The sequence below is a fragment of the Marmota monax genome, unplaced genomic scaffold, assembly GCF_021218885.2.
Source record: "Marmota monax isolate L192 unplaced genomic scaffold, Marmota_monax_Labrador192_F-V1.1 WCK01_AAM20220418_F8-fsc00128, whole genome shotgun sequence".
Classification (NCBI taxonomy): Eukaryota; Metazoa; Chordata; class Mammalia; order Rodentia; family Sciuridae; genus Marmota; species Marmota monax.
In genome coordinates, this window is record NW_026693452.1 from 4,848,792 (window position 1) to 4,955,250 (window position 106,459).

General features: G+C 35.0%; 2 protein-coding genes, 1 long non-coding RNA gene and 1 other non-coding gene across 35 annotated transcripts; 3 read left to right on the forward strand and 1 right to left on the reverse strand.

The window, feature by feature from the left end:
* Nucleotides 1–2,157: 2,157 nt before the first annotated feature.
* Thap9 (THAP domain containing 9) lies at nucleotides 2,158–24,864 on the reverse strand. Of its 5 annotated transcripts, XM_058583441.1 has the most exons (6): nucleotides 24,538–24,864; nucleotides 15,794–15,989; nucleotides 13,499–13,802; nucleotides 11,601–11,751; nucleotides 9,626–9,745; nucleotides 5,848–5,985 (listed from the first exon to the last, which is right to left on the reverse strand). In XM_058583441.1, the coding sequence occupies exons 1-5, from the start codon at nucleotides 24,615–24,617 to the stop codon at nucleotides 9,733–9,735; spliced, it is 744 nt and encodes a 247-aa protein (XP_058439424.1). In that variant the 5' UTR covers nucleotides 24,618–24,864; the 3' UTR covers nucleotides 5,848–5,985; nucleotides 9,626–9,732. The 5 variants fall into 5 exon arrangements, with proteins under 5 accessions (XP_046313587.1, XP_058439422.1, XP_058439423.1 ...); XM_046457631.2 differs by lacking the exon at nucleotides 9,626–9,745 and having other exon boundaries at nucleotides 2,158–5,985; XM_058583442.1 differs by lacking the exons at nucleotides 9,626–9,745; nucleotides 11,601–11,751 and having other exon boundaries at nucleotides 5,852–5,985.
* Nucleotides 16,164–16,272, forward strand: LOC124101620 (U6 spliceosomal RNA). Its single transcript, XR_006854670.1, has one exon. It is a non-coding gene; the product is annotated as a U6 spliceosomal RNA (small nuclear RNA).
* Nucleotides 24,837–33,553, forward strand: LOC124101577 (uncharacterized). Of its 4 annotated transcripts, XR_009228046.1 has the most exons (7): nucleotides 24,837–25,052; nucleotides 25,181–25,345; nucleotides 25,697–25,723; nucleotides 27,288–27,511; nucleotides 28,160–28,214; nucleotides 31,100–31,184; nucleotides 32,446–33,553. It is a non-coding gene; the product is annotated as an uncharacterized LOC124101577 (long non-coding RNA). The 4 variants fall into 4 exon arrangements; XR_006854661.2 differs by lacking the exon at nucleotides 27,288–27,511; XR_009228047.1 differs by lacking the exon at nucleotides 25,697–25,723.
* Nucleotides 33,554–36,386: 2,833 nt separating this feature from the next.
* Sec31a (SEC31 homolog A, COPII coat complex component) lies at nucleotides 36,387–100,065 on the forward strand. 25 transcript variants are annotated; one of them, XM_058583424.1, is made up of 29 exons: nucleotides 36,387–36,837; nucleotides 43,680–43,759; nucleotides 44,585–44,705; nucleotides 46,494–46,692; nucleotides 48,637–48,732; nucleotides 49,733–49,873; nucleotides 51,331–51,473; nucleotides 55,654–55,753; nucleotides 58,443–58,604; nucleotides 58,783–58,935; nucleotides 62,455–62,691; nucleotides 63,725–63,799; nucleotides 65,328–65,366; nucleotides 65,863–65,940; nucleotides 70,338–70,413; nucleotides 70,855–71,033; nucleotides 72,711–72,837; nucleotides 73,774–73,919; nucleotides 75,829–76,002; nucleotides 78,910–79,083; nucleotides 81,353–81,445; nucleotides 82,137–82,260; nucleotides 83,693–84,034; nucleotides 90,683–90,721; nucleotides 92,108–92,166; nucleotides 93,697–93,960; nucleotides 96,240–96,359; nucleotides 97,730–97,801; nucleotides 99,478–100,065. In XM_058583424.1, the coding sequence occupies exons 2-29, from the start codon at nucleotides 43,681–43,683 to the stop codon at nucleotides 99,655–99,657; spliced, it is 3,792 nt and encodes a 1,263-aa protein (XP_058439407.1). In that variant the 5' UTR covers nucleotides 36,387–36,837; nucleotide 43,680; the 3' UTR covers nucleotides 99,658–100,065. The 25 variants fall into 25 exon arrangements, with proteins under 25 accessions (XP_058439407.1, XP_058439409.1, XP_058439408.1 ...); XM_058583426.1 differs by having other exon boundaries at nucleotides 83,693–83,989; XM_058583425.1 differs by lacking the exon at nucleotides 90,683–90,721.
* Nucleotides 100,066–106,459: the final 6,394 nt, after the last annotated feature.

A 106,459-nucleotide genomic window follows, 5' to 3' on the forward strand; every position in this document is an offset into this window, starting at 1 on the left:
AACCTTAACTCATATACCAAAGTTAACTTAAAATGGATTGTGACTTAAATGTAAAACATAAACTACTAAATATCTGTAAGAAAATCCTGATACTTTGGCTTAGGCAAAGATTTTCTTGAATATTAAAAAGTATAATCCCTAAAAGAAAATTGGAAATATTAGACTTATGAAAATTTATTTACTCTTCAAAAGATATTATGAAAATTTAAATAGTTACAAACTGTGAAAAATATTTGCAAAACACATCTGACAGGGCAACAAACAAATATCTAGAATATATAACACTGAGAAAGCAACCAACTTTCCAAAATATGGGCCTAAGAATTGAACCGACATTTTACCTAAAGAGATAAATGAAAAACAAGGGAGATGAAAATGTACTCCACATCATTAGCCATTAGGATAATGCAAATAAAAATGAAAGATCACTACACACCTTAGCTATTTCAAACAGAAAACAAAACCCGACATTACCAAATGCTGAGGAGGAGGTAGAGCAATTGGAATTTTTGTACTTTGGAGTCGGAATGACAAACGGTACACTTTGTAAAAAGTTTTGGCAGTTTGTTATAAGGTTAAACATACACTTACTGTATGACCCATTGTATAGATATAGCATATTTTTATTTACCCACTTAGCAGTCACCAGACTTTTAGGGATTTTTTTTCCCTTTGGGCTATTATGTTATGAAGTTTGTGTACAAATTTTTGTGTGGTCATGTTTTAATTTCTCTTGCTAATATGCCTAAGAGCACGACTGGTTATAGTTAACCCTGTTAAACTGTTTTAGGAGCTGCCAGGCTGTTTTTCTAAGCATATGCACTAGCTGTATTATTTAGCATTCTCACCAACAGTGAATGAAGGTTACAATTTCCCCATTCTTGCCAGCACTTGCTATGTCTTCTTTATTATGGCCATCCTGGTTGGTCAGAAGAGACATTTTTACAGTGATTTGATTTGCATTTCTTAGATGGCTCATGATGCCAAACATAGTCATTTGGGGCTGTTTGACTATCTCCTATGGTAATGTCTACTTATTCTTTACCCATTTTTAAAATTTTGGTTATTGAGTTATAGGAGTTATTAGTGTATTTATTCTGGACTCAAATCCTATATGAGAAATGGTTTCCAAAATTTCTTTTCACTCCATTCGTAGTCTTTAAATTTTTTTTTTAAATATTTATTTCTTTAGTTTTTAGGTGGACATAGTATCTTTATTTCACATTTATGTGGTGCTGAGAACCAAACCCAGTGCTTCACGTATGCTAGGCGAGTGCGCTATCACTTGAGCCACATCCCCAGCCCCAGTCTTTCACATTTTTTTTTTTTTTTTTAAGCAGACACAACATTTTTGTTTGTATGTGGTGCTGAGGATCGAACCCGGGCCGCACGCATGCCAGGCGAGCGCGCTACTGCTTGAGCCACATCCCCAGCCCTCTTTCACATTTTTTAAAAAATATTTTTTTAGTTGTAGATGGACACAATATTTATTTATTTTTATGTGGTGCTGAGGATTAAATCCCAGTACTCCACATATGTGAGGCAAGTGCTATACCACTGAGCAACAGCCCTAGTCTTACATTTTTGATATCTCCTTGAAACATGTAAACATGTTTTTAATTTTGATGAAGTCCAATTTCTATTGTTTCTTTTCTTTTTTTGGTGTCTTAGCTAAAACACAAACACCTAATCCAGTTCTATTTTCTTCTAAGTTTTATTTATTTATTTTTGGTCATGCTGGGGATTGAACTCAGGGCTTTGTGCATGCGAGGCAAGCACTCTACCAACTGAGCTAAATCCCCAGCCCCTTCTTCTAAGTTTTATAGCTTTACCTCTGGCATTTAATTCTTTGATTCATTTTGAATTGATTCTTTTGCATGTGGATATCCAGTTATCCCAACTCTATTTGTTGGAAAGTAGGATGAATAAATTTTTTTTAAGAGAATGTTTTTCTCTGAAGGAAAAAAAAGATGCAGAGTAGAAATTATAACTAATACCTTAATCAAATATGAATATTTTGCTGCAAAGCATGCTATATCAGGTAAAAGGGATATAAAGCAATTAAATGAGCTAAAAGTAGTAATGGAAATATTCTCTCTCACCTTCAACATTTGCCCAATTTATCCAGCACTGAAAGGAATAACACGAAACACTTAATTTCTTTAAATACAGAATATATTAGTACATTAGTCAAACATAACAACAAGGAGTAACAGACACTATAGATGTGAACCTTGCTTTAAATAAAGCTCAGGTACAAAACTTGATTTATATAAGCAATAAATTAATGGTGGTGATTTTCAAACAAAAAAACCCATAAGACTGAAATTTCTATAGTAATAGGTTCTTGTATAAAATATAACACTGATTATATTTCAAAACATATGTCTCTGAGGTAGAATAAACAAATACACCAAGACAGACTTTTTAAGGGGAATTTCAACTTTTACTTTGTAATTATTATTATTTTTCGGTGGCATTGGGGATCAAACCCAGGGGCATTTTACTACTGAGCTATCTCCAACCCTTATTTTGGGGGGGTGGTACCAGGGATTGAGCTCAGGGGCACTCGACCACTGAGCCACATTCCCAGCCTATTCTGTATTTTATATTTAGAGACAGGGTCTCACTGAGTTGCTTGGCACCATGCTATTGCTGAGGCTGCCTTTGAACTCACCACCCTCCTGTCTTAGCCTCCCGAGCTGCTAGGATTACAGGTGTGCATCACTGCGCTCGGATCTTTTTTTATTTTTTGCGACAGGGTCTAAGAAGCTGAGGTTGGCCTCAAACTTGTGATACTCTTCCCTCCGCCTTCCAAGTTGCTGGAATTACAGGACTGTACCACCACACCCAGCAATCTTTTGTAATTTAAAATTTTATATTAGCATTAACTTTACTTTGTGACACTCAATGACAAAAAAGACATGTTTTATAAGGCAGGTGAGTAATACGTTCTTATTTCTTTTATCCATTAGCATGCTCCTATTTGTGAAAATTAGGTACCTGCATGCTTTTCTACTTATCTTTTCAAATGTGTGAGAGAGTGGAGAAAATTATTCTTAACATGCTTTCCACCTTTGGATTTAAACTCCTAAATTTCTGAGGGACAAATACCATTATGTAATTAAGACAAAATTTTCCATATCCATTGTCTAAATAGACCATTATTTTCTAGTTTATTAATCACATGCTATGATTCTATTAGTCAATCAATATTGGTATGTTTGATTATTTTAGCCTCCCTGAAAACACATCTCAGAAAGAACAGAAGTTGAAATAAAGGCTTCTTCCCAGTCTCTGATGAGCACTGGGTTCTTCCAATAGGAGTCAAATGGTGAAGTATCCACCCTATTATATTATTCAAAAGAAATATTTCAAAATCCAGGGACTTGGATAGTAAAAACCACATCACCTTTACTCTTCCCAGACTGCATTTTCCTGCTTGGATATAACACAAAGAACAATCTCATGGTTCAAAGACTTACCTTCTGTCTGACAAAGTTTTTCTATTTTAGAGTACCCCAGGACAAGGGGATCTTTGCGGTAATTGCTTTTTACTTTAGCCTAATGTTCAAAGCACAACTTAACTTTCATTTTTAAATATGAAATATAAAGGTTTTATAAGTATTTTGCTAACATTCTTAAGAATTATAAACCAAAGCTCTTTAAGGAAATGTAGTTATTTAGCAAAGGAGCCCATGTTTGGGTGATTCTGAATGGTTGTTACTCTTTGAACAAGTCAAAAGTGTATCAGTTCAAGTCACTCTTATAGGAGTAACTTCAAAGATAGCACCTGTTGGTGGTCTGTTCTGAGAGACTTACTACTTTGTAAAACTCAAATGCTATGGGCCATTCCAAGACATGAGCAGAGTTTATAATATTCATTAAGTCAAAATTGCAAAGTTGTCCACTGTGCAGAATGGTCAATTTATAAAATATGGTAGAGTGAGCTTTAAAAAAAATGTTGACCAAATATTCTTAAGAAAAATGGTAATATATTTTAAGAGCTCTCATTTTAATGGATATCCATCATTACTTAGCAAATGTCTAAATTTATTAGTATTAGCGAAACTTAAACATTTGTAATCCTGTAAAGACCCGTGTTTCTTTGACAAAGTCTTCCTTTCAGTTCTTTCTGAATGGTGTCTTAAAGAGTACTGAGCTACATCTTTAGCTCTGATACTTAAGAAACACATTATTATATCCTTTAGTAGCTTTACAAAATGATTGATGGCACAAACTTCTCCATCAAAGAGATGCTCATTTAAATCTACAAAAAGATAAGTATGCCCAGAAAGCTCATGTAATATTTTCTCCTGAAGATACAATTCCCTGTGTTTAGGAACTAGTTCAAAAACTACCATTCTTGAATGGGTTCTTAGAACTTGTTCACAAATATTTATTATCTGACATAGACTTTCTGAAGGAAAATGCAAACCATTCTTCTTTTTAACACATAACAGTGAACCAATTTTAGAGGCTTTAAGATCCGATGCATACAGTGCACTGATACAGTCTTCACAAGTTAAAATAGCTGATAACCTAGTTGCAATATAACCAGCATAACAGGTAAGACTTCGCTTTTGATCTGACAGGTCTAGTAATGCCTCACTTAGTGAACAATTAGACCAGTCTAGACAAATATCTTCTTTGTGAAAAAGCGACTTCATAACCCTGACACCATACTGACGTTGAACTGTCCAGAGGGCCAAATCTTTTCTTCGAGCAACTGAAATGTCAAAGATGCTTACTTCACTTAGAAAAACTTCATCTTGAAATCTGTATCTGGTCTCTAAATTATGGTAAGCTTTCTGGAATGCCATGCAGGTAAAGCTGGAGCTGGGTACTAATACCTGCCTAAGCATCTTTAGAAATAATTCCAGATGGTCTTGACTGAATTTGTAAGTCAGGAGATAAGGGAAAGGCATAACTTTTGGGAAAACATAATTTTGGTAGAGCCATTTTAAGCTCTCAGCATTAAGCAAAAATCCCAGGAACCCTAATTTCCGCTTACCTTTAAGGATCTGATTATTGCTAGTGTCAGATAATGTAAGAAAAATAGTCTTGGCTTCAATTAATACATGATTTATTTTACTAAAAGTTTCAGGTAACAGAGGTCCTTTAAGACCCTTTCCATAACAGTTTCTGCTATTAAAAACGTCAAACAGGTTGTTAATTAAACGTAAAAAATGGATAGTACCAATACAGTTTTGAAAAGGAGGAAGGCCCACTGACAGCAAATATTCTAATGCGCTGGCTACACTCTCACTAAAGAGTTGAGCAGCACAATTCATTTTCAATACATGATTTTTCAAATTTGCATGTTTTCTTGGGATTCCCTTCATATATGATAATTCCTGTTCTCCTAGAGCTACTAATTCCACAAGGTGCTGCCAATGTGCTGTACCATTAATAAATTGAATGCTTTGAAAATTCTGAAATGCATTTCTTATTAATCTCAGCAAGTGGCAAGAATCAAAGAAGTATGCAATCTGTTGACTAGAAGATGAAGGATGCTGAAATGTACACTTCATGTTGTCTCCATCAATATGTATCCCCAATGCTTTTGCCATTTGAACACTGTGAGCTGTAGCATCAGACGTAACAGCCAGAACTGTGATCCCTATGTCACTCAGTTTGCCAATAGTCAGACGAAGCAGCTGAGCTTGCAAGTATCCAGATGTTCTGTTTACAAAAAAGTAACCAAGAGGGGTTCTCCAATGACCAAAAATACCCACTGCCATTAACAAAATGGTTTCTGAGGCAAGTGGTGTTTCATCAGCATCAAGTTTCCCAAGACCAAAGTCCATAAACCCTTGCAAACTGTTACTGCTGGGATCCCACTGAAGTTGTTCCTTGAGAGAGATACCTTTTATTATCAGTGAACAGTACTGATATAGCTGGTCTCCATTCTCTACTCTTTGTTGAAGAAAAGAAAAAATATTGCTGTTGAAACCTGGACTGGGTTTGCATCTGGATAACCACCTAGAAAATATAAAATTAAAACACAAACTTAAATAAGGAAATAAAAAGAAAAAAAGGAACAAGACTTAAATGGTACTAAATGTAACCTCAAATCCCTGTAGAAATAAAACTCAAGTATCCAAATTATACATTTCAAGAATATATTTATAGATACAATGAAATAATAAAGAAACACAAACTAGGATCTTAATATGCAAACACACAACATTATTTTTCTCATTTCTTCCCTTTTTTTTTTTTTTGGTACTGGGGATTAAACCCAGGGTTGCTTAACTGCTGAGCCATATTCCTCAGTCTTTTTTATTTTTATTTTGAGAGAGGATCTAACTAAGTTTCTTAGGGCCTCTATAAGTTGCTGAGATTAACTTTGAACTTGCAATCCTCTTGCCTCAGCCATCTAAGTCACTGGGATTAAAAGTATGTACCACCATGCCTGGCTCATTTATTCTTTAAATAGTACACATATCAATTATCTAGCATGTTCTGATCAATCTTTTTACAATATGGATAGTAAACCAGTCTTGTCTGTACATTTACTGAAAGAAGAAACTGAAGAAAGGGGAGGAACCTTTGAGTACATCTAGTACATCTACCTCATTTTACAGATTAGGAATCTGGGAAAAGGGAGTGGTTGAGCAACTTTGCCTGTATTGTGCTATTAGTTATGGACAAATTTGAAACCCAACTTTCCTGATACCAGACCTTCGGTGCTTTGCTCACTCCTTGCAGCCTCAAAATTACACTGTAAGAAGCTTTAAGGTATCTGCATGTGTTGGTTCTTATACAACGTACCTGCATTAATACCTTAGGAGCTGTTTCATAGTACCCCTGAGCTTCCCAGCTGCTAATCAGTCCTTCCTATTATTGTTAGTGTCCATCTTCAGAATTCTTCTTTCTTATAATTTACTATAATTTGTTTCCCAGAAAGAAAGCAGCCATATTTATTTCCCTTGTGATTTTTCCTTTGACTCATGTGCAATTTTATTTTATTTTGGGGGTTCTGGAATTGAAGCCAAGGGTGCTCTGCAACTGAGCTACATACCCAGTTCTTTCTTATTTTTTATTTTGAGATAGGGTCTCACTAAGTTGCCCAGATTGACCTAGAACTTGCAGTCCCATCTCAGTCAAGACAGGGCTTTCCAAATAGTTTAGATGCAACCTAGAAGTTTTGTAAATAAAACTCCTACCATGGACTTTCACATACAAAGAAATACAACCTATACTCTAATGGCACTTATGATATAATAAATTGATTTCAGGCACAGATGGTTTTGAGATAGATACAGTTATAGGATGCAAAAGACATTTTGATAACTATTTAGGAGACAAAAGTATATATCAGTTGTTAATATTTTAAAATACAACAGAAATAGTAACACAGTGAAAAAACAGAGGAATGCTACAGCCCATTAGTATGTTGGAAACCCTTCACAGGTATGTCATCAAGTTTTAACTGTTTAAAATTAATTTATTTTACATTAGTATTCTCAAATGAACATCAAGATGTAAATGTGCTGCATATGCAAGAGTATGCATTGAAACTACTTCATGTCTCTCTGTAAAAGTTTTATTTTAAATGGGATTAAAAAAAATGCCTTGTTCAGTTGGGCTTATTTTCTAAATGAAAATCTAAATAGTATCTTAATGTCCACAGGTACTAGAATAGTGTCTTGAAGAAAGATAAGTAGACTGGATTTATTTTGTGAAGGTACATCTAAGAGTTAAACCAAGAGTGTAAGTTACAGCAGCATAGGAGGCAACTGATTTTTCTCAAACTTTCTTCTCTCCCAAAATTGGAGGAAAAAAATTCTGAACATAAAAAGTTACATTCTTCTTTTCCTTCTTTTAAAAAAATTATTATTTAAAAAAAGTGTAAAAAAATTTTTTAAAAATCGGTTAATATTTCAGGGAGTCTAGGAAACTAGATATGTATGCATACCTAGATGTAGTTTTCAAAAATTGTACTGGGTTTATTTATTTATTTTTTTCATTTAATGTTGGGAGTCATTTTTCCATGTCTTTAAATATTAGCCTACAGTCACGTGATTAAGAATATTAACTAAACCATGTTAAAAAACATTTAGGTTGTTTTAATTTTTTAGACAATATAAATAGTGCAATTACATATTAAGCACACTTGTTTATGTCATTTGTGTAATTTGTAGGAATAGGATGCAAAGATAATTTATGCATGAATTGGGATAAATTAACTCAACTTTAATAGGAAATTAAAATCAAATTTTGGATCTCAAGTGCACATAATTGGGTGTGTACATTTGAAACTATCCTCCAGAAAGTTCCCACCAATTTTAATTTACATTCTCATCAACATACTTTTAATTAACTAATATCTAGAAGCTTTGTTATGGAATGATTATAGAAAGCTGGGTGGCTTAAGACTACTTGGGGAAAAAAGGAGTCCTAGAACTCTGTAATACTATCTATTTTTCTGTAAGACTATAAGCTCTTTCCACCATTTTGTTTATTTTTGAGACTCACTGCATCCAATCTATATGAGAAGTTAATTTGTTAAGTGAATATGAACAAAGAAAATTAGAAACAGAGGAATATAACTAAGGAACAAGTGTTCGATCACTGTGTAACTATGACCAAAATCACACTAAGTGTATCATTATTATAACAAGGAAATCTAAGGACATAATGACATAATTTCAAAGAATTTATGAAAGTAAGCTACCTTAAAGACCCAAAGCCCTGGAATTAGAAAAATTACTGTTCTGAGAAGGCTGTGGACATAAATAATTCAAAGAGAATTAAAAAAAGGGTCCAACATCAGCACAGAAAAAAATTAATAAGAGCTATGTTTGATGAAGGTAAGCATTAGAGAAAGACAGATGACAATCAGAAATCAATGAGAGGTACCTACCTAACCAAACCAAGATTTTAAAAAATTTAAGGCTGGCTTGGTTTGTCCTCATCTAACATTAACCATCTATTTGTTTTTTTCCATCCAAAAAAACCTAGTTTTGAAAACACTTCTGGTGCCACATTTTCCAAGTAACTTGTTTTTTTCTGGCCTCTAAGATGACTGTGAACATTTCCTCTTCTCGTTCCAAATTTCTAATACCTCCTTCCTCATCTCTCCACTAATAGCTTTATTTCATGCAGAAAATAGAAGCAATCTGAACAAAATTCATTTCTTACCACCAAATCTATCACCTTATTTTATCTGTCTCTGCCTCTCTTCTTAATCTAATGGATGAACGGTTCCTGTCCTAGCTAAGGTTACTTATTTCCAAAATGGTATTGGATGTTAGCCTCCTGAAATTATCCTTTCTTTTATGAATCACCAATTATCTTTACTCTATCATTCCTATGAACATACAAACATGCTAGAACATCTGCCAAATCAACACCCTTCCTTCTACCAAAGATGTATTTTCCTGCTCTCCTTCATAGCAAAACTCCTATAATTTACACACACACACATATTTTTAATTTGTGTGTGTGTGTGTGTGTGTGTGTTTGGGGGGAGGGGGTCTTCTTTATTTCCAGACTTTTGTGAGCCCACTCAAGCCAGTTTCACCTTTCCACCACTCCACTGCAACTGCTTTTGTCAAGATCATCAATGACTTCTAGCTTGCAAAACCCAAGAGTCAATTCTCTGTCCTCATCTTACCTGATCTGATCTCCCAGCAGCATTTGACATAGTGGACTACTCCCTCCTTGAAATACTTTCTACACTTGGCTTCCAGGCCATCACAACCTCCTGGTTTTCCTCCTGCCTCACTGGCCGCTCCTGATCAATAAATATTTATTGAATAAATATTAAATATAATGGTTATAAAGATCTATTACTTAAAGCACAACTGTCTTAAAATATATTTTTTTAAATGGAATTGTAATAAAAAACAAATGTTTGACCTTCCAGATTTTCTACGATAAAATCTAGGTATCATTAATATATAAAAATATTATATGGCCATTAAAGCAAAATTTTATCAAGAAATAGATTGGAGAAAAAAAAAAGTCTAGGCTGGGGGTGTAGCTCAGTGGTAGAGCACCTACCTGTCTTGGCTCAATCCCCAGCATAGCACAACGTAAGTCTGGGAGGCTATTTACCAAACTGTTAAGAGTAGTTACCTTATGAGATTAGGGAAGGAGAAAGATTATACATGTTTTTCATTTTCTAGTATTTAAATACTTACTTACTGTTTGAATGTTTAATAACAAGCATGCATTACTATAACCCTAAACAATGTAATTTAGTTACAGCCAAAGTATCCAAAGAAATAAGTAATGGCATTAGTGGAATTATAAATAAAAATGTGCCAGGTTACAACAAAGACTACAAATACCAAACTCCCACGAAGAAAGAAAAGCATGAAATAGAACTACTAGGAAAGATTTAATCTAGCTAGGAATTGGTATAGAACTATAGGGAAGGAAGAAAAACATAGAAAATAAAGATGAGAAGTCATGTGAAAGGTCTTACACAGACCATCATGAAAAACCAGTAAGGAATGCTTTAGGTAAAATTAATATGGGAGAGGACTGAACTTAAAAAGGTACAAGACAAGAAATATAAACAAAATGTCTATAAATATGTCTGCTAAGTGATTGACATTTGTAAATAGGTATAACACCAAGCCTATATGATAACCTCACACTAGGAACAGAGTTAGTTTTATTACACAAGTATTCACCTCAATGTATGAAATAGCAATTACAACCAAAAAGTCAAAATAATATGAATGTCCAATGGTTAGAAAAGGGTTAAATAGGGTAGGACCAACTAATATTATCAGCTATTAAAATTTACCTATGAAGAGTTCAAAATAACAGATAAAAGGCATAAATAATAAAGTGATACAGAAATTTATGTAGAAAAGATCATAACTATGTAAAACCTAGTAAATCTATGCACATAAAAAAGACTATAGGAAATACTCTAATGATAATTGTATATGCTGTGTAGAAAAAAAGTATTCATTTTTTTTCTTCCTTTTCTCTCATTTCCTATTTTTTAAATTTTTTTTTTTTTTTTTTTTTGGTATATAGGAGAATCCCCCTTCATTTCTTAAAAAAGGAAGTCTGTTAAACTAGTGATGAAAAAGAGCCAAGATTGAATATTAAATTTGTAAGACATTACTAGAAAATCATTATTATTCACTTCACACTGACAATTATAAATGTATCTATATATTCTGAGCAGAAAACCTGAGAAGATACTTACTAAAATCTGGTCCCTGAACAACCTGCAGTGACAACAACAGCAGTGCTTACAGAAAATGCAGATTTTTTGGTGCTTTGCCTTTAATAAATAGTATTAATCAGAACTGTGAAAGATTTTCCAAAATAGTGAGATATTAGAACTACTAAAGTGTACTAGAAATTTCAATATTTCAAGATTCAAATTTTACCACCCAGAGTGTCTCTAACATTTGAGACGCAAAATCCTTTGTCAGCCTATGTGTCCTCATCTTGTGGGTGAAAACATTGCTGCTGTGATAATATGCAAATACTACCTAGAAGTTTTTAAACAGAAAATGGAGTAATTAATGGGGGTATGGATACTAATAGCCTTAATGTACAAAATTCATAAAAGAACAAATTTATTTGTTTCATTTAACATCCAAAAATTAATTACTTACGTTCTGAGGATAGAAGAATGAGGCAGTTTAAGAATCTTTCTTACATAATCATAGACTTTGCTACTACACAAATAGAGTGTACACGCAAACTGTTTCATTTCGGTGGAGTACTCAGCTGTTTCTCGCCAGTTATACATCTCCCAATTAAAATCTGTTAAAATAACATTTATTTTTATATAAAAAATGGCATAATAAATTTTCAGATCACAGCATTTGGATACAAAATGACTGGACATGAAAATTCAAATAAAAATAATCACATTTAAACTGAGTTTGTTCACAAGTTAATATCCGCTCAGGGCACCCTAACCAATTTACCATGCTCATCTCCATCATTCAATAGAAAGAGGGAAGAAAACAGTTTCAATTTAAATCATGTTTTACTATTCATTGGCAGCCAGATAAGAAATTTTTAGAGGAAGAGGGAAGAAAATGAAATACTATATTTCACAAGTATGCCATATGTTCTAATCTTGTACCAAAGACAGTGTAGTAATAAATGATTTTTAAGTAATAACAGCACATTTTTTTGAAGCTTCACATAATGGTAATATCCCACTTTTTTGCAAAAAAAATTTGGGATAAAAATCTGTAATGAGCCAGGCATGGTGGGGCATAAGTTCAATGTCAGCCCTCAGCAATTTAAAGAAGCCCTAAGTACCTTATAGAGACTCAAATTAAAAATAAAAAGGGCTGGGAATGTAGCACAGTGGTAAAGCACACTTGAGTTCAATTCCCAGTATAAAACAAACAAACAAACAGAAAAACAACATAATACCTGCTACCATTATGAAGTGAAATATGGTAACTGGATCAAATTAAACCTCTAGAGTATAAGAACATTTTTGTTTTGTTTTTACCTGGTTACTATTTATCTGAGAGTGAAAATTAAATGAAGAGAACATTTCTAGGGATACAGTATTATTCAGATTGAAAAGATCATCTTGCCTAACAGTGAAAGAGAAAAGGAAAACAAAAATCTTCTGTTCCTGTGGAGATTCCAATTCTTACTTCAGTTCCCCTCTCTTGGGGAAACATAGAATATTCTCCCCTATTTTTCTAGAAATAGGAATTATTCTTTCACCAGAATATAAATCTAAAATCTCTGCTACTTTCAAAGAATAAGTTGGCAAATCTTATTTTACCCCTCTTCCTGGTTCACATAGAGGACTAAGTAGTCTTTCCATGGATTTACATATCTATAGAATATTTTAGGGAAAAAAACTGGGAGACTCATATAATTTCCAAGCTCAAAGACACTTTTGCAAATTATCTAGGTCAACTCTATTGCAACAGGACTTTGGTAATAAATTATGTAGCAATTAAAACTGTTTAGAAACCAGGGGCAGTGGCACATGCCTGTAATCCCAGTGACTTGGAAGGCAGAGGCAGGAGCATCACAAGTCCCCGGCCAGTCTCAGCAACTTAGGGAGACCCTCAGCAATTCAGGAAGACCCTGTCTCAAATTTAAAAATAAAAAAAAAAAAAAAAGAACTGGGGATGTAGTTCAGTGCCCCTGCATTTAATCCCCATTACAACAAATAAACAAACAAAAAACCTATTTATAAAGAATCTGCAGTAGCATAGGTCAAAGCTATTTCAAATAAAGTACAGAAAGTTGTATAAAACCATATGATTTCATTTCTCAGTAGTAGTATTATGCATTATTTTATCATTTAAATACTTCTCTGCTTTTCCTATAATAAATGCTATTTTTATAACTGGAAGAAATATAAAAGGACTTCAAGATTACTTTTCATTCTTCTTGTTTAAACTACTAGGATTTTTTTTTACTTCCCAGTAGAAAGCATGTTTTCATAAGTAATGGCAAATTAAATATTTAATGGTATTCAGAAAAAAAGTTATTTCGTAAATATTACAGGAACTGGGGGAGATACCTGAAAATTGTGCTCTTAGGAGACACTCTGTTTCTTCAGAAAGTAGTCTTTCTTCTACAAGTGAATCAATTAACTGTAGGCCCTTTCTTTTCTTGATTATCCTGTAGTTTTTTACAGAGATAAGTCTTCTTTTAGACACTTGTAACATTTGTTGCACCTCAGCCAGTTTCTCAGCACCTCCTGTCCAGGGCCTCCTTAAACTATAGTTATGGTCCTCACTAGCAACTTCTTGAGAATTGTCTGGAAGTGGTTGTTTTAGGATTTTCTGTCTTGCTTTATCTTTAAGGTGAACACCCTGAGGAATCTATGACAGAAATATAAAAGTACAGTTATTTTAGAAATTATCAAGCATGAGATTATCTGTAAAAATAGCACTGAACACAAAACATGCACCTGGTTGCTGTGGAGAGTTAGATGTGAAGGAAAGAGTCATAAACTCTGAATTTTTAAAATGTATAGTATACAGAACAATGCACAAGGTTGTGGTTTGTTTATTCTTTGCACCTATATAGAAGTATTAATGTGATGCTGAAGTTTCTGAAGTAAGTAACTATAGAAAGGTGGTAGTAATTTGGGAAGGCTTCCTGGAAGTGAGTTTTGAATAGTTCTTTGAAGGAACAATAATATGGATTAAGGGAGGGGACAGGAAGTTATTTGTGCAAAAAAGAAGGCATGGAGGGAACAGAGGCTTTGGAATCAGGACTGACCTTTGAATCCCAGTTCCCTTACTCATTAGCTGTCATTTAAACTCCACAATCCCTGTGTCCTCATGTGTGAAATGTGGATAAAACAGGGTTGTCTTGAGGATACAATAATAAATTTGCATAAATCTCCTGTTCTAATGCCGGGCCATCAGTGGTCTCAATAAATAGTAATAATTATTGATTTCACACAAAATTATGAAAGCAGATGTCAGTTTATCAAATTCGAAGTAAGAAGTATATGTGGTTTGAAAGAATTCAGGGCAGGCAGAAATACATAGATTAATTAACAGGAAGCTTATGGAACATATGAATTTGACATCAACTACTTGGGGAATGAGATAAACAACACTGAAAGAAGGAGACTCCAATGCGTTAAGAGGAAGATAAAACTAATGACACAATAGAAGTCAAGAGCTAGGCGAGGTGGTACATGCCTGTAATCCCAGCAGCATAAGAGGCTGAGGCAGGAGGAACTCGAGTTCAAAGCCAGAGTCAGCAATAGCAAGGCTCTAAACAACTCAGTGAGACCCTGTCTCTAAATAAAGTCCAAAATAGGGCTGGGGATGTGGCTCAGTGGCCGAATGCCCCTGAGTTCAATCCCTGGTACCCCCACCACCACCACAAAAAAAAGTCCATGGCCAAAACAAAAACAAAACTAATGTCAGAATAGAAGTTAAGAGCCAGGAACGGTGGAGCACACCGGTAATCCCAGAAGCTCAGGAAGCTGAAACAGGAGAATCTCAAGTGCAAAGCCAGCCTCAGCAACCCCGAGTCACAAAGCAACTGGTGAGACCCTGTCTCTAAATAACAATGAAATAGGGCTGGGGAAGTGGCTCTATGCCCCTGAGTTCAGTCCTCAGTAACCCCCCAACCAAAAAAATAAAAGATAGAAGAGACTATCACAGATTATGCAAAAAGTGAAAATCATGTTGAAAGGTTACAGTTAAAGGGTAAAAAGTTAAAAACAATAAAAGGAAACAAAAATGTAATGTCAATATGGATGACTCATTCACAGAAACTCTCTCATTTTCTATACATTTCTTCCTTGTATCAATGCTATTAATTAGGTATATGTTTGATCAAGATCAATAACATTATTAGGAAGAGCCAATAATGAGCTCTTATTCAACAAAAGCCTGACTTTTAAGACTGCTTATACCTACTAGTTGATTTTTGTGATTAAACTTTTTCAAAAGCTCCAAAGCAGAATGCTATTATTACATATAGACTAAAAACAACGAAAAGAAAATTAATTTTCAAAGCATTTAAAATCCATTACAGGGGCTGGGGATGTGGCTCAAGCGGTAGCGTGCTCGCCTGGCATGCGTGCGACCCGGGTTCGATCCTCAGCACCACATACAAACAAAGATGTTGTGCCTGCCAAAAAACTAAGAAATAAATGTTAAAAAATTCTCTCTCTCTCTTTAAAAAAAAAAAAAAAATAAATAAATAAATAAATAAATAAAATCCATTACAGGATTTAATACTTGGGATGTTCTCATCTCTGCAAATTCTAGCTGAAATGTGAACTGCCTTGATTTTTTTCAAGGCTCTGTAAAATTTAGCTTTGTTTGCAACTGGATTTAAGTACCTTGTATAGAGAAACAGAAGGCACAGCTCCTTTTTTCAGCTTTCTTCTTATGCCATAGGACTCAAAATCACTTTCTTGAAAATGTTTAGAACATAGTATAGCACCTGGTCCTGGAATCCAAATCTTTTTGCTTCTGGGGTCCACACGATTAACAGCTCTGATCCATTTTGAGCGTTGTATGGTATCAGTTGGAAATCTATAGCAATCATATTAAAGTGCCATTAACATGAAGATACTATAGTAATACTACAGTAGTATTTTTATATAAACCCATTTCTTAACTGCTGTCTATAAATATAACATCCAGTCAAGTAAGTTTAATTTATTTGATTTGTTTTGAAAGCTCTTTGATTTCTTTTTAGGAATTCAGAAGTTCAACAACTAAGTACTTATATACTAAAATTGGAACGATACAGAGAAGATTAGCATGGCCCCTGCGCAAGGATGACACGCAAATTCGTGAAGCGTTCCATATTTTTACCTGGTCAAACAACAATTAGCAGAAGGACATATACAACCTTCTGTATCTCCCCATAATACTCCCATTTTTGTCATCAAAAAGAAATCTGGTAAATGGAGATTATTGCAAGATTTAAGAGCCATTAATAATGAGATGGTTATTATGGGACCTGCTCAATCAGGGATTCCTCAGTTGTCTGCTTTGCCAAAAACCTGGTATGTTTTAGTTATAGATATTAAAGATTGTTTTTTTTCAATTCCAATTCATCCTGAGGATAGTCCACGTTTTGCATTTACTATCCCTGCACTGAATCATGAAGGTCCTGATCAGAGATATGAATGGAAAGTACTCCCTCAAGGGATGGCTAACAGCCCAACTATGTGTCAAATTTATGTTAACAAAGTAATCCAGCCACTTAGAAATCAAAATCCTGAACTACAAATATTTCACTATATGGATGATGTATTATTAGCACACAAAGATAAAAACACATTGCTAGAATGTTATGCCACACTTACAAACTTATTAAAAAATTATAATCTAGAGATAGCAATAGATAAAGTACAATTAAATTTTCCAATTAATTATTTAGGAGTTCTATTATCCTCAACCATGGTCCGTCCACCAAAAATTCAAATACGAGTAGATCAACTCAAATCACTTAATGACTTTCAAAAGTTATTAGGAGACATAAATTGGATAAGGCCTTATTTAGGTATACCAACAGGAGAGTTGGGACCTTTATTTGATATCCTAAAAGGTCCATCAGATCCAAATTCACCCCGAATGTTAACGCCTGAAGCAAGAAAGGCATTAAAAATCATTGAAACATATATGGAAAATATGCATTTGGATAGAATTGATATAAGTTTGCCTTTATTATTTATTGTACTACCAACAAAAAATATTCCTACAGGAGTATTTTGGCAAGAAGGTCCATTATTATGGATACATTTATCTTATTCTCCTAACACTATTCTTACTAGGTATCCTGAGGCTGTAGGACAATTAATACTCAAAGGAATAAAAGCAGCAAAGGGAGTGTTTGGAATTTCTCCCAATAAAATTATTACTCCATATACTATGAATCAAATTGATGAGTTAGCTAATGAGTTAAATACTTGGGCAATAATCATGTGCAAATCTAATGTTTCATTTGATAACCACTTACCATCTAATCCTTTATTGTCTTTTTGGTCATTGCATCCTGTAATTTTTCCAAAAATGACAAGAAAAACACCTATCATGAATGCTCCAAATATATTCACTGATGGGTCAAATAATGGTACAGCAGCAGTAGTTACCCCTGATCAAACTTTTACATTTTTAGTACCCAAACAATCAGCTCAAAAGGTAGAGCTTAATGCAGTTTTACAAGCTTTTGTGATGTTTAAAGATTCTGTATTTAATTTATTTTCTGATAGTCAGTATGTAGTTAATGCTATAGTATCTCTTGAAGATGCTGGTAGGATTTCCCCTTCTTCTACTGTTTTCTCTTTGCTTTCCACTATACAAAGTCTAATCTGGGACAGAAAAGATCCATTCTTTATAGGACATATCAGGGCACATACAGGATTGCCTGGAGCCCTTAGTTTGGGCAATGATTTAGCAGATAAAACTACACATGACATACATATTTTCTCTACACTAGAAGAAGCTATAAATTTTCATAAAAAGTTCCATGTCAATGCTAATACTTTACAAAAGCACTTTAAAATAACTAAGGAACAAGCTAGACAAATAATAAAACAATGTCAAAATTGTGTGACCTTTTTACCACAAGTTAATCTTGGAGTCAATCCTAAAGGATTGATACCTAACCATATTTGGCAGATGGACGTCACACACTTGCCAGAATTTGGAAAATTAAAATATTTGCATGTTACAGTTGATACTTCTTCTGGATTTTTGATGGGCTCCCTTCATGCCGGAGAAAAAACTAAAGATGTTATAGCTCATTGCTTACAAAATTTTGCCACTGTGGGTGTTCCAAAACAGTTAAAAACAGATAATGCCCCTGGTTATACTTCTACCTCTTTTAAACAATTTTGCTCAACATTTGGCATTACTCATATAACAGGAATCCCATACAATCCACAGGGACAAGGCATAGTTGAAAGAGCTCATCAAACTATTAAAATGTACTTATTAAAGCAAAAAGAAGGAATTGGGAAGGGGTATATATTCCCCAAAGATAAACTTAAAATAACCCTTTTTACTCTAAACTTTTTAAATTTGGATTCATCAGGACTTAGTGCTGCGGAAAGGCATATGTGTCCAAAAAATGTACATAAGCCCAAGGTACTTTGGAAGGATATTCTAACAGGACAATGGAAAGGTCCTGACCCAGTAATTGTCTGGAGTCGGGGGTCTGTTTGTGTGTTTCCACAGGGAGAACAGCAGCCGATTTGGATTCCAGAGAGATTAACCAAGGTCCTGACCCAGTGATTGTCTGGAGTCGGGGGTCTGTTTATGTGTTTCCACAGGGAGAACAGCAGCCGATTTGGATTCCAGAAAGATTAACTAAAGCGATTTCTACAGACCAAAAAGAAGATGATTTGGCTCAAATCCATAACAACTGATATCCAAAACTCCAGTTTGGCTATTCTTACATCTGCAACAGAACCAGGATGCTTTTTTCAATATCTATTTTATTATTGCCCTTTGCCATATCATGAAGTTCTATTTTGTTTTTTGAGCTCATACAGACCTAGGTTAATGTTTTGCTGATCAGTTCTATTTTTTGACTATAGAGTTTTTAAACATTGCAATGGAGATTTCACCTGTAAAAAGTTATAAGGCCTTTACTATAATGTTATGTGTTGTATGTATTATATTATGTGTGCACACTTGTGTTTTGTGTTATATGTTTGAATGTACGTATGTCCATATATCATATATGATGAGCGCTCATGATAAAATGGATCCAAATATTTTTTTTTTCACGTGATTTATATGGTTTAATTTAAATTGGGTAAACAACTGTTGAGGATTGTTTTAATATGTAAACAAAAAAGAAGGTTAACAGATCTGTTTGTTTACTTTCACCTTTCCTTTTCATTATATTTAATAATTCTCTTAAAGACAATGTAAATTGTTAAGAAAATTGTTTTCTTTTAGTGCCTTCTGTAATGTTACATAATTTTTTCTTTAGCCATTATTGCCAGAATTCCTATCTTCATCCCAGTGCCGGTGAAGACAATGTAAATTGTTAAGAAAATTGTTTTCTTTTAGTGCCTTCTGTAGTGTTACATAATTTTTTCTTTAGCCATTATTGCCAGAATTCCTATCTTCATCCCAGTGCCGGTGAAGACAATGTAAATTGTTAAGAAAATTGTTTTCTTTTAGTGCCTTCTGTAGTGTTACATAATTTTTTCTTTAGCCATTATTGCCAGAATTCCTATCTTCATCCCAGTGCCGGTGAAGACAATGTAAATTGTTAAGAAAATTGTTTTCTTTTAGTGCCTTCTGGAATGTTACATAATTTTTTCTTTAGCCATTATTGCCAGAATTCCTATTTTCATCCCAGTGCTGGTGAAGTCAAAGATAAAACCAATCTACAGCTTCTACAATAGCCATCACTGAACTGCTTGCAGAACTTGCCTGGACACATTGTGAGCTCACCTGTATGCATTGTGAACTATCTGTTGGTGCAGCGACTTATGGTAGTGTTGGGGTATTTTTGCTGATGATGTCACCGGTGGTACAATTTTTCAAAGGAGCCCTCAATTGGCTTAATGTCATGGCATTTTGCATCCTCCTCTACTAGTGATGGTCTAAAATTTGGGGGCCAACAGAGGTGAGGCAAAGAACCTCACCCCCCCACAGGTGCAAAGGCCTATCCACAAGTATGGCTGTATGCTGGACCGGTAGTCAGTGACGGGTATGATCCAATTGCAGTGGTACCAACCTAAGACAGGAGGCTGACGCCTAGAGGTCAGTTCATCCGATGACGGGTAAGGACCATATGTTGAATTGGACTGCCTAACAGGCACGGTCCCTAAGCCACATGCTTGTTGTTTAAACAGAGAGGGGGAGATGTTGAGAGCCACAGCCTGAGGGGCCCCAGCAAACTTCCAGCTGCCAGCAAACTTCCAGCTGCCGGCTGATGATTGGCTCACAGCAGCCCCAGCAACATCTAGCTGATTGGCTCCTCGGCCCCAGCAACATCTAGCTGATTGGCTCCTCTGCAGTGATGCTCATTGGACTGTTTCCCTGCCCTTTCAGACCACGGAGCTGCTCATTGGGGGACTTTTTTGGCTCCGCCCACGTGACCCAGCCAATCGGCCTCAAGAGCAGGAGGATTGTGGGAGGTGGGGAGAAGCTTGTGTGGGAGAGAGAGGCTTGTGGAAAGCCGGTGGTGGCAGTTGAGGCTCTGAGGGTTTTTCCTGAGAGACTATTTTGTTTGTCGTGAGTGGTTCTAAAAATAAAGTTAGTTTCTTTTGACAAGTGGCTCCTGATTGTGCCCAGCCAGACTGCGGCAAATGAGGACAGTTTCTTCTACTTTAAAGAGAATCTATTGTCTTTAAATGGTTAAATAATACATATGGGTGATGACTTTAAATCATGTTCACAAATTCTTTGGCACTCCTCCCTGCCGCAGTCTGGCTGGGCACAATTCAGGAGTCACTTGTCAAAAGAAACTAACTTTATTTTTAGAACCACACACGCCAAACAAAACAGCTCCTCAGGAAAAACCCTCAGAGCTCAACTGCCAACACCGGCTTCCCCCAAGCCTCTCAACCTCCCCCACTCCTCCTGCTCTTCAGGCCCATTGGCTGGGTTGTGTGGGCGGAGCCAAAAAAGTCCCCCAATGAGCAGCTCCATGGTCTGAAAGGGCAGGGAAACAGCCCAATGAGCATCACCGCAGAGGAGCCAATCAGCTAGAAGTTGCTGGGGCCACTGTGAGCCAATCATCAGCTGGCAGTCTGAAAGTTTGCTTGGGCCCCCCCCTCTGTTTAAACAACAAGCATGTGGCTTAGGGACCGTGCCTGCCTTAGGTTGTCCAATAGTACATATGGTCCTTACCCGTTATCAGATGAGCTGACCTCAAGGCGTCAGTCTTAGGTTGGTACCATTGCAATTGGATCTTACCCGTCACTGACTACCGGTCCAGTATACAGCCTCACCTGTAGATAGGTCTTTGTATCAGCGGGGGGCAGGGGTGAGGTTCTTTGCCTCACCTCTGTTGGTCCCCAAATTTTAGCTGAACGACCATGACAAGCAGAAGGGAGGAAGATACACCAAGCCAATTGACGGTTCCTTTCAATTCTAATTCTATCTTCTAATTCTCCTCTCCTTGAGTAAGACCAGGAAATACTTTAGCAAAGAATTTTGCTAAAGCAGAAGTGACAGTGAGAAATCAGACACCAGATTATGAAAGGCATAGAAGCTTCCTTCTTTCAACTGAATGCTTTTGCCCTGGGGAAATTATCTGTAGCTTTATAAGCGGTCCTGTGGAGTGGATTTCTTGGGGAGAAATTTAGGCCTCCTGCCAAAGGCCATGGAAATTAGCCTTTTTGAAAACAGATCCTTCAGCCCTAGTCAGGACTTCAGGTAACTGCAATCTTATGAGATACCATCAAATTCATCAAATCCAGCTAATCCACTCCTCAATTTCTAACTCTTAAAAATGTGTGAGATCATGTTTCCACTGAATTTTGATGTCATTTCCATGAAGCAGTGGAAAAAGTACATTCCTTGTCCTGCTTCCCACATTTTTTTTAAGGTACCCCTTTTCCCCCTAGCCTTGAACACATATTAAAAAAAAAATGTGTGTGTGTATGTATTTATGTGTATGTATGTGTGTGTGTGTGTGTATATATATATATATATATATATATTTATATTTTAAATATATATATATTTATATTTTAAATATATATATTCTTGCATTTCTCTTATTTTTTTTAAATTCCAGCCAAATTAATGTTTGGAAACTTTTGAAATTCACATAAAGAAAATCACAAACTAGCCCAGTGCAGTGGTTTATGCCTGTAATCCTAGCTACTCAGGAGGCTGAGGCAGGAGGACTGCAAGTTAAAAGCCAGCCTGTTCAATTTAGCAAGATCTTGCCCGAAAAATTTTTAAAATAAATAAATAAATAAATAAAAAGTGCTCAATGGCAGAATGCTGGCTTCAATTCCCAGCACTGAAAGAAAAGAAAATCTCCAAACTACTCTTTTTGTACCCTCCTGCTGGATTCATCTTGGAAACAGACTTATAGATAGTATATGCCTACATATAACTTTTGCATATTTTAATATTTAAAAGCACACAGTTATTAGGTATTGAGACTGGTGAAAATTTCCTCAGATAATGGTTAGAAACATAGCAGAATGGTAAAACAACTCTGAGATACTCTAAATTATTTTAAGAAAGGACATGGAATTGGAAGGCTTATATTTAAGTGTCAATGACTTTTTAGAAGCTGTGTGGTCTTAGATACATGTTTCAATCTGAGTCTTCTCACAGAGCTGTAATAAGATATAAAATAAAACTACAAATGAATTCCAAAGCACTTTCTAAAGTGTATAATACTATCCAAAGTTTGTTCTTCCTTAGGAAGAATTAATTCCATTTCTGGGATTTTCATTTTACTGTTCCAGGAAAATAAAGGTACTTGAACAAGAGCAAACAGAGAATTGTTTTACAAATAAAGGGAAATCACTTTATATTGAATTCTTAACTAATGGATGTTTATGAAGCATTCTAAAAAGCAGGCTGGTTTACCAAATTATGATTAGACCCATCCCTGATGCTAAGCTTCCCAAATGGTAAACCTGGCAAATACATGGAATAGCTTGGGACACTTGGAGCCCCAGAGTAGTTACTATAAGTGAACCCCAAAGAGTTTTGTCATCTCTCTCTCTCAAAGTATTATAGAAGCATTTTGTATGCATAAAATGCCACGGAAAAGGTTGGCAAATATTGCCGAGTAGTGAGTATGACAAATTAGATACAGAGTTCTGAAGAAAATTAAATTGGTAATACCTAATTCTAATTTTAAATAATTTTCCTTGTGATATACGTATCACAGATTTCAGGGCATGTACTCAGATTTTTACATGACGAGAGCTCCATGATCAAAAAAAAAAAAAAAAAGTCTATATGTTTACTGGCTTTAGGCAAGTAAACAGAAGATAGCAGTTTAAAAGAGAAGGGGAACCCACTGACGAGTAAAGGTTAGGAAGAATCAAGAAAGCACACAATTAAAACAACAAAAGACCATCCAAAAGACATAGCCCAAACTCCTTAACCTGGCATTTATTCCGTAATTTATCTCCTAATTATCTTTCCACTCCTCTACATTTTTTCTGCACTCTCCATCTCTTTACCTTCTTCCTTGCTGTTCCTACTTAAGTGCTACCCATCTATCACTCCCTGAAGCTTTTTTTTTCTTTTTTTGTTACTGACTATTGAACCCCCTCTGCCACTGTGTTACATTCACATCCACAGGATCTCGCAAAGTTAATGCTTAGGACCTCACTAATTGGCCTTCAATTTGAGATCTTCCTGCGTCAGCCTCCCGACTTGCTGGAATTACAGGTGTGCACCACCGTGCCCGATATGATGCTGTTATCTTCTTATTAAATTACTTCCATTAGCTCTCTACATCTTATTAATATTTTAATAGGCTACCTCTAGGGGAGTACGCGTCTTCTGTCCGTGAGGATCTATTTTACCTCCTCTTCTACTTTTTGGTGTATCTTTAACATTGATTTGAATGACCTACACCAACCTGCACTATAAATGGGTTCAGATGGGACTACTATGAAATTCTGCTCCCACTCTTGAGCAATAGGAAATTTCTTTGACACGACCACATGACCACCCAGAATCCACCCAGAATCGTACCGGCCTGTAGAGCTCGACCAACAATGCCGACAATTTGCAAGGTTAGGCTGCACAGGCCAAAACTGATCAGTACTCAAGCTCTCGAAGAAGCCACGTAGTCTAATGGGGGCGCATGCTTGTAACAGTTTTCCCAACTGTCCTCCCTTCTGATCGCCTCACTTTAAATGAGACCACTCCTTTTGAGTAACCTCACTCAAAATTCATTAGGCAAAGCGCAGTGGGAAAAGATCTGCAATTTGGAGGTAAACATTGAAGAAGAAGTGAGCGAGGAACCCCAACTTCAGACGCTTCTCACTTCCGCTCCCCGCCCCACGACACATACGTCACATCGACGGCGCGACGCAACGCCCGGCCCCGCCCCCCCACGGCCTACGCTCGCCAGGCTCTGCGGCGAGCTTGATGGCGGCGCGGCTGCTCTCACACGCACTGGTGGAAGGAGAGGCCGAGCTCTCGGCTCAGCATGGTGTCTCGGGTACTGCAGCCCACTGCAGAGCAACTTCGGGTCATCTTGTTACATGGGGCTCCACCTCCAGGCTTCCCGCGACAGCTTGAATCACGATAAATTTAGCTCCGCCCGTTGACTCCACGTCTTGGACCTTTATTTATGAGGGAAGGCGGGCTTTACAGGCGAGGCACTCCCACTCTGCCTCTCTGTAGGCTCACCGGTTGACGCCCTAGCCAATCACGGAGCATGGCGTGTTGTAGAGGCCAATCGGAAAGGTCAGTGGCATTAAGACTTGCTCTTGACCGCTCCTTCTCCGCCTTTGGGTGCGTGGTAGGGTTAGCTGTAACTGGATTGTTTTCCTACTTGGAATGAATCCGGCGCCATCGCGTGTTTTGTGAGGCCAGTTCTGAGAATATGAAGCAGAGAGGAAGGGCCAAAATTGAGGCGAATATGAAGCATGCGGATGGGACTTCGGGTGCGATCTCTGAAACTGGAGGGTATGTATGGGAAAGGATATGAAGGGGACAAATAAAACGTGGTGCCCTACATGTTGAAGACAGAATCTGGGCAAATATAAAATGATTTACTGAGCTGCACATCGTTTTCCTTTTACTTAATCTTGTAGCTAGCTCTCTGATTCGGAGACAATGTAGGAGATGTTGTCATGGTTGGCGTTAAAAATGTGATTTCGGAGGAGCTTGAGCGAAGAGTATGAAGTGAGCATGCTCCGACATTCAAAGAACCCCTTTCCGAAAGCTACTTTGCTACGATGAGGAGTCAAGGAAATAAGGTAAGTTTTCCTGGGGGTTTGGGAAGCCTTCAGTGCAGTGCAGTAGCAGTCATGGAGGCAGGAGAGAAAGGGCAGTCATGTCATTTTGGTTGGAAATGGGGCACTCGTAGGTTTCAGAATTTGAGATGGTCAGTTTTCAAGGAAGAAAGAAAATAGGCCAAATGAGGGCACAATATTTTTGTCTTTGAAAAGTATAGCCATAGCATATTAAGTGGTTCTGTTTTAATCCTGCATAGTGTTGGAGGCCACTTTTAGAAAAAACAGCAGTGTTAATCTAGCTTACATAATTCCAAATTTCCAGACCTAAAAGATTGATTGCTTCTTGTTTTCCTTTTTGATTATTTGGTCTAGATTCCAGCCAAAAAGATTCGTATCAAGGTATTATTTATATCTACTTTCCATTATAATGTGCTCATTTCTTATCTGAATGAAATTAATAGAGATTTGCTTATGTTTTATTAAAAATTATGGTGTAGAGATAGTTCATGAACTTTGGAAAGATTATCATCTGGGGAATGGGCAGAGCAAACGTTTGCTTGGCTGTTAAGATGTACAACAAAGACTAGAAGCTGGGTAAAAATATTGGGGCAGTTGGTTGGGCTATTATTATTATTGAGTACTATTCTAGTACTCGAATTAAGACCTGAATTAGGCTAAATGGAAATAGTAACATTGTTTTAAATTACCTTTAAGGAAAAAATTGGTTGCCTTATATATTTGTAACAGTAAAAGAGATAAGTACCATATAATTAACAGATTTAATGTATACAGTTCAGTTAGACTTTAGTATTTGCTCAGAGTTGAGCAACTATCACTGCACTGAATTTTAGAACACTCTTTTCTTTTGATATAGTATGGGGTCTGACTATATTGCCCAGGTTGGTGTTCAAGTGGGGTTCAAGTGATCCTCCTGCCCCAGCTTCCAGAATTGCCTTGGACTATGGGTCCCTTGCCTGGCCCATATGAGAACATTTTTATCACCCAAAAAAGAAACCCCATTCTTTTTAGCTATATCTCCCTCTCTCCTGTCCCTCGAGGCAACCAATTTACTTTTCTTTGTGGACTGAACTGTTCATTGTACTTCATCTAGATAATAAACTAACATGAGAAATTATGTGACTGGCTTCTTTAATGTACAATGTTCTCAGTTCATCCATGTTGTAACATGTATCAGTACTTAATTATGTTTTTATCACTGAATTTTTTCCCATTGTATAGATATACCACATTTTATTTATCCATTAGTGATGTACATTTGTGTTAACAGTATTTTGGGTTATTATGAGTAAGGATGCTGTAAACATTAATGTACAAGTTCTACACGGCACGGACATAAGTTTTTTTTGTTGTTGTTGTTTTCTTGGTGCTGGGGATTGAACCCAGGGACTTGTGCATGTAATGCAAGCACTCTATCAACTGAGCTATATCCCTAGCCCCATAAGTTTTTGTTTCTTTTGATTACACATAAGAATGGATTTCTGGGTCATATAGTAATTATGTTTAACTTCTTGAGGAGCTTCAGGACTATATTCCAAAGTTACTGTACCATGTTACATTCCCACCTGGAGTGGATGAGGTTTCCAATTTTGCCACAAAAATCATAAGCCTCAAGTATTCCATTGTGGTGGTTGCCCTTTTTTTTTTTTTTTAAAGGATTCAATACTTTGTAGGGAACCCACTAGAGGATGTTCCTTGAGTTCAAAGACAATGTATAAGGTGATTTTCAGTCCTTAGCACATGTGTTTCTGCTATAATGTTAAATGTGTTCCTGAAGAAAAGAACTTAATTTCAGCAAAATTATTCATTTGAAAGTTTACAGAAAAAAAAAAAGGATTAAGGTAGACTACTCAAAATCTATGCAAATTAAAATCACTTGGGGGGGCGGGGTGGGGGGGAGTGATTGCTACCTAAAGAGTGCATTTATGTTCCTACCCAATTTTAGGTAACTTCAAAGCGAAAAGGCCACAGCCGGCATAAAATGGGCAAAATGGAAGGACTGAGACATTGGGAATGGAAGTGGAGTTCTGGCTAATGTGTTCTTAAAATGGTTTACAGCTAATATAACCAGTTGAGAGCCTGAAAAAAGAGATGATGATTCAGGTGGTTTGGGAGCCAGTTAAATATTATGAGAGCATGTATATACAAATAAGCAATCTCCTTTCTTAGGTATATTCTTTGTAGTGTGTGTGTGTGTGTGTGTGTGTGTGTGTAGTAATATATATGATATGTATTGCATATGTATATGTAATACATTTATATAAATTACTGAAGTGATGCTGTGTTCTTTTTGAAAATTTGTAGAACATTTATAAGAAAGTTCATTTTATGGTTAGAGTACTCTACCTTGTGTTCTTTTTTTTCTAGATATTTTAATTTTTCTAGGTGGAAGTGGTAATTACTAATTGTAAACAAGTTACTGAGAACTGACAGTTCTATAGTAGAATGTCAGATTTACTTAAATATCATAAGCCTATTTAAAAAAACAATAAAACTCACTTTACAGAAGCCAGAAAGAAGAGGTCACTGCTCTAGATAGTCTCAGAATACTTCAGTATAGGGAAATATTTAATAAAACTTTTTTGTGCCTTTTGTTGTTTAGTGGTGACATTGAGGCTCTCAATTTGATCATTTGGTTATATCTTTCCTTTAGTGACTTCATATCCGGTGATTAAATATTTTCACTGCTGTTCACATAATGAACCGTTGTGATTATTGAATACTTAAATGAGGATATGTAAGCCTTATTAAAGATGGTGTTAATTGTAAAAGGCATTGACCATTGCACAAAATAATTTAAAAATACCTCTTTTTCAGGAGATAATGGGAAAAGATGTGGATCTTGGATAAGAAGTCTAAATATTCAGGGAAGGTAGTATATTTTTCTGTTTTATGTGTATTAAGTAGTCCTGAAACTAGCAGCAACTTGGAAAAGGAGGATTGTCGAAGTAAAAAATGGATTTGTAAAGACTGGTGTTATCTTATTACCTATTTTATGGTAGAGTTTATTGGCTACATAGGGAAGAATAACAATGCTTATTGATCAGTTATTGAGCTAAGCTTGAGAGTTGTTTTTTTAAACCTATTTGTTTCTTATAATACCCCTATAAAAGCAGACATATTTTAATTTCTAAGCCCAGTCTTTTGCTTGTTAAGCATATCTTTTCTTCAGATACTTGGCTAATTCTACTAGAAATTTCCAATTTGTTGTCCTGCTATAACTAACTCATTTTTGCTGAATTTTTCATCTTTGAGTTCGCTATGTTTTTTTTCTTCTTCAGAAAGTATTTAGAATTTGAAATTTTTTGGTGACCAAATTTATTTATTTATTTATTTATTTATTTTTTTTTAAAAAACTCTCTTTATTTATGTTAGTTTTTTTCGGCAGACACAACATCTTTGTTTGTATGTGGTGCTGAGGATCGAACCTGGGCCGCAAGCATGCCAGGCGGACGTGCTACCGCTTGAGCCACATCCCCGGTGACCAAATTTAAATGCAGTCCTGAACCTTTTCACTTAATATTTTGCTCTTTGGATACAGATACAGATTTTGTCCTCTTAGTTAACTTTAGTAGGTCAAAATAACAAACTCTTATTATCCCACTGCTTTTGTGGATCACTATTCTGGGAATAGAGTGAGTTATTTTGGCTCAGTGTGGTCTAATGACATGACAGTCATCTGAAGACTTAATTTTTGGGAGAATAGGGCAGCTTCTGAGCGCTCTACTTCTTTGCTGGCTAATGTCTAAAGAATTTAGTTCTTTGCCATATGACCCTCTTCATAGACTATGCCTTCCAAACCATAGCAGGTAGCCTCCCCCAGAGGGCAAGATATAAGAATAAAATACCCAGATAGAAACTTTACGTTTAAAACTTGATCTAGGAAGCATATACCATTTCATCTTTCCTCTTCTGTTATTCATGGAGACATAATAGGAATGGATTATACAGGGGTGTGAATACCAGGAGTTGGTGGTGGGGTATCATCATGGACCCCACAAGGATATCATATATATTTTTTTTAACTTTCAATTTATTACATCAAAAGGATTTAATAGTTGACTCAAGTAAATTAGGTGTATAAGAGCATGTATATCCAAATAAGTAAGTTTTATTATTTCTTGTGCATATGTAGTAATATATACGTAGTATATAACTTGCATATGTGTATATGCTACATATATCATATAAACTACTGAAATAATTCTGTGTTCCATTTTGAAAATTTCTAGAACATAATCAAATTCATCTTACAGAGTACTTTACCTTGATCATATTTTTTAAATAGCTTTTTCTCTTGTTCTAGGTGGATGAGGTAGAAGAAGCTGATGAGAACTAGACTATAACTAGAAATTTGGTTTCTTTAACCCAGTATTTTGCTGAGGTGGCACTAATGAAAATGTTAAACATTCAGTTTAGGTTTTTCCTTTTTTGGTACTGGGGATACTAGGGGCACTTTACCACTGTGCTACATTTCCAGCCCCTTTTATTTTAAGACAGGACCTCTCTCAGTTGCTGAGGCTGGCCTTGAATTTGCGATCTTTCTCTCTGACCCTCCCGAGCTACCTGGATTATAGGCATGCGCCCACTGTCCCCGGCTTATTTACAGTCTTGTAAAGAACATAGTCTAATTACTTATAGGTCTATAAATATTTGCTGGAGGATGGAGTAAAGGTACAGATGTACAGAATCAGTGAAGCATTTTGACCTTTTTCTTCAAGCTTCATTTTTGTTCAATATGATAGGGATACTATACTACAACTTCCCGCTGCTGCCTTTCCCCTCTGTATGTGCTCCTGCCCCTCTTCATTAGCAAATACAGACCATGTCAAGCAATCAGAATGTCCCTTATTATAGAATAATAATTAGTGCCTGATATTTGTAATCTTTTGAATTTTTTTCATCACTGCTGTCAAGTTCGTTAATAGAAACAACCTTCCTTCTTTTCCTGTAAAGTCTTAGTTCTGATAGTTGTGAACGCTTGTCTAATAAGAAAAGCATTATATTAAGCCAGCTATGGTGGGGCATGCCTGTAATCCCAGTGGCTAGGGGGCTGAGACAGGAGGGTTGCAAGTTCAAAACCAGCCTTAGGAAAAGCAAGGCAATAAGCAAACCAGTGAGACTCTGTCTCTAAATAAAAATATAAAATGGGGCTGGGGATGTGGCTTAGTAGTTAAGTACTCCTCGGTTCAACCTCCAGTACCAAAAAAAAAAGATTACATAAAAAGCAAAGAATAAACAGTTTAGAATATCAGGCTTGCTATGGAGAAGATGCTTTCAAGGTAGCATGAGATAGTCTGTAGAAAGTAGATATAATGATACAGTTGAAATAATCTTTGTTCTGATTTATTTTTTCAGTCATAATAAAACTGCAGGTCTGTGTATATGGTCCTGGGGACTGAACCCTGGGGTGCTTTACCACTAAGCTATCTCCCCAACTTTTTTCTTTCTTTCTTTTTTTTCTTTTTTTGAGGAGAGGGTCTTAGAAAGTTTCTGAGGCTGGCCTCAAAACTTGCAATCCTCCTGCTTCAGTTTCCTAAGCTGCTGGGATTTTTAAGGGCTAATCAAAGAAAAAAGAATAGAGCTTCAAATTAAGTATAAATGTCCAATGATTAAACTTTTTCCACTGCTGTTCACATCATGATTTGTTGTGATTAATTTCTGTGGATGAGGACATAATAGAAATAGTCATGAAACTTAAATATATGGTGTAATTTCTATACATTGATTTGCCTGTTTGAATATTTTCCCTTGTAGGACTAAAATTGAAGGTTGTTTTTCTTAGAGAAAATCACTTATTGTATTTATTTGATCAAGAATTAGAAGATTTATATGTAATAAGGTAAGAGGTTTATAAAATAAGTAGTTTTCAAAAAAGAATACAAAGTAAGATGAGAACAAAAGTTTGACATTTAAGTATAATGTAGATATTGTACTTTGAATTAAAGTTCTTTTCTTATTTTAGCTTTCAAAGAAAAATAGAATTTTCCAAATTTATAGGTTGACTCAGGAAAGAAAATTGGAGGGGTAGAAGAAGGGACTTTTAATAGTCATCTTTTCTTAGAAATAATGATAAAATCCTTTCAGGCCTTGAAATTCTTAGAGATCATATTTCCCAGAGTTTACATTTGTTTATTATTTGCTATTCTTTAAATGATTCATACATAATTCCAATGGATGACTATCCAATAACATAATAGGAAAGTGGTAGCTGAGAATCTCAAATCTATTACCAGTTTTGTCATTGTGTCTTTTATCATACCCATTTCCCAAATTTAAAGAACATATACATCCTGCAAAGAGAAATCTTAATAACTTAATTTCTCATTAAATACATACAAAAGATGCTAAACCTAAAAGTTTATATTTTTTTATAGCCCATATGAAAAAGATGTATGAAATAAATGCATCCAAAAACAATAAAGCTAAAACATTAATAGAAGGAATGCTGCTGTTTTGCTAAAATGTAAGCATAGTACTGTACTGGCTGTTAGGGAGCAAACTACACAACTGACCATCTTGTTCCTTGTGGTTATTTTTCTAGAACTTCACTCCTTGAAAACTTGAAGATTATTGAAATGAAAGGGGGAGTCACAATTTTCAAAATAATATTTTTTTGACCATGTATAAATCCTAATTTGAATTGTTCTTTAAATTATCTCCACACGTTGTTCTACCTTTACTGAGTAATTCAGTCTTGAAACTAGCACTCTTTGAGAGAAGTTTTGTTTTTATTTGATCCAGGACAAAACTTGATTAATTTATAGTCAGCTATTAAAAATTGACCTTTCTGAAATGATTATTTTCTTTTTCAGTACAGTAGTCTTAATAGGTACAAGTATCAGTTACTAAAGTATTAACTGAAAATAGTTATATAAATTTTGCTGCTAGTTCTTCAGTTCACAAATTATTTTGCAAATAAAAGATGTACATCATGATCAGTGACCACTCACTTCTTTTAAAGTCTGATGGTGATTGTTTACTAATAATTTATTCAGTCCTTGCACTGATAGCAAAGTGCATAGATTTACTGCTTTCTTGTATCCCAGAGACTGAACTCTTTTTTTTTTTTTTTTTTTTTAATATTTATTTATTTTTTTTAGTTTTCGGCGGACACAACATCTTTGTTTGTATGTGGTGCTGAGGATCGAACCCGGGCCGCACGCATGCCAGGCGAGCGTGCTACCGCTTGAGCCACATCCCCAGCCCGAGACTGAACTCTTTTACAAAAATGGATAATCAAAAGAAGGAATCGGTCAATAAAGATGACAGTGTAGCAAAGAAATGAAAATGGATAATGCTAGAAGTGAAAATGGGTGTGATTAGAAGATTTGAAAGTGTCAGCTGCAAAGCCTGCAGGAAGCTACAGTGTGAACTGCATTGCATATATAGTTAGTTGCCGCCATATCTTAATTTAAATTGTGCTACTAACAGAAAGCCATTTACAGTCAAAATTGAAGACTGATCAAAAACAGATCCCAGTTTGGCTAGCTAGCATTCAGGCCCAAGCACTGTTGTTAGCTGTTGCAATGAAAGAAAATAATTACAATGAAACTGAAAATAAAAATTTTACTGCCAGTAAAGCTGGATTCATTATTTCAGAAGTCAACATGAATTGGTTAATGCTAATCTACTTGGTTAAGTTGCAAACTCAGATAAAGGCACTACTATGAAATTTGTACCCAGATTCCCAGATACAAGTAGTCCTACTTAATGTAGGACTCCATTGAGTCCACCTTGTAGGATTTCAATGCAGTGTTATAGAAGATAGAGTGGACTGGGAAGGAATTTGATACTGCTGCTGGTCAAGAGCCAGTTGAAGAAAAGCCAGATGAGCTTAGTGAAGGTGAACCTCTTGGCATGAGTGATAGAAGTGGTTGTGACATAAAAGATGAACATACCTCAGAGGAAGTGATGCCAGCAAAAACCTTTCACATCAAATTCTCAGAGATAACTTCATGACCTTGAAAGGAAAAAGGGTAAAATTTGTGGTTCCTATGTCAAGGCATAGGAAAGATGTTCAATGCTTATTGTAAGTAATATGAAGACAAGTACTATTTAAACTACTCTTGATAAATTATTTATATTTTTAAAAAACTGTAATTTTCAGCTTCTAATGTTTTTAATTATAGTGAATTAAATGCTAGTTTTACAAAAAAGTTGCAGAGTAATATTTTTGCATTTAAAATAAATATCAAGATTTTAATTTTTTTCTGTGCTTTTTCTTTTTAATTATTATTCTTTTTAGTTATACATGACAGTAGAATATAACTTGACTTATTTATACAAACATGGATTACATTTTATTCTAATTAGGATCCCAGTTTCGTGGGATGTAGAAATTCACTGTGGAGTACTCCTGTATGTACATAGCAAAGTTATGTCAATCATTCCACTGTCTTTCTATTCCGGTCCCACCTCCCTTCCCATCAGAATTAATTTTGGGGGGAGGTACCAGGAATTGAATTCCAGGGTACTTGACCACTGAGCCACACCCCCAGCCCTATTTTGTCTTTTATTTAGAGACAAGGTCTCACTGAGTTGCTTAGCACCTCATAGTTGCTGAGGCTGGCTTTTGAACTCTCAATCCTCCTGCCTCAGCCTCCCTAACAACTGGAATTACAGACCTGTGCTTGGCTGAAAATTAATTTTTTGACCAATTTTAAGGAAACAATAATTATATATTTTCCCAAAGACTTAGATTGCATTGTGCCTGCATTTAAAACACATGAAACCAAATATAAATACACATATCAAGTCTACAGATATTTATTCATATTGCCTTTGTATGCTGAATACCAAAGTTTTGAAATTAAGTTTATAGTATTGGATTTCTCATATTTGGAGTTCATTTATCAATCCATTTGTAGGCCACACCCTAATAGAGTGACAACATTTTCCAGTAAGGTCATAGTAAATATTAGGCTTTGAAGGCCCATGCCATCATGATTACAACTACCCAGCTCTGCCTTTGTATAGCTTAAAGCAGCTATAAACAATAACCATCAAGTGTGAATGTGTACTAATAAAATTTTATTTATGAATACCAAAATTTGAGTCTCAAAAGTCTCTTTTTTTTTTTTTTTTTTTGTACCCAGAGTTGCTTAACCCCTGAGCCACACCCTCAGCCCTTTTTATTTTGTATTTTAGATAGGGTCTTAATTGCTGAGGCTAGCTTTGAACTCATGCTTCTCCTGCCTCAGCTCCCTGAGCCACTGAGATTACAAACATGTGCCAACACTCCTGATTTTAAGATATTTTCTTTCGTACTTTTTCCCCTTTTTCAACTATTCACAAGGCCTGGAATTTTGGGGAAGGAGGCAAGGTTTGGAGGTGACTGATTTATGCTTCAATTATTGTTTTTAGGGTGAGAGTAGGAGTTACAATGAATCTTTCCATACTAATGCACATTTCCAAGTAGCACTCCCTTTGGAATAGGATAAGAAGAAGAGAGTTCAGAAGGTAAACTTTTTCTCTTGGCTCAAAGGATGGTCCCACTTGTGTGTGTGTGTGTGTGTGTGTGTCTCACCGAGTTGCTTAGTGCTTCCCTGTTGCTAAGGCTGGCTTTGGTCATTCTGCCTGAGCCTCCAGAGCTGCTGGGATTACAGGCATGCAGCACTGCACCTAGCTGGATGGTCCCACTTTTTCAGTCAGGTTTTTTGTTGGCCCCTCTAGATAAGCTATAAGTTAGAATGGAAAGTATTTTAGAACATACTCAAAATTAGCCACTGAAAAACTAGTAATATGCTTGAGCTGGTTTATTTCAAACCTGTTGGAAAATATTTTAAAAATTGAGCCGCACATGTAGGAAACTGAAGGTGTTGGGAAGAGTGCAGTGAATTAAAAAAAAAATTCTCCAGTATGGTAGTATTGACCATATTTTATATTTTTGTGTGCAAGAACATTCCAGTTATGGCAGGTGGGCAAGGTTTCCTTAAAGAACTGGCTTTGGATGATAGGTATAATGGAAAGTGAACGGGGGTAGAAGTTAGGAGACATTAGGTTGAGTGCAGGTTTTAATATTTAATGTTTTTCTCTGGTTTGACTATAAAATTATTACTCCCTAAACTCAAAAAGTGCATTGAGGTAACACATCAAGGGTCTGAGGAAAGTAGGAGCATCTCGTGTGAAATGCTTGAGACCAGAAAGATTTTAAGTTTTTTGTACTTGGAAATATTTGCATAGACTTTTCTGATTGAACATCGCTAATCTGAAACCTGAAAAGCTCCTTAATCTGAGCGTTAAGTAGGCGCTCAAAAGTTCTTTATTTTCAGATTGGGGATGCTCAAACTACTACTTGCCCACGGCTAGTTGTAATGGGTCTGGACTTAATGGGATAGTAACTTTAAGGATACTAAAAAATTAACATACCTCGGCCCACTTACGTATGCCCCTTTGGAGCATTAAATCAACTATTTCTACAAATAATCTTTTTTTTTTTTTTTAGAATTTTAGTATTTATTTTTTAGCATTTGGCGGACACAACATCGTTGTTTGTATGTGGTGCTGAGGATCCAACCCGGGCCGCACACATGCCAGGCGAGCGCGCTACCGCTTGAGCCACATCCCCAGCCCTCTACAAATAATCTTTGAGTATGACAAGATCATCCAATTTCAATTCTCAAGACACAAAACTGTAAAAACAGTAGGCAATTTAAAGAGCCCAGGCAAACTGCAATAAGCTCCTTGTAGCCCGATTTTCACGTAGTTTGGCGTTGGCAGTAGCTCAAGGGCTGCTGGTGCCTCACAGGACTACGTGGCATTCCTGCGGGCCACCGCCATAAGCCAGACCGCAATGCCCAGCACGACTTTTCCTTTACCCGTAGTGTGGCTACTGCATCCACACCCTCCGCCCAATCTTACAGAAAAGTGTCTATAACCACACGTGATGCAAACCAGGGCCCCTAAACCTCAGCACTGGACTTGATACCTGACCGGCCTCAACTCCCGGAAGTGCCGTGGCCGACAGCGCGCCGAAGTAGGCGGGGCAAAGCGTTGCACCCGGAAGTGTCGGCCTGCAGGGAGGGGCTGCGGCTGCCACGTTGGAGCGGAACGTGGAGGTGGCCCTGGGCCGGGGAGGAGGGGCGGCGGCGAATCCTGAGAGAGTCTGACCGGCGCGGTGCTAACGCAGAACCGGTCGCTGAGGGTCCCGGGCAGTTGTGTCCGCCTGTTGCCTTCTGCCCTCTTCGACGGCCATCGGGCCTTGAAGTTGTGCCCAGGAAGCTGGGACCCCGGCCTCGGTCTCTGCTGGCTCTGCCAGCCTGAGGCCCGGTCTCTGGTGACTACGCGCCCCTGGTCTTGGTTTCGGGCCCAACGGGACAACGTCAGGCATCGAGACTCCTTCGGTGTTCGTGCCCGTCAACAGCCGCCGACGAGTCCAACGTCTAGCACAAGCTCCCCTGAGGATTACGACAGGGTTTCCTGCCGGGCATTCTCAGCCGGGTTGGTAACTGGAGTTTGAGGTTAGGAGACCTTCGGACCCAGTGCACAAAGAGGTGCGGTACCCAAGGGCGAGGAAAGAAAACAAATCTCAGTTTTATTTCGTTGACTTTAGTTTGGTTGAGATTTTTCGTTTGTATTTGACTTTTTGTCAAATTTAATGGTTCACGGGGTTGAACTGAAAGCTACTATCATTTAACCACAGTTGGATGATTGTAGAAACAATAGTCTCCAATCGCTGCCTAAGGAAACCTCATTAAGTATGGTATGATTTTGCTAATAAGTTGTTATAGTAAATTGTGAGGCAGTTGTAAATTAAGTCAAAATATTGTTTAGATTAATGGCGTTATAAACTTTTCTGTAGTTTAGAGAGTGAATTTTACATAGGTCTTTTTGAACTTACAAACCCCTCCTCCTAAACTGTTCTTTCTACTACAGAAAACTGAAATTTGGCTATCTTTGTTGCAGTTGTAACTGTATTTAATCGGTAATTCGAAGGTCGTCCTTGTATCACAGAATCCTCGTTTTTCTTACATCCTCCTTTTTCATTGGTTAAAGCTTACCCTTCTTTTTAATGGTTCTTCTGTGCTCCTCGTTCCTCTTTACTCCATAATTACAGCTGTAGGAAAGGTTCGTAGGCTTTAAGAACTTCTGGATAACTTGCAGTGCCCCCCCCCCCCCAGTCCTTCTGGATGGACTTTGAACCAAGGGCCCAGGGCCTCCTGCAAGCGCTCACCACTAAGCTATATACCCAGTCCTTTTTATTTTTTGAGACAGGGTCTCGCTAAATTGTCGAGGCTGGCCTCTAATTTGCGATCCTCTTACTTGGCTACTTGAAGTGTTTTTGTAGTTATGAATTTATGTTACACGCATTCATGGTTATTTCGGAAGTGTGAAATGGAGATGGATATAAAATTATACTGCTTATTTTATATAAGCAGGCTCTTTTGTGAAACTAATATATAAGAAAAGAAGGAAATTTGTATACTGCAAAGAATAGTGTTATCAACCTTTTGGGATAACACTCCCTTTTGAGAATAGTGAAAGCATTAGATCATCATCCTAGAAAAACACTAGACATGTAGAATGTGTAATTTCAGAGGTTTACAAATGCCAAGTTTAAAAAACTCTTGTAAAGTGACATTACTAAATTGATTTTTACATTTTTTTAGAAATGTTGCTGTTCTTATATAGGTTCATTTCAGCTCAGGATTTTTTCTTATCCTGAAGATGTATGACACCATTTATTTAGTTCAGTAGCCAATGCACAGTTGCTTTCTTTGATTTGTGTTTAGTTAAGTGAGATAAACCTAGAACATTGACAATACTATATTAGTCCTATGCAATAAATATTGCCATTCTTTTTTTATTCTTTTTTTATTTTACTGGGGATTGAACCCAGGGGCTCTCTATCACTAAACTACATCCCCAGCCCTTTTAACTTTTTTTTATTTTGAAACTGAAGCTTGCCTTGAATTTATGATCCTCCTGCATCAGCCTCCTGAATAAGCCACTGTCCTCACAATTTTTTCTGGTTTTATAACAACTATGGTCATAGTAAAATAGTATTGAAAGAAGCAAAGTATGCATGGTAGGAATTCTAATCACACATAAAATTGATAAATTTACCCAAATTTTTTAAAGCAAATCTCACTTGGGAATTACATATGGTTTCATCTAAACTTCTTATTTTGTAGAAAATCATTTACAATTAAATGAAGAGAAAGAAATACACGTGTATTTAGATGAACCACTTACAATTAAATGACCATTGCTAAGAAAAGGAAATACACACGTTTCCCTAGCATTCTCATTTTGAGAATGATAACAGTAGGTAAATTATGGTACTCCTGTTTAATTAGATTCAGTTCTTTACACAACTCTAAGCCATTGTTTTTATTTTTATACAGATAGCTTTGAAGTCTTGTATTTAGTATAGATTAATAAGTGGAACTGCTTCTAGAACATTGAGTGCCAGAGCTAAGAAATAAACTTATGAATGCTTTGAATTCCTACTTAACCATTATATGTTCTTGTGAAGTTGTCTCTGTGTTTACACATTAACCAAGTACTCAAGAATTAGCCCTTGTACCTTTGCTGTTGGAGATACCATAAGTCTAGTTCATTTTTTTAAAAAGCTATTTTGGTTTTTACTTTTAGGAATTGTCATTTATCTTTTTTTTTCCCATAACAATACTTTCCCTTACATTTTAATATAAAAAGGTCCTCTGAACCATTAAGGATTTTTAAACGAAATATCTTAACTAGTCTTTCTAGCTTATCAATATATTTGTATTCCCTTAAAGTCAGAATTCAAAATCAAACAAATCTTTCTGCATACATACTACGTTGAGCAATTTTGAATCTAAAAACTAATACCTGATTGATTGTTGACCAAATGGCACATAAAAGTGTAAAAATGGTAATTGAAAAATATATAAGAATATGTGCTCATAGGATATTATTAGTATCTAATTTAAATAGAATGACATTTTGTTATAAAATGCCTAAAGTGTGGTTTACTTTATATGCAGACAGGATTTTATTTAGATTAGTGTGGATGGAATCATCAAGGCAGTTTTCATGAATGAGTTGGAACTTGAACTTAGTATTAAAGATTAAGTTAAATATTTGGCTGATAGGAATAAGACATTCATAAAAAGAAAATAGGTCCTTTTTTACTTCTTAAAAAATTGGAATTTTTTTCCCCAGAATAATCTTAGGTATAACGTTTTCTCAATCTCATGCTAATAATACTTTTTTAAAAATAGCTAACATATCAAAACACTAACTTGTGTGGTAGGCATTTTGTTTGCTTCTCAAATACATTATCTCATTTGACTTCACAACATTTCATGAGGTAGTCACTCTTATCCTCATTTTACAAATGTAGAAACTAGGGTTCAGAGAAGTAAAATAATGCTTTCATGGTATCATATCTAACAAGTAGAAGAGCCAGTAGCCAAAGTGAGGGTCGACTCCAGAGACTGTGATTTTAACCATGTAATTCAAGCTCTGAATCCCACTTTTCCATAAGTTAACACAATTTCCAAAATACATTTCTTTTTCTCTTAATTTTATCATGCATGATAGTTGTTTTGGCATTATTATTTCTTCTGAATGTTATTATTTCTCCTGTTATTAAAAAAACAAATACCTAAACTTTTTGGAAGAAACAAGAGTTTGGTCTTTGGAGCTAAACTTCCCAGTTCAAATGTTGACTCTTTCTCTTACTATTATGAACAAATTATCTAATATTCTGTGCTTTCATTTTATCATTGTGAAATCTTCAAATAGAAACAATGTAAGATTTAAGGCATATTTGTTAGTCTGAAGCCCTTCTTGGAAATAGTTAGAGGATGAACTTCATCTTCTAAATATGAATAAGGAAACTGACAAAAGTTCTGTTGGAGAGCATTGAGGACGTATATACACACCTGAGACCAAAACAGAAGAAAGAATAACATGTTAATGCTAAATGCCCAGTAATGTAGGAATTTGGTTATACAACTAGTAAAAAGAGACGAGGATAGAAAATCAGAAGCAGAGAAAGTTTGTGGATTGCCATATCTGTAAAGGGTGGGAGTCAAAGGGCATTATTTAAAGCGGATAAATCAGCAAAAGTACAAACATATTCAGCAGTACAAAGGTAAACATTAAGAAAGATAATATTATTGTATGACTGTAATGCAAGAGGGGCAGAATGGTTATTCAACCTAATTTCATTAGTGCTCCTAGTAAGGAGTTAATAGTTGTTGTATAAAGAAATGGGGGATTACATCAATGTTTATAGCAGCTCAATTCATAATAGCTAAACTATGGAACCAACCTAGGTGCCTTTCAATAGATGAATGGATAAAGAAAATGTGGTATATTTAGTGGAGTATTACTCAGTTTTGAAGAAGAATTAAGTTATGGCACTTGCCAGTAAATGGATGGAATTGGAGAATATCGTGCTAAGCTAAATAAGCCAATTCCCAAAAACCAAAGGCTGAATGTTTTCTCTGATATGTGGATGCTAATTCACAAAAGGGGGTTGGCGCTAAGAAAGAGTAGAGTTACTTTAGATTAGGTAGAGGGGAGTGATAGGAGGGGATATGAAGTTAGGAACGATAGTAGAGTGAAACAGACATTGTATACATATATGATGACTGCATGACCAATGTGATTCTATAACATGTACAATCAGAAACATGAGAACTTATACCCCATTTATATATGATATATCAAAGTGCATAAATGTATTCTACTGTCATGTATAACTAATTAAAACAAATAAAAAATTTTATGACGTAAAAGAAAAAGAAATGGAGAATTAATGGTATTAAATAAAATTATTTAAAATTATGGTTACAAAGATAGATCAGAAACATTAGAACAAAAATACAGAAAGATTATAAAGACAACAGACAACAGCAAAAACTTCAAAATTTTATAAAACCAAATGGTAAAATGTGGTAAGACTAAGATCAACCATTTTTTTTCTAGCAATACATTTTAAATGGCTTTAGGTAACCTAATAAAAAGATTTCAGTTTGGGTCACCAAGCAAAATCTGATTTTATTTTAATTTTTAAAAAAATATTTTATTAATTGTTGATGGACCTTTATTTTTATGTGGTGCTGAGAATGCAACCCAGTGTCTCCCATATGCTAGGCAAGCTATTTACCACTGTGCCACAACCCCAGCCCCTCATTTTTTTTTCCTCCACTGTATTCAAAACATCTAGTGAAAACAGAGTGGTTCAGAAGTTAACAAGCTGGGCACAGTAGTGTACAGTAATAATCAGAACCACTTGAGAGTGGTACACACCTGTAATCTCAATGGCTTGGGAGGCTGAAGCAGGAGGCTTGTGAGTTGAAAGCCAGCCTCAGCAATTTAGCAAGACCCCCATTTCAAAATATGTGTGTGTGTGTGTGTGTGTGTGTGTGTGTGTATACACATATAAAAGGGCTGGGGATATGGCTCAACTGCCCCTGGGTTCAGTTGTCATAGAGGGCCACTTTGTAATATTCACCAAAATTAAAATTGCATTGATATATATATATATATATATAAACTGGATTGAACCCAGGGACACTTAACTCTTAGCTTCATCCCCGGCCCTTTTTATTATTTTGAGACAGGGTCTTGCTAAGTTGCTTAGGGTCTCTTTAAGTTGCAGAGACTGGCTTTGAACTTTCAATCTCCTGCCTTAGCCTCCACAGTTGTTGGGATTACAGATGTGCACCACCATGTCCACCTGCATTGATCCTTTAACCAAACAGTTTTACTTCTGGAAATTTATGGCTGTTCCTGTTCATGAATGAAATAAGATGTACAGATGGCCTTTATTTCAGCATTGTTTATAAAATATCAAAAACAGTTCAAGTATTCATCGGTATTGGACTACATAAATGATAGTACATTTTAGAATGGATTACTATGCCATTTGAAAGGATTTATGTAAACGTAAGAAACATTTGAAAAAAATAACAGTGCTTCCTGAATTTTTCCATCAAAGCACCTTTAATGACAGAAAAGGGGAAAAAAGTATATATGTATGTGTGTGTGTGTGTGTGTGTGTGTACACACGTATGTATGTATGTATATATGTATAAAGTGGTGTGTTAGTTTTTAGCTTAAATTGACCAATTTTCTAGAATTTTGGCTTTAATCTTTAAGATTTGTGGTTTTACTGTGTTCTTCTCTGTAGTTGATTTTTAGTCTTTAAAATTGTTCTTTTTTTAATTTTTATTTTTTATTAGTTGCTCGAGACAATACAATGATCTGGACATATCATACATTTGATTCAAATGGGGTATGAATTCTCATTTTTCCACATGTACAGATTGCAGGATCACATTGGTTATACAGCCACGTATATACATACAGCAATACTGTGTCTGTTGTATTCTGCTGCCCTCCCTATCCCCCCTCCCCTCCCCTCACCTCTCTCTACCTAAATCTACTGTGACACATTTCTCTCTCTCTCTCTTTTTTTTCCTTCCTTCCCCCCCACACCATTATATATGTATATTGTATAATGATGAGGGTCTCCTTCCAACTTCCGTGCAATTCCCCTTCTCCCTCCCATTCCCTCCCACCTCTCTTCCCTGTTTAGGGGTAATCTTCTTCTCATGCTCTTCCTCCCCACTCTGTTTTGAGTCACCTCCCTTATATCAGAGAAAACATTCGGCATTTGTTTTTTAGAGATTGGCTAACTTCACTTAGCATAATCTGCTCTAATGCCATCCATTTCCCTGCAAATGCTATGATTTTGTTATTTTTTAGTGCTGAGTAATATTCCATTGTGTATAAATGCCTAAAATTGTTCTTATCATTGAGTAATTCTACTTCAGGACGATGTGTCTTGTTTATTATATGGCTTCTCTTAGCCCTGATACACTGTAACCCATACTTGTTTGAGAAGCACATGTGTACAAAGTTAATTCCTCAGCTACTATCCTGTATTGTTTTTTGGGGGGATATTTTTCCTGACTGATTTTTCAACGGAAGGACAGAAGATTGAATATCCATGCTAATCCAAAACTCTGAAAAGAATTTCAGATTTTGGAGCATTTCAGATATCAGATTTTTGGGTTTGGAAAGCTTGAGCAATAAAGTCTATGCAAATATTCTATAATTAAAAAAAAACAAACAAACTCTGAAATACTTCTAATCTTCAGGCACTTTGGATAAGGGGTATTCTGCTATAATCTATAAAGAATTAGAATAGTCTACATTTGTCTCAAAATAGTTTCACAAGTTTTATCTTCTAGTTCTGAACGCTCGCAATAAGTGACACCTAAACCAATTTGAATTATTGGCTCTTGAACATTACTATTGTGGTAGTGGTTTGTCTAGTATGTTTCTATGTATAATATGTTTCTGTATTTTATATTACATAATTTTTTAGGATGAAGTTAAAAGAGGTAGATCGCACAGCCATGCAGGCATGGAGCCCTGCCCAGAACCACCCCATTTACCTAGCTACAGGTAAGATCAAAAGAGGAGATAATATGAGTAACCCAATTCTTCTTTTCTACATCTGGCTTATTCATAAATGTCCATTAAGATTCAGTTCAAGCTTCCTCTGGGAAGCCCCTCTCCCCAGTAAGATACCTCCATTTCCTTATCAGCTGAGTTCTATGACCTTCATCTTTGTTCCAGTAGCACCTTGTACATCATAGCAATGATCACAATGTGTTTAAAATAGATATTGCCTTTTCCACTGCACGGGGATTATGTTTAGCATTAGTCCTCCAATATTAAGCATAATAGAAGACATGTAAAAGTTCAATTGAATGAAGAGCAAATTTGATGCAAGCATTTTTTAATATAAAAAATGTATGGCATGTATGATTATATGTACATATAGTCAATCACAGGACTATTTTTACAGAGAGCTTTTAAAATATTTACGTACTTTAAAAAAATTAATGGCCCTACCCACTCTTACAAACATCATCTTGCAGCCCTGTGCCAGAATCTCGTTGCTATAGTAATTTAAGCATCTGCTTAGTGGCATATGTGCTGAGATTTCAGCTACTAATGTAGCAGTCATGTGCAAGATAATTGGAAAATATGCTTTTAATTTCTGTTTTGTACCATTTTCTCTCAGTCTTTTATTTATTTTAATATTTTTAATTATAGGTGAACACAATACCTTTAATTAATTAATTAATTAATTTTTAGTGTGGTGTTGAGGATTAAACTCGGTGCCTCACATGTTTGAGGCAAGCACTCTACCACTGAGCCACAACCCCAGCCCTGAGTCTTTTATTTTTGTGTATGTAGTTACCATAAATGTATTTTCTATAGGAACATCTGCTCAGCAGTTGGATGCAACATTTAGTACCAATGCTTCCCTTGAGATATTTGAATTAGATCTTTCAGATCCATCCTTGGATATGAAATCTTGTGCTACTTTCTCTTCTCACAGGTATGAGGTTCAATCTTATTCATTTGATTATTTATATATTGTGGTTGATGCCTACTTTGTCTATAATTATTAGAAAGTATAAGAAATACCATCAATAACATGAAACATTTTGTGAAAAAGTATATAAATGCATTTTTGTGGAAGTGAAAGAAGTGTTTATATGTTCTCTTTACTGTTTTATTGCTGACTATTATGTGTAGGATGGGAAGGAGAAGCTCTAGTTTCTTTTTTTCCTCATAGTATAGAATTACTTTTTTCTATTTCTTTCTTTCGACTTGTTTGTAAAAATGTTTGGTGTGAATAGAAAAAGGAGTGGTTATATTAATCACTATGGTATTATTGATTATCTCTGAATGGCAGAGGGTTTTTTTGTTTGTATGTTTGTTGGTACTGGAAGACAGGATCTCACTAAGTTGCTGAGGGTCTCATTAAGTTGCTGAGGCTGGCCTCTGACTTGTGATCCTCCTGCCTCAGCCTCCCTAGTTGTTGGGATTATAGGTGTATACCACCAAGCTTGGCTGAATGGCAGGTTATTTTTATTTTCTTCTTTCTACTATCTATATTTAGAAATATGCCTCACAAAGTATTTTGCTGACATAATTTCTGATGTACTAAGTATTTGAATCACCCTTTCAAGTATTTATGCTCTAATATACTGCCAAAGAAAGACGCTTTAAATTGAATGATTAAATGAACTTAATTGTCTCAGTATTTTAGCAGGTTTTGAAGAGACTGTACCTTAGTTAACAGAATATCATTCAAATCATGGAATTTAATGGGACACCTCATACTCTGCACAGCCTTCACACTATGATTGGGAACCCTGGATATCTCTTTTATCTAGCAATTTTTCTTCTTGCTACCATAGAACTCTTTGTCATCTTTCTACTGTTAATACATTATTTGTCTTAGAAAATTTCAGGCAACTTGCTTAACACCTTTATTGTTCTGGGTTTTGTGGTACTGGGAATTAAACCCAGGAGTACTTTACCTCTGATACAAACCCACAACCCTATTTATTTATTTGACAGGGTCTCACTAAGTTGATGAGGCTGGCCTCAAACTTGAAATCTTCCTGCCTCAGCCTCCAAGTTGCTAGGATTATAGGTATGCACCATCATACCTAGCTAACACCTTCACTGTTTAACAGCCTACATGTTAGTGACCAGTTCTGTTGTCAAGTAGAGTGTAATATTTTTACATAAACGTGGTTGGTTAGCTTTATTTTATAGGTGAATTAAAGGCAACATAGGACGATTAAGTAACTTGTCCAGAATCTTGCAGTTTCTAAATAGTAAGATCATTTTAAAGCATATATATATATATAGAGAGAGAGATTTTGTTTTGTTTTGTACCAGAGATTGAACCCAAAGGGGCTTAACCACAGAGACACATCCCCAGCCCTGTTTTATTTTTTATTTTGAGACAGAGTCTCACAAATTAGTCTCTAAATTGCTTGCCTCAGCCTCTCAAATAGCTGGGATTACAGAGATGCAACACTGCGCCTGGCTAAAGCCCATATCATTTGACACAGAACTCAAGTAAACTTTGCTCTACTATATTGCCCCTGTAAGAGTTTTTACTTCTTAGGGAATATGTAGGTATGACTATAAATACAAAATAAAATTCTATTTTACCAGAGTTATACACAATGACCAGGCATGCAAGAAAAACAATGTTTTTCTAGTATTTATGAAAGGTAAAAAAATTAAATATGTAATTTTTAATTCTTTTTTACATTTATTTGACTTCAAGAATGAGTTGTTTTTTACTTAATTTCTTTTAAAGGTACCACAAGTTGATTTGGGGGCCTCATAAGATGGATTCCAAAGGAGATGTCTCTGGAGTTCTGATTGCAGGTGGTGAAAATGGAAATATTATTCTTTATGATCCTTCTAAAATTATAGCTGGAGACAAGGAAGTTGTGATTGCCCAGAATAATAAACATACTGGTCCAGTGAGAGCATTGGATGTGAACATTTTTCAGGTTTGACTTTGTTTGACATTCATTCATAATTCTTAAAATGTGTTGTTCATTTTGCATAAGTTTATGAGTCTACTCTGCCTCAGCCTTGGAGTTAAAAACCCAAAAATGTGTGCCTGGCTGAGAGGATGGTGATGCACACCTATAATACTAGCTACTCTGAAGCCTGAAGCAGGAGAATTGCAAGCTCTAGGACAGCCTCAGCAACTTATAAAGACCCTGTCTCAAAAAATAAAAAGGGAATGGGTATGTAGCTCAGTTGTAATGTAGCTCAGTGGTAGAATACTTTCCTACCATGTGTGAGGCCCTGATTGGTTTAAGTCCCCTGTATCTTAAAAAACAAAACAAAAAAGTATGTGCATATATGGTTGATGAGTGATTGTATTTGTTTTAAGAATGGTGGGGGCTGGGATTGTGGCTCAGTGGTAGAGTGCTCGCCCAGCATGTGTGAGGCCCTGGGTTTAATCCTCAGCACCACATAAAAACATATAAATAAAATAAAGATATTGTGTTCAACTATAACTAAAAAAAAATTTTTTTTAATTAAAAAAAAAAAAAGAATGGTGGGATCAGAGTTGAGATCAGGGGATATGACACTAATTCCAAGAGGGGATCAGACTAACAGGTTAATTCTGGAAGTCTAAAGGTGTCATGCTATCTGTGGACAGTTTTAAACATTAGGAGCCCCAGAGTTGAAAATTCTGCCTTTTGAAAGTTTATGCTAAGTCACCATTAGGCTGATACTACATTGTCTGGTTAAGTCACCATTTTATTAACTAAGAAATTTTGTGTTTGTGACAAAAAGATTACTGCCTTATGAAATAATTAGAAATTATCCAAATAATACAAATTTAACAAATAGGCAGTTAACATTGTACTGTTCACAAACATTACTGAATAGTAATTATATAAATGCATAGGTTAATAAAGATCTTGAATTAATAGAATACTAGATTATAATAACCAGAAAAAATTTTTAAACAAATAGTTCATCTCTTCTCATATTATGAGAAGGGTATAGAAATGCAGAAACTCAAAACTTTTTCATTTCTATAGTTTGTGTGTGGTATCTACTCTTTATAGATTAGCTAGTTAATTCCTTTTTCAGTTGTATTAAACATCAGTGGCTAGTTAATTTTTAAAAAAATTTTAATAAACATCATCTGATTTTTGATAAAAGGTAGCTTTTCTATAGGTAGCTATAGAAGAAGAAGAAGCTACAGAAGAAAAAGTCTTCTTTTTTTATAGTTATATGGCATTTGCTCATATAAGAATTTATGAGTGAATAATAGTGGATGAAGGTAAATATAGGAAGCTCATTATCTTCTTGTACTTAATATTACAGTTTTAGGGTCTTTTAGACCTAAAAGGTATGCAGCAGAAATAACCTAGAAATACTGCCACCTGGAACAAATTTAGTTTACAAGAACTAGAAAAATGTGAAGAGTTAAGCAATAGATTTTACTACTATACTGGTCCAGCTGTGGAAGCTGACTTTGAGGTATCCTGAAAAAGATGTCACAGTTTTAAGGATTTAGCTATTTCTGAAAGCAATAATTGGTGACCGTTTTTTTTTTTGTGTGTGTGTGTGTGTGTCCCACAATTAGAATTCCTTTCAGAGATGTAAAGTTCACATACAATAATCCCTACATGGTTACAAAATTAATTGTTTATCCGTGTAATTGTTCTTTTTTGTAATGCCTTGTATTAAGAATTAGTTTTATTTTCAGTGGACATATTTATAAGTAGTTTTATAAAATGTTTTTTAAAGATCTTTTAGTGAAGAATTGTACATAATTATTTAGGAATCATGCATATGTGTTTTGCTTTTTTAGTTAAATAGGAAAATTATGCTGAAACTGACATCTTTCTAGCTCTGAACTGAGTTATTCTGAATTCTCTTAATTCACAAATGCCATTTGGTTATAAATTATTCCTTGGTTACAGACTAATCTGGTAGCTTCTGGTGCTAATGAATCTGAAATCTACATTTGGGATCTAAACAACTTTGCAACTCCAATGACACCAGGAGCCAAAACACAGGTATTTTGTTGATTTTGATCAATATGATGAAAGAAATCAAAGTAGTTCTTCTAAACTTATTTGTTTTAAGATTTTTTCCATACAAATCATTGTTAAAATGTCTTTGATTTTGCTTCAGTAAAGTATTAATAAATGTTTCTTCAAAATATCAGTGAGTCCTTTAACAGTAAATATTTATTCAGTGCCTACCACTTGCTAGACACATTTCATTGTAGTAGGCATAGAATAGCAAACAAAATGGACAAAAATCCTTGATAATTTTCTTAGGTATGGTTTTATTTTTATTCTATTATTTTTTTCTACTCTAAGAGCAGCCAACCTTACTTAAAAATACTCTTTTTCACCTGGTATGCTGGTGCATGCCTGTAATCTGAGTGATTTGGGAAGCTGGGGCAGGAAGATTGCAAGTTCCAAGATAGCCCTGGCAACTTAGCAGACAGTTTCAAAATAAAAAAAAGGCTAAGGATATGAGATGGTTCAGTGGTAGAGTGCCCTGAATTCAATCCTCAGTACAATTAAAAAAAAAAAAAAATCATCCAAACATCATCAATTTAGTTGGATAAGAGCAGTCTTCCCCTACTTTACCTTGTTTCTTCTTGTTTTCTGGACACCAATTTTGAGTGGCCATTGTAAATGGCCCTAACATTTTAGCATAATGATAGCATATATTCTACCATTTGTAAAGGTATTTTTCTTGTGGTCCAGGTGATAATTTTTTCTCTGCCTAATTGTTGGCTTTATTCGACAGCATCTATTCTGTAGTCTTATTTACCTTGTAGCATTTACAAATAAAGAACTCAATAAATACTTGTTGAATGAAACACTGTTAAACAAGCACTATAAACTACATTGTATATGATGAGATTGTGTAAATATAAAATAACTTTGTAGACTAGATGGATCAGATTTTTAAATAATCAGTTTTTTAAAATCAAGGGTCATATAATTAGATTTTACTATAATAGGGAAATGGTTTTTAAAAATAGCTTATTTTTTATAGCCCCCAGAAGATATCAGCTGCATTTCATGGAACAGACAAGTTCAGCATATTTTAGCATCAGCCAGTCCCAGTGGCAGGGCCACTGTATGGGATCTTAGAAAAAATGAACCAATCATCAAAGTCAGTGATCATAGCAACAGGGTAAGTGTGTGATTAATTTGTGATGAAAATAAGTTATTTTTGCTATAGGTATTCTTATACTCTTTGTCAGAGTTGACAAATTTTTGTTAAGTCAAATCCTATATTTTTATTATTCAGTCATATTGGAATATAATAAAATTTCTAATAAATCATGTTGGGTATTATTAATGGTAGAGAGAGAGTTTGATAATCTAAGGATTTATTCCGTAATATACTATTTGTGTAGCTGTTCCAAAGTGTTGTAGCAACTTTACAATTCATCTTTAGCTTTTCATAGGACTGTACAAATTTTTCCTGCTAGAAATTTTAAGAGTGTGAATTTGTAATTTCCAAACTCCTGATTTTGTCTCTTCCTCTGATTAGGTACTGCCATAGTAAGCCAAGATCTTTGTCCCACTGGCTCAGTAGACACTGCTATATAATACATTAAATTCTCAACCTTACAAATTCTTTAAATTTTTTGTGTCATCAGGTTCTATAAAATAATTTAGATAATTGAGAGATTATTTTTGTTTGTTTTGTTCAACATTTTCAAGTTTGCATAAGTCAGAATGCATATATAATTTTAGAAGAACAACAAAAAACTGTCTAGGAGAATATTCCTTCAGAATTGTTATTTCAAATGGATCTGGACTTGTAAAAGAAAAGTTATCAATGGAATAAAGCATACAGTAAGCATTTTATTCATCTTAGAAATTGTTTTATAGAATCTAAACTTTGGGTAATTCTCAGTAACAGCGTTAATTTATCTCATGAAATTTAGATGATGGTTGTTGCTTAAGAAATTTTTCCTTCATTTTTCTGCTAAAGGAATGATGTTATAGATTTTTTTAATTAAAGTCTTATCTACTAAAAAATCTTATTTTCATTTTGTGAAAGTGTTTAAATTTATATAAAGTCTTTTCTCTAGTTAAAATAGTTGCAATAAAACTCATTTTAGCCTTGATAGATAACAAATCTGCCATCCCCTTGATCTTGGACTTTCCAGCCTTTGTAATTGTGAGAAATAAATCTCTGTTGTTCATTAAAAAAAAAAACAAAAAACAAAAAAAAACAACTCATTTTAGTGGGCTGGGGTTGTGGCTCAGCAGTAGAGCACTCGCCTAGAACATGCAAGGCCCTGAGTTCTATTCTCAGCACCATATAAAAATAAATAAATAAAATAAAGACGATATTTAAAAAAAAACAAACCTCATTTTAGATATAGAATTATTCTGAACCAAAATTGTTTTGTATATTTCAAATAGCTAGATGAGGTGAAAACATTGAGTCTTTATATGTTTAAGACAGTTTGATCAAATTTAATAGCTTTAAATTGGGGTTTTCAAAAAGAAGTAAACTATGCCTGAGCTGATGTTTTTTGCTGTTTGTTTCAATAAAGGAATATTCTTCGAGTTTCATTTTGGCTTATTATAAAGTAATGTGATTGATAAAATGTGAGTCTTAACTATTCACAGATGCATTGCTCTGGATTGGCATGGCATCCTGATGTTGCTACTCAGATGGTCCTTGCTTCTGAGGATGACAGATTGCCGGTGATTCAGATGTGGGATCTTCGATTTGCCTCTACTCCACTCCGTGTCCTGGAAAACCATGCCAGGTATCATGCTACTATTTCAAGGAACTTGATTTCTTCATGTTCTAAATACTTGGTTACTGCTTCAAATTATTTGATTATTATTATTATTTTTTAAATGGGGTATTGCTATGTTGGCCTAAAATTTGGCTATCTCCTCCTCAAGCTCCCACCTCAGCCTCCTGAGGAGCTAGGATTATAGTGGAACACATACCAGTGTGCCACCTGGATAATTTTGTTTTATTTTTTAAATTAGGGAATCTACTTTATCTCTTTCTCATAATAGATAATACAAATGATTTCTTTTTATTTTAAGCAATTGTCATCTGATTTTCTCTACCAAATGTATATAGTAGCCAGTACATACCATAATAGCATGAATTCTTCGTTAACAAATTTTTTACTAGTTATTTCAAACAATAATTAATAGATCAAAATTCTAGTATGCCGCAGTACTTTGGGACAACCCTTGAAATTTATTATACAATTTGATCTTTTTTTTTTTTTAGTAATTGTTGGACCTTTATTTATTTATTTATTTATTTATTTATATGAGGTGCTGAGAATTGAACCCAGTGTCTCACTGGGTTTATATATATTAAATATATATAAATAAAATTATATATATGTGAGGCAAGTGCTGTACCATTGAGCTACAATCCCAGCCTTACAATTTGATCTTTATATAGGTCATAATACTTTTGAAGATGAATCTTCTGTGAAATTTCATGTCAAGCAACAATTTAGAAGTTATATTTTTAAGTTTTAATTTAAAAGTAAACATTTTGAGAAATTAGAAGGCTTCTCCTTTTTTATTTTATTTTATTTTATTTTTTTAATTGAATTATTGGGAATTTATAAACCCAGTGCCTCATGTATGCCAGGCAGGCACTCTTCCATTGAGCCACATCCTCAGCCCTCTGCTTTCAATTTTGATTGTGTCAATCTATTTGAATGTTATACTTAGTTAGATTTTAAGTAAAAAAAAAAAAAAAAGGATTATTCTGAGAAGTTTTAATATTTTTCTTGTGTTATTTAAGGTTGAATTCATTCATTCTACAAAGCAAATAAAATTTTCTGCCTTCATATTATGATGGGAGGGCACCTGACACATAATACCTAAGTATACAATATACAAAGCACTTTACATGTTATTATGATTAATCCTCGTAATAATATCCTGTGGTGGAGATATTATTATTAGTCACATTTTCTAGATCAGAAATCAAAAATCAACAAGTTTTAAACTTGCCTAAGATCACTTAACCACTCAGGTGCCTGCTTCCAACCAATAGTCTGAAGTCTATTCTCTTAACGTTGCATACTACCACCAAAATAAGGAGTGGCCATAATTTAGCAAAACACCATGGTGGGTGCTAGGACCAAATCAGCATCTCTAGTACTCAGTTTCCTTCCTCTAATAAATGAACGATTACGATTATTATTATTTTTAGTTTATACATGGACACAATTTCTTTATTTTGTTTATTTATTTTTATGTGGTGCTAAGGATCAAATCAGTGCCCTACACATGCTAGGCAAGTCCTCTACTACAGAGCTCCAGCTCCAGCCCCAGATTAGGATTATTGGGTCTTTTAAAATTTTTTTTTATAACTTTATTTTATCTATTTATTTTTATGTGGTGCTGAGTGCTCTACTGCTGAACCACAACCCCAGCCCCAGGATTATTGGATCTTTTATCTTTTCTTCCAGCTCTATAGTCAAAGGCATTCTTGAGTGTTTTAAAAATTCTTTTTTCTTTTTTGTGGTGCTGAGGATTGGATCCAGGACAGGTCTTAAAATTATTGAGTGGATTCTGAAAGGGGGAAAGAATTATAAAGTATATTATTGATGTGATTGGGAAAATGTGGTAATATTGCATATAAATAATAAATATTTTGAGTATATAATTGAATTGTAGTTATGTATGTAGAAGAATATTCTTATTCCAACAAATAAGTATAGAAGTGACATGTCATGATATTTGCAATAAACTTTCAAATAGTCAAACCTGTATCTACATATATGTAAAGAGGGAGGGAAAGACAAAGTAAATGTGGCTCAATCAGTGAATCCAGGTATAAAAGTTTCGCACCGTCATATAACTTTTACAAAGGTTTGAACTTTTAAAAAATGTTGCAAATAGAAAGTATTCTTTAGACACATTGATTCCCTTTCCAGTTCCATATTTTATTGATTATGAAAGGTCTTATATTGTAAGAATATCATATTAAAAACAACATTTTCCTGGGCTGGAGTTGTGGCTCAGTAGTAGAGCACTCGCCTAGCATGTGCAAGATGCTGCATTTGATCCTCAGCACGACATAAAACTAAATAAAATAAAGTTATTGCATTCAACTACAACTAAAAAATAAATATTAAAAAAAAAAAAAAAAAAAAAACCTTTTTCCAGGCTTGTGGGATACACGTACAATCCCAGCAACTCAGGAGGCTGAGGCGGGAGAATCGCAAATTCAAGGCCAGCCTCAGCAACTAAATGAAGCCCTGAACAACTTGGTGGGATCCTGTCTCAAAATAAAAAAATTGAAAAGGCTGGTGATGTGGCTCAGTGGCAAAGCCTCTCTGGGTTCAATTCCTAGTATCAAAAAAAAAAAAAAAAAAAAAAAAAAAACTTTTGGGGAAAGAGAAACCCACTAAATATATATGTTGATAACAAGGCTTATCTTTATTTTAGGTAATTTAAAAGGTAAAAAAAAAAATTGTTATAATGCTTTCAGGAGAATGGAGCAATACTAATTTTTTTTTTTTTTGGTGTTGGTGCTAGTGATTGATTGATCTGGGGGCCTCATGCATGGTAGCCAGGCATTTTACCATTGAGCTGCATCCTCAGACCCCCAATTTTGTATGCTTTTATTTTAAAAAATACTTAAAACTTTTTTTTCTTTCTTCCTTTTTTTTTTTAATACTAGAAATTTAACCGTAGAGTGCTTTACCACTAAGCTATATCCCCGTCCCTTTTTAACTTTTTATTTTGAAATAGGATCTTGGTAAGTTGCTGAGGATCTCACTAAGTTGCTGAGGCTGGCCTTGAACTTGTGATCCTCTTGCCTTGGTTTCCAGAGTTGCTGAGATTAAAGGCATGCATCACTATGCCTGGCTGAGGAATACTCAGGCTTCATTCTAATTTCTTATAGAATCTTTAAACAATATAGATATGAATATAGAAAAGACGAAGTATTAATTGTGATTTTCTCTGGGTAGTGGAATACAGGAAATTTTTATTTTCTTCATGCTAATCTGAATTTTCAGAACTTATACCAAAAATAAAACTTTTATTATATGCTGGATATAAAACTTCCAAAAATTATTGTAGCACAAAGAGCTATAAAGTATATCTCTGGAATTTAGATCTATAATACTTCTTTCTTCATGAGAAATATTTTCTTTTTTTTTTTCAAAAAAATATTTTTTTATTATATATGGACACAATACCTTTATTTATTTATATGTGGTGCTTAGGATTTAACCCAGTACCTCACATGTGCAAGCAAGTGCTCTACCACTGAGCCACAACCCTAGTCCCGTGATGAGAAATATTTTCAAATGTTTTTTTTTGTTGTTGTTAAGCAACCTTTTACTGGACACAGTGACTCATGCCTGTAATCCCAGCTGGTAGGGCGGCTAAAACAGGAAGATTGCAAGTTTGAGGTCGTTTTATTATGCATATCTAGTAATATATATATTTCTACTATATAGGGATTTTTTATATATATATATATATATATAAAATCCCTATATAGTAGAAATTGTGTAATGGTAAGGAATAGATTTCTCTAGCCCTTTTTTTTTTTTTTTTTCCCCCTGAGGTGCTGGAGATCAAACCCAGGGCCTTATTCTTGGGAGGCAAGTGTCTACCACTGAGCTATACCTGCAGCTCCTCTACAACACAATTTTTATCTGCACTTTCAAAAGATAGCCTATAATTTTTATTATTTAGTCCATGTTGTTGAGTATATGGTTTTATGTTTTGCTACTATACAGGGACACTATATCGAATACCCTTTGCCTTTGTAATGATCAAAGAACATAAACATTACTAACTTGCCTTCTAGAAAGATTACACTAAATTACAATTCTGTTAGCAGTGTGTGAGTCTCTGAAGTCTAGACAAAATAATTTGATTTTCTCAAAATTGAACATTTTCTCATCTTGTGTTTTTTTTCTCCTTTGTGTTTTTTAATAGGGGGATTTTGGCAATTGCTTGGAGCATGGCAGACCCTGAATTGTTACTGAGCTGTGGAAAAGATGCTAAGATTCTGTGCTCTAACCCAAACACAGGAGAGGTATGGGAAAGAGATGCTTCTTAACTTTGTAGCCCTTGGAATACTGTTTTATAGATAAATAAAAATTTTATATGGATTCTTTAGTGCATTCTGATAATTAAAGACATATGAAAGTAGATAGAGGTGGTTGTGAAAGATTAATCTAGTAGAGATTTTATCAGGAATATTATCTAAGCTCTTTCAACCAGAAAAATTAGTCATTGAACTAGTTTGTTGCAACTAGAAACGATTTCCAATAAAATTTATTTATTACCTAGATTCAGAAATAGTTTGTGGGCTGAGGGTGTGGCGCCCTGGTAGAGCATTGGCCTAGTGTGCATGAGGCTCTGCATTCAGTCCCTACACTGCCCCCTGCCCATCCCCACCCTCCACCCTGCCCAAAAGTAATACTTAGTTTGATTTATCTCACATGTGATTCCTGTAAATCATTATCTTCATTGTAGAATTGTTCAAGGTTTGGGTCTTTTTTTTTCTGCTTTTCCGTTCTTGAAGATCATCTTGACTTTTGGAAATCAGTAGTTTTTTAATCTGTCTTCTGAATGATAAATCAAGAGTATAATACTTTGTTATATAATATTTGTTGTATGTCCTACCCATGGAAATTTTACATAAATACCATACAGTTTTATTTCTTAATAGTTGTATGGTTTCCCTACCTTATTTATTTATTTTTTTTGATATTAGGAATTGAACTCAGAGACACTTAACCACTGAGCCACATCTCCAGCTCATTTTTTGTTTGTATTTTATTTAGAGAAGGGTCTCATTGAGTCCCTTAGTGCCTCACTAAGTTGCTGAGGCTGGCTTTGAACTTGCAATCCTCCTGCCTTAGCCTCCCCAGCTCTGGGATTACAGGCCTGTGCACTGCACCCAGCTCCCTACCTTTTTCTTTTGGACCATAAATTCTAATTATAGTTTTTCGGCTTTTATTTTTTTCTATATTCAGATAGATTATTGAAAGTGCTTTTGCAGTTACTCCGATGGAATACTATAGCCAAGTGGTAGAGTGCTTGTCTAGCACATACAAGTTTCTGGAGTTAGCCCCCAGCATTGCAGTAATAATTAAAAAAAAAAAAAAAACCACAATTTCTTTTACAGATTTCAATCTGTATTATTAAAATAAAACAAGCATTTCTGGTTTCAAGTGTTTGAATTGTGATATCTAAGAATAAATAAGCATTCAAGTTAGGGAAAACAAGAAGATTAAAACAATAATAAATTTTACTTCCTATGGCTTGTAGATCAAATAAATATCTTTCTTTTTACACTTTGCCTTTCTAAGTAATTTCAAAGTACATGAAACTTACTGTTTTGTCATTATTCTTATAGGGTATATGAATTTATTAAAATGGATGTTTGGGGCTGGGGTTGTGGCTCAGTGGTAGAGTGCTCGCCTAGCATGCATGAAGCACTGGGTTCCATCCTCAGCACCACATAAAAATAAAAAAATAAAGATATTGTTTTCACTTAAAACTAAAAAAAAAAAAATGCATAAATTTTTAAAAATGGATGTTTGCATGTGATTAGTTATATGTGTTTGGATTTAAAGGAATCTACTTTTAGTGCATGTTGAAACTAAAAATTGAAATTCATATTTAACTGCAAAGTAGTAATAGACAAATGATTTAAGTTCCATGAGACTGCATGTCTTATTAATCACTATACATGTCAAAGACATGAGCAACCTGAATATTTTTTCACTTACTTTTGTCTTCTTATTAACATTTAAAATATTACATGAAGTCTAAGTTAAGGTCATTTGACTTATTTCTTAAGGCCTAAAACCTATGCATGTATAAATAGCAGTCACTATCACACTTACTTTGTTTTTTTTTTTTTTTTTTACTTATTTTTTTACTTACTTACTTTGAATTAGCAACAATTATATAATGTTTTCAAGATTTTGCAGCAGCCATTTTTGGTAGTTTTTCCATGTTGTTTTCCTTCTAAAGAACGTTGTTAATGCTAAAATTTAGTGGGATTCTTTAGCATTAGGAGTAGTATGTATATGTTTTCTCTTTTGGCTAAAACCCAGATTTCTCAGTGAATTCTTCCCTCTCAAGATTGATTTTAAAATTTGGTCTTCAAATAACCTAAATATGATTGTTTGAATTTTGCCAGGCAAGAAGAGTTGGACAAGACACCAATGATAAAGTGTTCTGATTTTTAAAACATATCTACCACTACCATCTCGAAATCAGAAAAAAACCTTCTATTTTTAAAGATGTACTTGTTTAGCCAGACACCATGGTACACACCAGTAGTCCCAGTGCCTTGAGAGGATAAGACAAAAGAATCATGAGTTTGAGGCCAGCCTCAGCAACTTAGCAAGATCCTGTCTCAAAACAATAACAAGGGCTGGAGGTATAGCTCAGAAGTAGAGCACCCCTGGGTTCAAATCCCTAGTACCCAAAAGAAAGGTAGAGGGGGAGTGCTTGTTAAATCTTTCTTAAATGTTAAGCAGCATTCTAGTTTAGCTTACTAGACCATCATAGTGAGCCATTCTTGTATTTTAAAGAAATGTTATGATTAATTTGCCTGGCTAAAAATACTTTCTAAAATAAAATGTTTAACCACAGTAATGTTGACCACATTAATTCAGGTATTTGGGTTATAAAGTGACTGGATAGTTTTCTGACTTTTGTTGCTTATTTTTATTTATGTATGTATTTATTCATTTTTGGCCTAGGTGTTATATGAACTTCCCACCAACACACAGTGGTGCTTTGATATTCAATGGTGTCCTCGAAATCCTGCTGTCTTATCAGCTGCTTCCTTTGATGGGCGTATCAGTGTTTATTCTATCATGGGAGGTAGCACAGATGGTTTAAGGCAGAAACAAGTTGACAAGGTAATAGGAAATGTTAAAACAACAACAACAACAAATCATATAATTATTTTGACAAAGATGATTGGTCAATAATGCTGATTTATTGAATAATTATCAAAAATTTTTCTTGGGTATGACTTGAAAAAAATGCATCATAGTTTGTAAGTTACTGATTCATACTTTTTTTTTTTAAAAAAAGCTTTCATCATCTTTTGGGAATCTTGATCCTTTTGGCACAGGACAGCCGCTTCCTCCATTACAAATTCCGCAGCAGACAACTCAACATAGTATAGTACTGCCTCTGAAGAAGCCACCCAGATGGATCCGAAGACCTGTTGGTGCTTCCTTCTCAGTAGGTGCATCTTGGTTTTATGGTTCATAGAAACAAAGAAGTTTTCATAGTGAAGTGTTATAGAATCATTCAGATGGAAAAACTTGGGTTTTAGATGGATTTGTGGAATGTTCATCATTCAAAATATTTTCTTAGAAAAAAGTGGGGACCTGCCAGGCACGGTGACACACGTCTGTAATCCCAGTGGTTGAGGAGGCTGAGGCAGGAGGATTGTAAATTCAGAGCCAGCCTCAGCAAAAGCAAGGCACTAAACAACTCAGTGAGAACCTATCTCTAAATAAAATATGAAATAGGGCTGGGGATGTGGCTGATGTCCTTGAGTTCAATCCCTGGTACTTTCCCACCCACTACCACCCCAAAAAAAGAAAGTGGGAACCTACTTTACTTTTTTTTTTTTTTTTTTTTTTTAAATTGTGAGCCAGGTGTGGTGACTCATCTGTAATCCCAGCTAGTCAGGAGGCATGAGGCTAAGGCAGAAGGACTGCAAATTCAAGGCCAGCCTGGGCAACTTAGTAACATCCAGTCTCAAAAATAAAAAGAGCTGGAGAATGTAGCTCAGAGATAAAGCACCCTGGCTCAATCCCCAGTACCAAAAAAATAAATAAATAAATAGAGTGCATGCATGTGCGCGCAAGTAAATGAAAAAGCAGAGGTTCCCGTTTCCCAACACCCACTCCAACACTATTTTCATGCTTTTTATTTATTTATTTTTTTGGTAGTAGCATCATAATGGGTGTGGATGTCTCATGAGGTTGTATTTCTCTGATGATTAGCGATGTTGAGCATCTTTTTTTTGTTGGCCATTTATATATCTTTTGCCTCCTGCTATGGGGTGACTCAGCATGAAGGCCCTCACCAGATGCCAGGACCTTGATTTTGGACCTCCCAGCCTCCAGAACTGTGAGGTGTGGTGACACATGCCTTCTTCATTACATTTATTTCTAAATATTTTCTTTTAAGCTATAATAAGTCCTCTTGTTCATAAATTTCTATGACTCAGATATTCTTTTATAGTAACACAAAGTAGACTAAGGCAGTTTCCTTTGCTATAAGAAAGTCCCATTTATCTGTTTTTGCTTGTGTTGACTATTTTTTTGGTGTCATATCCAAAAATCATTGCAAATCTATTGACTCAAAGTTTTTTCTTTGTTTTCTTCTAGTAATTTTATAGTACCTAGTGTCATATTTAGGTTTTTAATCCATTTTGGAGTTGATTTTTGTATATGATATAAAGTAAGGGTCCAACTCTGTTTTTTTGAACGTGAATGTCCAGTTTTCATAAACTAGATATTTATTGAAGAGATTATCTTTCTCTATTGTGTGATCTTGGTGCCCTTGTCTAAAATCATTTTACCATATATGCATGAATTTATTTTTGTGTTTTCCATCTGATTCACTGGTTTTCATGTCTGTCTTTGTGCCAATACCACACTGTGGATTTACTGTAGCTTTGTAATAAGTTTTGAACTCAGGAAGTGTGAGGCTTCCAGCTTTGTTTTTTCTTTAGATTGCTTTGGATATTCAGCATCCTTTTAAGAGTCCATGCGAATTTTAGAATTTTTTTTTTCTCTTCCTGGAAAAAGTTCCATTGGGATTTTATTTATTCATTTATTTTTGAGACCGTGTCACTTTGTTGTCCAGGCTGGGGCTCGAACTTCTTGGCTGAAATGATACTCTGACTCAGCCTCTTGAGTAGCTTGGATTATAGGTTGGACACCACTGCGCACAACCTCATTGTGATTTTGACAGGGATTGCATTGAATCTATAGATGGCTTTGGATAGTATGGACATTTTAATAATATTGTTTTCCAATCCATGAACACAGGATATCATTTGTTTCTACCTTTTTTTTTTTGTTTGTTTTGTTTTGTTTTGTACTTGCCATGTACAACTTATCTTCCTCATTACATTTATTTCTAAATCTTTTTTTTAATCTATAATAAGTAGGATGGTTTTCTCAATTTCCTTTTCGCATTGCTGATTATTAGTATATAGAAACAGCTAATTTTTGTGTGTTGACTTTGTTCCTTCAACTTTGCCAAATTCATTTATTATTGGTTTTAATTATTTTGTGGTATCTTTAGGTTTTTTTATACAAGATGTCATCTATGAACAGAGTTAATTTTCCTTCTTCTTTTTTTCCTCCTGGGAAAAAAGGGATTGAGTCCAGGGGTATTGTACCACTGAACTACATCCTCAGCACTTTTCATTTTGAGGCAGGGTCTTACTGAGTTGCACAGGCTGTCCTCAAAACTTGCAGTCCTCCCAAGTCACTGAGATTATGGGGTTTTACCACTATTCCCAGCTACCTCTTTCTAATTGTGATGCCTTTTATTTCTTTTTCTTACTTCTCTACTCTGGCTAGAACTCTAGTACTATCTTGAAAAGTGGTGAAAGTAGCATTCTTACTTTGTTCCTAGTCTTAGTGGAGAAGCTTTTATATATATTTTTTTACCACTGAGTATAATATTAGTTATGGACTTTCCATATTTGGCCTCTATTATGTTGAGATAATTTTCTTCTTTGTTCATTCCTGCTGCTATAACAAAATGCTATGAACTAGATAATGTGTAAACAATAGAAATTTATTTCTCACAGTTTTGGAGGCTTGAATTCTGATCAAGACACCAGTAGGTTCAGAATTGGTAAGGGCTCACTCTGCTTCCAGGATGGCAACTTGTTTCTGTATCCTCTTGGGGAATGATTGTTACATCTTCACATGGCTGAAGGCAATAGAGGCTAGCTAATTTCCTCCTGTCTTTTTATGAGGTTGTTAATTCATTCATAAGGGCTCCACCTCTCCTACTGTTATATTGAGATGTAAGTTGTAACATATGCATTTTGGAAGGGATATAACAAACATTTAATAAGATAAATTTGTATAAAGAACATAATCTGCCAGGTGCACTGACACATACCTATTTGCAGCTGCTTGGGAGATTGAGGTAAGAGAATTGCAAGTTTGAGGCCAGCCTGGGCAACAAAGTGAGACTTTGTCTCAAAAAATAAAAAGGGCTGGGATGTAACTCAGTAGTTGAGTGCCCCTGGGTTCAATCCCCAATATACCCCCCCACCAAAAAAAAAAAAAAAAAGACTGTAACCTATGCTTTCCTAGAATGTGCCTATTTGAACCAGCACTGTGTGGGTGGGGAAAGGGTCTATATTTCCTTGTACAGAAGTTTTCAGTGTGAAAACCAAATTTGGTTGTTTCTTTTTTTCTATATATTTTTTATTAATATATTAATCAGATAATAACTGCTTACCATATTAAGGTAATATATTGACTGAGATATTACGTACAGTAAATAGTACATTTCATTCAGGAGGTGGGTTCTGAAGATGAATAATAATAATTGAAGCCTGGAGTAAAATTATGGAGCATAGGAGAATATATTAGCTAATTTTATCCAAATTGGTATATGTGTAGGCCACATTTCTTTAGTTGAGCAAGTATATAGTATACATATGTTTTGACCATGTCATTGTGGTTAAAATGGATTTCACTCATTCTTCCACAGTTTGGAGGCAAACTGGTTACTTTTGAGAATGTCAAAGTTCAGTCTCAGCAGGGAGCTGAGCAGCAGCAGCAGCAGCAGCATGTGTTCATTAGTCAAGTGGTAACAGAAAAGGAATTTCTTAACCGATCAGACCAACTACAGCAGGTCATGCAGTCACAAGGATTTATCAGTTACTGCCAGAAAAAAATTGATGCTTCTCAGACCGAGTTTGAGAAAAATGTGTGGTCCTTCTTGAAGGTAAAGTTGATATTTAAAACCACTTTATTTCATTATCTATAAATTTAACTGTTCGTATTCTTTTTATAATTATACAAAATAGTGGGATTCATTATGAGGTATTCATAAATGTACATAATGTAATTTGGTCAATTTAATTGCCCGGTACCTCCCTTTTCTTTCTCTTATATTCTAAATTTGTCTTCCTATTAAAGAAACAATTGGTAAAGTGTAGTTGCTGGAATTCATGATGAAATTTGAGAAACCTCACAAAGAGCACTCAACTTAAATTCTTATGTCAGACGTTCTTCCTTCAATAATTTGACAAACTTAATACAGTTATTTTTTTTAAAGGCAATATAATAGAGATATTTAAGGAAAAAAGATGACAGTAAAACAATATTTTTTAAAAATAGATTATAAAGCTTACTATAAGGGGAATAAAATATTTAATATCTATAGTAAATCTAGTTAAGGAAAACGGGAAAAGAGAAGACACATAGAGGACAGAGTCTAGAAGTATCTCTCATCCTCCTATTAAAGAAGAGTTTAGAGCTCGGGTTAAAAACCTTTGCCCTCAATTGCATTTTTGACAATAGACTAACAAATAGAATTTCCTTGTTGGTCATTTTTCCCTCCACTGGAATGTCTGTTTTTTAACACTGAATTTTCCAAGGAAAAGCAGTCTTGAATACAACAAAGTTTAATTCTAAAATTGTACAATTTATATTTTGTAATTAAGTATGAATTTTGAGAGTTTTATGATATAGAATGTTTCATATAGTGTGAATTATGCATTCATATGACCCTTGGACATGATTTTAATTTATATTCATTAAAATTAGACATCAAACATAAGCTATATTCAACCAGTATAATTTGTTAGTAGTATAAACTGTTCTTTGGATCCCTTTCTAGTAAGTGGGCCTTCAGGATTATACATAACAGATTTTAGGTTTTTTAAATTTTTTTATTTGGAATTTGATCAGTTCTTATAAAAGTTAGGATTTAACAATGTAGGTTTTTGTTACAAAGATGTGTCTTTTCTTAAAAGGTGAATTTTGAGGATGATTCTCGTGGAAAATACCTTGAGCTTCTTGGATATAGGAAAGATGATCTAGGAAAGAAGGTAAACTTGGGGAAAGTTAAATGACTATTCTTAAACTTTCTTCAAAAGTTCATTGTCAGAAACAGTTGGGCCTTAATAGATAAGGCACTGTGAGTATCAAACTTTGGAAATAATATGTGAGATTTTAATGCAGTGTGTAAACAGTGGCCTTGCCAGAAAATAGTTAGCCACTACTATAGATCTCCCAAGTTCAATACAATGTAAGTGAGAAAAATGGTACTATTTCAGGCTGTCACAATTTTCCACCCTAGCTATGTTAATGCCATTAGCACATGACCAAATTATGTATTGATTTGGTGTAATAATAAATAGTAAATATTTTTTAACAAGAGTGTTTATTGTATTGAATCTGAATAAATAAAAAGTTCAGGTTGTTTGCTTAATAGTTCAAATTCTTAAAAAAGATTCCCTTTTAAAATAAGGAAATCATATTGCAGATTTGTAATGTTCTCAAAAAGTGACTTAATTATTATTGCACACTGTTGACATCAGCATCAGTAATGGTAAAAATATATTGTGGAAACATTGAAAGCAGTGTCAATGTTACAGTGTCTCTGTAATTCTATGCACTCTAGGTGCAGATTAATGCTTCCTCAACATCAGACAAATCTAGCATATCACAGTCCCAGTATGGTATGTGGGTATGTCTTTGCTCATTCCTTTAGAGTTTTTATGGTTAGCTTTATTATAAACCTAAACTTTCTTTTTTGAGGAGGTATTGGGGATCGAATTCAGTGGCATTCAAATACTGAGCCACATCCCCATCCCTATTTTGTGTTTTTATGTAGAGACAGGGTCTCACTAAGTTGCTTAGCACTTTGCTGTTGCTAAGGCTGTCTTTGAACTCTCGATCCTCCTGCCTCAGCCTCCTGAGCTTCTGGGATTACAGGCATGTGACACCGCACTCAAGTTTATTAACCTAAATTTGTTGATGTTGTAACTTTTCTAGATTCACAAAAGATTAATATGAAAGTTTATTACATGCCTGATAGCAAAAAAAAGAGAAAATCATATTTGATTGTCAAATATTTTTAATAGCAATTCTTTCCATAATGAGTACCTGGAGAAATATTTTTAAAAATCAATTATAATTATTTAAAACAAAGTAGAAGAAAACATACTTGTTTTGAGGCTCATTTTGTGTTTGAACAGCAGAATAGGATGACATCTGAACAATAGAACTCTAAGCAAATGAAACTAGAATCACTTAGGATCAACTCAGCATAGATGTTAGTTGTCTTTTTTTTTTTAAAGGATTTTTTTAATATTTATTTTTTAGTTATAGGTGGACACAATATTTTTATTTTATTTTATGAAGTGCTGAGTATCAAACCCAGTGCCTCAAACATGCTAGGCAAGCGCTCTACCTCTGAGTCCCAACCCCAGCCCAGATGTTAGTCTTCTTAAACATACTATCCCTGGTGAAAACTATTATGGATTTTTGTCAATGAGAATGAAGAGGTAAATATTTGCTGGATACCCTGAAATAGAATTCCATTTAGTAGGTGAGTTGTTATTTTTATTTCAGATTGCTTTGGCCTTGAACAAAGTGGATGGATCCAATGTGGTAAGAAGATCTTTTAAAAATAGTTACTTTCTAAAATTTTGGTTAAATCATAACAAAAAACTATGTGTAATTAAAGAAGTTTATGTTTTGTGCTTTGTGATATAAAAAGAAATGCCAATTCAGATATGATATTTAGTAAATTCATAGTTTTCATCTTAAATAGCTTAAGTTTACCTGGTAGAGCATTCCTAGCTTTTGGCATATTTGAATTTTGTTAAAGAGGAAAAACAGAAAAAGTAACTACTCATTCTTAAGGCAAAGATCTTTGGTGCCAGATGAGGTTTGGTAGGAAAGAATGGGAAGATGTTAACAGTAATTGTTAGTGGTAGTTCTTTGCTTTTCCTCTAATGTTTTTCAAATAAATTTACTCTATGTTGCTTCTTATGATCAAACTAGCTCTGGGTGTTTTTGTTTGGGTCTTTTGTCTTCCTTGTTACTAATAACTTTTTAATGCTACATTCTTCAACTTCCTCTGTAATTGTTTTGTGTACCAAAGGCTCTTAAAGATTCTGACCAAGTAACTCAGAGTGATGGGGAGGAGAATCCTGCTGCTGAAGAGCAGGTCTTGGGAGAGGTACTTACTCTTTTTTATATTATATTGGACAAGTATGTGATAATTGTTATCTCACATTAAAAAATGGAATATTTTCTTGACTACTTGTTGTAAAATAAGTTGGAGTATACTGTTTCAGGTATATTTAGGACAGAAATCTATTTATCTAGACTGACAAAAATATGCCAAATTCTAAGTCTCTGACCTGACTTCTGGATTAGAAGGTTTAAAATTCATTGTTGATGTGAGAGATTGACACAATTTGTCAGATGACTGTCAGAATACCAAAATGAAAAAGAGATTTTATTCAGAAATCCACTTTGCATTATATGCGAAGTTAAAGGGTTTTTGTTAGCACCTTCCAATTTAGGGCCCACTACTGGTGGCATAGGCTTCTGAATTGGTCCTGAAGTCAGAGTCCAAGTAAAGAATATTTCATTAAACTGTCATGATTTATTATAAATGTATCTTTAAGTTGTGCTTGATCATTTCTATAACTAATTAAAGAGTCCTTGAACACAGAGTTGTATCACTGATTTTTTTTTTTTTTCCTTTTGATTTTTCTGGAGGTTTTCTTAACCACTATATACTAATCCTATAATTTTCTTTGTTTCAAGTTTTATTTCATCTCAAAAAACTAATCAACAAATTCTTGTTTCTCATCTCATCTTTGACTTTTCATTGCTCATTGTGATATAGGGATATCCTGACTGTAGAATATTTTGTATCACTATTTACTATATATAAAAATAATTTCCCAATGTATTTATTTATTTTTTTTTATTTTTATTTTTTTTTGGTAATAAGGAAAAAGGAGTTTCTTTTCAGTTTGTCCATATCTATATAATTATACATGATTATTGCATTTGCATATGTCATCTACCATTGCAACTCTCCTCAAATCCTTTTTTGGAAGTACACAAAATTTACAAAATAAAAGCAAGAGATGTCCACAAGTATACTTGATTTTCACAGAACTTTCCAAAGAATAGTCTATAAAGAATTCTTTTAATCATCATTTGCATTTCCAGAGAAGAAATCTCTTTTTTTTTTTTTTTTAATTTTTTATTGTGGGTTGTTCAAAACATTACAAATTTCTTGACATATCATATTCCACACTTTGATTCAAGTGGGTTATGAACTCCCACCTTCACCCCATACACAGATTGCAGAATCACATCAGTTACACATCCATTGATTTACATATTGCCATACTAGTGTCTGTTGTGCTCCGCTGCCTTTCCCATCCTCCACCCTCCCCCCTCCCCACCTCTCCCCTCCCCTCCCCTCCTCTCTCTCTACCTCCTCCACTGTATAACCCTGAGGGTCTCCTTCCATTACCATGCAGTTTCCCTTCTCTCTCCCTTTCCCTCCCACCTCTCATCCCTGTTAAATGTTAATCTTCTTCTCCTGCTCTTCATCCCTACTCTGTTCTTAGTTACTCTCTTTATATCAAAGAAGACATTTGGCATTTGTTTTTTAGGGATTGGCTAGCTTCACTTAGCATAATCTGCTCTAATGCCATCCATTTCCCTGTAAATTCTATGATTTTGTCATTTTTTAATGCAGAGTAATACTCCATTGTGTATAAATGCCACATTTTTTTTATCCATTCGTCTATTGAAGGGCATCTAGGTTGGTTCCACAGTCTTGCTATTGTGAACTGTGCTGCTATGAACATCAATGTAGCAGTGTCCCTGTAGCATGCTCTTTTTAGGTCTTTAGGGAATAGACCGAGAAGGGGAATAGCTGGGTCAAATGGTGGCTCCATTCCCAGCTTTCCAAGAAATCTCCATACTGCTTTCCAAATTGGCTGCACCAATCTGCAGTCCCAGTCCCAATGTATTTAAACTACTGCAAAATGACTATTAAAAACATTTTCCTTATAAATGGACTTCCTAGCACTTATTTAAGGAAGTAAAGGATATGAACAAAATTTTACTAAAAATTTTGAACTAATTTTGGGAATACCTAGAAAGAATTGTAGATATATATATGTCGTACTTTAATTTTGTACATCTAGATTATGTGTTATCAAATAAAAGACCATTTGAGATTATATTCATGAATAATAGGTAAAAATAGTATGTATAACGAATCAATAATTGTCAGTATGTACTTTGAGTACCTGAAAAACATTGTTTCAAGGGTGTAAAATATGCCCTTTTATCTTTTTTTACCTCCTGAACTCAGAATTGCCTTGCACTTGCTAGATAAATGCTCTACCAGTGAACTACATCCCCAGCCCTTTTTATTTTTTTTCTTTTGAGACAGGGTGTTACTAAATTGTTACTAATAGCTTATTAAAGCTAAGGCTGACTTAGAACTTGCCATCCTCCTGCCTCATTTGAGCCCCCTGAGTAACTGGGATTACAGGCATGCACTGCCACCGCCCCTGGCTCTTCCCTTTTATCTTGATATTCTTTTGTCAAATGTAGTAGTTTATATATCAAAGGTAGTCAGTACATTAAAAATTGCACATTTTTGGCCATGTATGTTTTAGAAGTGTGTAAAATAATGGTTAGTTGAGTTTAGAAAGCAATATGGGAAATATTGTTAAATTTTTTTTCTGTATAATTATTAGTGAAAATAATCAGACCTATATCTCTGATTTATTCCTTAATGTGACTGGCTTACCTTCTCAATTATTTTGAGTTTTTAGATTCTAAAATACTTCTCTTTAGTTGGTGAAAGCCAGTGAGGGTTAGTTATTCTTTTACTATAGTCAACATCAATTATACTTTTTAGTTGAGGCTGTGCTGTGCTCTGCACTAAAATGACCCAATTCCAAAATGCCTTTGATTTTTAAATACTGGGTGCTTTTTCATTCAGTTGTGTAGGTAACACAAGCATAGAAGGCAGATATTTTATCTCAGATGAACTGCATTTTTCTTTAAAAAGGGAAGATTTAAAATATTTGTATAGACTTAAAAATTGAGCATTTCTAATCTAAAATCTAACTAAAATCTTTTTGGATTTCAGCCAGGCATGCATGGTCACACATACCTGAAATCCTAGCTACTTAGAAGGCAAGGAGGATCGCAAGTTTGAGGTCAACCTAGACCACTTTGTGAGACCCTTCATGAAAAAGTAAAGGGACTGAGGATATAGCTCATGGTAAAGTACCCTGGGTTCAGTACCCAGTACTGCAAAATAAGTAAGTTCAGATTTGAGACCATTTAGGATTTCAGATTTATAAATTAGAGATGTTCGACCTATAGTCTCAGAATTTTGTAAAAGAACTGTATGTATTTTTATCAGACTAGCCTGCTGTTTCAGATCTACTTTGAAAAAACATGACACACATAATTGAATTGGAGTATATAAAAATATACCCAAATACAAAAATATCTCTTTTAGATTGGCTTTTTTTTTTGGGGGGGGGGTGCTGGGGATTGAACCCAGGGCCTTGTGTATTCTAGGCAAGCACTCTACCAACTGAGCTATGTCCCCAGCCTGGCTTTTTTTTTTTTTTTTTTAAACGGTACCAAGAATCAGACTTGTGCCTTGTGCATGCTAGGAAAGTACTCTATCACTGAGCCACATCTCTACATCTCTAACCCATATATTGCTTTCATACTAAGGACATCTAATGATTTTTTTCATGATTCAATTTTTTTTTAAAGAACAAGTTTAATTTTCCCTGTCTACAAACTATATTGTCATGCATATAGAAAACCCTAAAGACTCCACCAAAAAAATCTTAGAACAAACACAGGAATTCAGTAAATTTGTAGGATAGAAGATCAATATAGCAAAAATCAATAGCCTTTCTATATACCAATGAACTATCTGAAGGAAAAAAATTAAGAACATGGTGTCATTTAAAACAGCACCCCCCAAATAAAATACTTAGAATAGATTTAATGAAGATGGTGAAAGACCTATGCACTGAAAACTATAAAACACTGATAAAAGCTATTGAAAAAGATATACATGTTCATAGTTTAGCAGTTAGTACTGTTAAAATGTTCTCAACGCTACCAAAGCAATCAGCAGATTCAAGACAATCCCTGTGTGTGGTACACACCTATAATCCCAGCATCTCTGTAGGTCGAAGCAGAGTTCACCAAACCTGGCATGTAGGAGTTATTAGATAAGTTGAAGTGGGGTTGTTTTAAATCTAAATATGATAATATAGTTTAAAATATGTATGTTTTGTGTACTTCAAGGCACTCATAGTTGAGGTATCAAAGATTATTCAGTTTCAGTAATTTTTCAGGTATCTATAATGAATGTATACACTGAGTTTATTGAACATTATTTCTGATGACTTTGAATTTTACTTATAATTATATAATGGTGATTGATACTTCCGGAAGTCATAGATTTTTGTGTAAATTTAAACATGAGAACTTTTCTGGAATAACTTCCATGGGTTCATTTTGGCTAACATGATGCCTTTTCCATCTCTTTAGCACATTAAAGAAGAAAAACATGAATATGAATTTCTACCCTCCTCTGGGGGAACATTTAATATCTCCATCAGTGGGGGTAAGTGCCTATTGGTTTTATTTTAATATTTAAAAAAAAAAAACAAAAAACTGAAAGCAAATGGCCCAGAAATTTAAGTTAGAAATGTTTGTCAAAGATGGTAGAGAGTTGAGAAAGAACTTGGTTACTATATACCATATGTAATTGGTGCTTTCAGAAGGATGGTACATTTTGACACCTAAATGATCTTTATCAATCCACTTAGGTAATCTGTAAATAGTGTTATTTTATGTGCTTCTTAATATATTTCTACAGATCTCTTCCTTAAATACTTAAATACTAACAGTTTGTGTTTGAAATTTAATCCTCCAGTATTAAAAAATTAGCATTGTGTTCTCAGTTCATGTCTATGTATAAAAATTGATGTGTGTACTTTTTTTATTATAGCTATTTTTGATAACAAGCCCTCTTTAATATGGTTGTATTGTTTCCTTGTTGCAGATATTGATGGTTTAATTACTCAGGCTTTACTGACGGGTAATTTTGAGAGTGCTGTTGACCTTTGTTTACATGATAACCGAATGGCTGATGCCATAATATTGGCCATAGCAGGTGGACAAGAACTCTTGGCTCGAACCCAGAGAAAATACTTTGCAAAATCCCAAAGTAAAATTACCAGGGTATGTTATTTTCAAAATAAATAAACAGTAACATATTTATGGTTGTATAAGTAATTCTCTATTATTGTGGATAATTGAGATTCAGAACACAGTAATGAATTTTTAGAAACCCATCCATAATTTTTTGACCCAGAGATAGTTTTTGGCATTAGTGTGATTATTCCAGTTTTTGTTGTTTCTGTGTAGAATTTAAAAACTAAACATATTTTCATATTCTGTATAAAAGTTTAATATAAAAAACTTTAAAGGTTAAATTTCTAGCACCACCTAATTCTAACAGTATATTAGTGCAGAGCTTTCCCTATATCTTTCCATATAGATAGGTAGATATATGTGTATGATTTTTTCTTTTTTCAGTGCTGTGGATTAAACCCAGGGTCTTGCATACACTAGGCAAGTGCTTTACTACTGAACTACACCACCCAACACTTTCATAATTCTTTTTTTTTTTTTTTAATTTCAAGACAAGTTCTCACTAAATTGCCCAGCTGGCCTAAAACTCAAGATCCTCCTGAGTAGCTGGAATTACAGGCATGCACCACTACACCTTGCTATGTGTGTGTGGTTTTGTTTATATTGTCACTAACATTATAAGCATTTTCCCACATCATTAAAGATTCTTACAAAAAAATTTAATTACTGTATATTATCTTATGGGAAGGATGTTAGGCATATTCTAATGTTTTCCTCATACAGGTAACCACCATTATTTGTACAGTGATTAAAAACCTTTGTTATGCCTAAAAATTGGTGCACATATCTGATTGATTACCTACAGTACTAGGAGAGGAATTTCTGGCACAAATGGCCTAAACATTTTTAAGACTCCTGCTTGATATTTCTTTTAATATCTTAAAAAAATATAATTTTTGTGGAAATTATTTTCTGCAAAAATTGTACCAGTGTTTAGTCCCACCAACATTGTTTGCTATCAGTCTCCCAGCCTCAGCTCATGTTATTCTCTCCCTGTTATGTTTTAGCATACTGCCTGCTTTCCAGTTTCTTACTCACTTCATGTTTATTTCTCCCTGGATCTTTGTACCTGGTTTTACTTTCGCTTAGAATGCTTTTTCCTTTTTTAGGTATACATGGCAGTAGAGTTGTTTTTTTGTTTGTTTGTTTGTTTTTGAGGGGTATCAGGGATTGAACTCACAGGCACTTGACCACTGAATCACATCCCCAGCCCTATTTTGTATTTTATTTAGAGACGGGGGTCTCACTGAGTTACTTAGTACCTTGTTTTTTTGTTGAGGCTGGCTTTGAACTTGTAGTCTTCCTGCCTCAGCCTCCGAGACACTAGAATTATAGGTTTGTGCTACCGTGCCCTGTAGTAGAGTATATTTTGACATATTATACATACATGGAACTTTCCCCTTCTTGATGAAGTTATTTCCTGTTTGTCTTTCTAATTATCTCTCAAAAATCTACATTAGACCAGGTCACATCTTCCTGTTAAATGTTTTCATCTCATTGCTTTGTAAACTGTTTGTTGGTGATTTTCTTGTTTTAAGGAAAATAATACTGTTTGCTATGTCCTTTGGTTCCAGAATATACTTCTCTTTGCTGCTGCTTAATTTGACATGAAGTTGTTGTTTTGAAAAATGATTGCTTATCCAGACTTAATTTTCACTAATATGCTAAACACTTTCAATTTTACCTTTATTTTTCTTGCCTAAGCTCATCACTGCAGTCGTGATGAAGAATTGGAAAGAGATTGTTCAATCCTGTGATCTTAAAAATTGGAGAGAGGCGTTAGCTGCAGTATTGACTTACGCTAAACCAGATGAATTTTCAGCCCTGTGTGGTAAGAAGTAAATGTTACATTTTACTATATTACATATATGACATGGTAATTTTATTGTAATTAAAATTATTATAATGAAATTAATGACAAATTTTATTAGGAATTACATTCTTCCATTATTTTTAAAAATACTATTTAGTAAGTCTGATTTCAGACCAGAATTGGAAACTTGCTTCCTACTTACTAGCTATAATTATAGGAAAAATTATTTTCTAATCTCAATTTACACAAAAGCAACTCTCACTTAATAAATGTTAGCTATGATAAAAATTAATCAATATAGGTGCAGTGGCACATGTTTGTCATCCCAGCTACTCAGGTGGCTGAGGCAGGATGATTTCAAATTGGAGGCCAGACAGGACAACTTAATGAAACCCTGTCTCAAAATGAAAAGTAAAAAGGGAATTACAATATTTCAGTAAAAATTGTCATATATAGCATGACTAAATTGGTGGGGTAAGGAATAAATATTATTTGCAAGAAAAGAAGCTTAAGACTGCTCACATGAGTAAACAACAGTTTGCTATCTTGAAATATCTTTTGCTTTTGTGAATATGAAAATTGTAAGATACTAACTGTATTTTCACAAATAATTTATAGCAGACCTAGCTGCCATTGATAAGACTATTCTAAATGCGCCACTAATAGTTTTGTGTTCATGTATTTGTTTCCATGTTATTTTTTTCTAACATAATTGATGGAAATCAGTTCTACAACTAGATATAGAGTCTTATGAAATTGATTATTATATATAATTTGTCATCCACTTCCATTCATTTAGCAAATAAATATTTACTGAGTATTTAGAGTGACTTTATTTCTCCCTGTTGCTTATTGGTTGTGAAATCTAAATCTCTGAAAGTATTGAGCTGCTCAGAACCCTACGTACAGATTGTCTTGGGTATAATCTTATGATGTTTTCCTCTTGATTTGTAGATCTTTTGGGAGCCAGGCTTGAAAGTGAAGGAGATAGCCTCCTGCAGACTCAGGCATGTTTGTGCTACATTTGTGCAGGGAATGTAGAGAAACTAGTTGCATGTTGGACTAAAGCTCAAGATGGTAGCAACCCATTGTCCCTTCAGGTTAGTATTTTTGAACAAAAAGGTGCTTACTTCTTGATGTTTTCTTTCATCTTACTTATGAGCAAGTTATATTCTAGAAGTCCTTTTGTTCTATAAAATTATTGCTTTCACCCTACTTATTTACCTTCTGGAAGTTTTTTTCTTTTTTTAATCTTTATTTTTATGTGGTGCTGAGGATTGAACCCAGTGCCTCACACATGGTAGGCAAGTACTCTGCCGCTGAGCCACAATTGCAGTCCCTAGAAAATTTTTACTGGATAATTATATGCAATCTTTGAAGAAGCAAAGTTTGAGATAATAGTATAGTAAAATGGGGTTGCAGCTGCTTATAAAATCAAGGTTATGATTTGGCAGTTTATTGGGGGAAGCAGGTGACAGGAACACTGAAAATAGCCATAGGGTTCCCTCTTTTTCCTCACGATTCTTTTGCCTTCATTGACTCCCTTTGCCTTGAGCAAGGAAAGAAGCAAGGATTAAGGAATAGGAGACATCCTCAATACCAATCGAAAATCTTCACAGTTAAGGGAAAAAGAAAGTAACAGGTAAATGGAATTCCCTGTAGCACCAGTACCAGGCAAGAGAGGAAGTAAAAATTGGTGACTGTTCTCAGGTACTGTGTAAATATATATATATATATATATATATATATATTTTTTTTTTTTTTTTCCCAAAAAAAATTTAACGAGCAGAGTCTCACTATATTTTAGTGTAATATTTCTTTTCCTCTCTGGAAAGAGATTTTATCAGTAAAATTGTTGCTTTAAAGATCATTCTGTTGAAACAAAAAATCAATTAGGACACCAAGATTTTCCAAGTACTTCTTAGAGAAAAGCCCTGTTTTTTACTTTTTAGCTTGTGTACTTGTAAAGGGCAAGTGGGTAGGACATTCTTATGCCTTCTACCTGGAGTTTGGCTTACGCTTGCAGAAAGAATTGGTATTGAAAAGCAACTTGAGGAACTTGAGTCACAATAGTATTTTAGTCAACTTTGCATTACTATAATGAAATATATGGGATAGTAAAGAGAAACTGTTTTGACTCATGGTTCTGGAGGTTTTGGTCCAAAATTGGATAATCAATGGCTTTGGGCCTCTGGCAAGGGTAGCACATACTCCAGGAATGCATGGCAGAGCAGACCACTTACAGAATGAGCCAGGAAGCAAAACAAAGTCCCTTTTCACAGTCCCCTTCAAGGGCATGCCCCAATGACCTGCGGACCTCCCTCTTAAAGGTTCCACAACCTCTCAATAGCACCACCCTGGGGACCAAGCCTTCAATACATGGACTTGTATGTTCTAGAACTGTGTGGGCATGACTATCTAGTTGGTAAAGCACTTGCTTAACATGTATGATAACTTGGGCTTGCTTCCCAGTACAGCAAAAGAAACCAGAAAAAAACAAAAGACAAAATAAAATTATAAACAGTACAGACACAATAAAATGTCTGCAAGGCTCCAAATCAGGCTCCAAACGATAGCATATACCAAGTCCCTTTGGAGGTCATGTGCCCTTGTCTATGAGTCATTTCATAGTAGTAACAGTTTTAGAGGATAGATGGTAAGATGTTTTCACTCATAGTTCCTCTTTTGCATGCTAGGAACTTTGAATATCTGCCTGTTTTTTACTTTGTGTATTTGTTTGTTTTAGATTACAAGTATTTGGCAGCTTAAGGATGTTTGGGAGAAGGTGGTGACCTATACCCTGTCCATGAGTAAAAAGAGACCTTCTTTCTCCTTACTTCTATTTCAATTACCTATATAGTGGTCAGCAGTTATTTCATATATTTAAACAAGGATCTGAATAGCTGCTATACTTTCAGGAAGTTTTGGAAATCAGTAACTGTTGTTTCCTGCTTCCTCTCATATGCATGGTCTTAGTATCTCTCACACTCCCTTCCTTTTCTCACTTAGGATCTAATCGAGAAAGTTGTCATCCTGCGGAAAGCTGTACAACTCACGCAAGCCATGGACACTAATACTGTAGGAGTTCTCTTGGCTGAAAAGATGAGTCAGTATGCCAATTTGTTGGCAGCCCAGGGTAGTATTGCCGCAGCCTTGGCTTTTCTTCCTGACAACACCAACCAGGTAATTAGGATTAACAACTTATCTTCTTTCTTTTAATGTATAAATGAGTAGAGTCCGGTAGATAGCACTTGGTATTAAATATATACATACTAGTAGGTGAATGTTATGGAGCAGTTGAATTACTATCACCTAACTATAGGTAAATGCTATTGATATTCTTCAAGGATCATTTTAGATGTATCCATGCTGTGTCAGAGAGAGAATGTTTTGAGGTATGATAGATCCCTTTGTATTTGTAGTACTTTAGGACTGAATGAGGAAAAGACCAACTTGTCGTTTCTAAAGCTAATTCTTCATATAAGATTCTTTGTAGGGGGCTGGAGTTGTGGCTCAGCAATAGAGCGCTCGCCTAATATGTGTGAGGGTTCGATCCTCAGCACTACATATAAATAAATAAAATAAAGGTATTGTGTCCACGTATAACTAAAAGAAAAAAAAAGATTCCTACAATCTTCTCTGTTGAAAAGCTATAAATGTTAATTCAGACAAATGAGATTGTTAAAAATTTTAAATTCCCGTATGTGTCACCCCAAATATTAGTGATGAAATTCATTGTGCATTTTGCTTTAATTTGATACTGTTTATGGGCAAGAATATTTTTTAAGTATTCGAGGTAGGGTAGACTCTATTACTTCTAGTTTATTGTCCTTATTTGATATACAGAGAAACTCAGACTTTTTAATATTTGTTTTAATTCAACAAGTGACTGGGTATAGACTAATGATCAGATTGCCAAGTTCTTGAAGGCTTTAAAATAGTAAATGCGATTCCAAAAGTAAAAATACTGTGATAGAGGTAGTGATGCTATGGGAACACCAGAAAGGGAAAGTTTAATCCAGAGCATGCATGGTAGGGCTTGAGGAAACTTGTCCATAAGTAGGATATTTATGTTTGTATTTTATGTCTGATGGAGCTTGATTTGGAGCTTTGCAGACATTTTATTGCATCTGTACTGTTTATAATTTTATTTTGTCTTTTTTTTTTTTCTGGTTTTTTTTTTTTTTTTTTTTTTGCTGTACTGGGGATCAAGCCCATGTCATCATACAAGTGCTTTACCAACTAGATAGTCATGCTTACACAGTTCTGGAGCATATATGGAGGTTTTCTTTCTTTGTTTATTTGTTGTCATTTGTTTTTAGTATTTTATCTGTTCTAGGGAATTATCAATAAGCTTTATTAAGTAAAAATACACGTACACTCTGTAACTGTGTGGGTATGACTAACTAGTTAGTTTTATATATACTTAACTGTAGGATTCAGCGCATATCCTTCTAAATTGTTAATAGGAATATTAGATAGAACAGAAATATATGGTGACTTTTCCACAATAGTTTATAAAACTCTTATTTAGTAAGGGCTCATTGTTAGGTTGAGATAAAAGACCCTTTATTTTAAGATCAACTTCATCTGAGACCTTTAGATCATCTGGTCTTAAGAGTAAATGTTTTATTTTTAGTATGATATATAATCACATGCATGTCTGATACATTATTCTTAATCTTTTCTTTGGACTTTAAAGGATATTCTTTAAGCAAATGGGCATAATATTGATGTTACTTCCTCTTAAATATCAATAGACGCTGCATTTTCTGAAGAACATGTCAATACTTTGTGTTATCATTGTAGTATATAATTCTACCATTGAACATAAGGATACTCTACCACTACATTTCCAGCCCTTTTTTTATTTTTTTATTTGAAACAGGGTCTCATTAAGTCTCCCAGGCAGACCTCAAACCTCCAAAGTTAGTGGGATTACAGGTTTGCACCACCATGCCTGATAATATCTTGAAAGTAAATGGCCACTTTAAACCTTTTACAAATTTATAGGATTATATATATATTTTTTAGAAGTGTATTGCTTTCATATCTACGTTTCAAGAAATTACCATTATAACTTGATAAGAGGTGATTTATTTTATGCAAACATCATCGCAAAGCAAGGTGTAGAAGCTCAGCTAGATTTATTATTGTTCACGAGAGTAAATACCTATCTCAATTATTCTTTTTCTTTTCCAATATAAAGTTTGCTGAATGTACAAGAAGAGTTTATCACTTAGGATACAGAAATTTTTTTTAGGGGTTGGAGTGAGGGAGTTACCTGTAAACAAAGACTATATTGATTTGATCCAAAAAATAAAACTTGAAACGATTCTTGAACTAACATAAAAAAAAAGTCTATTGTTTTAAAAAGATAGAGAATATATTGTTCACAGGATATGAGTTGTTTATTTTCTATATACTGTAATTGATGAGGACATGGATAATATCTTCATGTTTCTGAGAAGTAATATGTACATGGGAGGAGGGGATAATATTATTTCTAAAAAAAGATATTAAAAATATTTCTGGAATATTTTAGCATATTGCTTTTTTTTTTTAACACCTGGAACATATATATGGTCGATATATATGTTAACTGTATATATAATGGGTAACTTGTAAATTTGTATAATTGTAGATCTGTACAAGCTACAGATCTAAATTTGATGTCTTACAGTTTTTTTAAATATTTATTTTTTAATTGTAGTTAGACACAGTACCTTTATTTATCTATTTATTTATTTATTTTTATGTGGTGCTGAGGATCAAACCCAGCGCCTCACAACCCAGCCCTGATGTCTTATAATTTTAGTATATTTCAAAAATATCTTCTTTTGCTGGGCCAGTAGATTTCTTCTCGCAGTTAAATTACAAGTTGTACTATATGTCATGGATGTTTAGTGCCAGTCATATTAGAAACATGAGTTGAGTCCTCAAGTGTCAGGGTCTGTTGTAGCATTCACGGCATGTGAACAAAAAGTGAATCTCTTGAATGATTAGATTGCTTTAAGAAAATCAGCATGCTATCATAAAGTTGACTGAACTTTATTTGTTTTGTTTTCTTCCATTCATTGCTTTTTATAGCCAAACATTGTGCAGCTTCGCGACAGACTTTGTAGAGCACAAGGAGAGCCTATACCAGGACAGGAATCACCTAAAATTCCTTATGAGAGGCAGCAGCTATCTAAGGGCAGGCCTGGACCAATTGCTGGCCACCCACAGATGCAAAGAGTTCAAACTCAACAATATTATCCCCATGTGAGTAATGTAGTCCAAATGAAGTGGGAACATTTATGCATTTCAATTCAAATTGATAGTTTCAGATTGTTGGTTAAAAGATCTTCTGATGTGGTTAAAGTAGATAACATATTGTGTTAACAGTTATACTTTCTAGATTCTTGAAAGTGGTATTTCTTATCTGCATATGAAAATCCTTTTAATCTATTCAAACAGATTATAATTTAGATATAAGTTAGGTTTAAGCTCTCTAGGGAAATCTGTTGTTTCTCTCTGAGTTAGGCTTTCCTTACACATGTACCTCTCTCTGTTCTTGAAACTTCTATTTGATTCATCTAACAAGCTTTAAGTAGCAGAATTAATCCTAATAGTGATTTAATTTTATAAACTATTTTTAGAAAGTAGCCTTTTTAAGCATTCTTTCTCCATTAATAGCATAGTTTACTTTATTTTCTCTATCCATACAATAGCTAATATCCAGAATATGAACTTTTTTTCTTTTGGACAACTTGAACAATAGAGAATAGTGAATTTACTGAAGGTTTATGAAGTTGGAGGTCACATAGAAATGATTAATAATTTTTGTTTTTATTTAAATAACTGATATTTAAAATATGGTTGTATTGTCTTTTACTGTTTCGTGTAAAAAATTATATATTTCCAGACCAACAGATAGCCTTCATGTCCTTAAATGAAAAGTTTTTTCCTTAAGTATCAATTAGTCTTGATTGATAGCAAAGATACCCTGCCTAATAGAGCAAATTGGTGATAGGATTGACAGGACCTTTTTATATTTTATCCCAAAGTTTAATATAAAATCATAGAAAACTTTTGTTATTTAATCAGGACAGATTACATTTGTATATAACTGTTAACTGCCAAGAACACTCTATTTTTTAATTCATTTTGTTTATCAAGACCTACTGTGAGTACCTAACATTGTTCTAGTAATTGGAAGTATCCTGGTGAACAATTTACACAAAATCCCTATCCTTGTGGAGATTGTATTAGAAAGTCTGTGACATAAGTGGGGCAGATCAGATGATGGCTAGGAAAACTGAGAGGCCCGGTTGTCAAGCAACCACCAGAGTTTTAAGACATGAGAGTTTTAATTTCTTAACATTGTGTGGCTGCTTAATGGCCAAGTTTGGATTACAACTTTCAAGCACTCTGTATTTAGGCTAGACTGTCTCTCAGGTTACTGAAGTAAGGTAAGTAAGCTCTACATTGGGAAGAGAGAATGTTTACTATTTATGTCTTTGGGTTCATCTGTCTTTCTGGGAAAAGGTAAAAACATTGGAGGATTTTTGTTACACTTTGATTTACCCATCTTATATTTTAAGAACATAAAAATAAATTGTACCATAAGTCAAGCAGTGGTTTTCAGGATTGAAGCTTATATATGCTGAATGAATGAAGACAAGTGGCTTACAATTTTAAAACAAGTTTACAGGCAGGTAAAGGTTAAAAGGGAGGCTAGATTAGTAGGAGTTTCACTCCCACTTCAACCAGCACAAGTTCGATTGCATTTATTTTTATGTGTATATTGGAGTTTCACTAAAGATTTACATAACAAGAAGGATTTTAATGACTTGAAAAATAATGGAAAATCACTAGAGTTCAGAGTAAGCAATATGATATGGTATAGAAAACACTATCCTGGGACTTGGGAGACCTGGAATTGGTCCAAGCTTCATGACCAGTGAGTTGTACGGATCTTGACAAGCCCCTTCACAGCTCTGGGCCTTGCATTCTTAATGATAAAGGGTGGGAATTATTCTGGGTGATCTATAGTATTTAGCTTTAATATTCTCAATGATTGTGTGGTTTTTAAGCCTTGCATGGGACTAAGGTGAATTTTGTGGCTCTGCTGAAATTAAAAATAAAAAAAGGAGCTTATAAGCAGTATGTTTACAGATTACTAGTAGCATGAGTACTATTAATGCTTCAAAAATCACTATTTTACTCATTTTTTAGAATGTCTTTCTTACCCTACTTATAGGACCTCACTTTCCCTACTTATTCTTGATGCTTGAATGGCATTGTTTCTGTGTTTTGATTTAGTTTTCATATTGATTTTTTTCATGCCTCTCCCTCCCAGTTTTGTTGTGATTATTTTTCTTTTGGAATCCCAGCTAAATTGAAAGCAGTTGCCTAATATATATTCCCTTGCTACTTTTACTTTTTGCTTTGCGTCTAGCTATTAATACCTTTTGAGTTTTCTTACCTTCTTCTTTTAATGTTTTCATTTTTTTATTTTCTGTGATTGGTATTTCTTTGTTCAATTCAGGTTAGAATTGCCCCTACTGTTACTACCTGGAGTAACAAAACTCCTACTGCCCTTCCCAGCCATCCACCTGCAGCCTCTCCCTCTGACACACAGGTATATCCTTCATTATTCCTCTTTGAGCAGGACTCTGCTCACCTGAATATATGTGGTTTTATATCTACCCAACTTCCTCAATTTACCCCACCCTTATTCTGCATCCTATTTATTGCATTTTACTGCTTTTAGGATGCAAGAGACAATATTTAAGGCAATATATGTCCTTATCCTACCTCTACTTTTGCAGTTCTGAATTGACCTGAGCTAAAAAAAAATATCAGTGATTTAAATCTGATTTTTACCAAAGACTTCTTTTTTTCTTTCTTCTTCTTCTTCTTCTTCTTTATTTTTTATTTTTTTAGCATTGCAGAAACTAAAGAAAGCTAATTATAGTATTTATATTTATATTTGCTGAGTGTGGAGTAATGGATGGAAATTTGTAGAGATGGAAAATCCTGGTGACTTACCATCAATTTATTGACACTATTTATGAGGCTGTTAGCATCTTTTGTCATTCATTACAATTATTTTGGATCGTCTGATCTTTAAATCATTCAGAATATATTGCTTAGAAAATATGGTATCCTGTAGATAGTACATGCAAAATGCAGTGCTTCTTATACAATAAAGTTGTGGGGGATAGTTTTCTAAATAAATATGGAATCCCATTTCAGGGATTATAAAGCCATCTGTTAAGGTTCTTTGTCTCAAATGTAATCCTCGTTTTTACCATTTTTTCATTTTGTAGGGAGAAAATCCTCCACCCCCAGGTTTTGTAATGCATGAAAATATTAATCCAAATGCTGCTACTCAGCTTCCTACATCTCAAGGTCATATGCACCCCCAGGTACCACCTTATCCACAGCCACAGCGTAAGTAATGTGACCCTGAAGTCTTGATAGCAACATGTCTTATTTCATGTAGTAACTATTTACTCTGAAGCACTAAAGCCAAGGCCAAGTCAATTTTGACAAATAAAGTAAGAACCATTCTGATAGGAGTCCTGAATAGGAACTCCTTTCTAGAAGAGGGGTTCTAGAGAAACATGGTTTCCCTAAGAGGCATCCTGAATCAGCATGCTTCTATTATTATAGAAGGACTTCTGGTATTACTCTTTTGAAACAGTTGCCTCCTGTTCTGAAGCTATTATTAAGACCCGTTAAAGGGAGTCAAGTGTCCTATGATTTTGGTATAAAGAAATAGAATTTTAAAAACAATTTGGCACATATTCTTTTCCTTCAGGAATGATGACACAAACCATTTTGGAAGATTGGCTTCAAGGGACATTTGTTGTTTTTTTCCATTGTATTCATTTAGTGTTATAGACTTTGTATTTTTAAGTAGTTTTAGGTTCACAGCAAAATTAAGCAGAGAGTACGTTGTGCCCACGAGGCACAATCTCCCTATTATCTACATTTCCCACCACAGGAGATTATTTGTTACAGATCAGTTAACCTACATCAGTGCCTTGTTATCACCCCAAATTATGTAGTTTACATTAGTGTGTACTCTTGATTTTGTACCTTCCATGGGCTTTGACAAATGTATAATGATATGTATCTACTATTGGCATGTTTTTTTTTAATAGAAAAGAGTAAGAACTAATTCTAATGAGTGTGTTCTGTGCTAAAGTAGTTGTTCTTATGAATACAAATTTGATAAAACCTTTCACTCGTGTACTCAGTATAGAAGTGCTGTCTTCACAGTACTTCAAGATTCACTCTATAGAGGTTCAAAAGTACTCCTGGTTACCTAGAATGTGATGGTGTTAAAATCCCCCTAATCTGTCCCCCTAATCTGGGTCAGGGATAAAACCAGGGAGGTCTTAAAGGACCACCAAAATGCTGATACTCACTCGGGTTGAGTACATCTTGCATAGTTCCATCTGGTGGTTAGTGGGTATAACTGCAATCTTCTCACAGAAACAGTGAAATTAGAAAAAGGTCTTCTAGCTCTTCGGTTCAAAGATTTTCATAATCAACAGCAGTCTGGGTGTGGCAGTTTTCAAATACTGGAGCTAATGATTTTGAGCATATTTCGGGCATCTGAGCCTCAGAAAGCACGAGTTGTTTTTGTTGTTGTTTGGGGTTTTTTTACTGTGCTGGAGATAGAACCCAGGGCTTCATATATTCTAGGCAAGCACTGTACCACCAAGTTACACCCCAGCACATAAGTGTTAATTTTGGGTTTTAATTTATAGTAATGATTAAAATCATTTCCATAGAATGATAATTTTTGGTTTTCTGTTGCTATCTGAATAAATTTGTAACTAATTAAAATTTCTGTTTCTTCTCCCTGGTATAGTTTATCAACCAGCCCAGCAGTATTCCTTCGGAACAGGGGGGTCAGCAATGTATCGACCTCAGCAGCCTGTTGCTCCTCCTGCTTCAAACGCTTACCCTAACACCCCTTACATATCTTCTGCTTCTTCCTATTCTGGGCAGTCTCAGCTATACACACCACAGCACCAGGCCTCTTCACCTACCTCCAGCCCTGCTGCTTCTTTCCCTCCTCCCCCTTCCTCTGGAGCATCCTTCCAGCATGGCGGACCAGGAGCTCCACCATCATCTTCAGCTTATGCACTGCCTCCTGGAACAACAGGTACACTGCCTGCTGCCAGTGAGCTGCCTGCGTCCCAAAGAACAGGTCTGCGCTTAAAGGGCTTTGGTTTGGCTCCCTGATGTTTTTTATGAACAGATGGGTGGATGGAGAGGCTATTATTTCTGTTTGTAAACTGGGTAATATGAAGTCTTGAGTTTTTATAACAAATTCTAAAATGATTTCTAAAAATTCTAAAACTGATTCTCCCATAATGAACTTCAGTTATCAATTGAGGAAAGTTTTAGAGCTCCAAAAGAGTAAGAGTGTATAATCTGCCATTGAACTTAAGTTAGGTGGTAAGGAATTAATTGGAAAGATAAGTTATAGTTGAAATCAGATTTAGTTAACACTAAATTCTTTACTTGAATAAAGGGTGATCTCTGTTCTTCCTGAAAAGTTTTCAATTTTAAAAATTATTTGCACCTTAAATTCATTAATGGAAAGGAAATAATATATGGTCTTAATGAGTTTGTACAAATTTTATAATAATGTTTATTTGTGGAGTTGCAGAGTAATCTCAGTATCCTTGACCAAGAAAAAAAGTAAGAGAATACAGCTCTTGACAATGAGATCCTACAAGACAGTTTAGTTGTTAAACAGTAGGATAGTGGTTCTCCATTAGGGAAATACTGCCCTCTTCAGGCATTTTGGAAATTTGTAGACATATTTTTTAGTCTACTAGTATTATTGTAGCTGAACATTTCTAATTAAGATCATAACTTTATAATTTTTTTAGCAAACTATATATTTTTATTAATAGTATTTTTGATTTACAAGTCATAATTGTATATATTTGTGGGGTACAGTGTGATTCTGATGCATATATGCAATGTGGAAATGATTAAATCAAGCTAATTGATTTATTCATCATCTTGCTTACCTATCATTGTTTAGCAGTGAAATACACATTTTATAAATTCTTTTTATCATTCATTTGTATTATACTTAGAGTATGTTAATTTTTTTATGGTTAGTTTATGTTATGTGCTTTTCACTTAAGGATAGTAAAAGGGGCCTCCAGTATGTGTTGTGTAAAGAAAGAAACCAATTAATCAAATAGGATTTAGAACCACTTACATAGAGGTTAAGAAATCAGGCCTTGGAATTTGATTGCCTAGGTTTGTATCCCAGTTCCCAGCTTTACTATGTTCTAGTTTTATGATCGTTCTAGTTTTGTGATTGTGAGTTGTTTATTTACCTTCTTTAAGCCTCAGTTTTCTCAAAGAATGATAATGGTACCCACTCATATGCTTATTACAAGGATTGAATGCTTTAATACAGTCAAAGCATTTAGGGACAATGACTGCCAAGTACTAAGAACTTTTTAAAGTTAGGTGTGATTATTTGAAAGTAGTTTTCCTTTTAAATTATAACTGATAGTTTTGAACAGTAAGACCTGCTTTACTCTAATACTTGAAACTCTCCTGGGGGAGTCCAGCATATGTTTTTCTCATCATATATGCTAAGCAGTGGTTTTAATTTATAATTAATTTATTTATCAGAAAATAGAATCTATTGTAGAAATATTTTTTTCTGATAATATGACTTAAAAAATGAATATAAAGTATTTTTAAATTATTACTACGTTTTAAGTCTTAGGGATAATTGATCCCAGTTATACACATCTCCTTGCCCCTTCTCTGACATGTAATAATAAAATCCAGAGAATAAAAAAAATCATACACACGGTATACTATAGTTGTCCTCTCCCCTTAGCTGTAGAGAATACATTCTAAGATCCCCCGTGGATACTTGAAAGTACCCGTAGTATCAACCCCATATGTATTGTTTTTTTCCTGTACATACCTTGATAAAACTTTTATACGTTAGGCACAATGAGAGATTAACAGAGAGTAACTAATAAGGTGGACATGATGGCATATGCCTGTGATCCCAGCAGCTTGGGAAGCCAAGGCAGAGGAATCACAAATGAAGGCTAGCCTCAGCAACTTATTGAGACCTTGTCTCAAAATGAAAAATTTTTAAAACTCTAGACACAGTGGCACATGCCTGTAATACCAGCAACTCAGGAGATAAAGGCAGGAGGATTTCAAGTTCAAGGCCAACCTGGGCAAAATTATTTTAAAAAAAAATTATTATTATTATTAACCCTTCGTCAAAATTATAAAATTGGCTGGGGATATAGCTTAGTGGTAGAGTGCCCCTGAGTTTGATCCCCAGTACCACACACATGCACACACAAAAATGTAACTAATAATAAAATAGAACAACAATAACAATAAACTAATAAAATTGCCAGCATTGCCTACTTTTGTGCTGCAACACCATGACAATTGATCTCATAACCAGAAGGGCTACTGAATGATTAATTGGCAGTCACATATACAGTAAGGATACCCTAGACAAAGGGATGATTCACATCTCTGGTTGTATGGGGTCAGACAAAGCAGTACAGCACAAAATTTTCAGACTACTCAGAATGAGACACAATTCAAAACTTTTGCATTATTTATTTCACAATTATTTATGAATTATTAATGTTCCATATATTTCTAGGCCAAGATTGACCATGGGTAACTGAAACCACAGGAAATGGAAATGTTAATAAGGGAGGACTAATGTATGTGCATTGTCCATTACTACACAAAATTTCATTAATACACTACAGACACTTCAATAGTTTGATATTTTCGAGAGGGCTGCCAGTTCATTGTAGAGTTCCAAGAATATCTTTTTAAACCTGAATGAGTGAAGACAGTGTCCATTTTGAATAATGGGTTAATGATCAGAGTTATTGAGTAAAAGAAGTAGTATGGATTCATGTAAATCCTCACTTAAAAAGTGGTGCAGTGTGCAAAGTGTAGTGGCATACACCTTAAACCTAGCAACTCAGGAGGCTGAGGCAGAAGAATCAAGATTTCAAAGCTAGCCTCAGCAACTCAACAAGACCCTGTGTCTAAATTAAATATAAAACAAAGGCTGGGGATTTGGCACAGTGATTAAGTACCCAAGGGTTCAATCCCCAGTACGGGGGGCCGGGGGTGGGGGAAGAGTAGTACAAGGAAGTAAGGAAGGGTATGAACATTTATTGAGCCAACTATGGACATAATCTAGCACTTGCTATGTATTTTATTATTTCATTCTTACGACCTTGACAAATAGGAATGGTTTTTGTTGTTGGCTTTTGTTTTTGTTTTTTAATTGCAAACGAGGAACCAGTTTTAAGAGTTACATAATGTTCTCAGGATTGTTATAGTGACAGTCTCTCAAGTTGAGATACAAACCTGGGTCTCTCAGTTTCAAAGCCTGTGTTCATACTTCTATACCAGTTATTCTAGTGATATCAAAATTTTGGGGTTGAAATTACAAAAATCATCTAGCAATACAGTTCTGAGCATTTGTTACTTTATAATCAAAACCAAATGTGTACCTGAGTATATATTTTTTTCCTTAAGCTGAAGTGCATTTGGCATGAGATTAATCCTTAATTATATACAGAATAACACAGTGTTATAACCTGGCTGAGAAACAGTGACTAATGGGAAGAAAAGCCAAACAAACAAGCATTTTTCAGCATGTATGCCTAGCTGCTTTGTTACTCTTGCATGTTAACAGTCTCCTATATTTTAATAATCAATTCTAGCTTTTTGGATTTTCTAAACATTTTGCTTAGGTTATATAAATAATTGTGACTGGAAATTTTGTATTGGTCTAATGTCTAGGATATGATTTTTCTCCAGGATTTAGAAATTCTTGTTGGCTAATGGATAATTCCTTATAGATAATGCATGATAGATGTACAGATTTTCAAGCCTTCTCTTAATGAACCATAGCGTTATGTGCCCAGGGCTTAGAGAAACAAATTCTGTAGTAAGCAAAACATTCATTTGGTAAACTGATAATGAGTACCTGTTTTATCTGCAATAACTTCCCATCCTTACCAGCCTCCAATAGGTGCTCTTGTGCTTTCTGTCTCTATGTATTTCACTGTTCTAGGTACCTGACATAAGTGGAATTGTGCAACATTTGGTATTTTCTGACTTATTTCACTTGGTATAATGTCTTCAAGCCATGTGCTTCATGAAGCTTGTTTACCTACTCTCACTATTAAAGGGTACTTTTGTAAAGTAGATGTCAGCTAAATTGTGTTTGTAAAGTCATGTTTAAATAATCTGTTTAAAGTCATAAAAGTGAAAAGTTGAAAGGAGTTAGAATTATAGGTAGGACAAAACTATATACATATTTTTGGGGGTTGGGGGACCAGGGATTGAACTCACTAAGCCACAACCCCAGCTCTATTTTGTATTTTATTTAGAGTCAGGGTCTCACTGAGTTGCTTAGTGCCATGCTTTTGTTGAGACTGGCTTTGAACTTGTGATCCTCCCACCTCAACCTCCTGAGCCACTGGGATTACAAGCATGTACCACTGTGCCTGGCAAAACTGTATTATTTTAAATTTTTACTTAAAAAATTTTTTTAGTTGTAGATAAACAGAATACTTTTATCTTATTTATTTTTATGTGATGTCAAGGATCAAACTCAGTGCCTCATGCGTGCTAGGCAAGCACTCTACCACTGAACTACAACCCCAGCCCATAAACTATATTATTTGATAAAAGATTTGAATAACGTTTATTTGAACTAAAAATAGTTCTCATTTTCCACATGTCTCTGTATTACATGTTAAATATATTACATGGTTTCAAGTTAGGAGGAGTCAGTTGGGCCTGTATTGCGGAGGGAGCTTGATTATTTTATAATTATTCTGTTCAACAGTCCTCCTCCCTTTCAGGTTATTCAATTAGGCATAGCCAGTTGACTTTCTTGTTGTCTTTGTTCTTATTTGATTCAGTTTTATCTCTAACTTTGAACTTTATTTCACTATGACATTAGTGTAATTAGTGTCATTTACCAAAGGATCATAAAAATTGCTCCATACACTTTTTTTTTTCTGGCACACTGGGAATTGAACTCAGAGGCACTTTACTACTCAGTTATATCCCCAATCCCCACCCCATATTTTTTGAGGTTTTTTGTTTGTTTTTCAGTTTTTGAGACAGGGTCTTGCTTAGGGCCTCACTAAGTTTCTGAGGCTGACCTTGAACTTGTGAGTTGCTGGGATTATAGGTGTGAGCCACCCTGCCTGGCTCTATGTTTGTTTTTTTGTTTTGTTTTCATATACTTCTTTATGCTATTAATAATTCATGAAATCAGAATCCCCTCCCAGGTGTTTATACCCAGGACTTACCACTAGAGGTTAGAGGAAAAATAGTTCTCATTTTCCACATGTCTCTGTATTACACCACATGGATGGCTCTTGAAGACATTATACCAAGTGAAATAAGTTAGACACAAAAGGACAAGGAAACAGGCATGTTGTTGAGACTATTCTCTGGGAAAAGAGCCAAGCCCAGGGTATTTGCAGTACTTTTAGATTTGTAATATGTTGTTCCCCTCAGCCCAAAGGCCTGAAGTCTGGGGATAGAGCACATCAGTAGTTGGAAATTAGGTTTCGTCTGTTGAAATGCACATGTAGTGACTCCGCAGGAGTTAACACTATTAATTATAGTGTTGTGAAGTTACATTTTGCACGGGAGGTTAGATTGTAAGGTTGCCATTTAAAGTAAAAATAGAAAATCACTTATAGGCAGTTATTGTCACTCTTTTCTTTTGTTAAACCCTAGATGAAGAAATTGCCTTATGTTTAGGAACCATATTGTATGAAAAACATCCATCACTAAACACCAGAATCACATTCCACATAGCAAGAATTGAGGCTATGGAATTACCTCTCCCATCTCATGTTTTTTTTGGAGCATGTATTTTGTGACTATAGCACAGAGTTGAATTCACTGTTTTAATTGCTATAGTCTGTTGGTCCCTTCCTTGCCAAATGAAGATAGTTGAATCTACATAAGTTATATTGCATATGATGTACTATGCTGCACACTTTCAATTCGAGGTTGGACCTAGCTTGATTCTAAGAATCTATCAGTTGGAATTATTGTGCTAGTATCAGTCTGTTTTCCTCTTCTTTATTGATAGACTGTTTTCCTCTTCTTTATTGATAGAAACTTCAGTTCTCTGAAGTGTAGTGATCTAGGAGACTTGAACTAAGTAGTCTGAATATCCCCGTATTCTTACTTGAAGAGAGTGTTAGACCAGAGGCATTGATATTACAGGGGAGCTGTCAGAAAAGAGAACCTCTAGGCTTTACCACTTTACCTAGTGAATTAGAATCTGCATTTAAATAAGATTTTTCTCTAATTTGGATTCACAACTTTGAATAATACCAAAGTGGACACATTTGGTGTCATATGGTATAATTAGGAGTAATATATTGGGAAGTGCCTTCTCAGTGATATTACTTGGCTTCATTTGTCAAATAGAAAAACAACCAATGTAAGCAATTAAGGAGCTATTGTTATTTTAAATAACGGAATAAGGTTTTCTATTAAAAGAGCATAGTAATAAAAAAAGAGTGATGTTCAAGAGTAATTGTATCTGGCACAACTTAAATGAATTCACTTTACCTAAAAACTAATAATCATTTTCTTAATTGGATAGAAAAATTTCACATGACTTGTTTAAAAAGTAATTTTTGTTCTCTTATAAAGTTAGTTTGCTTTTTCAGGGGTTGATGGAAGAAGAAGAAACAATTATAAAATGAGAAGTAGAGTTTAGAATGTCTTCAGCATTTCTATTTAAGTGATTTTTACGTTTTGTCTACAGAAAATCAGTCTATCCAAGACCAGGCACCTATGTTGGAAGGTGAATTGGTTGTAAAATATACCTTTGGAAATCTTTGAATCATTGAATACAGTTAATGAATGGCCATTATGCATGTGAGCTTCAAAGATTGTGATATTCCAAATCTGATTAGTGCCCTTTTTTATTTGTCTTCTTAATTGAATCAAACTTTAGAACTGATTGAATTTATATGACACAAATAGCTTTAATCATAAAATATGACTCTTTTATATAAACAAAGACAACTAAACTCAGATTGTTTTAGACACAGATAAGAAGAGAAATGATGGAGAGAGATTTGAATGATTAATCTGTATGTGACTGAACATTTAAGAATTTATTAAGCAATGATTTAATATTTTGTGATTAACTCTTAAGTGTTTTGAGCCTTGTGGAGTATTTGGTTCTTGGTAAACTTGTAGGAAATTAATTCTGCTTAAAAAATCAAAGCAAATGAGTATGTGGTGATTGGGAATTATTCTTTTAAAAAGTTTCTGTGGCATTAACATGAATTCTTTGGATTGCCAAGCAATTTTGTTGTGACTTAATATCATGCATGTCAATTAAATAAGTATATTATATTGTGATTTAGAAATTATTCTATTCCGTCTTATTTTTTTGTTAAAGATGCTAGTATTATAAAATACCCAATGAGTTCTGCTACTGATGTCCATTTTTTACTTTGAAATGACAGAGGTGTTTTTTGGTTGTTGTATGGTTGTATTTTATTTTTGTGGTTTTAGAGAAAATTTACTACAATTGACAATAGTTTCATTTTGTTTGCTCAGCCTGGATTTTTTTTTTTTTTTTTTTTATGGCATTAAGAAAAAGAAAAAGTCTTAGCTTAGATATTTAAATACCTTTTTCTGTTTGTTATATAGTTCCCAATGTAAAGATGATGAAATTTACTGGTATTATGTAGTTGGGCTCTGTTTTTTTTTTTTGTAGTGTTTCTATCATGTTGAACATTTATGAATGATTTGCTTATGTTGAATTGCTCTCAGTGAGTAGGAGATTGCTACCATTGTTCTTTTTGTATGTTGAATACATCAGAGTACTTTTTTTAGCAGACTTAAGTGAGTTTTTTTTTTTTTCTTTATTAGGAGAGAATAGTAAACTGGTCTTTGAAGGCTGTGCACCAGTATAAACATAAAAACTTCACCCTCCTTAAAATTTAGCACAACTCTTTCACCTTAAATTGATATACTATCAAAATACCTTGCCGTGTGACTATTAGAGTTATAAGTTTGAAAATCCAGTGTTACATAATGATCCCAATTCATAAAGCCTGTATAACAGTTCAGTTATCTCAGGGATAAGGCAGAACTTCAAGGCATTAGATGATAGGTTCAATTTCATTTTCTTTCTTTGGGGATTCTAAAGGAAAATGTCCTCTATTTATTCCAGGTCCTCAGAATGGTTGGAATGATCCTCCAGCTTTGAACAGAGTACCCAAGAAGAAGAAGGTACTAGAAAAAGACATCCAGTGGACTACAGATGTTATGTTAATCATATAGTCACTTGGAGCACATCACACTCACTGATCCATTTAAAGGCAAAGCTTACTGATGTATTTAAAGCATATTTCAGCATGTATCTTCTAATCAATGGCAAGAAGTAAATAAAGCAGAAAACACTATCATTAAAACCTTACTTTGATGATGGTGGTGTAAATTAAAGCCTTTTTAGAAGGCAAGATGTAAATTCCTACCAAACAAGGTAGGCACAGGAGCATGGGCCTGTAATCCCCAGTACTTACGAGGTTGAGGCAAGAAAATTGCACGTTTGAGGCCAGCCTGGGCAATTAAGCAAGACCCTGTCTCAAAATAAAAAGGGCTGGGACTGTAGAGCTGGGGTTGTGGCTCAGAGGTAGAGTGCTTGCCTAGCACATGTGAGGCACTGGGTTCAATCCTCAGCACCACATAAAAAAAATTAAAGGCATTGTGTCCATCTGCAACTAAAAATAATTTTAAAAAGGAGTGGGGCTGGGAATGTAACTCAGTGCACAAGGTCCTGGGATCAATCACCAGGACCACATGCGCACACACACAAAAAAGTAGGAAACAAATTTTTTTTTTTTTTTTAGGAGTTACTTCAATCTTTGGGTTCCCACAATAATCATGACTTTAATAATTATATTTTGGATGTCTTATCTATTTCATATAATAATGAATAATAATGCAGCCTGTATTATATGTGAATAATTGTTTGGAGCTATTTGGACACAAAATAAGATATTTTTTTCCTTCTTTCTTTTCAAACGGTTTTCTACTTTTTTCTGTTCCCCATGATCCTCTTTCCCCAAATATAGTAATGAGAGATAAATGAACAAGGAACCCAAAAATACAAGGTCATTAAAATCAGAACCTTAATCTATTATTTTTAATATGATAGAATTGCTAAGTGGTATCGGCTTAGTGATCTCGGAAAAGGGTATTACATCCTGATGACATCAAATGACTACTAGCGTATGTGCATATGCATACACGTTCATGTACACACACATACACACACACATGCTTGCATCGGATTCCCATTTTGTTATATATAATTCTCCTTACTTAACATCCTTTTTCAAAAGTGCTATGGTTTTGGCTCCCCTTTATTAGGTGTAAGTATAGGAAGAAAGGGGAGATGGAGAAATCTAGATGAGATCCCCACCCATCTTAGCCAGATTAACTCTACTTTTATGTTTGTTTGTTTTTTTTTTTAATATAGTTTTTAGTTGTTGATGGACCTTTATTTTATTTATTTGTAAGTGGTGATGAGACTCAAATCCAGTGCCTCACACATGCTAGGCAAGTGCTCTACCACTGAGCCACAACTGCAGCCCTACTTTTATGTTTTACTCTACAATGCCACATAAAATTTCACTTGAAAAAGGTATTCTACTATTTTAAAAAATTGTTTAGCCACGGGAATACTTCTTCCTTTAAATCTTAGGAACCATATCCTTATTCTTTCTCTTGATGTCTTTTATTTCTGTCTTTTAAAAGATGCCTGAAAACTTCACGCCTCCTGTACCCATCACATCGCCAATCATGAATCCTTTGGGTGACCCCCAGTCACAGATGCTGCAGCAGCAACCTTCAGCTCCAGTACCACTGTCAAACCAAGCTTCTTTCCCACAGCCACATCTTGCAGGTGGCCAGCACTTCCATGGTATACAGCAACCTCTTGGTCAGACAGGCATGCCACCAGCTTTCTCAAAGCCCAATATTGAAGGTGCTCCAGGGGCTCCAATTGGAAATACCATCCAGGTAACAGTAAATCTTTGGAAGTGGAATGGGAAGATGACTCTGCTTATGTACGTTTTCCTTAATGTGTTAATTTATATGATTATACCATTATTAATGAATATCCAAATTTGGTTTCAATGTAGAGAACTTAAACCAAAAATTGTAACCCTTTTCTTTTAATATTATGTATATTATTTTTGCAATTTCATGTATGTTTGAGAGTATATGTTTACTGTAAATTGGAAATCACAATATTTTACTTGATCTACTCAGTAGTCACAGTTTAAAATTAGTTTGAATCATCTCTACCTGATTTTACTAAGGAAAAAAACGGTTTCAAAGGTTTTCCCTTTAAAACATTAAATAAAAATGTAATAAGTCACATATTTTATGTATAAATGTTAATAAACATGGCTTTATCTGTGGATAGAGATACACATTTTTACTTGCTTTTTACATAGATAACTAGTTAATACAGTCCTAGATATAGAAAAAGTCTACCACACTGCCAAATAATTGACTTTGACCTCAAAGAAATTTTGATCTAGTCATTAAAAAGTAAAGAGCTTGGACCAAAGTTCAACATAAGAAGATGAAAAAAACTCCTGCCTAAGTAAAAAAAACAAACAAGAAAAACTAGTTCTACTATTTTTTACTTTAAAGATTGTATGTATCTGTCATGCTTTGCAGTTAAGAGATAATTATGTCCAAGGAATTGTTTAATACTGTTAGGTGCATTATGAAACACATATTTTGGTGAAGGTGGGAAGACTTTCATCAAAAACAAATTATAAAGAATTTTTTTGTATTTTACGATATATAACCCATGTTATTTGAAAAACCTACTCAGCTGTCGCCTTGATTTAGACCTGGATTTTCATGCTGTCTTCATCTAGACCAGAATGTCAGTCACCATCAAAAGGAAGAGATACTTAGTGTTCAGCCAGGCCATATACCAGCTGCCTGCATCCAACCTCAACGTGTCCAAAACCTTATTCATGTTCTTCCTCTTAAACCTAGTCTTTATTACTTCTTATTTCAATGAATGGCACCATAATGTTTTCTATTGAGTCCAGGACCTGGGAATCATCTTTTATACTCTTCCCTTTAACCTCTATTTCAAATCTTTCCCCCAAATCTTATTAATATTATTCTAAAATATTTTATAATCCCTTCTCTACATTTCCACTCTGCTGCATGCTACTTATCTCTCATCTTCACCAATGCCACAGCCTCCTAATCGGTATGCCCACATCTACTTTGATTCATCTCTAACTTGGCCTTGTTTCCTATTTCCTTAAAACATTACAGCTTCCCATTGTTTTCAGGATAAAACCCCCAATATTTAACATCATCCAGAAGGCCTCAGCTCATACTCCTTCTTGCTCTCTACTCTAGCCACACTGGTCCCTTTTGGGGCCCCTTGTATCATGATCCTTCCCTGTACAAGTTATTCTTTCAATCTGGAGTGTTTTTCCTTCTGGTTATCTTCTGGTTAGCTTCTATGAATCATTCCAGTATAATTTCCTGAAGAGAGCCTTCCACTTCCTTTAGTCAAATCCCAGTTGTAATGTCTTTTTTGTTTCACTAAGTGTTAACTTTACTACGATTGCTATTTTACATACACTTAAACCATTCTTAACCTTTCTATCCCTTCCATTGGTCTGTAAACTCCCTGGGACTGAGATCTTTTCTATATTGACTCACCAATACATATCTAGCCAGTGCCTGTACATAATTACCCAATATATTTTGAATGAATGAATTGGTCAAAATTTAGAAAACCTAAATGTTCCTCTTTGTTGTTCTATCAATCCATTCAGCAACATCATGGTCTGTTGCATTTTAACCTTTGACTTAATCTTGCAATTTTGATAATCTCTAGGAGTAAAACAAAGAGTAGGAAAATGCCAGAATAAACAAAAATGAGCCTCCAGCCAGAGCAGGCAGCCACTCTAACCAGCTGTGTTTTCCAGTGCTTTGTTTATATTCCTGCTGGCACAGGTTTACTACCCATCAGTTATATACAGTAATGGACAATATATATTATCTAACTAGTTGATTACTTACATCCAATCTACTTATGCGAATCCAAGTTGTAGGAAGAGTACTTAAAGCTACCGGTATATGACTTTCCGTTTTACTTATCCCGCCTGATTGTACATGTTAAATTTTCATTGGATTTCATATAGGTCTATCTACAAGGTCATTGGTTTCTCTTTATTTCATAGCTTTAAAACATGGTGTATACAATACAATTCTGGTCATTTCTGATCATTTTATGATACTATTTCCTCCAGCATGTGCAGTCATTGCCAACCGAAAAAATTACTAAGAAACCTATTCCAGATGAGCACCTCATTCTAAAGACCACATTTGAGGATCTTATTCAGCGCTGCCTCTCTTCAGCCACAGATCCTGTATGTATTTATTATTAAAATTAAAGTTGTCTTTTATGGAATTCTTTCTTAGTTATTGTTTGAAGTTATACAAGATATATTTCTAAAAAATTCGTATAAAAGTGCTTTTATAGTTTACATTATATTTCAAAGATTTTTTTTATGTATAAACATACATAATTCTCACAATAATGTATGTAGATACATTTGTTATTTTTATTTTACAGATGAGGAAATTAAGGCAAAGGACAGTTAAATAACACATAAAGTCAGAGCCAGCATTTCAACCTAGATAATCTGGCTCCAAATTTCATAACTCTCAATCATTAAGCTGTACTGCCTCTCATCTACAAATCTCCTCTTAGCATATGATAGACTATAATAGCAACATGCAAAGATCTTAAGGATAGTTAATATTATAGATATGGAAGTCATATACAATTTTACTTAGTTTACATAGAGGATGCCTGTGTATTGACAAAAAAAAAAAAAAATCCACAAAGCCAATCCTATTTTAAATGAATTTTCATTTCTGCCAGTGAGCATTGAATATATTTATCTAAGCCATTGGCCACTTGTCTATCTTGAAAAAAGCAGCTTCTGGAATTTCATCAGACACTAAATATGAATATGTGTGGCCTGCTAGGCGCAGTGGCACACACCTATAATCCTAGCCACTCAGGAGTCTAAAAGAGTCAGGATTAATTGTACCAAACATAGGAATGTAAGTAGTATTTTTGAAAGGTTAAATAAATAATACAAGATTCCACAGTTCCCCTGTATTTGCCTTTTAGTACCCATACTATAAAACTGAACTCAAACCTTCTTTTCTATGGTACACTAACCCATTGCTGCCTCTGGAAGTCTGTGAAATAATGCAATTATACATACACATACCTTGTCAAATGAGTTTTCAGTCTACGTGAAATCCAGTCAATATCCCATTTTGCCCACTAGAAAGAAATCTCATCCTCTCTTCTTTCCCACAATCCTACTGTTAATAGATTACTGGTATTTTTTCTAATAATTTGTTTAAGTTTCTCAGTCATAGGTGCCTCCATTTCTTTGATAAAACGAAACCATTCAACATGTTAAGTGTAAGATTTAGTGAAATGAGAGTAGGGCAGTTTCTTTAGATGTAAGTTAAATTTAAAATATAGCATCTGGCGGGGTGTGGTGGCACATATCTGTAATCCCAGTGGCTCTGGAGGCTGAGACAGGGGAGGATTGCAAGTTCAAAGCTAGCCTCAGCAACTTAGGGTCCTAAGCAACTTAGTGAGATCCTGTCTCAAAATTAAAAAAAATAAAAAGGGCTGGTGGGAATGTGGTTCAGTGGTTAAGTGCCCTTGGTACCAAGAAAATTACCATTGTTTTTTCCTCCTCTCTTACAGCAAACCAAGAGGAAACTAGATGATGCCAGCAAACGTTTGGAGTTTCTATATGATAAACTTAGGGAACAAACAGTAAGTTGTGGGCGGGGGGTGGGTGGGTGAAGGATTTATGACAAACCCAATTATTCCTAGTTTCTAGTACAGATAAGTGCCAGACATGGTGGTGCACACCTGTAATCCTAGAAACTTGGGAGTCTGAGGCAAGAGAATTGCAAGTTTGAGGCCAGCCTCAGCAACTTACCAAGGCCCTAGGCAACTTAGTGAGACCCTATCTCAAAATAGAAAATAAAAAGGGGTGAGGATGTGGCTGACTGGGTAAGCACCCCTGGTTTCAATACCTGGTACAAAAAAAAAAAGTCTCTTCAGCACTCTGATTTACTATGCTTGAGGGCAAAATTTTCATGTCAGTTCCTCTGTCTAAATGCTGAATTTTATTCATCGAGGGTGAGAGGATAGGGCAGAGAAAGGGAGAGATTAGAAATACAAACTGATGTTCTGCTATTCATTTTACATGGCCCATGTATCAAGAAACCAGAGACTGTTTTCTAAAGAAGAAATCTATATTCTTCCTTTCATAGTCTTAAGAATCCTTATCCTTTTCTTCTAGAATAGCTTTTATACAAAGGCAAGGCCAAATGTAGCAACCAGATGAGCAGGGTAGTATGCTGTAACTATGAAGATAACCCAAAATGAAGAGTCAGTGTACTGTCTGATCTCTCATCCCTACCATTCTTTCCTTTCCATTATTGTTTTGTTTTATTAATGAAAGTCTAGGATGGGAGAGGAAAAAAGAACCGGCACTTGACGTTTATATATTTACATTTCAGTGTTCTTCTACCCTATTTCCCATACCCAGTCCCATTGAATAAAAGTAACTATTTTTTGTTGTAAGAACCAAACCAAAGAAAGCTAAGATAAAATGGAATGGGTATGGCCCATGGAGGATCCAAAATAAGTCTTCTGTTGAAAATATAGACATGTATGTTGAGTAAGGACATGGAATAAAACTGCATGTTTTATGGTTTTTAAGAGATGACAGGGCGAGGTATGGTGGCATGCCCACAACTGCGATCACAGCCCAGCTACTGAGACTGAGGCAGGAGAATCATTTGAGCCTAGGAGTTTGAGGCCAGCTTGGGCAACATAGGAAAGCCTTGTCTCCACATGCACACACACACACACACACACACACAAAAAAAAAAACAAACCTGGAGAAATGACAGGATTATGAAATATAGTGAAGAATTAGTAAATTGAATGTACAATGAAGCCTGTTGCCCTGCTCATGAAAGTGAACCAAAAGTTTAGAATCTCTGTTATAGATAAGATTTTGAATAAATTGGTTCCTTACTTTGAAATATCATGATTTAAGAATCTTTAATCTCATTCTGTACTTAGGAAAACATTTGAAAGAATTAAAGAATTTAAAGCTCTTCAGTGGAGAGAGTGTTAGCATTTCACCTTGGTGGGGAAATCTGGCAGCTTTTCTATGAGAAAATACTTGGTTTATTATATATGTATAGTTCACAAGTAACTTCTTTACATAAATCATTTTTTCATGGTTCTCCTTTATAATTTAACTGTGCCTTGGTCCAAGAAGCTGTTTTTAGAAATGCTTAAGTATTTTATACATTTTTTAAGTGTTTATTCTAAGCTCCACTTAAACATCTGGGTCTAATGTGTAGTAAGGGTCTTGAGAAAAATTCTCCTTAATTTAATTCTTTCTCTTGGTCCCACCTTTATTTCAGCTTTCACCAACAATCATCAGTGGTTTACACAACATTGCAAGGAGCATTGAAACGCGAAACTACTCAGAAGGTTTGACCATCCATACCCACATAGTTAGCACCAGCAACTTCAGTGAGACCTCTGCTTTCATGCCAGTTCTCAAAGTTGTTCTCACCCAAGCCAATAAGCTTGGTGTCTAAAAAGACAGCTTCACTCCCAGCCGATATTGCCACTTTTCCAAAGAAACATGTTAAGAAAAATATTGTAAGACATGGACCAATCCTCATTAGCATGTTTCCATAGCAGCCAGTCAGGAACCTTTATGTTATTTCTGCAGATATACTCACTTTAAAACTGCTCAAAACCCTGGTGCTTTCTTTTGTTTTAATCTTTTGTTGCACATTATGATTTTCCTATTCTGCAAATAGTGTATTTCCTGGATTACACATAGTATGGTTTTCTGAGGTATTCTGACAGAATGTGGTTTTTAAACCTTACTCTTTTTAGAAAAATTGCATCTGGTTATGCATAAAGCAAAGCTAAAACTAAATTTCTTTCATGTCCTCCCTACTTTGTCCATGTCAATCAGATTAAAGTGTGTAATCCTATCTGATGTGTTTGTAGTCTTTTAAAAAAAAATTATATATATATATATATATATATATATATATATATAATCTGCTGAATTGGGGTATAGCTTAGGCATAAAGCACTTGCCTGTCATGTGCAAGGCCTGGGTTCCATTCTTAGCACTGTAGAGGGAAACAATAAATGGCTGCCCACAATTCAGTTTGTGAACACTAGCTTTAAATAGCTGTAGGGAAGCCACTGAACACTTCTATAGGATGCATTGAGCTTTTTTCTATTAATATTTCATTATTCTATTTGGATTTAAGATTTTACAGTTAGAAATTTGCTTACCCATTTTCTATAAAATTACCTAGACCTTTGAGTTTTAGTTCAGAAAGAAAATTTTATTTCAGTCATCCTGAATCAAAATCTCATTTTTTTCAGCCAGTTTCTTTTTAAAAATATATTTTTTTAAAGAGAGAGAGAGAGAGAATTTTTTTTAAATGTTTTTATTTTAGTTCTCAGCGGACACAACATCTTTGTACATGGTGCTGAGGATCGAACCCGGGCCGCACGCATGCCAGGCGAGCGCGCTACCGCTTGAGCCACATCCCCAGCCCTCAGCCAGTTTCTATCATGTGATTTTATTATAATTTGTCTTAAGAATACTGTGGAAAACAAAATATAATGGTCCTTGTAGAATCTGGAAGAAAATTAGAATTAATATAAATGTTCATTGTTTATGCAATAGTAGCTAAGAGGATTAAAAATCTAGAAAATATGACTACTATGTAGATAAGTATGCTATTTCAAGGAGTTAATAGTAATTCATCAGGCTTACTTGCAGCCCAAGTGAATTAGTTTGCAAGAACCTCTGAATCCCCTTTGTTGTTAAGGATACCCTACTGGACAAATAACCCTCTTCTTAAAAAAAAAAGAAACAAAAAGATTTTATACAGCATTGTTTGGTAACCAAAAAAAAAAAAAAATAGCAGGTACAGAGGAGGGCTGGGGTTGTAACTCAGTGGTAGAGCGCTTGCCTAGCACGTGTGAGGCGCACTGGGTTCGAACTATAGCACCATATATAAATAAAATAAAAGGTACATTGACAACTAAAAAAAAAATTAAGAAGTGGGGGTGGGGAGGAGAAACTTGATAGCATACCTGTATATATTGAAGCATACCTGTATATTAGTGTCACAGAAATGGGATGTCTAGACTTACATTGGTAACCTGCTTCTCAGTCCCCAGAGTTTGGTGGTGTGCTTCATTTCCACTAATGACAACTTGACCTTCTGGACTTGACTATAAATGGTAGTGTCAGATCAAAGTTCCATCTGAAAACCAGGCTGATTGCTAGTAATACTTTTCACTCGTTGCCCTTATAATTAGGATTAGATTTTTGGCTACATGTTTACCCTGACATCACAGTGGTATAATGGGCATCATTTTCCAAAAAAAAAGAAAACAAGTTCCCAAATATGAGAAACAAAATGAGGTAGCAGTGGAGCCCTGGCAAACCCCAAAGATTTCAAAAGTGTCAGTGCAAAAAAAAAAACTAAGCCACTGACATTTGAGCAGCTATTATCTTGATTTTCTTTTCTAATGTGGAGCCATTCTTCTGCATGTCTTACATCCTTGGAGAAATTTGATATAAATAAGTAGAGGTAAGATGAGCTGAAACCAAAATTATTATCTCTAAAGTATAATAGATTATGGAAACAGTAGTTTGTTTTTCTGAATAAAAACAAGACAACTTTTAAGTTCTCTTTTTGGAAAAAAAATAGAGAAAATTTCAACTTGATTTTGTAAATTATTCCATTTTTAATATCCTCAACTCAGGATGACATTATTATGCCTCTATAACTCAGGAATGTCTATGTAAAGCTGTCCTTACATAAAGACCTCAGGGATCACACAAGTGATTTTTGTTTGATTTTAGAAAGTTGTAACTCTTATTTTCTACCCTGGTCATTACTTCATGATTAGTGACCAGTCATTTCTTCCTGGATCTCAGGTCTGTTTGATTATCTTATTATGTTTTGTGCTTTTATTCATTATTTTTAACCTACTTGATTCTAAAAGAAGGGAAGGGAGGCGAGAAAAACTGGTGAGTAGGGCTGAATGTTGGCCAGAAGATGTAGTAGAGTTGCTAGGGGTGATGCTTTTCATATTATGTCTCATCTTCTCCCCTGTACCCCGCTTTTTTTGTGTGTGTGGTGCTGGGGATTGAACCCAGGGCTTTGTGCATGCAAGGCAAATACTCTACCAACTGAGCTATATATCCCCAGCCCCTTCTTCCCCCTTTTGTATACCACTCTGGGTTGAGTGAGATGGATGTACCCGTTGGCCCTGCTTTTGAGAATCTTTATGTAATGGCATACATAGCTGATAGAGGTAATTGTTTATTTCAGTAGTTCAGGGGCAGGAAAAAGTTGGGAACAACTGCTGTACCCCTAGCTGCTGAGAATCCAGTGAGCCCGTATTTCCTTTGGGTTCAGAAAATTCCCATGTGTCCTAGAAGACAGGAAGAAGCATCAGAATCTCTGGCAGCCAGAAGTTCACTAATTGCCTAACAACTGCCTGACGAATAAGAGGGGGACAATGACTGGTTAACACTTTTGACAACCACTTGGTCTCCTGATCAGATTTGGGTTCATCTAAGAGTGACTGCAAAGCCATCTGTGCCATGAGGGAGACTTCATTTGGAACTGTTTTGAAGTTTTAGCTAATAGTGGATGCATATTTCTATATATGCTCCCATGCAGGCCCCCCTCTTTGTTTTATCTTTCCACTGCTGTGGTGGCAACATCCCCAAATACAGCCTCTGATTAATCCATAGTTGTGTTCAGCACACGCTGAAGATGTCAGCATCTTCAAATTATTCAGTAAATAAGAAGAAAAGAGACTATCCATGCACAGTCTTAGCCATTTGGGCTTATGAATTAACACCCCAAAACTTACAACAAATATATATTACAGAGAAAAAGCAATCAAATTAGCTTTATTTTTCCACCTTTTTCAATACACTTAATTCATACATATTTCTGTAGCATCTATTCTGCTCAGTGTTTTGATAACCAGTCATCTCTCATAGACTCATGAGGCAAAGTTGCCCAAAGTATAGCGTATTTTACTTGCCAGCTGTTTGCCTTTGTTTTTCCCAGGAGGTATAGGATGGTTGAAATGGATCTTGAAAAAGCTAAGAAATTAAAAGGAAATAGACTGATTAACCATGGTTGCGTGTTTTTTGCATTCAGGCTTAATGTTTCCAGAGCTCTGCCAAAGTGTTTATTTAGCAAACTGTAACATCTGAAACACCTGGAATGACTTTGTATAAACATCATTAGTTAGTAATATTTGAAATATTTTAATGGAACTATACTTCCTATTGACTATATTTGGCATTAAGCTGACATTCCAGTGGCCTAGAAGCCTACTATAGGCTTATTTCTGGCTCCTTATTTTCCCAATTATTTGACTTTTCCAAAACCACTTTTTGTGTATTGCACTATATGAATGGAAAGGAGGAGGGGACTTCAAGAGTCTTGTAAAATAGAAGAGACCTTCCTATTTGAAAATGTGTAAGAACTTGCTGGGTTTTTAGTTTGTACATGCAAAATTAAGTCTAGTGAAACATGTCTGAACACATATCTCTGCCATTCTTATTTTTACAGTTTATTACACGTCCTGGTTCTGGAGAGTAGCATCCTAGTCTTGTTATTAACTTGGTTCCTTTATTGCAGTAAATATTTACAAAGTGCCTTATACAGTTTGTCAACAGAAATTTTGTGTCCAAATAGATGTGTTTCCTGGTAGGCAATGAAAATTAACCAGTAGGGAGCCTCTCATAGGAATAGAATTTACTGGAGGAGGAATGTTCCAGAGGTTTTCTTCTGAATAGTAAGAGGCTCGTTAATATAATGTATAACTTAAGGGAGCCTGAATCAGTAATCTTAAAGATGACTAGTACTCTCAGTAAAGGAACTGTCCGCTGCAAGACTAGAATATGAGGGAAAATGGAGTAAAAGCAGATTTCAGTAATAAAAGCAACCATTTCCTAAAAGTGCCCTAAACATAGTTTCCTTTCCCTCTGAATTTATCTCGAAATAACAAGGTGAACTTCTCCAACTACCTTCTTTCCTTAAGGGTTTTTCGGAAAGAACAAGTCAACTTTCACAAGCCTTAAGTGTGTCAAAAGTTCTCTCCTGTTAAGTAGAGCTTGACCACACTAATGGAAGGAACTTTACGCTTACATGAACTGGGAACTCTGGTATATCAATCTCCACAGCAGCCGGATCCAAGTTAATTCAGGTTGCCAAGCACTGCTGGTAAGCAGTGGAATCTGGATTCAAACCAGGTCTCAGCCTAGCGAGCCCACCTTATTTCTACAAAACCATATTTCTCCCAAAGTAAGGATAGCTGCTACTATAACAAAAAATTGAGTTTTTATTTCTGGTTTTTCTTACCTACCTCCATTAGCTTACAGAGACCTAGAATTTCCCAGGAGCAGAATGTGGTCTGTATAATGGGTGACATTTATTGAGCAATTTGTGTTGGCTTCTTTTCAAGAAGATTCTCTTTACATGGTGGAAAAGATAGTACTTGGCAGCTCAAAGCTCGCGTCTCTACTACTTGGGAATCTCGAACATAAGATATAGCCTCTCGCAACATCTGAGTACTGCTCAAAAAGGCATCTCTAATTGGCTTTGTTTGGGTCTTATGCCTGCCACCTGATCACAGTGTCACTAGGGAGGTAGGGTACCAGAACTGGAAAACTTAGAACTGGCTATAGCCAAACTGGCTGTCTGTATTGTGGGCACAGTAATTTTTTAAGTGCCAGTTGGACCACATGGAGGGCAGGTTAGTGAAGAAGCAGGAGAAAAAAGTTGATCAAATTAACCAGCTGCTCCAGCAGATCCAATAGGGAGGAGCTATGGAACCAGGGCCATGGAGGGAAGCCTGGGTTGACAATCTAGGGAGCCCACTCTATCCCAGCTGCTATAAATTGTGTCCTCAGGAAGGTCAGTGTGGAAGCACTCATCCAGGAATCAAGGAATTGGGTTCCAGTGGTTTTGGCATTTACTATTAGATCATGTCACCATGTTCTGCCTCCATTTCTTCACTTTAACTTCACTTCTGGTTTTGGAAGTCTGTGGTTCAACCTCCTTTCCTATGATGCCTTTGTGTATTACCTTCAGAGCTTTGAAGAAAGATGACAGAATCAAGTCAGGCATGTTTATATTTGGATATCTTACCCTTTTGTAGACATAATTTGATTTCCAATCTGGAGAAAATCACTGCAACACTTTACCATTGATTGGAAATGAATGGAGAAGCACTGAAGAGATTGTAATGTGACAACTTGGGATTTTTTACTTTACCTTGAGGTCCTTAAATAGTAAGTTCTTATTAATGCTATATATTTCTTTGAAGTTTATCTTTCTGCGCACCTTTTCCCACATTAGAAATGGCTGCATTTGAGTGATGGCATAGGATACTCAACATGAACTTGGTTTTTTTCCTTGGGCTGCAAATCTGGGTCACCTTTTGACATTCCTGAACTCCGTTTACAAGTTCTCCCTCCCCACTAGAGAACAACAGGAGCCTTTGCCTTTTAAGTGCAGCTTGTGGTAATTGACACAGCAGGAAGTGAAAGAGGTCATTTGAAACAGAAATAATAATAGCCACTAACACAGATAAACTAGAAATTTCGAAGTCTATCTGCCTTTGGAAGTGAAAATAACTATCCTAAAGAAAATGGGGTGAGTGTTAATGAGAGGAAGGGAACTGGAGGACTGGTAAAATTGATGGGTGAAAACTTTGTCAATACTGTCTTCTGTCACACTAATAGATACTGGTTTATCTCTGAGAGCCGAGATTTGGGAGCAGGCAGAAAAACAAGAGTATGGAGGTAGTTTGGATTGGTTTGTGAGCCTTATTTTTAGCCAGATGTTGGCAGGGTTGTTGTGAGTATTAACAATGTTGATATGCCTTGACTGGGTCTTAGGACTAGGGATAATTAAGCTGGGTGTGGTGACATGCATCTCATAATCCTTGCTACTAGGTTCAGCAGGCTAAGGCAAGTTCAAGGCCAACCTTTCAAGGCCAGCCTGGGCAACTTAGCAATACCCTGTCTCAAAATAAAAAGCTGGTGGTACACCTCAGTGGTAAAACATCCCTGGGTTCAATCCCCAGTACCAGGAGGGAGGGGCGAGGATGACTGGTGATTCTTCTAAGGCATATATTAGTGTTTGTGAGATCCACTTTCTTTAGTGACAATTTGATGACTTGTCAGCTTGCCCTACTGGTGTGAATTCCCTAAGCTCAAAGCCATATAACTCTTGTCTGTGGAGTTCAGTGCTTGGTTTCTAGAAGGGTCTCAGTAATATATAATAATTGATTCAGACTCAAGATTAGCCAGGCACGGTG

What these genes read in the sequence shown, in the direction of transcription:
- Thap9 (XM_046457631.2), bottom strand. Translation starts at nt 24,617, where the DNA reads ATGACCCGAAGTTGCTCTGCAGTGGGCTGCAGTACCCGAGACACCATG. An exon ending in CTCGGCCTCTCCTTCCACCA is followed by an intron (nt 15,990 to 24,537) that starts GTGCGTGTGAGA and finishes TGATTGCTATAG; the next exon opens with ATTTCCAACTGATACCATAC. An exon ending in CATTCTTCTATCCTCAGAAC is followed by an intron (nt 5,986 to 11,600) that starts GTAAGTAATTAA and finishes TATATTTTCTAG; the next exon opens with GTGGTTATCCAGATGCAAAC.
- Sec31a (XM_058583424.1), top strand. Translation starts at nt 43,681, where the DNA reads ATGAAGTTAAAAGAGGTAGATCGCACAGCCATGCAGGCATGGAGCCCT. An exon ending in CTCAACAATATTATCCCCAT is followed by an intron (nt 79,084 to 81,352) that starts GTGAGTAATGTA and finishes TGTTCAATTCAG; the next exon opens with GTTAGAATTGCCCCTACTGT. An exon ending in GAGTACCCAAGAAGAAGAAG is followed by an intron (nt 92,167 to 93,696) that starts GTACTAGAAAAA and finishes GTCTTTTAAAAG; the next exon opens with ATGCCTGAAAACTTCACGCC.